Raw genomic sequence first — 144179 nt, 5'->3', positions numbered from 1 at the left:
GGGTTTAGGAATCATAGCTCTGTAATGCATAGCCTCCTCTTTTTCAAGGGACCAAAAGTAATTGGACAAGGGACTCTAAGGGCTGCAATTAACTCTGAAGGTGTCTCCCTCGTTAACCTGTAATCAATGAAGTAGTTAAAAGGTCTGGGGTTGATTACAGGTGTGTGGTTTTGCATTTGGAAGTTGTTGCTGTGACCAGACAACATGCGGTCTAAGGAACTCTCAATTGAGGTGAAGCAGAACATCCTGAGGCTGAAAAAAAGAAAAAATCCATCAGAGAGATAGCAGACATGCTTGGAGTAGCAAAATCAACAGTCCGGTACATTCTGAGAAAAAAGGAATTGACTGGTGAGCTTGGGAACTCAAAAAGGCCTGGGCGTCCAAGGATGACAACAGTGGTGGATGATCGCCGCATACTTTCTTTGGTGAAGAAGAACCCGTTCACAACATCAACTGAAGTCCAGAACACTCTCAGTGAAGTAGGTGTATCTGTCTCTAAGTCAACAGTAAAGAGAAGACTCCATGAAAGTAAATACAAAGGGTTCACATCTAGTTGCAAACCATTCATCAATTCCAAAAATAGACAGGCCAGAGTTAAATTTGCTGAAAAACACCTCATGAAGCCAGCTCTGTTCTGGAAATGTATTCTATGGACAGATGAGACAAAGATCAACCTGTACCAGAATGATGGGAAGAAAAAAGTTTGGAGAAGAAAGGGAACGGCACATGATCCAAGGCACACCACATCCTCTGTAAAACATGGTGGAGGCAACGTGATGGCATGGGCATGCATGGCTTTCAATGGCACAGGGTCACTTGTGTTTATTGATGACATAACAGCAGACAAGAGTAGCCGGATGAATTCTGAAGTGTACAGGGATATACTTTCAGCCCAGATTCAGCCAAATGCCGCAAAGTTGATCGGACGGCGCTTCATAGTACAGATGGACAATGACCCCAAGCATACAGCCAAAGCTACCCAGGAGTTCATGAGTGCAAAAAAGTGGAATATTCTGCAATGGCCAAGTCAATCACCAGATCTGAACCCAATTGAGCATGCATTTCACTTACTCAAATCCAGACTTAAGACGGAAAGACCCACAAACAAGCAAGACCTGAAGGCTGCGGCTGTAAAGGCCTGGCAAAGCATTAAGAAGGAGGAAACCCAGCGTTTGGTGATGTCCATGGGTTCCAGACTTAAGGCAGTGATTGCCTCCAAAGGATTCGCAACAAAATATTGAAAATAAAGATATTTTGTTTGGGTTTGGTTTATTTGTCCAATTACTTTTGACCTCCTAAAATGTGGAGTGTTTGTAAAGAAATTTGTACAATTCCTACAATTTCTATCAGATATTTTTGTTCAAACCTTCAAATTAAACGTTACAATCTGCACTTGAATTCTGTTGTAGAGATTTCATTTCAAATCCAATGTGGTGGCATGCAGAGCCCAACTCGCGAAAATTGTGTCACTGTCCAAATATTTCTGGACCTAACTGTATGTCTATAAGTACCTTTGCTAACTCTTCTTGGCTTACAGGTCCAGAGTTCCTGCTGAGACAGTCAGAAGAAGGTAAGAAGGCCTGCGGAGACACCATCACATGTTTCTCAACGCTGGCAGGAAACTAGCCAGGTCTTTCACCGGGAAGGAACAACCACGGGAAGGGCAGTCTCCAGTCAAGGAGACCACCTATGCCAAACATGGTATCCATCCATAGACAGCCATTTCGGGGTATTTGCCCCTCATCAGTGTGGAGTAGGAATCTGGCTAGTTGGACATTGCCTAGTAAAAGACTATGTGAGCAAGGATGGTTGACCTTAGGGAGATCAATATCCACCACTGCGGAGACACCATCACGTGTTTCTCAACGCAGTGATTCTAGAGCAATGCCCCCTGGGAAATATTCAAAGCAAGAAGGCCTGCGGAGACACCATCACATGTTTCTCAACGCTGGCAGGAAACTAATATGGATGGATACCATGTTTGGCATAGGTGGTCTCCTTGACTGGAGACTGCCCTTCCCGTGGTTGTTCCTTCCCGGTGAAAGACCTGGCTAGTTTCCTGCCAGCGTTGAGAAACATGTGATGGTGTCTCCGCAGGCCTTCTTGCTTTGAATATTTCCCAGGGGGCATTGCTCTAGAATCACTGCGTTGAGAAACACGTGATGGTGTCTCCGCAGTGGTGGATGTTGATCTCCCTAAAGTCAACCATCCTTGCTCACATAGTCTTTTACTAGGCAATGTCCCACTAGCCAGATTCCTACTCCACACTGATGAGGGGCAAATACCCTGAAACGGCTGTCTGTGGATGGATACCATGTTTGGCATAGGTGGTCTCCTTGACTGGAGACTGCCCTTCCCGTGGTTGTTCCTTCCCGGTGAAAGACCTGGCTAGTTTCCTGCCAGCGTTGAGAAACATGTGATGGTGTCTCCGCAGGCCTTCTTGCTTTGAATATTTCCCAGGGGGCATTGCTCTAGAATCACTGCGTTGAGAAACACGTGATGGTGTCTCCGCAGTGGTGGATGTTGATCTCCCTAAGGTCAACCATCCTTGCTCACATAGTCTTTTACTTGGCAATGTCCCACTAGCCAGATTCCTACTCCACACTGATGAGGGGCAAATACCCCGAAACGGCTGTCTGTGGATGGATACCATGTTTGGCATAGGTGGTCTCCTTAACTGGAGACTGCCCTTCCCGTGGTTGTTCCTTCCCGGTGAAAGACCTGGCTAGTTTCCTGCCAGCGTTGAGAAACATGTGATGGTGTCTCCGCAGGCCTTCTTGCTTTGAATATTTCCCAGGGGGCATTGCTCTAGAATCACTGCGTTGAGAAACACGTGATGGTGTCTCCGCAGTGGTGGATGTTGATCTCCCTAAGGTCAACCATCCTTGCTCACATAGTCTTTTACTAGGCAATGTCCCACTAACCAGATTCCTACTCCACACTGATGAGGGGCAAATACCCTGAAACGGCTGTCTGTGGATGGATACCATGTTTGGCATAGGTGGTCTCCTTGACTGGAGACTGCCCTTCCCGTGGTTGTTCCTTCCCGGTGAAAGACCTGGCTAGTTTCCTGCCAGCGTTGAGAAACATGTGATGGTGTCTCCGTAGGCCTTCTTGCTTTGAATATTTCCCAGGGGGCATTGCTCTAGAATCACTGCGTTGAGAAACACGTGATGGTGTCTCCGCAGTGGTGGATGTTGATCTCCCTAAGGTCAACCATCCTTGCTCACATAGTCTTTTACTAGGCAATGTCCCACTAGCCAGATTCCTACTCCACACTGATGAGGGGCAAATACCCCGAAACGGCTGTCTGTGGATGGATACCATGTTTGGCATAGGTGGTCTCCTTGACTGGAGACTGCCCTTCCCGTGGTTGTTCCTTCCCGGTGAAAGACCTGGCTAGTTTCCTGCCAGCGTTGAGAAACATGTGATGGTGTCTCCGCAGGCCTTCTTGCTTTGAATATTTCCCAGGGGGCATTGCTCTAGAATCACTGCGTTGAGAAACACGTGATGGTGTCTCCGCAGTGGTGGATGTTGATCTCCCTAAGGTCAACCATCCTTGCTCACATAGTCTTTTACTAGGCAATGTCCCACTAGCCAGATTCCTACTCCACACTGATGAGGGGCAAATACCCCGAAACGGCTGTCTGTGGATGGATACCATGTTTGGCATAGGTGGTCTCCTTGACTGGAGACTGCCCTTCCCGTGGTTGTTCCTTCCCGGTGAAAGACCTGGCTAGTTTCCTGCCAGCGTTGAGAAACATGTGATGGTGTCTCCGCAGGCCTTCTTGCTTTGAATATTTCCCAGGGGGCATTGCTCTAGAATCACTGCGTTGAGAAACACGTGATGGTGTCTCCGCAGTGGTGGATGTTGATCTCCCTAAGGTCAACCATCCTTGCTCACATAGTCTTTTACTAGGCAATGTCCCACTAGCCAGATTCCTACTCCACACTGATGAGGGGCAAATACCCCGAAACGGCTGTCTGTGGATGGATACCATGTTTGGCATAGGTGGTCTCCTTGACTGGAGACTGCCCTTCCCGTGGTTGTTCCTTCCCGGTGAAAGACCTGGCTAGTTTCCTGCCAGCGTTGAGAAACATGTGATGGTGTCTCCGCAGGCCTTCTTGCTTTGAATATTTCCCAGGGGGCATTGCTCTAGAATCACTGCGTTGAGAAACACGTGATGGTGTCTCCGCAGTGGTGGATGTTGATCTCCCTAAGGTCAACCATCCTTGCTCACATAGTCAGAAGAAGGTGTCCTGGAAGCCTTCATCATCCTAGATCCAGACAACGATTCAGATGTCCGAGCTGAAGTCAATACCCTGGCCACCAGTGCAGAAAAAACTTCCAACCTTGGTTGCCAACGTTTTGAACGTTTCTCCAGCTGGATGAGGCTCGTCAGGACTGTCGCTAGGTTAGTGCACATCGCCAGATGCTATCATACTGACCTTAAAAACAAAGACTGTCATCGCTGGCATATCTGCCACAAAGCCCTTTCTGCTGAGGACATCTCCCATAGCGAGTCCCTCATAATACGCCACCTCCAACAGAGTGAATTCGCCATAGAATGGAAGTGTTTATACAACAAACAGCAGATTCCATTAAGAAGTCCTTTCGCCAATTTAAACCCAGTCATCGACAGTTTCGGCTTAATGAGAGTTGGTGGTCGTTTAAATCAGGCTCATCTTGGAGTTGCAGAACAAAATCCTCTCATCATTCCCAACAAACACCATGTTACAGTCTTGCTGATCCAACACCACCATGAAAAGACTGAACACCAAGGCAGGCAAATTACAGAAGGTGCTTTACGGTCTTCAGGCCTCTGGATTATTGGAATGAACAGACGTGTAGCACAAATACTACACGATTGTGTGCACTGTCGTAAAGAGAGAGGAAAACAACTGTACCAGCAAATAACTGACTTGCCTACAGACAGACTTTTCACAGAGCCACCTTTCACCTACGTGGGCCTAGACGTTTTCAGACCATGGATGGTGTCCACACGCAGAACTCGCGGAGGCCAAGCAAACAGCAAGGGGTGGGCTGTGTTATTCACCTGCGTGAGTGTTCGAGCCGTTTACATTGAGGTGTTAGAGTCCATGGATACCTCCAGCCTAATCAACGCCTTGAGAAGGTTCCTTGCCATCAGAGGACCAGTGAAACAGCTGAGGTCTGACCGTGGAAGCAACTTCGTCGGTGCATGTAGAGAACTGAACATCGACACCAAGCCTATCCAAGATCAGCTGGCAGAGAAAGGTTGCACCTGGATCTTCAATCCCCCTCACAGTTCTCATATGGGAGGCTCCTGGGAGAGGATGATCGGGATTTCACGCAACATCTTGAACTCCATGCTAATGGACGTCAATTCCTCAAGACTCACACATGAGACTCTAGTCACTCTTTTAGCTGAAGTCTCAGCCATTATCAATTCAAGACCCCTTGTGCCGGTGACCATGGATCCAGAAACACCAATCATATTTACTCCTACTATTCTCATTACCCAAAAAACTGACAACGCGGTAATGCCCAGCAAAGAGTTCACCCACGCGAACTCTTATCAAAAACACTGGAAACAGGTTCAATACTTGGCTGACTACTTCTGGAACCGATGGAGGAAGGAATACCTCACCATTCTTCAAGGAAGAAAGAAGTGGCGACATCCCAAGCCGAACCTCAAGGAAGGAGACCTAGTCCTCATGAAAGATCAGACCACAGAAAGGACTGACTGGCCTATGGGACTAATTACTAGGATACTGCCTAGTCAGGACGGCAATGTTCGGAAGGTGGAGCTAAAGGTCATCAGGAAAGGTGAGATGAAGACCTTTGCAAGGCCAATCCACGAACTTGCTCTGCTTTTGCCCATAGAGAGCGTCCCTACAGGATGAACGCTACCGGACCTGAACTTTGAGCCATCCTTCTTGTTTTGGACTCAATTGAGCTTGTTTTTGCATTTAACATGCCTTTACTTTCAGGTTGTATTATGGACTCAATAGTGAAATCCCCAAAGTGAATTTCAGACGGGGAGTGTGCTGTTTCTATTTGTCTTAGTTAAAACTGTTATTTAATGTTTTTCATGCTTGTCTCTGCTGCCATCTACTGGTCAGACCTTTCGGCTCCTCTGTTTCTTTTGTCCAGCCCATGGGAGTGTTTGATGACCCTCTTGCATTACATCCTGGTATGTTCATTTCCAAACCAGAGTTTGTGAGAACAACATCCCATATTGGATTGGAGCTACTAGGAGCAAAGTCTTCTGACCACGTAGTAGCTTCAGAGGCAAGCATCACTGAGAATTACAATGCCAAGTACTTGGATTACTGCACTCTGCATGTCCTAACCTTTGGAGAAAATAAACCACCATTGTTTCATCTCAGCATGTGCATGTTTCACTCTGGAGCGCTCTGGTCCTGTCTGTCCCACCTATAGGAAAAACGAAGGTAAGATTCTCACAACCTCTCACAACTACGCACCTTCCATCGCCTTTAAGTGGGGACAGAACAGGGTGCATTGTAATCTGCTTTGGAATATGAATTCCATTATCTGAGTCTGAATCAGGGAGGGACCAGTCAAATGTTTAAGTAGGAGCAGTCCCTCCAAAACGTATGTTACAGGACCACTTGAGGCAACTCAGGTCAAAGATCAACATACCAATGGGCACGTTCTAGCTGGTCTTGTAAAGTGCCGGGGAATAACTAACTAGAAATTATGTATGACAGAAGGACCTACAAAATGTATGCAAGAGCCCTCCCAATTTTAAAACTAACAATAAAACATCCAAAACACCACTTGTGAACAAACACTAAAAGGGATTTTTTTTATTCTGTGGTTTATTTATCCTTATATACAAATGATTATGGAGGAAAAACTGTTTCCTAACCTTTTTGGCTTGTAAAATGCAATTTAGGTTAGGTTTGGTAGGTGTTGTTGTGCATTTGTAAAAGTGGTGTAATACTGTGACATCCCCATTCCCAGACACCATATGTGAGTCAGACATGCATGCAGGCATATTCTCCAGGCTCTCCCCATTCAGTTTCATCATTTACCCATCCATTTCAGCCTTTTCCTCAGGCCCCCAGACCTCGTTGTTGGGTCCAGCAGAAAATTGCTCACATTTCCCTTTGACTTGCATTGTACTCACTATTCAGAACGAATATGCGAGTGTTACAAAATACTCATTACGAGTGTAGCTATTAAAAATATTGCAGTACGTGCTCATCTTTAATAATAATGAAAATTTTGAAAATTGCAAACTTTAATATTTTTGGGCAAATTTCCAATACTTTCATAAATCAATGCATATTTTATCAACCTAAATTCATTGGTTTCATAAAGTACAATGTGTCATGAAAAAAAAACAACTCAGAATCACTGGGATATGTCAAAGTATTCATAGGTTGTTACCTTATAAAGATTTGAACAATAGGCGTTTGTCAGAAGGGTGAAAACAGGCTTAGGCCCAAATGTGTTCAAGGGGTTGTCTGGCACCTAAAATGTCCCTTCTAAATATTATTCTTTATACTCATAGTTTCATAGTTTCATAGTCTTTAAGGTTGAAGGGAGACTCTAAGGCGGGCTTTGCACGTTGCAACATCGGTAACAATGTGTTACCGATGCTGCAGCGATAGTCCCGCCCCCGTCGCACGTCCGATATATAGTGAAAGCTGCCGTAGCGATTATTATCGCTACGGCAGCTTTACACGCACATACCTGCCGTGCGACGTCCCTCTGGCCGGCGACCCGCCTCCTTCCTTAGGGGGCGGGTCGTGCGGCGTCACAGTGACGTCACACGGCAGGCGGCCAATTGAAGTGGAGGGGCGGAGATGAGCAGGATGTAAACATCCCGCCCACCTCCGTCCTTCTCATTGCAGCCGGGAGGCAGGTAAGGTGAAGTTCCTCGCTCCTGCGGCTTCACACACAGCGATGTGTGCTGCCGCAGGAGCGAGGAACTACATCGTACCTGTCGCTCCCCCGGCATTATGGAAATGTCGGAGGCTGCAGCGATGATACGATGACGACGATTTTGCGCTCGTTCATCGTATCATCTAGGATTTACACACTACGACATCGCAAGTGACGCCGGATGTGCGTCACTTTCGATTTGACCCCCCCGACATCGCACCTGCGATGTCGTAGTGTGCAAAGCCCGCCTAAGTCTATCTAGTTCAACCCGTAGCCTAACATGTTGATCCAGAGGAAGGCAAAAAAACCCCAATGTGTCAAATAAGCTCCAATGGGGAAAAAAATTCCTTCCTGACTCCACATATGGCAATCAGACTAGTTCCCTGGATCAACACCCTGTCATAAAATCTAATATACATAACTGGTAATATTATATTTTTCAAGAAATGCGTTCAGGCTCTGCTTAAATTTTACTAGTGAATCCCTCATTACAACATCATACGGCAGAGAGCTCCATAGTCTCACTGCTCGTACAGTAAAGAATCCTCATCTGTGATTATGAATAAACATTCTTTCCTCAAGACGTAGCGGATGCCCCCGTGTTCCAGTCGCAGGCCTAGGTGTAAAGAGATCTTTGGAAAGGTCTCTGTACTGTCCCCTCATATATTTATACATTGTGATTAGATCCCCCTAAGCCTTTGTTTTTCCTAACTAACTAACCCCAAGTTTAATAACCTGTCTTGGTATTGCAGCCCCCCCATTCCTCTAATAATCTAGGTCGCTCTTCTATCTACCTGTAAGATTATGCTATTTATAACCTTCTATACTTTTGCTAACAAGAAATGCATCCATTCCTCTCTTAAATTCATTCAGTGAGTTGGCCATCACCACTTCCTCAGGAAGAGAGTTCCAGAGCCTCACTGCTCTTACCGTGAAGAACCCTCTTCTATGCTGATGTAGGAATATTCTTTCCTCCAATCGAAAAGAATGCCCCCTTGTTCTTGTCATAGTCCTTGGTACAAACAGATCATGGGAGAGATCTCTATATGGCCCTCTGATATATTTGTACATATTTATTAGGTCTCCCCTAAGTCTTCTCTTTTCTAGACTAAATAGACCTAATTTTGATAACCTTTCCGTGTATTGTAATGCACCCATTCCATTTATTATTTTAGTAGCCCGCCTCTGAACCCTTTCAAGTTCAGTAATGTCTTTCTTCAGCACCGGCGCCCAAAATTGCACACAATACTCCAAGTGTGGTCTGACTAGTGATTTGTACAGAGGGAGAATGATGTTTTCATCTCGTGCCCCCAGACCTCTTCTAATGCATCCCATCACCCTATTTGCTTTGGTGGCTGCTGCCTGACACTGGGCACTCCAATTTAGATTCTTATTCACTAAGATGCCTAAGTCTTTTTCCATGTCTGATTTCCCCAGCAGTTTCCCATTTAGTAAGTAATCGTAGCATCTGTTTCTCCTTCCCATGTGCATAACCTTACACTTATCTGTGTTAAACCTCATTTGCCATTTTTCAGCCCAATTCTCCAATTTACTCAAATCCATCTGTAGTTGCAAACTGTCCTCCTTTGTGTTAACTACCTTACATAGTTTTGTATCATCTGCAAATACTGATATTTTACTCTGTAAACCATCCACCAGATCATTAATAAATATATTAAATAGTAGGGGGCCCAATACAGACCCCTGTGGCACCCCACTAGTAACCCTGGCCCAATCTGAGTATGCACCATTAATAACCACTCTTTGTTTTCTACCACTAAGCCAGCTACCTACCCATCTACACACATTTTCCCCGAGCCCAAGCTTTCTCATTTTACTTAGCAGTCTTTTATGTGGGACAGTGTCAAATGCTTTACCGAAGTCGAGATAAATGACATCCAATGATTCTCCTCGGTCCATGTGAGAGCTTACATCCTCATAGAAGCTGATCAGGTTAGTTTGACAGGAGCGATCCTTCATAAATCCATGTTGATATGGAGTTAAACAGTTATTAACATTGAGACATTCCATAATAGTATCCCTTAAAAACCCTTCAAACATTTTACCCACAACAGATGTTAAGCTTACCGGCCTATAGTTTCCAGGTTCCCTTTTGCACCCTTTTTTGAATATTGGTACCACATTTGCTAGCCGCCAATCCAGTGGAACAGACCCAGTTTCTATAGAGTCTTTAAATAAAAGGAATAGAGGCCTGTCTATCACATTACTTAACTCCCTTAATACCCGAGGGTGAATGCCATCAGGGCCTGGTGATTTGTCAATTTTAATGTTACTAAGTCGGTTCTGCACTTCTTCCTGGGTTAGGCAGGTCATACTTAATGGGGCATTTACATGATCACTCTGCATTTCCCCTGGCATATGCTTTTCCTGTGTGAACACAGTTGAGAAAAAAGTATTTAAAACATTTGCTTTTCCCACATCGCTTTCTATGATTTTACTCTAACTGTAGCACCTAGGTGGCAGGAGTTGTCATGCATGGGGTGTCTCATACCTGCGTTACTCGTCACCGGGCTAGTGTGATGATCTGGGATGCCGCGGTGGCTTGTCCGGCTTTGTGCCGCGAGGTGTACACCAATAAGGGGGGAAGATGGGGGGAATAGTAGTAGGATGAATGTCGTGACACCACCTGTGGTATGTGGTCAGGGATTTAGCCGCAGCTGCTGTCACTGTCCTCCGGGGTGGATGGTAGTAGCAGCCAAAGATGGTATCACTCCCAACAGGTGGAGCGGGCCCCGGGGGCCATGATGAGGGAAGTAGTGATGCCATTTAAGCACCGAGGCATGGGGCGGCGGTCCTGGTAATCAAGAGTCAGAGTCAATTGCTGCGGTTGTAGGTGTCTTTTCTCACTCTTTGTGCTGTGCTGCTCACCTGGATAGTACTCGTCACCAGCTGTGATGGGCTCGATCGACCCCGGATAAGTTAGGAGAAGTCACCGGTGTTTGAAAGAAGAAGAATGTTTTCAGAGTTGCCCTTCCAGCTGTGAGACACCTGGGCCGAGTGTTCCACTCTCAGCCCCAGGCCCCATGAGGAGAAGAGAAGAAAGAGGTGATGGTGTCGTGTCCCTTAACTGGTGTTCCGGGTAGACTGACTAGTGATTGTGTGAGTGGGCTCCTATTTCTACCCCAAGTGGAATCTGCCCCCCAGGTGGCTGGCTTAAGTGACCAAGGAAGTCCCATAACTCAAAGTGGCCACCCCCTTGCCTACCCTTAGCCACCCCCCTGGGAGAAGGCTCCTAAGCTTTATGGAGAGTGTGAATGTGGAACACCGGTGATTAACCCCCTCCTTACCTCGAGGCGAATACCGCAGCTTAAATGAACTGCAATACTCTGTGGCGACTGAAGCCTCAGAGGCACCACATAACCACTTGTGTATTTTGATTTATTATGCAATACACCACACTCTATATCTAGCTAATACCTAAATGTGTTTTTATTTTACTGCACTTCCCTTAATATTTTGTTTGAGAGGAGTCTTAAATGTGACATCACAGAAGGTTGTGGCTGCACTCACTCTCTACAATGACTATCACCCTTCCTAGAACGCCATCACGGGGAGAAACTGCTGTTATTTTCTTACATTGCTGCACCCTGAGAAGACATTTCAGATCCATGTTGATAGATACTGTGAGAAGGTGACTGCAACACCTGCACTCTGGTGTTATTTCTGCTGCTACCATAGCTTCAGTAAAAGAAGGTCAGGGGTGGCGCTAGAAATAGTGCGTGACACCAGCACTGCCTGATAGTTGTAGCACTGAGCTATAGCAAAATAAGAGTTTTGTTACCTGTGAAGAGCTTCTTTGGATTAGGATCTGATCTGGAGTCTGGGAAATAATTCCATTTATAGGTAGGGGCATACTTAGAAATCAATGAGCCCATATTATAACTCCTTTTGGGTCACCCCCACAAAACCATAATAATATTCTTTGGGGTCATAGAAGAGGGTATCCCACAAGTTTGCAGCCCTAACCAAATAATTTTGCTCCCATAGAAGCCACTTAAATACCACAGATTGATTAAGGCTGCAAAAATGAAAGGGTGAATCAGTCTTGGCAATGGAACCAAACTGCTGTCATCAGGAAAAGTCATCAATGCAAACTGGACTGGATGGAGAGCTAAAGAGAACATTCCAATCAGAGAAGAAGTAACCTGCATGTCACAGGATTTATAGAGGATCTGTCATCTCTCCTGTCAGGTCCCTGCAGTCAATACTTATAATCAATTGGTATTGCAATCAAAAGCCTCCATGTAGTGCTAACCTATCTGACAAGTGGGTGTTGCCATTCTCCTTGTCAATGGGATCTCTCCCTATATAGTTAATCCTTGGCGTAATGATGTGATGTGATCATACTGTGTAGGGACAAAGCTTTTTGACAAGGAAAATGGTGACAGACAATAGTCAATTTATTCTTACATTTACAGAAGGAATGTAAGTGGAACTGAACAAAACTTGTATTCAGAACTATTTTAATGAAAAATACAAAAGCAGATATATCAGGAGAGCTGGCAGATTATTTCTTTGTTATATATCCTGCCTGGGGCTCCATCTCATCAATACTGAAGTCTATTGTATAGCATGCTTTGTGATTATGCTCTGCACACTGTCTATGAAGAGCTATTTGGTTTGGTTTGGTTTGGTTTGGTTTGCATTGTGGTAGTGTACAGTACACAGGGTGGTATTCACAGCGTTTGCTGCACTAGGCACTGAGCCTTAATACACAGCCATTATATGCCCACTTAAAATTGCCATTTATCATTATTAATTATACATATCTGAGCAATGATTACACAGGTATGCAAAATTTGGGTTTCTGGAAATGTTTCAAATTCAATGAGTGATCCTCATATTTTCTTATGCTCTGATTTTTTTTAAAAAATAACCACTTCTATTTTTAACCATTAAGTATGGATTTTGCACAAAAAGCATGTGAAATTACGTGCAAACAAGATGAACAAGAAAAATCCTTATAGTAACCAAAAAATTGACACAATAGTTTATCTATAAATGTGTTAAACATTCATTCTGCAACTTTATTGGAAGTTAACTCTTGCACCTTTTCCTTTTCTCTTCAAAGCTTGTCCTGATAACTTTTCTCTTATAGAAGGTCTAAAGACCTTCTCTGTGAAGCATCCAGCAGTAGTCCCCCATCATGTTCACTTTCTATCTACTTTGGTATTGTCATTCCATCTCCTTGGTATCCTATGGATAAAATGTTTCTTCTTGTACTTCGCAAACAACACCAAGGTTTTCAGGAAAGTAGTGCAAATGAGAATGTAAAAAATGTAACTTTAAATTCATCAGAAAACCCAAGGCTTTGAAATATTTCAGCATGTTTTCCAAGATGGAGTAAATTTTGGATCAATGTTGTTGCCTAGAAATTTCTTCTTAACTTCTTTTGAAGAATATCTGGACCCACAAAACTGCATTCCTTCAGTTTTGCTTCGGACACTCTCTGAAACTTGGTTCACAGATACTTAAAAAACTCTCCTTCTTTAGAGCTTTCACAAACTGCTTCTTGAGTCCAAACTTAACATGGAATGGTGGCAGGAGAACTTTAGTGGGATCAGCTACACTTTGCACAAATATGTTTTTGAGTCCAGGTTGCAAAGATGTTCTCATTGGCCAACTTTTTTGGCTCCAGCCATGAATCCTGTCCTGCCTGTCCAATTCACACAAAAAGCTTAATTACTTTATGTATCCTCCTTGCTGCAAAGGAGCAAAGACAGAGCTTTCAGATCACCACATGTTGACCATATTGACCATCCTTGATCCTTGTCGATACATTTCTTGAGAATAAATTTTAAATTGTTATAGCTTTCCTTCAAGAGCACAGAATGCCCTACAGGCACTGAGACATTTTTACTGACATTATGCAGTAGTGCAGCATGCCAACCTTTTTTGGTTGAATAAAGAGTTTCATCTTGCTCACATTGTACTCAATGTTACATTTTTCCACCAAAGCACTTGAGAAGTCTTGAGAAAAGATTGGAAGGATTTATTTTCTCTGCTTCTGTACCATGAAAAAGAGGAACCAGGAGCTAGCAGGATCTTTTCCTTTAGTCTCTAGAACCTAAAAGTTGTGCAGAGTGATTAGGAAGGTCCAAGTCCCTGACTAAGGGGTACTTTGCACGCTGCGACATCCGATGCTGCGATGCTGAGCGCGATAGTCCCCACCCCCGTCGCAGCTGCGATATCCTTGTGATAGCTGCCGTAGCGAACATTATCGCTACGGCAGCTTCACATGGACTCGCCTGTTCTGGGATGTCGCTCTGGCCGGCAACCCGCCTCCTTATTAAGGGGGCGGGTTGTGCGGCGTCACAGCAACGTCACGCGGCAGGCGGCCAATAGGAGCGGAGGAGCGGAGATGAGCGGGAAGTAAACATCCCGCCCACCTCCTTCCTTCCGCATATCCTACGGAAGCCATGGTGACGCCGGTAGGAGATGTTCCTTGCTCCTGCGACTTCACACACAGCGATGTGTGCTGCCGCAGTAGCGAGGAACAACATCGGACCGTCGCGTCAGCGTAATTATGGATTACGCCAACGCTGCACCGATGATACGATTACGACGCTTTTGCGCTCGTTAATCGTATCATCAAACCTTTACACACTACGATGTCGCATGCAATGCCGGAAGTACGTCATTTTCAATTTGACCCCACCGACATCGCACCTGCGATGTTATAGTGTGCAAAGCCCGCCTAAATCTTTTAATTAAAGCTGTGAAAAAAGTTGTGGCTCATTGGGAATAGCATGAAAGTCTTTGTTAGATTCATGCTCTTATTGTTCTGAATCTTCTGAATGAGGTGTATCTTCAAGTTTCTCCAGAGGTGAAGGGACAGGTATTCTTGGACCATGAGGCTCAGGTTGAGTTGCTGATAGAAGGTCTTGGTATATAATTTCCATATTATTTTTAACGTTGAATCCCTCTACATTGAATGTTTAAAAGTCACAGTCAACACTATAATTTTGCGATTACCTGCAGATCATAGGTACGCCAAAATGAAAGCTCTTTTTTTCATGTTAGACCACTGTAGTAGTTCTACTACACAAAGAACACACTACACGTGGAGCCCATGACTTGTTTGGATCATCTAGCTTTATACCAAAGTATGCATTATACACTTTTCTAATGAAGTCCATAATGTTCCTTTGCTGTTTCTTCACAACAAACAACCACAAATGTAGCAAAAGTTGTCGGGTGAACTACGACACCCAATGTCCATTTCGATCATGATATTAGAATCAGAAGCTTAAACCACCACAACCACTAAATGAAAAGAATTGTGGCAAGCACACCACCCCTCTTATGAACTCTAATAGAAAAATCTGTCTTTACTGGCCATAACAGCCAATCACAGCTCAGCTTTCATTTCTTATACTGCTGATGTAAAGTGAAGGGCAAGCTATGATTGGATGCTATGCACACTCTCACACTCTTTGGAAGCAGGGTTAAGAAAATCTCTGCATACAGCAGCCAATTGCAGCATAACGTCCATCAATTTCTAACAAAGCTAATGACACCAAAATCATCCACCAAAGTCACACAAAGGTGTCAAGAAGAAGCCTATGGTATCAGTGATTGTGAAAAAACTGTACATGATGGATTTTTTAAATATTTTTTCTGAATTCAGCAATTGAAAATATAAAAATTACCTCTTACTTTTCAAAAATTATACCCTTCCAGTCCTGTGTTACTGGTCATCTTTGACAAGGGATAAGATCAACGATAAAACTATTACATTAATCTTAAAATACAATGGAGGAAAAATAATAGCATGATTGATGAATGAAAATGGCACTGACAGGGACATTTACCCATGTTGTGCATCAAACATACTGTACATGTGTCAGTGGTGTGGATTGTTTCCCCAATATTTGTGTGCTTTCTTGAGCATTACAGTGCACACTGTACTGTACTGCAATCTTAATTCTATATACATAAACTAACCCTATTCCCTAAATAATATTAAATTATGTGACTAATTAACACCACCATACAGTAGCTAGATAATACATACATCTATATGGTAACTGAATATTACCTCCATACCATGACTGACTCATTACTATCCTACTGCAATTAAATAATACACCATAGCATGACTGTATAATATCAATCACAATACTGTAGCTAAATATCATCATCATAGAAAATAATACCTCCATACCTCTAGCCACTACAGATTTGCTATACAGATGTTAAAAAAAAACTCTACAAGGTTCCTTTGTTCAAGGTGTTTGTATGCTCTGCCTTCTTGTCAGATTTTGCTGAGCATTCACCTTTGGGTTTCAACCTTTGAATTGCAATGGGTAAAATCTGTACTGAAAATCTGCCACATTTGTGCACAAAATTGATTATGCTACTGTGATGGTGGGATATTGTGGGTCATGTACCATTTTGTGTGGGTTCATGTTTTGGCATGGTTCACTGTCCATTATTTGTACTGCTTATGTGTTCATTCTATTGTCTGTAGATAATCACCCCCCCCGTAGTGCAAGGTTATAGCTTCTTGAAGCGCTTCTGTCCCTAGGTGTGGAGAAGGGAGCGTGGAATCCATCTAACCTCTTTGTTTACCTGGAGGGATGTGTCAGTTTATTTGAGAACTTTAAGGAAGAAGGATTGATCCTCTGGGAGAAGCTGGGACTTCTCAGAGAGATGGGGACATTTGGGACATTTATGCCACTACTGGACAATTTTACCCTCTGTTTTGTGGATTATGTTATGGACTGTTTTGATTTGCTTGGAATAAATGCTTATTGGATTGAACAGCCATCGCTCGCTCTGTTGATTGTGTGATATGGAAGAAGGACCCCGTGACAGCTACTGATTTAAAAATTTTAACTTTATACTTTTATCCATGCAGAATTTTCTCTCAGGAAAATTGACACTTTGTTTGATTCCAGAAAGCCATATGAAAAATCAGGTCAGAGGTGTGGTGTACATGTGCAGGACCTTCCTCCTAGTGGATATACTATTCTTGTCCATAAAGCACACAACGATGATGCATAAGCTGTGATTTCATTTTTTGTTTGAATTGTCCATTTTGGAAAAGCACCCATGGTCTCTGCACTGTGTGCACAAGTGAATATTTTGACAATATTGTAATTTTTATGCATATTTTCCAAGCTGTATTAACTTGGATGAAACATATTAGATGATGTGTACTTGTGTAATGAAGAAGAGTGTGGACTAAGGACATCACCACCCTTTATGAAGGAGTGAGAATTATTAGGCAGCTTGCTTTCCTCAGGCAACATTGGCCAAAAAAAGATTAAACTGTCTGTGAAAAGTAAAAAATTATTAAGTCTTTCAGAGGGATGTAGCACTCTTGAAATTGCCATTGACATTGAGACATGATCAGTGAACCATAAAATGTTTTGTTGCAAATAGGGTTTCAAAAAATGTGTTGAGAAAGACAAAGTGCCAACGATTTTGGAAGAATTAAGTGCGAAGCGACCAGAATGCATGATCCTCCAATGATGTCATATTTCAGAATTGTAATCTCGCTGCAGCGCCCACAAGTACAAGGTGTTCAGTGCTCTGAGACGTGACCAGCTAATGTGACCACCACTGAATAAGACACAAAAGTCAATACTGGGTGAAGAAATATCTGAAGACAGATGTTTCAAAGGTGTATGGACTGATGAGATGAGTGACTCTTGATGGTCCAGATGGATAAGCCCATGGCACAGTCCATCAATCCGACTCAGAAGCCAGCAACATGGAAGTGGGGTATTGCTATAGTATGATATAATTAAAGATGAGCTAGTTAGATTTTCGGGTTCAAGATGGACAGAAAATCAACTCCCAGACTCACTGCCAGTTTTAATAAGACACTTTTCTCAATCAGTAATGCAATTTTCAAGAAAACCATGATTTTTATGCGGGACAAAGATTTATCACGTGCAGAGCAGTTTTCCACTTCTTGGCTAGCCTGGCTTGGCTTGGCTTGGCCTTAAAGATGAATAAAAAAATCGCCCCTTCCTCCTCTGAACTAAACACTATTGAGAACTTGTGAACCCTTCCTAAATTGGAGAATTACGGTGAAAGAAAACAGTCACCTCTCTACTAAATAGTAGGGCTGTGGCTGGTAGTGCCCAAAAAGTTAATTTGTCAATAGATAAAAAAACTGACATATTCCATGGATGGAAGGCTTATGACTGCTATTTGAAAAAGGTTACTGATATTTTAAAAAATATATTTTTGGTCTATTATTCTCATTATATCAGATGAAAATAAACAATTTAGATTGAAACTTTGTGTTTCATTTAGTTGAATAATAATTATGGGATTGAGACGGCAGTCCGCCATGATTGAGATTGAGATGGAAGAGTTTCCCCACAGAGCAACAATTTTAAGAGTGCCCCTACAGAGCCTGTTTTCAGAGTTAATCCACACGACAAAAATTGGAAGAGTTCCCCTACATAGCAACAATGTTAAAAATGCCCCTAAAGCTTCAATAAGATACATTTCTCAATGTGCTTACCTCTGTATACTTGAGATATATTGTTTCTTATGTCATTCATTGTTTAAATGTTTAAAAAACTTCACAAAACAAAAAGTTGAAAAAAATCCCTAAAGAGGTTGTTTTCAGAGTTCACCCACACTGCCAAAAGTGGAAGAGTTCCCCCAGAGAGCTAAAATGTTAAAAATACTCCTAGAGACCCTGTTTTAGCGTTCATCCACACAGCCAAAATTGCAAGTATGCCACCTGTTTTCATCGATTCCTCACATAGCCAAAAATTGATCTCCAGTAGAGCACACTACAGTTGCTGCAGTTAAAATGCTCATAGTTAGATTTGGAATCATCTTGAAGTGAGGTTTGGAAGAGTTCCCCACCGAGCAACAATGTTAAAATCACAATACAGAGAATCCCTTTCAAATAACATGAAATAAAAGAAGATTTTTAAGGCAGAGGTCTAAGTGGAAGAGGACGTAGAAGTGATTGTGCAGGTAGTAGAAGCAAAGGAAGAGGTAGCCATGAGCTTGTTTTGTATTTTGTCTCTTTTTTTTTACTTATTTAGTTATTTTATTTTGGGGAGGCTACAAAATATAGGAAATGGCAAATGGAGTATAACAATGGCTGATTGTGACTGGTATAGTTCTCTAGTCAGCCAAAGATATAGAAAAATCCTGTGTGATCCATGCCTGGACAGGAAGATGCACCTGGAATGGATGGTGCTTCTGTTGGTTTGGCCGTTGTCAGTTGTCAAGTCGTTAAGAATCTTCCTGAGGATCTTTCTGGGCTCCCTCTAATGTTGGAAGTGAGTCAGGTTCTGTGCTTGTCAGTGACACAGGTATGGGCCTTGGATCTAATCCCAGTGGGCCAATTATGTCCAGCCCTTGGTGTATAAAGGAAGAGATTCTGCCTCAAGCTGACACCGGTGATATTGGTTACTTTGTCAGTTTTTCTCCAGTGAACATGTCTTGAACACCTGTTCCTCCTGGTATGTTGGCTGTGTGGCTGTGACCCACCAGACACTTCTTCAGTGTGCTCCAGTTTGCAGTTTGTCTTTTTCTCTTGGAGATCGCCAGTGTGTCTGCTACAGTTTGTCTGCTTCTGTGGATTCAAGTTTTGCCTTTTTTCCTAGTCATTCTGATCTTGCCTTTTAGAGCCTTGGCTAAGTACTTTGTTTTCTAGCCTGTGACTGAACAGTTTTCATGCATTTTTCCTCTTATGTGCAATGTTTATTTTGATTCTTTGTTAATTTGATTTGAAGTGGGATGAAGACTGTTCATTCACATTGAAAAAACACATAGTGGAGTTTTTTCTTTCTGTCTGAACATGGTCCTGCGTTTTTTGGTCATATATGCATTTGTGCTCCATTGGGTTAAGGGACCTTGCTGAGAATCCAGTGAAGACATTCCTAATAGTGATGAGCGAGTACTAAAAAGCTCGGGTGCTCGAAGCTCGGGCCGAGCCTCCCAAGATACTCGTGTACTCGGGCCGAGCAACGAGCCCAATGTTATCCTATGGGAGACCCGAGTATTTTTGTGAAATGACCCCCCGGCAGCATGGAGAAACCCTAAAAATGTCACAAAAGTCTCAGAAGAGTGCTCAAATGACATGGCAACAGCATGGGGAAGACCCCTTGAAGCATTTATCACTCAAAAGTCACAGCTGTGAACAATTTTGTCCGCGTTTCACGCCATTTTTACGGACTCACCAGAAAACCTTCCAAAATGACCCCAAAATGATTTTTCATGGCAGAAATGTTAAGGGCACATACCCAATAGTGAGATAGAGCTGGTGTATGTTACTTTTTGAGATTAATACATGAAAGATTTTGCGTGAAAACATTGTGTGGCACTCCGATGTCCCTGAGAAGAGACGTACATGAAGGCCTCTTGAGTCTAATGTGCCCATTTTGAGGAAGTGAGTCTTTGTAGTATTTTCCTTTGCCAGGGCAGTCCAAAATTGTGAGGTTCACCAATGCCCCTGCATACAGACGTGCATGATGGCCTGTAAACCTGAAGTGCCCATTGTAAGGAAGTGGGTCTATTGTAGTATAGCCCTTAGGCAGGGCAGCCAAAAATTGGGAGGCTCCACGTTGTCCCTGGATAGAGACGTGCATGATGGCCTGTAAACCTGAAGTGCCCATTGTAAGGAAGTGGGTCTATTTTAGTATAGCCCTTTGCCAGGGCAGCCAAAAATTGGGAGGCTCCACGTTGTCCCTGGATAGAGACGTGCATGATGGCCTGTAAACCTGAAGTGCCCATTGTAAGGAAGTGGGTCTATTTTAGTATAGCCCTTTGCCAGGGCAGCCAAAAATTGGGAGGCTCCACGTTGTCCCTGGATAGAGACGTGCATGATGGCCTGTAAACCTAAAGTGCCCATTGTAAGGAAGTGGGTCTATTTTAGTATAGCCCTTTGCCAGGGCAGCCAAAAATTGGGAGGCTCCACGTTGTCCCTGGATAGAGACGTGCATGATGGCCTGTAAACCTGAAGTGCCCATTGTAAGGAAGTGGGTCTATTTTAGTATAGCCCTTTGCCAGGGCAGCCAAAAATTGGGAGGCTCCACGTTGTCCCTGGATAGAGACGTGCATGATGGCCTGTAAACCTGAAGTGCCCATTGTAAGGAAGTGGGTCTATTGTAGTATAGCCCTTAGGCAGGGCAGCCAAAAATTGGGAGGCTCCACGTTGTCCCTGGATAGAGACGTGCATGATGGCCTGTAAACCTGAAGTGCCCATTGTAAGGAAGTGGGTCTATTGTAGTATAGCCCTTTGCCAGGGCAGCCAAAAATTGGGAGGCTCCACATTGTCCCTGGATAGAGACGTGCATGATGGCCTGTAAACCTGAAGTGCCCATTGTAAGGAAGTGGGTCTATTTTAGTATAGCCCTTTGCCAGGGCAGCCAAAAATTGGGAGGCTCCACGTTGTCCCTGGATAGAGACGTGCATGATGGCCTGTAAACCTGAAGTGCCCATTGTAAGGAAGTGGGTCTATTTTAGTATAGCCCTTTGCCAGGGCAGCCAAAAATTGGGAGGCTCCACGTTGTCCCTGGATAGAGACGTGCATGATGGCCTGTAAACCTGAAGTGCCCATTGTAAGGAAGTGGGTCTATTTTAGTATAGCTCTTTGCCAGGGCAGCCAAAAATTGGGAGGCTCCACGTTGTCCCTGGATAGAGACGTGCATGATGGCCTGTAAACCTGAAGTGCCCATTGTAAGGAAGTGGGTCTATTGTAGTATAGCCCTTAGGCAGGGCAGCCAAAAATTGGGAGGCTCCACGTTGTCCCTGGATAGAGACGTGCATGATGGCCTGTAAACCTGAAGTGCCCATTGTAAGGAAGTGGGTCTATTGTAGTATAGCCCTTTGCCAGGGCAGCCAAAAATTGGGAGGCTCCACATTGTCCCTGGATAGAGACGTGCATGATGGCCTGTAAACCTGAAGTGCCCATTGTAAGGAAGTGGGTCTATTTTAGTATAGCCCTTTGCCAGGGCAGCCAAAAATTGGGAGGCTCCACGTTGTCCCTGGATAGAGACGTGCATGATGGCCTGTAAACCTGAAGTGCCCATTGTAAGGAAGTGGGTCTATTTTAGTATAGCCCTTTGCCAGGGCAGCCAAAAATTGGGAGGCTCCACGTTGTCCCTGGATAGAGACGTGCATGATGGCCTGTAAACCTGAAGTGCCCATTGTAAGGAAGTGGGTCTATTGTAGTATAGCCCTTAGGCAGGGCAGCCAAAAATTTGGAGGCTCCACATTGTCCCTGGATAGAGACGTGCATGATGGCCTGTAAACCTGAAGTGCCCATTGTAAGGAAGTGGGTCTATTGTAGTATAGCCCTTAGGCAGGGCAGCCAAAAATTGGGAGGCTCCACGTTGTCCCTGGGTAGAGACGTGCATGAGGGCCTCAAAACATTAAGTGTCCATTGTCAGGAAGTGGGTGTATTATAGTATAGCCCTTAGGCAGGGCAGCCAAAAATTGGGAGGCTCCACATTGTCCCTGGGTAGAGACGTGCATGAGGGCCTCAAAACATTAAGTGTCCATTGTCAGGAAGTGGGTGTATTATAGTATAGCCCTTAGGCAGGGCAGCCAAAAATTGGGAGGCTCCACGTTGTCCCTGGGTAGAGACGTGCATGAGGGCCTCAAAACATTAAGTGTCCATTGTCAGGAAGTGGGTGTATTATAGTATAGCCCTTAGGCAGGGCAGCCAAAAATTGGGAGGCTCCACATTGTCCCTGGGTAGAGACGTGCATGAGGGCCTCAAAACATTAAGTGTCCATTGTCAGGAAGTGGGTGTATTATAGTATAGCCCTTAAGCAGGGCAGCCAAAAATTGGGAGGCTCCACGTTGTCCCTGGGTAGAGACGTGCATGAGGGCCTCAAAACATTGTTCCCATTGCAAAGGAGCGGGTCTCCTGTCGTTGTAATGTCCATTCTGCAAAGAATGGGCGAAAAAATTTACCACTGGGGGTATACCTGAAACAAAGGCCTAAGTATTGCAATTTGTAACGGTCATCATCATGGTGGCGCATGAGGAGAAGGAGGAGCAGTCCAGCGATTATCCAAAGTCCAGAAGTGTGTACCCATGGGTGAGTGGAGGTACATGGCAAACTTTAAATTCCGCTCTCATTTGCTGGTGGTGTGGTGAAGTCTGGCCCAATCCAACCCTTGTTCATCTTGATCAGAGTCAGCCTGTCAGCATTTTCAGTTGACAGGCGGGTGCGTTTATCTGTAATGATTCCACCTGCGGCACTAAAAACACGCTCTGACAAAACGCTAGCAGCAGGGCAGGCCAGGACTTCCAAGGCGTAGAGAGCCAATTCATGCCACGTGTCCAGCTTGGATACCCAATAATTGTAAGGCACAGAGGAATGTCGGAGTACAGTTGTTCGATCTGCAAGGTACTCCTTCAGCATCTGGGCAAACTTAGGATTTCTTGTGGCACTACCCCGCACCTCAGGGGCTGTGGTACGTGAGGGGCTGAGAAAACTGTCCCACATCTTAAAGACTGTTCCCCTACCTCTGGCGGATTGGACTTGTGCCTCTCTCGGCTGTATGCCTCGGTTGTCCACTGATTCCTGACCTATGCCGCTAGCGTTTTGTGAGGGGAATGCTTTGCCTACTTCCGTGACTATGGCCTTCCGGAACTGCTGCATTTTGGTTGACCTCTCCTCCACGGGAATAAGAGACAAAAAGTTCTCTTTGTAGCGTGGGTCTAACAGTGTTACCAACCAGTAATGATTGTCGGCCAAGATGTTTTAACGCGAGGGTCACGAGACAGGCAGCTTACCATAAAGTCAGCCATGTGCGCCAGACTCTTAACAGCCAGGACTTCAGTAGCCTGACCAACAAGATGACTGAACATGCTGTCCTCCTCCTCCTCCTCCTCCTCCTCATCTACCCTGTCCTCTGGCCAGCCACGCTGAACCGAGGATATGACTGGTGTGCATGTCATATCCTCAATTTGGCCGGAGAGTTGCTCCATGTCTTCATCCTCCTCCTCGTCATAGTCCTCCACTGCACGTTGTGATGAGACGAGGCTGGGCTGTGTGTTATCACCCACACCCACTACTGTTTCTTGCTGCAACTCATCGCGCTCTGCCTGCAATGCATCATGTTTGTTTTTCAGCAGAGACCGTTTTAGAAGGCAGAGTAGCGGTATGGTGACGCTAATAATGGCGTCATCACCACTCACCATCTTGGTGGAGTCCTCAAAGTTTTGGAAGATGGTACATAGGTCTGACATCCATCTCCACTCCTCAGGTGTTATGTGTGGAGTTTGACCCATTTCCCGACGGCTTAGGTGATGCAGGTACTCAACAACTGCCCTCTTCTGCTCACATATCCTGACCAACATGTCAGAGTTGAATTCCAATGCGTGGGGACATCACACACCAGTCTGTGAGCCAGAAGATGCAAACGGCGCTGAAAGCCGGCAAGGCCGGCTGAAGCAGTAGGTGACTTTCGAAAATGTGCAGACAGGCGGCGAACTTTTACCAGCAGATCAGACAGCTCTGGGTATGACTTTAGAAACCGCTGAACCACGAGGTTGAGCACATGGGCCACGCATGGAACATGTGTCAGCTGGCCTCGCCTCAAAGCCGCCACCAGGTTCCGGCCATTGTCACACACGACCTTTCCTGGCTTTAGGTTCAGAGGTGTGAGCCAGTGATCTGCCTGCTGTTTCAGAGCTGTCCACAGCTCTTCTGCATTGTGGGGTTTGTCACCTATGCAGATTAGCTTCAGCACAGCCTGTTGCCGCTTCGCCGAGGCAGTGCTGCAGTGCTTCCAGCTTGTGACTGGTGTGGAGGGTACAGTGGATGAGGATGCGCAGGAGGAGGAGGAGGCTGAAGAGCATGACATTCCGGAGCTGTAGAGTGTGGGTGAAACACTGACTGAGGTAGGGCCTGCAAACCTTGGTGTGGGAAGGACGTGTTCCGTCCCTCGCTCAGACTGGGTCCCAGCTTCCACAATATTAACCCAGTGTGCCGTCAACGAGATGTAGCGGCCTTGCCCACAAGCACTTGTCCACGTGTCTGTGGTTAGGTGGACCTTGGGTGAAACAGCGTTGTTCAGGGCACGTGTGATGTTTTGTGACACGTGGTTATGCAACGCGGGGACGGCACACCGGGAGAAATAGTGGCGGCTGGGGACCGAGTAACGTGGGACAGCTGCCGCCATCAGGTCACGGAATGCTTCTGTCTCCACCAGCCTAAAAGGCAACATTTCCAGCGCAAGCAGTCGCGAAATGTTAGCATTTAGAACTGTGGCATGTGGGGTGTTGGCAGTGTATTTGCGCCTGCGTTCAAAGGTTTGCTGAATGGATAACTGAACGCTGCGCTGGGACAAGGACGTGCTTGATGATGGTGTTCTTTCTGCGTAGGCAACTGCAGGTGCAGGAGTGGAGGAGGCTTGTTCGCAGGCAGCATGGACAGGGGATTGGCTCGCATGCACAACCAGCGAAGACGTAGCAGTGACATCAGCAAGCACTGCTCCTCGACTCTTTTGTACTTCCCACAAAGTCGGGTGCTTGGCTGACATGTGCCTGATCATGCTGGTGGTGGTCAGGCTGCTAGTTTTGGTACCCCTGCTGATGCTGGCACGGCAGGTGTTGCAAATGGCCTTTTTTGAATCATCTGGATCCAACTTAAAAAACTGCCAGACTCGGGAAGACCTAACATTTGTACAGGCACCTTGTGTCGTCGTGTTGTTCCGGGGAACGGTTGCCTGACTTCTGCCTGGGGCCACCACCCTGCTTCTTACTGCCTGTTGTGATGCTACGCCTCCCTCCCCCTGTGCACTGCTGTCCTCGCTCTGCATATCCCCCTGCCAGGTTGGGTCAGTTACTGGATCATCCACCACGTCGTCTTCCTCTTCCGCACCCTGCTCCTCCTCCTGACTTCCTGACAATTGTGTCTCATCATCGTCCACCACTTGTTGAGACACGTTGCCAACTTCGTGAGAACGTGGCTGCTCAAATATTTGGCCATCTGTACAGACGATCTCCTCATGACCCACTTCAATATGAGCTGGCGAGAGGCCAGAATGTGTGAATGGAAACGTGAACAGCTCTTCCGAGTGTCCAAGTGTGGGATCATTAATGTCCGAGGAGGACGTGTACTCAGCCTGGTGGTAGGAAGGAGGATCAGGTTCAGAAATGTGCGGTGCAGTATCACGGCTACTGACACTTGACCGTGTGGAAGACAGAGTGTTTGTGGTGGTGCCAATCTGACTGGAAGCATTATCTGCTATCCAACTAACAACCTGTTGACACTGGTCTTGGTTCAAGAGCGGTGTACTGCTGCGGTCCCCAAGAATTTGGGACAGGACGTGCGAGCGACTAGATGTGGCCCTTTGTTGTGGCGAAATTAGAGCTTGCCCACGACCTCGGCCTCTGCCTGCACCACCATCACGTCCACGTCCTTGTTCCTTGCCAATGCCCTTGCGCATTTTGCAATGCTGTGCACTGCTGACGTGTATATTCACTACTTGTGCGTTATATCAAAGTTTCTGGAAATTGCACACAAGTGCACCTGTACGCTGCCACCAACAGGCACACACGTGCGGTTTTAAAAACCAAGCACGGACGCAATAAGAACCTAACAGGTTTTTTTGGGGAGCGACAATTACAGACAAGTCAGACACTATCTGGACTGTTTTACACTGTGTACACCAGCCCCAGATATGATGAAGGCTGGTATACGGTCACCACTACCCTGCCTGCCTGCCTGCCTGTATACTGGTACAATAGTCCTGACAAGGACTCTTTTGGTCACTAGCCTGTATTCAGACCTGGCTATACCCTGCCTGTATATAGCAACAATAGTCCTGAGAAGGACTCTGCTACTGTACTCCGACCTGGCTATACCCTGCCTGCCTGTATACAACTAGAATAGTCCTGAGAAGGACTTTTGGTCACACTGTTTGCAGCCCTGCAACTGAAAAAGCTATAAAGGGCCGCAAAGCTTTCCCTGAATCAGCGACACTCTCCCTGCACTGACTGTCTGGATAGCTGTGAGCAGAGCACAGCGCGCCGGCCGATATAAAGGCTCGGTCACGCTGTGCAGGCCGGCCAATCACTGCAATTCCACAACTAACAGGGCTGTGGCATTGCAGTGGTCTGCCAGCCAATCCCTGCATGAGGGCTGGCTCTCAAAAGAGCGCCAACATGCAGAAATGAAGACCACGAGTACAGGACGAGTATCGCGAGATTACTCGGTCCCCGCCGAGCAGCCCGAGTACAGCGATACTCGTGCGAGTACCGAGTAGTTACAAGCATGCTCGCTCATCACTAATTCCTAATCATTTTTGCATATATACTTTTGTTGTACTTAGTATAGTTTATTAGACCACATCAATGGACTGCTCAGTATTAGTCCTGTTGGACATTGAATATTTTTCTGCCTATGGCAGTTGTTACTTAGCCGATTTTTGAGACAACCACTCTTGGATCCTAATCTTGTCTGGTATCTTGTACAAGAGTTCCCTGATATAGTAGGTGGAGGACCATGTGGTCTTAAGGGAATTTTGATCATCAGGCGTTGGAACCCAGTGATCTATCCTATCCTTTGGTGTCTTAGTTAGCAGGGCCTCTCTTTTCTCAAGTCTTTTCCTAACCAACTGTGTATTTTTTACTTCTTAAGTCATCGGCAATATATGTTGGGGGCTTTAACTATCCCTTTGGGGCTGCTCTGAGGTAGGTTAGGATTCCTTTCTTCATCTTTGAGGTTAGCTAGTTTCTGACGTGGTGATGCATCTAGGTAGAGTAGGCACGTTCTACCGCTATTTCTAGTTGTGTTTAAATAGTCAGGGGGTAGTGGATCTTAGTTCCTTGGTTGTCACTGTCTTTAGATAAGGGATGGTGTCTTCACTTGAATGGAATATCTATGGGAATGTCAGAGGTCTCTGGACCATAACATGAATCTCTCTGTGTTCATACTCCATACAGTATTAAACACATTCTGAGAGTACACTTGATGCAGGAAAGGCCAGCACCTTCATGGTGTAAAAGGCAAGCTGAGACCATGTGTCCAATTTGGAGACCCTGAAGTTAACCCCTTCACGACCATGGACGGATCTATCCGTCATGGAGCGTGTCCCGTTAAACCCCGCCCCCTGCCGAGGGCAGGCGGTGGCGATCGGCGCACATAACAGCTGTTTTCAACAGCTGACATGTGTGTCTGCATGTTCCGAGTGAAATCGCATTCCACCCGTAACATAACCCCTTAAATCTCGCTGCCAAAGTCTGGCAGCGAGATGTATATACGTGCGGTGAAGATTTTCACTTACCGCGGCCCCCACCGAAAGTCACGTGAGTGATCACGTGACTTTCGGGGGTTGCCATGGTAGCACAGGGTCATGTGATGACACCTGCAGCTATGACGTTTCACTTTCGTTTTCACCCGGCCCGGAGGCCACTGAAGCAGGAAGTGACTATATCTGCTGTTTACAGCTGTATAGCTGTGATCAGCAGATAGCGATCAGCGATCGGATTGATAATCGCTATAGCCCCCTAGGGGGACTAGTAAAATTAAAAAAAAAAGTAAAAAAAGTTTTAAAAAAGAAAAATGAAAAAAAAACCCTAAAAGTTCAAATCACCCCTCTTTCCCCCCATTGAAAATTAAAGGTTTAAAAAAAAAATAATATACACATATTTGGTATCGCCGCATTCAGAAATGCCCGATCTATCAAAATATAAAATCAATAAATCTGATTGGTAAACGGCGCAGTGGCAAAAAAATTCCAAACGCCAAAATTACGTTTTTTGGTCGCTGCAAGTTTTACGCAAAATTCAATAACAAGCGATCAAAATGTAGCATCTGCGCAAAAAGTGTACCATTAGAAACGTCAGCTCGAGACGCAAAAAATAAGCTGTCACTGAGCCATGAATCCCAAAAAATGAGAACTCTATGGGTTTCGGAAAATGGCGCAAAATGTATGCCACTTTTATTGGACAGGCTTGTGAATTTTTTTTAACCCCTTAGACGCAAGTAAACCTATACATGTTTGGTGTCTACAAACTCGCACCGACCTCAGGCATCATACCCATACATCAGTTTTACCATATAGTGAAAACCGTGAATAAAACATCCCAAAAACTATTGTGCCATCACACTTTTTTTGCAGTTTTTCCACACTTGGAATTTTTTTGCTGTTTTCCAGTACACCATATGGTAAAACGTATGGTTTCATTTAAAAGTACAACTTGTCCCACAAAAAACAAGTCCTTATATAGCAAGATTGACGGAAAAATAAAAAATTTACGGCTCACGGAAGAAGAAGAGCAAAAAACAAAACCGCAAAACGCAAAGTGCCCCAGGGCTGAAGGGGTTAAATTGGGTAAAACCATCACTCAGTATGTATTTACCATATCAGGTGGTGGTTCCAGATGTTTTGGCTTGCTGAAGAAGGGTTTTCACATTTCAGGCATGCTAACCTACCCTACAGAGGTGGTGCTGATGCCCCAGGTGTGTTGACCACTTCCTCCTCCTCCTCTGCCTTGTCCTTTCATTGTGAGGTGGGAACGCTGTAAGTAGTGCTTTTAACAGCATATACTTGTATTCCTGCATTTTCTGTTCCCGCTCCAGTGACAGAAGTAAGGATGGTATGTTCTCTTTGTAGCAGTGATCCAGCATAGTGATCACCCAGTAATCAACAATGGTTACAATCCAGGCAACTCGGAGGTCACTGCGTAGGCACAGCTGCATGTGTTGGCTCATGTGTGTCAGGCTGCCCAGAGGCAACAACAAGTTTAACTTAGTGGGAGATCTTTCGTTTGTGTCCTCTGTCTACCCACATCCATGGTCAGTGATGCCCCTAAACTGCTTTCAGTGCCACCCTGCTGTGAACACAGTTCCCTGCTCTTCTTCATTCTCCCAAACTGTCTCCCATATACCTGACAGTTGTTGGTACAGTAACCCACCTTCTGAGCCATGTGTGGATGAAAGTCCTAATTAGAGTTGAGCGATGTTTGAGGCTCGAGGATCGCCAATTTCCTGTTTGAGTAATTTTTGGGGGGTGTTCGAGCTCGAACTCGAGCTTTTTGCTAAAAGCTCGACAGTTCGAGTTAGGTTCAAGAACGGTTCGATCAACAAAAACGTGGCTTTTCACAATAAGCCTATCTGCATCCCCAGCATAATCCCTCTCTCATTCCTACTCACCGATCACGGGCGTCTCACTGCACGGCTGTCAGAAATCTGCGGCGTCTTTTCCTCTTTAGAAAATGGCTGCCGCTTCTATATTCAATCAGGTATTCCGTGCATTTCCCGCCCACCGGCGCCCATGATTGGTTGCAGTCAGACACGCCCCCACGATGAGTGACAGCTGTCTCACTTCAACCAATTACAGCCGCCGGTGGGCGGGTCTATATCGTGCAGTAAAATAAATAAATAAATAATAATAAAAAAAAAATGCGGTTTCCCCCCATATTTGATACCAGCCAGGATAAAGCCACACGGCTGGAGGCTGGTATTGTCAGGATGGAGAGCGCCACGGTATGGGGAGCCCTCCAGCCTAACAATATCACCCAGCAGCCGCCCGGAATTGCCGCATCCATTAGAAGCAACAGTCCCGGGACTCCACCCGACTCATCCTGAATTGCCCTGGTGCGGTGGCAATCGGGGTAATAATGAGTTTAATCATGCCAGGCGTCTCCCCGAGATTCCTTCCATGAATAAAGTGAAAGTAAATAAACACACACAGCGAAAAATCCTTTATTTAGAATAAAATAGAAAAAATCACACTCTTTTACCAGTTTATTAATCCCCAAATACACATCCAGGTCCGACGTAATCCACATTACACTGTCAGCTCTGCTACATGAAGATGCAGCAGCACCGTAGAACATGATTGCGCTGTGTCCTCTCCACATAGGAATGAAGTGAATCACGCTGTCACCAGAGGCCTCACTCTGCAATACAGACGTCAATATTACCATATCTGCCTATCTTTATCATTAGAGGCAGTAGCTCTGTGTATAGAGCGCTCGCTTAAGAAGCATAACTTTACAAGTTCTAGTCCTGGTCCCAGTAAATAATTTAATTTTTTTTTATTTAAATGATATCGTGAAATAAAATCTAATATATAAAGCTGAATGTGTGTATGTATGTGTATGTATATGTATGTATGTATGTATGTTCGGGATTGGCATCTGCACCGTCGCAGCTACAGCCAGAAAATTTTGCACACTCACACGTCTGGACCCCAAGAGCATCATAGGCTATGTTGTGAGGTGAAATTTTAACCCCGCGCTTTACAGTTATTCACCAAAAAACCTGCCTTTACTAAAGCGAATAGAGCTGGGAGCCACAGTGCAGCCAGAACTTCAGAAGAATGCGCAGCCATGCACTTAAATGGAATGTTGGCATGTCAAATGCAGCCAGGGAAAGAGACAGACACAGACAGGGAAAGAGGCAAACACAGACAGGGTAAGAAACAGACATAGACAGGGTAAGAGACAGACACAAAGAGACAGACAGAGACAAAGAGACAGACTAACAGGGAAAGAGACAGACAGGGAAAGAAAGGGAAAGAGACAGACAGGGTAAAAGACAGACAAGCTTATAAGAAGCTTATATGTGAGGTAATAAGATGGCGGTGGGGAGACGGATAGAGAGAGACAGACAGAGACAGAGAGAGACAGAAAGGGAAAGAGACAGAGAGATAGAGACAGACAGGGAAAGAGACAGACAGAGACAGACCTGGAAAGAGACAGACCTGGAAAGAGACAGATGGGGAAAGAGACAGACCTGGAAAGAGACAGATGGGGAAAGAGAAAGACAGACAGACATTCGGACAGGGACAGAGACAGGCAGACAGGGAAGGAGGAGACAGCCAGAGAGACAGACAAATATAGATGGGGAAAGACACAGATCTTGATATAGACAGACGGGGAAAGAGACAGAGAAATAGAGACAGACAAGGAAAGAGACAGACAGAGACAGGCAGACAGAGAAAGAGACAGACAGGAAAAAACACAGACAAAGAGATGGGGAGATAGACGGGATAAGAGACAGACCTGGGAAAGAGACAGACCTGGAAAGAGACAGATGGGGAAAGAAACAGAGAGATAGAGACATACATAAAAAGAGACAGACAGAGACAGGCAGATGGGGAAAGAGACAGACAGAGAAAGGGACAGACAGAGAAAGAGACAGACGGAGAAAGAGACTGACGGAAAAAGAGACAGACGGGGAAAGAGACATACCTGGAAAGAGACAGACCTGGAAAGAGACAGACCTGGAAAGAGACAGACGGAGCACATTACTTGGTCAATTTAGTTAAATCTGTGTGGAATATCTGGGGTGTTGAATATATATATATATATATATATATATATATATATATATATATATATATATATATATATACATATATATATTGTGAAATGCTTCTATTAGCTTAGTTTTTGCCTTTTAAGAATTACTTTTCTATTTGTTTTGTGTTTTTTGTGTGCAAAATACATTTTAGTTAATACATTCAATTTTGTTAACAGCAGTTATTAACACGGGCAAAGCCGGGTAGTACAGCTAGTAAATAAATAAATAATAATTAAAAAATGCGGTTCCCCTCATATTTTATACCAGCCAGGATAAAGCCACACGGCTGGAGACTGGTATTATCAGGACGGGGAGCATCAGCTGTGAGCCGCGGAATACACCTCTAAAATCGGAGCAGTTCAAGAATGAGGCTGCATTGCTCTCTCCTCTCCCTCTTCTCTCTCTTTCTCTCCCTCTGTCTGTCTCTCTCTTTCTGTCTCTCTCTCTCTTTTTCTCTCTCTCTCTGTCTTTTTCTCCCTTTCTCTCTCTCTCTCTCCCTCTCTCTCCTCTCTCTCCTATCTCTCCTCTCTCTCTCTTTTTCTCTCTCTTTCTTTCTCTCTATTCCTCCTTCTCTCTTTTTCTCTCTCTCTCTCCAGGATTACTGTGGAGGGCGGTTCTTTATTTAAAAAAAGATGGAGTCACTAATTGTGTTGTGTTTTATTTCTAATAAAAATATTTTTCTGTGTTGTGTTTTTTTTTATCTGTACTAGAAATTTATGGTGGCCATGTCTAATATTGGCGTGACACCATGAATTAAGGGCTTAAGGCCAGTTGATAATATACAGCTAGCCCTAACCCCATTATTACCCAGCGAACCACCCGTCACCAGGACAGCTGAAGAGATGGTACAGCGCCAGAAGCTGGCGCTTCTATGAAAGCGCCATTTTCTGGGGTGGCTGTGGACTGCAATTCGCAGCATGGGTGCCCAGAAATCTTGGGCACCCTGAGCTGCGGATTTCAATCCCCAGCTGCCCAGTTTCACCTGGCTAGACACAAAAATTGGGCGAAGCCCACATTATTTTTTTTTTAATTATTTCATGAAATTCATGAAATAATTAAAAAAGAAAAAGGGCTTCCCTATATTTTTGGTTCCCAGACCGGTACAAATAGGCAGCTGGGGGTTGGGGGCAGCTCGTACCTGCCTGCTGTACCAGGCTGGCATACAAAAACATGGCGAAGCCCATATCATTTTTTTGGGGGGGGCAAAAAACTGCTGCATACAGTCCTGGATGGAGTATGCTAAGCCTTGTAGTTCTGCAGCTGCAGTCGGTCTGTATGGAGGAGAGCAGACAGCAGCTGCAAAACAACAAGGCTCAGCATGCTCCAATTCACTAGCATATGCAGGAGAGCAAACAGCAGCTGCAGAACTACAAAGCTCAGCATTCTCCATCCAGGACTGTATCCAGGAGTGTTTTGCTCACCAAAAAAATTATGTTGGCTTCACCATATTTTTGTATGCTAGCCAGGTACAGCAAGCAAGTTCGGCTGCCCCCAAGCCCCAGCTGCCTATTTGTACCCGTCTGGGAACAAAAAAAATAGGGAAGCCCTTTTTTTGTTATTATTTCATGAATTTCATTAAATAATTAAAAAAAAATCGACATGAGCTTCGCCCCATTTTTTTATCCAGCCAGGTACAACTAGGCAGCTGGGGATTGGAATCCGCAGCACAGGTTAGCCCGAGGTTGCTGGGCCCCTCTGCTGTGAATTGTAGTCCGCAGCTGCCCCAGAAAATGGCGCTTTCATAGAAGCGCCATCATCTGGCGCTGGATCCAACTCTTTCAGCAGCCCTGAAGCCGAGTGGCTTGCTGGGTAATAATGAGTTAATACTAGCTTTGTTTTACTAGCTAGTATTAAGCCAGAGATTCTTAATGTCAGGCAAGTTTGACCCAGCCATGAATAATTTCCAATGAAGGGTTAAAAAAAAGATACCACACAGAGAAAAAAAACTTTTATATAAATAAATACACAGACACACTTAGAGACTCCATGTTTAATACACCTTCTCATCCTTCCACGATCATAGTCTTCTGTCTTCTTTCTTCTTCAACCCATGCAGCTCTGCTACATCAGACAGCACAACATGAGAGGAAGAACGCTGCTGCTCCCATGCAGTCTATTTACTCAGTGAGTGAGCAGAAGCTGCGTGCTGTAAGCAGTGACGACACTGCTGACAGACGAGTTGCTGTAGCAACGGTGATCTCCATTATTCACCGGCTGTGGCATCCAGTCCTTGCATGTGGGCTGACTCTGTAAAGAGCGCTGACATGCATGGACGGGAAAGCCGACCATGTGCCAGAGCATTTCGCCAGTACACGAAGATGCTGGAACGATTACCGCGTACTGGAGAGATGCACTGACAGGACCTAGCATGACATCTAGCCATGTGACCAGTCTGTAGCCAATGAGATAATAGACACGTGACTGGTCACATGCTATTTTGACATCACGATAGGTCCTATCATCAGTGCTGGTTTCTGACTGAGAGGACACAGCGATTATTAGAAGGAAAAGCGGCGTGAGACAGAGTGCAGTACGCGTCGCGAGGACCTGTAAGTGTCATGGCAATGTTTATTAACTGTATGTGTACATGTATAATGTGTTTTTATGTGTTTGTGTTAGCCTCCTATTGTTTTCAATGGGGTTCGAGTGGTTCGTCGAACGGTGCGTCGAACGGAGCCGACGACCCGAACCGAACTCGAACGCTAGGGGGGTGGCTCATCTCTACTCATCATCCTTGCTTACATGCAGGCACTACAACCCCCATCATCACCAGGCACGCAGGCACTACAACCACCATCATCACTGGACACACAGGCACTACGGTACTCATCTTCGCACACACACAGGCACTACAACCTGCGTCATCACTGCACATGCAGGCACTACGGCACTCATAATCCTTGCACACACGCAAGCACTACAACCCCCATCATCACCGCACACGCAGGCACTAGCTGGGTAAAGTCTCCGCTGACAGCGTGGCTCACTTCATTGCTCCGTGGATCTGACACAGAGCGCTCGTGTTCTACTGCCGCTCTTGTCAGCTTCATGTAGCAGAGCTGGATGCATCACGGGATCTCGTCGGACCTGGAGGGGTATTTGGGGATTTTAATAAAATGGTGAAAGAGGGTGTTTTTTTGTCTTTTATTCCAAATAAAGGATTTTTTGTTGTGTGTGTTTATTTACTTTCACTTACACGTTAATCATGGAAGTAAAGGTAAAAAAGTTTTTTTCAGCTCACCCGGTAATCAGTAGAACTGGTTTCTCTGTCCAGGTTGGTGCAAGGAGGTGGGCTCCGTGTTCAGGAGTGGAATGGCAATAGGTTTTGGAAAGGAGTTTCCTGTCCAGCAACACGTCCAGAGATGGTTTGATTAAAATTTAATTTTTTTTTAGAAAAAACATAAAACTAACATGACGTTAGAAGGACATCCAGAGCAGATAAAAAATGTCTTACACGTTTCAAGCCAGCGCGGCTCTTAATCTTAGATATATGCTATTTGAATAAGACACAATTGTGCACAATTGTGCATGGAAGGTATCTCGGGGAGACGCCTGCCATGATTAACTCCTTATTACCTCGATTGCCACTGCACCAGGACAATTCAGGATGAGCTAGGTAGAGTCCCGGGACTGTCGCATCTAATGGATGCGGCAATTCCGGGCGGCTGCTGGGTGATATTGTTATGGTGGTGGGCTCTCCATAACGTGGCGCTCCCCATCCTGACAATACCAGCCTCCAGCCGTGTGGCTTTATCCTGGCTGGTATCAAATATGGAGGGAACCGCATTTTTTTTTATTATTATTTATTTATTTATTTTACTGCACGATATAGACCCGCCCGCCGGCGGCTGTGATTGGTTGCAGTGAGACAGCTGTCACTCATCATGGGGGCATGTCTGACTGCAACCAATCTTGGCCGCCGGTGGGCGGGGAAAGCACGGAATACCTGATTGAATAATGAAGCGGCAGCCATTTTCAAAAGAGGAAAAGCCGCCGAAGCTTTGTGATAGCCGTGCAGCCTCGCGCCCGTGATCGGTGAGTAGGAAAGAGAGAGGGATTGTGCTGGGGACGCAGGACGCATGCAGATACGCAATGTGCACACATACTTACTGTGAAAAGCCACGCTTTTGGTGATTGAACCGTTCTCGAACGGTAACTCGATCTGCCGAGCTTTAAGCAAATCGTTCGAGTTCGTCGAACGACTCGAACGCCGCCCAAAATCACTCGAATTTGAAATTGGCTAACCGTTCAACTCGAGCATCGCTCAACTCTACAGTGCACATCTGATTTGGTTCGTAATGTGTGTGCAGAGCACGGATGGCCCATCAGGGGAAGTAGTAGTGGCTTGGAACAATGTACTGCTGAAATGCCACTGCATCAGTTTTTTAAAACTGTCCATCTTTACTCTCCAAAATGGCAACATATCAAAGGTTAGCAATTTTGAAATACAGTGGAACCTTGGTTAACGAGAACAATCCTTTCTTGTTAACCAAGTTACTCGTTCAGCAAAGAAAGATTTCCCATAGGAAATCATTGCAATGAAGACAATTCATTCCACAACCTGTTAAATTTCCCATTCCACACACGTACAAACACACACAAACACACACAAACACGCACAAACACACATATTATGCTCATCTTACCTTCCGTTCCCTCGCCGGCCTCATGGGACTTGGTAGTTCGTCTGATCACGCTGTGTACCGGGTAACCATGCGACCGATGTCGGAGCTTCCGCTCCCAGCGAGCTGACGTCAAAGGCAGTAGCCTCTTGCTTCTGATTGGTCAGCGGGCTGCCTTTGAGTAGCGGCTGACAGGGGAAGTTCCTCCCTCATCGCTACAGGCTGTGTATCGGCAAGCCTGGCGACGAGGGTGGACCTTCCCCTGTCAGCCGCTACTCAAAGGCAGCGCGCTGGCCAATCAGAGGCAAGCGGCTCCTGCATCGGTCGCATGGTTACCCGATACACAGCGTGTACGGGCGAACTACAAGTTCCATGAGGCCGGCAAGGGAACGTAAGGTAAGGTGAGCATAATATGTGTGTGTGCGTGCATGCGTGTTTGTCTGTGTGTGTGTTTGTGCGTGCTTGTGTGTCTTTGTGTGGACTGCAAGAGCGGGTTAGAGCGCCGTGGATGTATGGAACCAGAAGTGTGTGCGGTGAGTATTTTGCTCGTACAGCAAAGCTTTCTCGTAAACCGAGTTACAAATTTACAGCAAACTTTGCTCATTCAGCAAAATACTCGCTAACTGGGTTACTCGTTATGCAAGGTTCCACTGTACTGTCATTCAGGACCATGGCTCAATATGGCAGTATGCATCTGTGTCGCCCAGGGAATGGGGTACTCGGTCCCGGGCAGTATATACAATTGGGAATGTCACTGTCGTGGCCGTTTCCCGGTCCTGTGCTATGGGTGCTTTAGTAGTAGTATTTTCATGGGCGATAAGAGTTAATGTTCATGTGACGTCACCTGCGAGCAATAGGATGGAATCGCCGCTGCTTAGTGGAATTATCCCTGGGTTGATGGGGATGGCAGCTGTGATGGTAGGCCCTCCGCAGGCAGGGCAGAGCCAGAGGATTTGCAAGATGGGGCTTTGCACTTTTTAATGAAAGAGACCACACCGGGGTTGTAATGGATAGCCTCTACTCACTTTAACCTGTGGATGGCTGGTTCAGGTCCCTGTATTTCCAGTGTCAGTTTAATGACTCGGCTGCTCTGTCCACAGCACTCTCAGTGTAGTTTAGACCCCAAAGCTTGAAACTTTAGGGGTCCCCCAGCTGTGATACAGCGGTCTGTCCGTTCGGCTGGCAGTGTGGACCCTGTGGGGAGGTATGTGTCTGAACCCTGATCCTCGATTTACTGCTGATGCCCCCAGATCTGTCCGTCAGTGAGTCCCGTGGATAACCCTCACAGTGCAGGATTTGCCAGGTCGTGTGAAACTGTCACCTGACCTAGGACCATGTGCCCGTGCGTGCCTAGGTTCCAATGGTGCTCCCTCAAAACATCCCTGGGGTCTTGACTCCGGCCCAGAGGTCCTTAGGTGCCCTGATGCTGGCAACCTGATTCCTGTGCTCCCAGGTCACCATTACACATTCCCAGCTAGAGGCACGTCTGCTCTCATCACTACATTCTCACAGACTGCTCCCAATCCACACTCACCAGGCTGTCTAGTTCCCTGGTCAGGCTCTGCCCACTGATTGGCCCTCCCCTTATTTGACTAGCAGTGCCCCCTAGTGTGGTGTGGGAACTAGGATTTTTGGTGTGTGTAGGTGTTACTGGCAATGGTGTTCCAGGTCCCAGAGGGTAGGCCCTGCATCCTTGTGGGGATGCCATACCTAGTAGTGCCCTGAGTGGCTCAGGGGCACTACACATCAACCTGTATTAGGGTAGTCTGCAGCAAGGTTAGTCTTCACCAGGCTGTATTAGGAGATTCTGCATTGGACTGTGTGAGGGCAATCTGTACCAGGCTGCTTTAAGGCAGTATGCACAATGCTGTATTAGGGAAGTCTCCACCAAGCTGTATTAATGCAGTATGCACCAAGTTATATTAGGGCAGTATGCACCAGGCTGAATTAAGGCAGTTTAAACCAGGCTATATTAGGGCAGTCTGCACCAGGCTGTATAAGGGCGTTCTGCACCAGGCTGTATTACGGCAGTATGCACCAGACTGTGTTAGGGTAGCATGCACCAAGCTGTGTTTGGGCAGTATGCACCAAGCTGTGTTTGGGCAATCTGCACCAGGCTGTTGTAGGGCAGTCTACACTAGGTTGTATTAGGGCAGTCGGCACCAGTATGTATTATGGCAGTTTACCCAAGGCTGTATTAGGGCAGTATGCACCAGGCTGTACAAGGGCATTCTGCACCAGGCTGTGTTAGGGCAGTATGGACCAGGCTGTATATCTGCAGAGTACAACAGGCTGTATTAGGGAATTCTGCACCAGGCTGTATTAGGGCAGTATGCACAAGGCTATATTAGGGCATTCTGCACTATGCTGTATTAGAGCAGTATGCACCAGTCTGTATTAGGGCAGTATGCACCATGCTGTATTAGGGCTGTATGCACCAGGCTGTATTAGGGCAGTGTGCACCAGGCTGTATTTAGGACCCGCAAAACACATCCGTGTAATTTGTACGTGTGCGGTACGTATTTGCACGTACCGGAGACACGTACACACGGAGACCCATGTTATTCAATGGAAGATGGCACACGTACGTAAAATCACACGGAACATGGGTCCGTGTCGTAAGTACGTGTGTGCGCTTTTCAACACGGTCGACATGTCCGTTTTTGGCCGGCAACACGCAGGCACGGACCCGCTTTAGTCTATAAGTCCGTGCCTGCACGGACCACACACGGAGTATGCCCGTATTCAGCACATATCGTCCGTGTCTGTATTTCATCACAAAATCTGAAACACTTGTTACCAATCTATCAGGTCAATTGTAGGCCATTAATTCTGGCGCCAAAAAGACATTTCCTGTCTCATTTGCACGCCAGACAGCAGCTGGGCACCTGTCCTCTCACTGCAGGGGAACTTTGAGCACAGAGAACACCACAGGTACTGAGCATGGTGCCCAGAATCGATACAGAGAGGCTGATTGGAGAAGTAGAGAGGCATCCAGAGCTGTGGGACACATGTGTTGATGGCTATCATGACAGGCTAATGGTGGAACGACCATGGATGGCTGTGGCAGAGATAGTCTACCCTAGGAATGGATGGTCTCAATGTACCCCTGGAAAGAAAAATAAATATGGTGAGTAGTGATGAGCGAGTATGCTTCTTACTACTCGGTACTCGCACGAGTATCACTGTACTCGGGCTACTCGGCGGGGACCGAGTAATCTCGCGATACTCGTGCTGTACTCGTGGTCTTTATCCCTGCATGTTGGTGCTCTTTTGAGAGCCAGCCCTCATGCAGGGATTGGCTGGCAGACCACTGCAATGCCACAGCCCTGTTAGTTGTGGAATTGCAGTGATTGGCCGGCCTGCACAGCGTGACCGAGCCTTTATACCGGCGGGCGCGCTGTGCTCTGCACACAGCCATCCAGACAGTCAGTGCAGGGAGAGTGTTGCTGCTTCAGGGAAAGGTTTGCGGCCCTTTATAGTTATTTCCGGAGCAGGGCTGCAAACAGTGAGACCAGAAGTCCTTCTCAGGACTATTATAGTTGTATACAGGCAGGCAGGGTATAGCCAGGTCGGAGTACAGTAGCAGAGTTCTTCTCAGGACTATTGTTGCTGTATACAGGCAGGGTATAGCCAGGTCAGAATACAGGATAGTGACCAGAAGATTCCTTCTCAGGACTATTGTAGCAGTATACAGGCAGGCAGGCAGGCAGGCAGGGTATATAGCCATTCCTAGTGGTGACCGTATACCAGCCGTCATCATATCTGGGGCTGGTGTACACAGTCTAAAACAGTCCTGATAGTGTCAGACTTCTCAGCAATTGTCGCTGCTAAAAACCTGTTAGGTTTTTAGTGCGTCCGTGCTTGCAATTAAAAACCGCACGTGTGTGCCTGACGGTGGCAGCGTACAGGTGCACTTGTGTGCGTTTTTCACAAACTATTATATAACGCACAAGTTTAGTGTATAATACACATCAGTCAGCAGTGTCTGATAGTGTCAGACTTCTCAGTAATTGTCGCTCCTAAAAACCTGTTAGGTTCTTAGTGCGTCCGTGCTTGCATTTAAAAACCGCACGTGTGTGCCTGTCGGTGGCAGCGTACAGGTGCACGTTTTGCACAAACTATTACAGTTAGGTCCAGAAATATTTGGACAGTGGCACAATTTTCGCGAGTTGGGCTCTGCATGCCACCACATTGGATTTGAAATGAAATCTCTACAACAGAATTCAAGTGCAGATTGTAACGTTTAATTTGAAGGTTTGAACAAAAATATCTGATAGAAATTGAAGGAATTGTGCACATTTCTTTACAAACACTCCACATTTTAGGAGGTCAAAAGTAATTGGACAAATAAACCAAACCCAAACAAAATATTTTTATTTTCAATATTTTGTTGCAAATCCTTTGGAGGCAATCGCTGCCTTAAGTCTGGAACCCATGGACATCACCAAACGCTGGGTTTCCTCCTTCTTAATGCTTTGCCAGGCCTTTACAGCCGCAGCCTTCAGGTCTTGCTTGTTTGTGGGTCTTTCCGTCTTACGTCTGGATTTGAGCAAGTGAAATGCATGCTCAATTGGGTTAAGATCTGGTCATTGACTTGGCCATTGCAGAATGTTCCACTTTTTTGCACTCATGAACTCCTGGGTAGCTTTGGCTGTATGCTTGGGGTCATTGTCCATCTGTACTATGAAGCGCCGTCCGATCAACTTTGCGGCATTTGGCTGAATCTGGGCTGAAAGTATATCCCGGTACACTTCAGAATTCATCCGGCTACTCTTGTCTGCTGTTATGTCATCAATAAACACAAGTGACCCAGTGCCATTGAAAGCCATGCATGCCCATGCCATCACGTTGCCTCCACCATGTTTTACAGAGGATGTGGTGTGCCGTTCCCTTTCTCCAAACTTTTTTCTTCCCATCATTCTGGTACAGGTTGATCTTTGTCTCATCTGTCCATAGAATACTTTTCCAGAACTGGCTTCATGAGGTGTTTTTCAGCAAATTTAACTCTGGCCTGTCTATTTTTGGAATTGATGAATGGTTTGCATCTAGATGTGAACCCTTTGTATTTACTTTCATGGAGTCTTCTCTTTACTGTTGACTTAGAGACAGATACACCTACTTCACTGAGAGTGTTCTGGACTTCAGTTTATGTTGTGAACGGGTTCTTCTTCACCAAAGAAAGTATGCGGCGATCATCCACCACTGTTGGTCATCCGTGGACGCCCAGGCCTTTTTGAGTTCCCAAGCTCACCAGTCAATTCCTTTTTTCTCAGAATGTACCCGACTGTTGATTTTGCTACTCCAAGCATGTCTGCTATCTCTCTGATGGATTTTTTTCTTTTTTTTTCAGCCTCAGGATGTTCTGCTTCACCTCAATTGAGAGTTCCTTAGACCGCATGTTGTCTGGTCACAGCAACAGCTTCCAAATGCAAAACCACACACCTGTAATCAACCCCAGACCTTTTAACTACTTCATTGATTACAGATTAACGAGGGAGATGCCTTCAGAGTTAATTGCAGCCCTTAGAGTCCCTTGTCCAATTACTTTTGGTCCCTTGAAAAAGAGGAGGCTATGCATTACAGAGCTATGATTCCTAAACCCTTTCTCCAATTTGGATGTGAAAACTCTCATATTGCAGCTGGGAGTGTGCACTTTCAGCCCATATTATATGTATATAATTGTATTTCTGAACATGTTTTTGTAAACAGCTAAAATAACAAAACTTGTATCACTGTCCAAATATTTCTGAACCTAACTGTATATAACGCACAAGTCTAGTGAATAATACACGTCAGTCAGCAGTGTCTGATAGTGTCAGACTTCTCAGTAATTGTCGCTCCTAATATCCTGTTAGGTCCTTAGTGCGTCCGTGCTTGCATTTAAAAACCGCACGTGTGTGCCTGTCGGTGGCAGCGTACAGGTGCACGTTTTGCACAAACTATTATATAACGCACAAGTCTAGTGAATAATACACGTCAGTCAGCAGTGTCTGATAGTGTCAGACTTCTCAGTAATTGTCGCTCCTAAAAACCTGTTAGGTTCTTAGTGCGTCGGTGCTTGCATTTAAAAACCGCACGTGTGTGCCTGTCGGTGGCAGCGTACAGGTGCACTTGTGTGCGTTTTGCACAAACTTGGATATAACGCACAAGTCTAGTGAATACACGTCAGCACAGCATTGCAAAATGCGCAAGGGCGTTGGCAACGAACAAGGAAGTGGACGTGATGGTGGTGCAGGCAGAGGCCGAGGTCGTGGGAAAGCTCTAATTTCGACACAACAAAGGGCCACATCTAGTCGCTCGCACGTCCTGTCCCAAATTCTTGGGGACCGCAGCAGTACACCGCTCTTGAACCAAGACCAGTGTCTACAGGTTGTTAGTTGGATAGCGGATAATGCTTCCAGTCAGATTGGCACCACCACAAACACTCTGTCTTCCACACAGTCAAGTGTCAGTAGCCGTGATACTGCACCGCACATTTCAGAACCTGATCCTCCTTCCTACCACAAGGCTGAGTACACGTCCTCGGACATTACTGATCCCACACTTGGACACTCGGAAGAGCTGTTCACGTTTCCATTCGCACATTCTGGCCTCTCGCCAGCTCATGTTGAAGTGGGTCATGAGGAGATCGTATGTACAGATGCCCAAATATTTGAGCAGCCACGTTCTCACGAAGTTGGCAACATGTCTCAACAAGGGGTGGACGATGATGAGACACAATTGTCAGGAAGTCAGGAGGAGGAGCAGGGTGCGGAAGAGGAAGACGACGTGGTGGATGATCCAGTAACTGACCCAACCTGGCAGGAGGATATGCAGAGCGAGGACAGCAGTGCACAGGGGGAGGGAGGCGTAGCATCCCAACAGGCAGTAAGAAGCAGGGTGGTGGCTCCAGGCAGAAGTCAGGCAACCGTTCCCCGGAACAACAACATGACACAAGGTGCCTGTACATGTTAGGTCTTCCCGAGTCTGGCAGTTTTTTAAGTTGGCTCCAGATGATTCTAAAAAGGCCATTTGCAACACCTGCCGTGCCAGCATCAGCAGGGGTACCAAAACTAGCAGCCTGACCACCACCAGCATGATCAGGCACATGTCAGCCAAGCACCCGACTTTGTGGGAAGTACAACAGAGTCGAGGAGCAGTGCTTGCTGATGTCACTGCTACGTCTTCGCTGGTTGTGCATGCGAGCCAATCCCCTGTCCATGCTGCCTGCGAACAAGCCTCCTCCGGTCCTGCACCTGCAGTTGCCTACGCAGAAATAACACCATCATCAAGCACGTCCTTGTCCCAGCGCAGCGTTCAGTTATCCATTCAGCAAACCTTGGAACGCAAGTGCAAATACACTGCCAACGCCCCACATGCCACACTTCTAAATGCTAACATTTTGCGACTGCTTGCACTGGAAATGTTGCCTTTTAGGCTGGTGGAGACAGAAGCATTCCGCGACCTGATGGCGGCAGCTGTCCCACATAACTCGGTCCCCAGCCGCCACTATTTCTCCCGGTGTGCTGTCCCCGCATTGCATAACCACGTGTCACAAAACATCACACGTGCCCTGAACAACGCTGTTTCACCCACAAAGTCCACCTAACCACAGACACGTGGACAAGTGCTTGTGGGCAAGGCCGCTACATCTCGTTGACGGCACACTGGGTTAATATTGTGGAAGCTGGGACCCAGTCTGAGCGAGGGACGGAACACGTCCTTCCCACACCAAGGTTTGCAGGCCCTACCTCAGTCAGGGTTTCACCCACACTCTACAGCTCCGGAATGTCATGCTCTTCAGCCTCCTCCTCCTCCTGCGCATCCTCATCCACTTTACCCTCCACACCAGTCCCAAGCTGGAAGCACTGCAGCACTGCCTCAGCGAAGCGGCAACAGGCTGTGCTGAAGCTAATCTGCATAGGTGACAAACCCCACAATGCAGAAGAGGTGTGGACAGCTCTGAAATAGCAGGCAGATCACTGGCTTACACCTCTGAACCTAAAGCCAGGAAAGGTCGTGTGTGACAATGGACGGAACCTGGTGGCGGCTTTGAGGCGAGGCCAGCTGACACATGTTCCATGCGTGGCCCATGTGCTCAACCTCATGGTTCAGCGGTTTCTAAAGTCATACCCAGAGCTGTCTGATCTGCTGGTAAAAGTTCGCCGCCTGTCTGCACATTTTCGAAAGTCACCTACTGCTTCAGCTGGCCTTGCCAGCTTTCAGCACCGTTTGCATCTTCCGGCTCACAGACTGGTGTGTGATGTCCCCATACGTTGGAATTCAACTCTGCACATGTTGGTCAGGATATGTGAGCAGAAGAGGGCAGTTGTTGAGTTCCTGCATCACCTAAGCCGTCGGGAAATGGGTCAAACTCCACACAAAACACCTGAGGAGTGGAGATGGATGTCCGACCTATGTACCATCCTCCAAAACTTTGAGGACTCCACCAAGATGGTGAGTGGTGATGATGCCATTGTTAGCGTCACCATACCGCTTCTCTGCCTTCTAAAATGGTCTCTGCTCAAAAACAAACATGGTGCATTGCAGGCGGAGCGCGATGAGTTGGAGCAAGAAACAGTAGTGGGTGTGGGTGATAACACACAGCCCAGCCTCGTCTCATCACAACGTGCAGTGGAGGACTATGACGAGGAGGCGGATGAAGACATGGAGCAACTCTCCGGCCAAATTGAGGATATGACATGCACACCAGTCATATCCTCGGTTCAGCGTGGCTGGCCAGAGGACAGGGTAGATGAGGAGGAGGAGGAGGAGGAGGAGGAGGACAGCATGTTCAGTCATTGTGTTGTTCAGGATACTGAAGTACTGGCTGTTAAGAGTCTGGCGCCCATGGCTGACTTTATGGTAAGCTGCCTGTCTCGTGACCCTCGCGTTAAGAACATGTTGGCCGACAATCATTACTGGTTGGTAACACTGTTAGTCCCACGCTACAAGGAGAACTTTATGTCTCTTATTCCCGAGGCGGAGAGGTCAGCCAAAATGCAGCAGTTCCGGAAGGAGTAGGGGAACAGTCTTTAAGATGTGGGACAGTTTTCTCAGCCCCTCATGTACCACAGCCCCTGAGGTGCGGGGTAGTGCCACAAGAAATCCTAAGTTTGCCCAGATGCTCAAGGAGTACCTTGCAGATCGAACAACTGTACTCCGACATTCCTCTGTGCCTTACAATTATTGGGTATCCAAGGTGGACACGTGGCATGAATTGGCTCTCTACGCCTTGGAAGTCCTGGCCTGCCCTGCCGCTAGCGTTTTGTCAGAGCATGTTTTTAGTGCCGCAGGTGGAATCATTACAGATAAATGCACCCGCCTGTCAACTGAAAATGCTGACAGGCTGACTCTGATCAAGATGAACAAGGGTTGGATTGGGCCAAACTTCACCACACCACCAGCAAATGAGAGCGGAATTTAAAGTTTGTAACGGGAATTTGCCATGTACCTCCACTCACCCATGGGTACACACTTCTGGACTTTGGATAATCGCTGGACTGCTCCTCCTTCTCCTCATGCGCCACCATGATGACCGTTACAATAGTTAGGCCTTTGTTTCAGGTATACCCCCAGTGGTAAATTTTTTCGCCCATTCTTTCAGAATGGACATTACAACGACGGGAGATCCGCTCCTTTGCAATAGGAACAATGTTTTGAGGCCCTCATGCACGTTTCTATCCAGGGACAATGTGGAGCCTCCCAATTTTTGGCTGCCCTGCCTAAGGGCTATACTACAATAGACCCACTTCCTGACAATGGACACTTCAGGTTTACAGGCCCTCATGCACGTCTCTATCCAGGGACAACGTGGAGCCTCCCAATTTTTGGCTGCCCTGCCTAAGGGCTATACTACAATAGACCCACTTCCTGACAATGGACACTTCAGGTTTACAGGCCCTCATGCACGTCTCTATCCAGGGACAATGTGGAGCCTCCCAATTTTTGGCTGCCCTGCCTAAGGGCTATACTACAATAGACCCACTTCCTGACAATGGACACTTCAGGTTTACAGGCCCTCATGCACGTCTCTATCCAGGGACAACGTGGAGCCTCCCAATTTTTGGCTGCCCTGCCAAAGGGCTATACTACAATAGACCCACTTCCTTACAATGGGCACTTCAGGGTTACAGGCCTTCATGCACGTCTCTATCCAGGGACAATGTGGAGCCTCCCAATTTTTGGCTGCCCTACCAAAGGGCTATACTACAATAGACCCACGTCCTCAAAATGTGCACATTAGACTCAAGAGGCCTTCATGTACGTCTCTTCTCAGTGTATCAAAGTGCCACACAATGTTTTCACGTAAAATCTTTCATGTAATCTCCAAAAGTAACATACATCAGCTCTATCTCACTATTGGGTATGTGCCCTTAACATTTCCGCCATGAAAATTCATTTTGGTGTCATTTTGGAAGGTTTTCTGGTGAGTCCGTAAAAATGGCGTAAAACGCGGACAAAATTGTTCACAGCTGTGACTTTTGAGTGATAAATGCTTCAAGGGGTCTTCCCCATGCTGTTGCCATGTCATTCGAGCACTCTTCTGAGACTTTTGTGACATTTTTAGGGTTTCTACATGCTGCCGGGGGTCATTTCATAAAAATACTCGGGTCTCCCATAGGATAACATTGGGCTCGGTGCTCGGGCCGAGTACACGAGTATCTTGGGATGCTCGGCCCGAGCCTTGAGCACCTGAGCTTTTTAGTACTCGCTCATCACTAATGGTGAGTACAGATATTTGCATTGCTTCTGTCTTTACCTACATGTGCACAGTCTGTAGGCAGAGTATAATCATATTTGTATTGTTTGTTGGGCCTGTATTAATGGGCCTGACTCATTTTGAGATACACTGGAGACTCACAAACAGGAGAGTGTAGTTTTCTGCACTTTTGAAGTATTCATTGCAATTTACTAGTAATGTCAGCATGTTATATATGGGCTTTAAAGTATTTTATGCATGTACAAATGGCATTTCATAGTGGGGAAGCCACTATTAAACATGTTTGGGGGTTTGTTTGGTTACCATTTCTGTGCATTTTCAATTGCAAATGTGCTGTGATTTGTCTATATTTATGGATTTGTATTGCTATGTTTGGGTTATTATGCATGTTCCTTGGTGTCACCATGTCTGGAATGGTAACAGTAATGTGTAGTGTGTAATGGAAAATATATATGGAACATATGGCCCTTCATTTTATTTCATGGCTTTCTGTAGGTTTTTTATTTTTGGAACAATTATAAGGAGATGAATTATGAATAAGTGGTTGCAGATGTTTACTGCTGAACTTGTTTTTTTCTCCCATGCTTATTGTGTTATTATGTCACTAGATGAGTGTTATGGGTTGTTGTTTTCATACACATGGATGTGTTTTCCTATTTCATACAATTGATGCAATCCAAGACTAATGTCTAATTTTTTAACATCTACAATTGTTTGAATTAGTGACCTGAATTTACTTTTTTTTATAATTTTTAACAGTGGATCTTGTCAAACGGCGATGGCGCTCAGCCCCTGACCAGTTCCGCAGAGAGTATAACCCTGTGGCCACCACAGCTGCTGCTGCAAAGAAAAAAAATGTGTCCATTATGAAAAACTGAGCTTCCTTATGCCCATTATGGAAGTACCAAAGTAAGTTTCAACCATTACATCACATGGTGGTTTTATTTAAAAGGCACACAGTAATGTTTTTTTTTTTCTTCATCAAAGTACAGAGGATAACCTGGAAGATAGTGAGGAAGCCCAGTCAGCAGTATTAACAGCGACCTCTGCTTCTGAGATGAAGCCAACCTCATATCAACCTCCACCAATCCCCAACACCAGCCAGCCAGACGCAGAAGAAATGTCATCTGATTTGGGTTTGGGCACAAGTCAATCCACTAATGTAATTGCAGGCCAGTCTACAGGGCAACAAAGTGGCCCTTCACCAGTTATTGCAGACAGTAGTCCACAGCAACATGCAGGCACACAGCCAAGAATATCAACTAATACCATGCGCACAGTAGCACAATCTATCCGTGGTCGCAGACATAGGCGTTATGAAGATTTACGTTCCCTGCCAGATATCATTGATACCAGAATTATACACATGATGAATTCACTGATACCAGAGAGTGATGGAGAGAGATTTTGCCGCTCCCTTTCTCCTTCCCTTGCATTGGTTGCACCTGATAGGCAGGACAGATTGAGGGCGTCCTTAATAACACTAATATCTGCTACCCAACGTGAGCCAGAACCCATATATTGTTTTGAAGTGATAGAGCAATGGAGAGCCAATCCACGTGGTCCACACATAAACACAACCCAACAAACTGTGGAAACCCGAACAGAAGAACATTTCTCTAATTTTCAACTTAATCCTGTAGTGCAACAAACACATATAGTGTCCATCTTCTTCTATGGTAACCGATGTACAAATTAGGCCAACAATTGTCCCACACCAAACAAGTACATTAATGACACAAAGGCCATCTCAACAGCCAACATTTGTCCCACAAGTAGCTCAACAAACACCAATGCAAACCTCTTTTAACTATCCTAGTATTGTTAGTAATGTTCATAGAGTACCTCAAATGTTTCAACAACCAACAGCCTACCATGTTCCTAATAATCCACATTAACAGTACTTTCAACAACAGACTTACCCAACTAACTTCACATACACACATACTCAGCTTCTTTCAACACATCAATATGTACCACCTACACTTGGTCTCCCATCTGTTCAAACAACTGCGTCATTATTGGTTCCTAGTGCAACAACTGTTACTAGTGAAAACACTGATCAGACACTCACTACAACATCTACTGTTATGCAGCAAACATATTCTGTAGATGTCAATGCAATGGAGCCTACACAGGAAAACATCAGTAGCCTAGAGGATTTAGTTGAATCATAATGTGATATTGTATATATTATTTTACATTTTGGTATGTTTTCTAGGGTATAGCTGGTCGGAAAACATTTCAAAATGTAACACATTACTTACTCTATGTACATGGGGTCACATTTTTGTTTTCATTTACCAAAAAAAAATAGCAATTACTCTATCACTTCAAAAACAATACCTGCCTGTTAGAATGATGCCTTGCTCTGGACATGTTGTTTGGACCATCCATTAGAATTTACTGGGTTTAGGGATAAGATGCACGCACATAAACTACTACACTAACATTCAGACACCTTTATTATTCAAAATCCAGACACTATGCAGTATCTGCATATTGTCTGGTCCCATACTTGTATTCCAATAGTGTCCAACATATTATGTTTGCGTGACATTATTGCATAATAAAGTATGGTGTTTTGTATGGGCTAAAGTCCCTGACAAAATTGTATATAAAGAAAAATACAGGGTGTTTTGCAAAAGAGAACATACATACATACATAGGTAAAATAATAATTCGGGACTAAGTTTTTCATAACAAATTTGCCATAATTTTATTAGTCATGTACATTCAGTATTATTTCTTTAAGAATAACAAAAAATCCTGATGTCATAACAATATAGTTATATCACAAAAGCTTATAGGGACCAGAAACACAACCAACCAACCAAAAAACCACAAATGATACCTATGTATGGTCATTTTCTCTTTTGTATTACATATGTGTTTGTGCTTATGTAACCAAGTGTTGACAAGCTTTCTTCATTCTTCAAAATTATACATGACTATGGCTATTTAAACCAAAAAAATCTTTAAACTGATTCCTCACTTGTAGACCAGAAGTGGACACAGTGGTTCTGACACTACGATTGTCTACAAATGGTGCATTTAAAGCAGGCAACTCCTCAATATCTTCGTTATTGCTTTCATGTAATCTACAGTAATTATGTAACACTACTGTCGATTTAATGACAGCCTTGATGGTGGTTGGTTTGAGTTGTATGGTGGTTTGATAAATGCGCCATCTTGAGGCCAAAATGCCAAAGTAACGTTCTACATAGCAACGTGCTGTAGCCAATTTGCTATTAAATAGGGCTTTTGATCTGTCCAGGCCCCTTCTGCGATATGGACGCATCAAATGTCTTGACAATGCAAACCCCTGATCTGCAACCATTACAAAAGGAACAATAGGGCCATTATTACCAGGCAATGGACTTGGTGCAGGCAAACTTAAACTATCAGACATTAATCGTCTTGCTAAACGTGAGCTTCTGAAAATGTGTGCATCTGATGCACTGCCATAGGCACCAATATCCGCAAATAAAAAGCAATAGTTTGTATCTACCATGGCCAAAATAACTACAGAAAAAAACTTATGATAATTAAAATATCTTGATGCAGAGTTTGGTGGTTTCTTCACTCTAATGTGTTTTCCGTCAATGGCACCAATACAATTAGGAAAAGCTGTTTTCTCCAAAAATTCATCTGCAATGTGCATCCATCCCTGTGTTGAAGGTAGCTGCATGACATGATGCCTAAGGGTCTCCCAAAGCACAGTACAGGTATGCAGGATAATCTTGCCAATTGTAGACCTTCCCAATAAGAATTCGAAGTGCAGACTGCTGATGGATTGGCCAGTTGCTAGGTAGCTGAAATAGAATAAAAAAATGACATTACTTTGACTATTCACGTAATTTATATTTCACAACACATATTTGTAACATTCAATGACTGGCGAGATACTGTGTATGTTTTGTTATAATTTCTTTGGTTGGGAAAAGCATATGTGATCTTTACTTTCCATATTGGAAAATTATCTAATTTTGTGTTTAATAAACAATTTTGTTTGAGTTAAGTCTCTTGATTCTTTAATCTTGGTAAATATAGAATGGAAGAAGTGACTTCTCAGTTTTTAATTTGATTTTGCAATGTGGTTAAGTGATCAATATAAGGTTACCACAAATTCGATATTTTTAAATTTAAATATATCTACAAAATAATGCGTAAGCAACTTAACATGTATTTCAATATGACACATAAAGCATGAGTATACATGTCAACACCTACCGTAAAGTCACCAACAGTCGTTCCTCAGGGAGATGCTGAGGCGAATAGAGGTGTCCTGATGCTTCAAACGTTGGTACACAAGGCCAAGGATGTTGTCAAATGAATTAATGGTGAGATGGTAGTAGGCTTGGAATTTAGGTGGAAATTTCCGCATTTCCCCATATAAAATATTAAAATGCCCATGTGTTTTCCTGAGCTTCACAAGGGGGTGAATCCACATCCTTTTCTCCAGTGGTGGCTCTTCTTCAATCATATGTCGCCTAACCCCAAATCTCCTAGATATCAACCAGAGCAAATACATGGTTGCTTCATTGGAGAGAGACATTTTGGAGTGTGTCTCATGTGAGAAAGAGCTTTGAAGCCATGTTTTTGAAGGTTTTTTAAGCAAACTAACCAAATTGGGTAGTTAATTGACCAATTTAGCAAACCAGGAGCACATTATGAGGGCTAACAAGGTTATTTGTGTGAAAATACATATCTAAAAAAACGGACTGCACACGGACTGCACACGTACGTATTTCATGACAATACGGACATTCCACACGTACACACGGCTCGCATATGCCATTACACGGATGCCATACGTACCAGAGAAACGCCCCAAAAATACGGAACACGGACTCGAAAAATGGACCGTGTCATACGGACGTTTTTTTTTGCGGAAGTGTGTTTTAGGCCTAGGGCAGTGTGCACCAGGCTGTATTTGGGCGGTGTGCACCAGGCTGTATTAGGGCATTCTGCTCCAGGCTGTATTAGGGCAGTATGCACAATGCTGTATTAGGGTAATCTGCACCAGGCTGTATTAGGGCAGTATGCCCCTTGCTCTGTAAGGGAATTCTGCAACATGCTGTATTAGGGCTGTATGCACCATGCTGTATTAGGGCAGTCTGCACTAGGCTGTATTAGGGCAGTATGCACCATGCTGTGTTAGGGTATTCTGCTCCAGGCTGTATTAGGGCAGTATGCACCATGCTTTATTAGGGCATTCTGCACCAGGCTGTATTAGGGCAGTATGCACCAGGCTGTAATAGTGCCTTCTGCACCAGGCTGTATTAAGGCAGTTTGAAATAGGCTGTATTAGGGCAGTATACCTTATGTTGTATTAGGGTAGTCTTCACCAGGCTTTATTATGGCAGTCACAGCAGTGTTAATTAACTAGTGATAACAGCTTCAATTTAAGCAAACAAAAGCACACAGCCTGATAAGTGACACATCACTACATTTTGTGTTTTAACCCCTAAAGCATGCTATCTTCAGATTACATAGCAAAATCCTGCTGACAGATTCCTTTTAATGGTAACTACATTACTGATAAGTTATAAGATATAAAGGAGTGTTTTTTGGAGAGGGTCCAGGTTCTGTTACTTGAACCCATCACACAAATTAAGGAGTAAATGCACTAAGCTTATCGAGCATGAGCAAAGTGCTATCTAGGCCCAGTGTAAAGAAAGTTTATTGGTTCATACACCACTTAAGAGCAAACAAGTGCTTGGTTTCAGATATTAGGACATAGACAATAGTGACCCAGAGCCTTAAAAATATTAAAACAATTTAGTTGTATTTTAAATTACTTTTTTTAAACTTTATTGTTAGATCCCATAGGGCCACCTGCTGGAGATGGTCTCTTTTCCACCAGTAGTCAGTTCTAGAGGCATAATAATCTAGCATTTGACTATTGTTGCCCAAATTAAACCAGATAACTGGTAGTGTGGCGCCCCTGAGGCTCCAGTTGCCACAGAGTATTGCACCTTATTTAAGGTGCGATATTCACCTCGGGTAAGGAGGGGTTAATCACCAGTGTTCCACATTCACACCTTACATAAAGCTTAGGACCCTTCCCACAGGGGGGATGGCTCAGGGTAGTCAGGGGGGTGGCCATCACGAGACATAGGACTTCCCTGGTCACTGAAGCCAGCCACCAGAGGGGCGGGTTCCACTTGGGGTAGAAGTAGGAGCAAACTCACACAATCTTCATTCAGTCTACCTGGGACATCAGTTCTGAGACACGACACCCTCACCACTTTCTTCTCTTCTCTTCACGGGGCCTGGGGCTTGGAGCGGAGCGCTCAGTACAGGTTCCTTACGGCTGGAAGGGCAACTCTGACAAAGGACTTTCTTCTTTCAAACACCGGTGACTGCTTCTAACTTATCCAAGGTCGATGGCGCACATCACAGCAAGTGACCAGTACTACCTGAGTGAGCGGCACAAAAAGTGAGTAAAGACACTTGGAACCGTAGAATCTGACTCGGACTCTTATTACCGATGCCGCCGCCCTGCACCTCGGTGTCAAAGGCCTTTGCCATCACTATTCACGTCTTTGTTCTTCCTGGGGCCCGCTTCTTTGGGGGGGATTGATACCATGCTCGGCTGCTATTACTATCCGCCTGGAGGACAGCGACAGCATCGGCGGCTATCCTCCAGCCGCGTACCACAGGTAGCGTCACGACAATTTTCCTACTACAATCCCCATCATCCTCCCTCCTTATTGGTGTACACCTCGGGGCATGAAGCCGGGCAGGCCACCGCGACATCCCAGACCACCACACTGGCCCGATGATGAGTAACTAAGGTACGAGGCCCCGTGTCTCATTCCCCCTGCCCCCTGGGTGCTACTGTAGGAAACCTTTTGCATTTACCTATATTTCTTTGCACTGATTGGCACGCGTCACTTTTTTCTATGCGTAATGCAAACACCTGGAATGTGATGTTTCCCAGGTTTACTAAAAATGTATCTGACTACTATTTTCTGATCACTTTATCACTTGCAGCAAAATTGGCAAGGTTTTCCAGGAGGGAACACACTGACATTCTGTTACTAAATACAGACGTATCAAAATAATTCTTTGAGCGTTTTTTGTTGTGTCAGCATCCATCTTGTTTTGTAATTCACCTTGGAATATTCAGATATGCCTCCAATACTTGTACTTTGTCTAGGCTTCAAATGATTGACTGTGACATGCAAACCTGATTAAATGCATTAACCTCTGTTTCCTCTGTTCAGTTCTTATCATCCAAAAACAAAAGAGACATTTATGGACATATAACATAATTAAGTTGAAAGACATCTAGAGTATATATTTAGGATTCAAAATGTAAAGGTTTATCGTGGCTTAAAGACAATGTATGATTCCCTCAAATCCGTGTGAAAATTCAATACATTTGTAATCATTTTAACTTTACTATAAGGAAGACATTATGCGCAGACAGACAATGTTTTCTTTAACAATAACATATATGCAAAATTAAATGCTATGTACTTAGGTAGACTTCAGTTCTTATAATAGGTATGTCAATCACATTATCCCCAGAGCCGAATCATGAAAACAGGCTCCTTTTTAATGTACTGTAATTGCTATAATTATTTCTCACTATAAACATATTTCACTTTATCAAAATACACAATCATTATTCATTATATTCGTTTCATTTACTTCCTAGGACATTTCTAATAAAGCAAATTAATCTGTTCCCTGGCTTATTAATTGAAATATATCATAAACATTCATGACTGATGTCTCTTGTAAGGATATAGTTATGCCCAGTTCTTCGGGAATATGATATTAATATTTTATTAATGTGGAGCAAACATTACTGTAATTGCACTGTAGGCAGTCCTTATGAGCAATCCAATTGTGTAGATGGAACAGCACCAGTCTGAATTCAGATTTGCTGCTAGCCATTTGTTTCTGGACATCCATTTATCTAGAATGCATGAAGTCTCAATTTCAAAGATGATGGTTACCCCTAAACATTGAAATTGCAACTTAAAAAAGTAAAGTTGTGGATTTATGAAAATTACATGATCGATAGATTTATTTAGAATTAAATATAAACACTGCATGCACGAATACACAAATATCTGCTGCTAGCTGCTTCTTTTCCAATTGACAACCAATGATATCCTAGACGGGCTTGATGGAAGACAAGTCTGGAGATGCTGCAGGCCATGAAAACACCTCTAGGCTAGGGAGCCTGTTCACAGGCAGCATGCAGCCAAGTGGTCAAAAATAACCACTGAGACACTTTCATGTTCCCTCTTAAAGACCTCTTTAAGGTATTGCTCACATGGTTTCTAGACCTTTTTCTTACTATGAATGCATCCAAGAGAAGACAAAGAATCATAACTGGAGAGAATGGGCTTCTCTTCCAACTTCCATTGTTGTATTCCTTTGCACCATGATAGCTGTTGAGTGTGATGATGTGAGGTCAAAGAAACACATGTAGCTGGATGTCTGGCTCAAAACACCATGTCTTGTCTTCTTTGTATGTGACATATAATGTCATTTAAAGTACAGAATGGATCACTCCACACCATTCTTTGAACCTGACATGACCACATGGGCAATTCATGACGAACGTTTACACCGGTCCTACTCCCAATATTATGCTGTAGGGTACCATAATGTATAATAGCCAGATCCCTCGAGTTTTCATTCTAGGTACACTGACAGCTTAGAATTTCATTGATTTAATCATGCAACCAGTAGTGACCCAAAGGATCACTACTTATGCTGCTGCGTGCTGTCTACATGGCTTAAATGTGTTACCATGAGTCACTGGACTTGACTCCCATCAAATACATCTGGAAGGTCATTGGATAGCAATTGCAAAGGGAGCTGTTAGCACCAGATTTTGATTACTAGCATAATCAAGTGCGTTAATCATGGCAGAATCATCCTCAGGCAACCATTAACCTCAACGATAGCATGCTAAGGGGTGTGTGTGTATGTGTGTGTGTGTGTGGGTGTGTGGGTGTGTGTGTGTGTGTGTGTATTTCTGCACAAAGTACTTATATTTTTAAATGAATAAATTAAGATGTTTTGAAATGTTTGCTTCTATTTTTTCATTATTTAGATATTAATAAAATATCCATTGATCCTGTAATTTTTATAATTTCATGACTTTTCCTTCTTAATATTCCAATTTCTATGTTGAGGACTGTAGATACTGAAAACAGCCGGGGTGGCAGAATGATCATGGTCGAGTCCCTGCACTGTGATACACGCTGCTGGTCAAACAGAAACCGGCAGCTTTTATCAGCATCCCATTGAATGAGGGTGGTGCATGACAATGACATCATGCGTTGGCACAATACAGATGTTGATGAAAGCTGCCAGCCACTGCATGCTAGCTACACAGAAAGATGCCACGAAAAGTGGGAGCTCGGGGACGTGAGTACAATATATACCAGGAGAAAGACACTATGTACTTTACCAATAAGGGGACACTATATAGCAGGAGGGCCTCAGGAGGGGGACCATACTATATATACCAGGAAAGGGACATATATACCAGGAGAGGCCCAAGATGGGGACATATATACCAGGAGGGTGATATATATACCAGGAAGGGTACATATATACCAAGAAGGGTATATATACTAAGAAGGGAAATTTATACCAGTAGGGAAACATATATTCTAGAAAGAGGATATATATTTCTGGAAGGGGACTTGCATACCAGGATAGGGAAATACATACCAGCATGGGCCCACGATGGGGACATACACCAAGAGGGTCCCAGGATGTGGACATATATACCAGGAGGGGCCAAGATGGGACACATATATCAGAATGGGGACATATATACCAGGATGGGAACATATATACCAGGAGGTGGGACATTTTTACCAGGATGGAGTTATATATTTCAGAACATGGCTAGGATGGGTATATATATATATATATATATATATATATATATATATATATATATATATATATACTAGGATGGATGAGGAACATATATACCAGGATGGGGGACATGTATCAGGATGGGGACCTATATACCAGGATGTGGCCTAGGATGGGGACATATATACCAGGATGGGAACATATATAAAATAGTGGGGTACATAAGGTATCTACTAGAATAAGGGCTTATATACCAGGATGGGTGACATATATAGCATGATGGGGACATATATAGTATACTAGGGTGGACAATATATATACAATGGTGGAGGATATATATACCAGGATGGGGAAATATATACCAGAATGGGAGATAAACTTACCAGAGGGGCATATATATCAAGATGGCAACATATATATCAGTATAGGGGACATATATACCAAGTTGGGGCCATATATACCAGGATGAGGGACATACATAACAGTATAGGGGCATATATACCAGGATGGGGGCCATATGTAAGACAATGGGGGGCATATATACCAGGGTGAGGGATATATTTACCAGCAAATAACCCAGGATTAGGGACATTTACCAGGATGTGGAGCATATATATCAGGATGGGGAACATATATACCAGATTGGGGGACATATTTATTAGGAATTAGCCCAGAATGGGGAACATTTACCAGGATGTGGAACATATTTATCAGGAAGGAGCCCAGGATTGGGTACATTAGAATAGAATGAGGGACATTGCTACATACTAGCTGGGAGGACAAATCATATGTCTTTATAGGATTAAGACCGCTAAATGTATACATACATATACATATATCTTATCAACATGTAGATATGGCATCGGGCCCAGGTCCAAATTTTGCATCGGGGTCCTTTGAACTTTAGTTACGCAACTGGGCAACAAACAGTGTAGCATAAAAGAAGAAAACCCATGCAACAGTTAAGAATGTGGGATAAGCTTCTACATTATTACCTGTGTTATGTTTTTTATTTTTCTTCCACACTACCCTATCCATTGTCAGTGACACTTTAAGAACAGGGTATTGATATATTGTTGTTACTACACAGCAAGTATCCATTGCACTGTTACAAGTCATTATGAGCCACTGACAATGCACTTGTGCATTTGGAACGACCTAGACTGTATTGAGTTTTGCTGCTAACCATTTATTTATGTTCATGTATTTATATAGACTGCTAAAATAAATGTAAAAAACAGTGCACATGCAAAAACTTTCAACGATGACTACCATCCCATCAACTGTTTCAGAGAACTACAGCATGCTAATCAGACAGATTTCAATACATTTTTGCAGTTCAGAATTGACTTAAAGATCCATCAACAAGCACATTAGCGCACATTACTGTAACACATTTTCCAATTAAATGATCAAAGTGAACTGAAAGGAAAATGTCGCTGTGAATGACACGTACAAGTTGTGTTCATCATTCTTCTCCACTATTATTGAAGAACTAATAACCCATAAATAAACAGAAAATGATCAAGTATATTAGCAGAGAAAAGGTTTCTGTGGAAAACCAGCAGGAGCTAGAATCCATTCCATCTCTGTATCTGCCTCTGACCTTTGCTCTCATGACTAACATTACCAGCCTTGTATTTTGTGCTATATTGGTGCTCTCATTAGGATAAAGCTGGGCAGTGGTTTTTTCCTAACATAAAACCTATTACGCCCATCTAAATGCAACCTTGGTTTGAGCTTTTTAGGGATTGACTTTCTACAGATATTTTTTATCTTTCTCATCTTTTTTTTTCAAAACCATTGTCCTTTATTTGATTATATATACAGAATTCCATAATGTTTTTAGATGCGTCCCCTTTTTTACTTTCTCAAGTGTCCAAAATGTAGGACATGAAAAGCCACTAATTTGAAAATGTTGGCAGGGTCAAATGAAATATTGTTCTTTTAGGCAAATTATTAAAAAATAATTGATAAAGTATTCCTGAGGCCTTACTACAGACCTCTATGAGAAAGTAACCAATACTATGACTTTCTAATTGTTGACATAAACACAACCTCATGTTAAGTTCGTCTAGTGTGTGGGGGGTGGGCTCCCATCTACATCTAATCATACTGTAAAATGTAGGCACCTACTCAGTAATCAGTCAAGTGTTTACTCTGTAACTGTCTTACTATATTACTATCTGTCACGATTTCTCTGTGCAGAGCATCTTTCCTTTGGAGATGTTATGCTGCACTTTTCTGTGTTACTGAGCTAGCAGGGTGTTTAATAGCACAGAATTCCATGTTGGTGATGATTACTCTGTTCCACCTGTCACTATTCATACTCTGTGCAGAGCATCTTGCCTTTGGAGATGCTCTGCTGCACTTTCCTGTGTGGCTGAGCAGGATTCCCTGTTGGTGCTTTCCTGGTAATTGCTCAGGTTTCCTTACTGAGCATGCTCGCCCAGGACATCGCCAGTTGTATTTTCCGGTTCTTCAGTCGTGCTGTTGGTGTGTGTCTCTGTTCTGATCTTTGTTTCCTGACCCCGGACCATTATTTAACTCCTCTCTGCCTTATCCCTGTTCCTGTCATGACCTCTTGCCTCTTTGACCTGAGACTATGATCTGACTATATCTCTGCTTTCCCCATGAACTTATGACAAGCTCTCCTGAACTTCTGACCTTTGGATATGCCCTGATTGCGCCTCTGTTTTCATAGAATATTAGAGTTGGAATGGACCTCTTGGGTCATCTAGTCCAACCTCCTGCTCAATGCAGGATTCACTAAATCATCCCAGACAGATGTCTGTCCAACCTCTTTTTAAAGACTTCCATTGAAGGAGAACTCACAACCTCTCGTGGCAGCCTGTTCCACTCATTAATCACTCTCACTGTCAAAAAGTTTTTTCTAATATCTAATCTGTGTCTCCTTCCCATCAGTTTCATCCCATAGCTTCTGGTCTTTCCTTGTGAAAATGAGAATAAAACTGATCCCTCTACATTGTCACAGCCTTTAAGATATTTGTAGACAGCTATTAAGTCTCCCCTCAGTCTTCTCTTTTGAAAGCTAAACAATCCTAAATCCTGTAACCGTTCCTCATAGAACATGGTTTGTAGACCAGTCACCATTCTGGTCACTCTGCTCTGAACTTGCTCCAGTTTGTTGATGTCTTTTTTAAAATGTGGTGCCCAGAACTGGACACAATATTCCAGATGAGGTCTGACCAAAGAGGAGTAAAGGGGGATAATGACTTCACGTGATCTAGACTGTATGCTTCTGTTAATACATCCTAGAATGGTGCTTGCCTTTTTTGCTGCTGCATCACACTGTTGACTCATGTCCAGTCTGTGATCTATTAGTATACCTAAGTCTTTTTCACACATGCTTTTGGATAGCTCTATTCCTCCCATGCTGTATATGCTCTTTTCATTATTCTTGCCAAGATGTATGACTTTGCATTTCTCCCTGTTAAAAATCATTCTATTAGTTGCTGCCCATTGTTCCAGCTTGTTTAGATCTTGTTGAATCCTCTCTGTCTCTTCTCTAGTATTAGCTATTCCTCCTAGCTATTCCACGAGTTTTCTCCTCGTGCTTATACCTGTCCTCTTGTAAACCAGCACACCACTTTCCTGACCACACTACCTCAAGGCTAACTTACATGTCAGGCCCTGACTCCTTGGCATCCAAGCCCAGGAGCAGAATTAGTTATTTTTTCAGAAAAATATGTAGACTAGAGATGAACAGATCTTATGAAATTCATATTCACAAACTTTTACCAAAGTTTTTACTCACAGTGAATAAACTAATGCGGATTTCAATACTAGAAAGCTTGTAATTGCTTGTAAACTACAAATGGGTGAAAGGAAAAAAAGAGACTCACTGACCAACAGAGCTTACACTCTGCGGAATTGAGAAAGAGAGATATAGGGAACTCCACTGGTCATAAGAGCTCATACTTTAAAGGAGAGATAGAGAGGACATTGCTAACCTTAAGAGTTTACACTCTGCAAGAGAGAGAAACTTACCCAATGACTCTATAGATGGCAAACGGTTTTGCCATACATACTTTGCACCACTGGGAACCGCTGACCTATGATGCCCCAGGTACTGACCACCACTGAAAAAGGTATGATAATCTGTAAGATGTCCTAGATAGATGTCATTATGGGAAGGCCTGCACAGCAATGCAAAATGTAGTTTGCTTCATCTCTCTGATGCTTCAATAGTGTGGGAAATGGAGCTGGGAAAGTTGTTTTTTTGCAAAACACACAGAGAATCTTAAAATGTTTTAATTCTTGTGAGGCCGCAAATTTCGGGAAATTCAGTCCTCCTTGAATTAATCCACTCATCTTTAATGCTTACTTTCCCAAGCTCCATTATGAACTAAAAACACTGAATATAAGAAAGAATATATTAAAATGAGCCTACGGTTTCAATGTACTAATACAGTTAGGTCCAGAAATATTTGGACAGTGACACAATTTTCGCGAGTTGGGCTCTGCATGCCACCACATTGGATTTGAAATGAAACCTCTACAACAGAATTCAAGTGCAGATTGTAACATTTAATTTGAAGGTTTGAACAAAAATATTTGATAGAAATTGTAGGAATTGTACACATTTCTTTACAAACACTCCACATTTTAGGAGGTCAAAAGTAATTGGACAAATAAACCAAACCCAAACAAAATATTTTTATTTTCAATATTTTGTTGCGAATCCTTTGGAGGCAATCACTGCCTTAAGTCTGGAACCCATGGACATCACCAAACGCTGGGTTTCCTCCTTCTTAATGCTTTGCCAGGCCTTTACAGCCGCAGCCTTCAGGTCTTGCTTGTTTGTGGGTCTTTCCGTCTTAAGTCTGGATTTGAGCAAGTGAAATGCATGCTCAATTGGGTTAAGATCTGGTGATTGACTTGGCCATTGCAGAATGTTCCACTTTTTTGCACTCATGAACTCCTGGGTAGCTTTGGCTGTATGCTTGGGGTCATTGTCCATCTGTACTATGAAGCGCCGTCCGATCAACTTTGCGGCATTTGGCTGAATCTGGGCTGAAAGTATATCCCGGTACACTTCAGAATTCATCCGGCTACTCTTGTCTGCTGTTATGTCATCAATAAACACAAGTGACCCAGTGCCATTGAAAGCCATGCATGCGCATGCCATCACGTTGCCTCCACCATGTTTTACAGAGGATGTGGTGTGCCTTGGATCATGTGCCGTTCCCTTTCTTCTCCAAACTTTTTTCTTCCCATCATTCTGGTACAGGTTGATCTTTGTCTCATCTGTCCATAGAATACTTTTCCAGAACTGAGCTGGCTTCATGAGGTGTTTTTCAGCAAATTTAACTCTGGCCTGTCTATTTTTGGAATTGATGAATGGTTTGCATCTAGATGTGAACCCTTTGTATTTACTTTCATGGAGTCTTCTCTTTACTGTTGACTTAGAGACAGATACACCTACTTCACTGAGAGTGTTCTGGACTTCAGTTGATGTTGTGAACGGGTTCTTCTTCACCAAAGAAAGTATGTGGCGATCATCCACCACTGTTGTCATCCGTGGACGCCCAGGCCTTTTTGAGTTCCCAAGCTCACCAGTCAATTCCTTTTTTTCTCAGAATGTACCCGACTGTTGATTTTGCTACTCCAAGCATGTCTGCTATCTCTCTGATGGATTTTTTCTTTTTTTTCAGCCTCAGGATGTTCTGCTTCACCTCAATTGAGAGTTCCTTAGACCGCATGTTGTCTGGTCACAGCAACAGCTTCCAAATGCAAAACCACACACCTGTAATCAACCTCAGACCTTTTAACTACTTCATTGATTACAGGTTAACGATGGAGACGCCTTCAGAGTTAATTGCAGCCCTTAGAGTCCCTTGTCCAATTACTTTTGGTCCCTTGAAAAAGAGGAGGCTATGCATTACAGAGCTATGATTCCTAAACCCTTTCTCCGATTTGGATGTGAAAACTCTCATATTGCAGCTGGGAGTGTGCACTTTCAGCCCATATTATATATATAATTGTATTTCTGAACATGTTTTTGTAAACAGCTAAAATAACAAAACTTGTGTCACTGTCCAAATATTTCTGGCCCTGACTGTATGTATGTTCATTAAAACTGTATGTAGGGAGAATAAGTGCTGTTGTGTATGGAATTTTTATGACTTACAGATACTTTTTTCATTATTAATCACACATTTCTGTTATTATGGTATCATTATTTGGCCTATGAAAGTTGCACAGTCGTGATCTGCCTCTAAGGCCCCTATTGTGTTGTCAGTCCTTTGTTTAACTTGGAATCCAGTTCTTTTCACCCAGCTGGATGCTGTTCGCTCATCTTGTACTTGACACATTTAACGTTATCTTTATTGATTGGTTTTGCTGTCCCAGTTGTATGACTATAATGAATTCCATTATATCTGACCTTTCACTTAGCCCGAACCATTTCCCAGCCTGCCATATTGTGAATATTTGGACCCTTGTTTGTGTGTCTGATCTATTCACCAATAAGCCAATACTTAAATGTTTCCTTTCCTGTAGCTGTAAGTTAGCTATTTCTAAATGGAAGAAATACACTAAGTGGAGATCATATACACTGTGGCTATTACTTCTTAACAACCAGTAATCATGTCCGACATAATGGACTCTATTCATAGATCTCATCCTAATTTTCATCAGATGGGTTTGCTATTATATATTCTTGACTGAAGTCTTTTCTTCTTTTAAAATGTAGGACATTGGCCATTCAGAAATGTGTCAGATAAATCCTAGAGTTAAGAATAATGTGAGAGCTGATATTAGATACAATTTTTTAGTTTGTGTTTTCTTTTTTTCTTATTAAATATCCTAAACTTTTTATCATTATAGTTTAGTTATACAAGGAAAAAAAAAGTCACTTCACTTTCTAATAGAAACTTTACTTTCAGTGTGCATTGTTTTCCATTAACTAACCAGCAATCCAGATATTTTTGTCCAGGTTGCCATGGGTATATCTTGAGAAATGCGCATATCTTTTATCTAATTGTGTTTCTTTTGCTACATTTTATAAAAAAAAACACTTTTACTTGCATTCAGAGACAAATGTATTACAATATATTGGTATATGATATAAAATACTTACATTAAAGGAATTACTATACACTTGTCTGAATGTATAAATACTTTACATGTCCCTGAATTTAGTTAAAGAAGACAGAATTAAAACATAAAGTATATTGGTTATATTGTTAGACACAAAACACAAAACTCATCTGTCATAGACACGATTGTAAATTATATTTTTGAACATTTGATGTAGGACTGCGTAACCAGAAAATGAGCTAAAGTTTAAATCAGGCTTTCATATTAAAAAAAGTAGACACCTTACAATTTTCACACTGTAAATTGGGGATATTCTAAACTTAGAGAGCAAGGAGATGCCTGGTGTGCGATGCTGAAGGAAAGGGGACAGACCTGAGGCAAGTTAGAGGGGGACTCAAGCAATAGTGAGATGGGAAAGGAGTGACCCCTGACACCTGTATCTAAACCCTGCTCACCTTAAAGTCCCTAAAACGGTCCTTCCTCCCTTGCGTGATCATGTTCCTAAGCTCTGGCTGAGCCTAGGCTAGTCCTGGCTGGTGCGTTGGGCAGAAAGACAATAGTCTTACTACTACAAAAAAGCAACACAGGGAAAGAAACTAACAAGAGTGTATAAACCATCAAAAGTAATTCACGACTGTGACAGGAGCAACTTTTCCTGGGGGTCTGCATGGAAAAACTATAACTGGCACATGAGAGAGCCAGGAGTGAGTTCAAATAAAAGAAAGGAGTGGTAGTAAGGAGCAGCAGTTGAAATTAGCACAAAAGGACTCTCAGCAGGGTCACAAAACTCAACTCCTACAGCACAAAAAAAAATCCGTGTTCTCATGTTCATCGCTGAGCAGGCTCCAATGTGTCCAGGCGATCAGCTAATTGTTTGCACCTTCTGATCCCAGATAGCACAAATGTCCTAACTGGATGTGACACACATGAAGTATATTGATTGCAAAAGGCTGATTCAAATTCTATATTTTGCATTAAAGTATCTTTTGACCCTGTGCAAAGGTCCTTGTGAAGGAAAGATGAGAAAGTTGAGTTGTCATACTTAGTCATTGTTTTCTTTTCAGCTTCACTTGTACTAAATTACCTGGGTTGATAAAAGAAATGTTTCCTTTGTTTTTGATAGAAAATAGTCCTTTAAAACTGAATTATTTATTAACTACAGTAGATATCATGATAAATAAAGTTCCTTTTTGAAATTTGTAAGTTGAATTGTGTAGGCTGCACAACATGTAAGGTACCCTGTCTCGGAATTTACTGGCATTACAAACATCGAAGTATGGTAAATGCTTCTAGAATAACTGTGCGAATTTTCTTTTCAGAGTGGAAGAAGATGTGAACTTTAGTGCTACCTACTGTAAGTAACAATTCTAAAAGTCAATATTAACCATTTACCATGCATTGCCCCATGCATGCATGTCATATTGTTAATACATGTGTATTAACAATAGCCAAGCATTTTGTTAATTCATATGGATGTAATTTGGCAGGCTTCTCTTTTTAAGCATTAAAAACAGTATTAAAATCTCCAAATTGGATGTGATTGAAAATAAAATTTCTGTAATATTTTTAGATGGTTATAATAGTGTTTAAAAAACATTGTACACATTTTTCAAACCTACTTTACTATTCCAAATTGGCAAACAAGCGCCTAACAATTATATTGTGGATTATTTCAGCATTTTTATGTTGTGTGCCAAATTTGTAGTTGCCAAACATGTATAGTTTTTTTTTATTTAAGTGGTGAAACAAAATCCAGAAATTCATAAAAAAAAAAATGTTCCTGCATCAAAAGGAGAAACACATACCAGCACGTCATAGGTCATGAAAGGGTTAACCAAAAATCTTAAAATTCTTAAAGTAATTTAACACACTTAACTGTACACTTCTGTTTTTGCACACCAGGATAATGAATTAAATTGAAGACACAAACACAAGACACAAACATTTTGGGGTGATGCATTAGCATTTTTGTCCATAGGGTGAACCTTGAAATAACAGTTTTGGCAGATACAATTTTTTTACAGTGTTAGTTAAGTGTAGTATAATTTTGGGGAAAACAACATAAATGTTACACTTGCATGTAAAAAGCATGTTAAATGAAAACATTTCACTGGGAATGGACCTAGCATCATGAGTAAAATAATAACCCTTCTTGAAGCAAAGAGTAACATCACCATCCCATCAGCAATAGTACCAAATGCAGGACACACTTAGCCTCCTTTATTTCTGGCAAGTGAACTGGTAACGAGGAAGCAGACGACATATTTTTATGTTACATCACTCATCTCAGACAAAGCAGGATGATGTAGCCTCTGACAGTTACACTATCGCTGTCAGTGCTTTGCTCAATTGCCATAAAGACCTTTTAGTGCATGTAGTAGAATTACTGTAGCATCAATGCCATCTATTTCTGTTCTGCCCTGCAGTCCCAACAACAAGGGTCTCAGGAACATACTACACCAGAATAACTTCTTCCATTTGATTTATTGGAAGAGATGAACAGTCTTTGTACTGTAATAACTTGGGGATGTGCGACATGAGAAATACAACAACGAACAGTGTTGCTCACTTTGTGAGCTGTGGAGGTATTGGTATTGGCAGTGTTAGTAGCATGGGTAAGCAAGGGCAAAACTTGACGTGGGAAACAATTGGGGGGCAAGGCCTTTAGCCAATTATGCACACAGAAATTGTATTCAGCAGAAATAGGAAATCAGGGCTAATGATGATTCGGTGGTGGTTAACTGATTGAAGATGCAAATTGTCTACTGAGATCAAGAAAGAAACTTCAAAATTTGTAAGCAGAGGCAACTTTGAAATCTCCATTGTCAATCCTCAAATATTTATCTTAATGCTGAACACAACAACCAACCAACACTGCGAGATAATGAAATGAACCAATGGGACATTCATGCTTGTTCACATGGTATGCTATATGCTGTGATGCTTGTGGAATGGCAGGCATATAATGATCATCAAGTAAAGTAATAACTATCATTTTTTAGACCCTCAATATAAAAGTGAAAAAGGGGAATTTTTTTCTGGCTTCCAAATATTTATCACAGGAGATGTCCTATCTGGTCTGTGAAGCTTTTGCTCTTTTGCCAAGTGGACCCCTGTTGACTGCACAACTGATCAGCAGATGCCTTCCAATCTCTCACATACACAATGTTCCCCTGCCTTTTCTTGGCATTAGGACTATGACAAGTAGCAATATCAACAGGTACAATAAATTTGACATGAAAAAGCAATAGAACAAGAGTATAATGTGCAAAAATAACAAGATTTATATAATACATATAATCACATTTATTACATACAATCATACACAGATACTAAGGAAGATCCTAGGGATCTTCCTCCTTGATGAAGCAACAACACTATAGCGAAATGCAAGTTGGGGTCCTTAGGTCCTTTTTCAGGGGTATGTGATGATGCAAGTCTAGTCCGGAATACAACCTTTGCACTTAGTACTTTAGGTAAAGTTTATCCTGCTTGTTTATTTGTGTATTAACCTTGCACTTGGATGTACTGTACTTTCTATAGATGTTACAGTATACGGTATACGGTTACCTCTACTTAATATACTTTGCTTTTTCTCCTCTATTTGAGGAGCATCAGTAATCTTTGTGGAAATTATTTACTATACTGGGGATGCTATCCTATTACATGTACACCATCCCTTCGCTTCCTCATGCTGTTTTTAAAACACCATGATTTTATATGTAGTCTATGTGTGATTATATGTAATAAATATATCATGTTATTTTTGTACATTATACTCTTGTTCTCCTGTGTTTTTCATGTATAATTGAGTAGTGCAGACACTGGTTGAGCCTTATGCGGGTGTCACACGGTACGATCTATCATGCGATCGCATGAGCTATCGTACCCACCCCCGTTGTTTGTGCATCACGGGCAAATCGCTGCCCGTGTCGCACAAAGTTGTTAAACCGCCGTCACACGTACTTACCTGCTGAGTGACCTCGCTGTGGGTGGCGAACATCCTCTTCCTGAAGGGGGAGGGACGTTTGGCATCACAGCGACGTCACACAGTCGCCGGCCAATAGAAGCAAAGGGGCGGAGATGAGCGGGACGTAAAAATCCCGCCCACCTCTTTCCTTCCGCTTAGCTGGCGGGTGCCGCTGGACGCAGGTAAGCTGTGTTCATTGTTCCCGGGGTGTCACACGGAGCGATGTGTGCTGCACCGGGTAAGATGAACAACCGGCGCCATGAAAAATAAATGTTTTTTTAAAAATAAGCGACGTGTACACGATTCACGATTTGTGACCGATTCAGCATCGCTCGGAGGTGTCACAAGAAACGACGTCGCAAACGATGCCGGATGTGCGTTATGAAAACCGTGACCCCGACGATGCATCGCACGATAGCTCGTCTCGTGTGAGGCCCGCATTACTCTTGCTAACCAATCATTATGTATGGTTCTTCTTTGAGATGTGTTCTCATAATAAATTTGACATGATGGACCAGATGTTTTTTCTGCCATTGCGTCATCCTGGTGTACTTAAGATACAGATACCCCAGCTGAAGAGCCAGTCATACATAGTCTTTGTCCTTTCCCAAGCAGACACCCTAAGGCCCAATACAATGGACAGCTTGGCCAGAAAATTGGACCAGTGGTAAGAAAGAAATTTCCTTAAACTCCTCTCCTGGCTCTAAACCAGAATCCATAAATTGAACATCCAGTGTCCCTTTTAGTTCCACGTTCGGCAATCACCAGCTGTACCTTTGTGTTTTATCATCAACCAGACTAATCTGTTACATAAGTTATAACTTTCTTCCATAAACTATGCTATATTACAGTTTGATGTCTACTGCAAAAAAACATAAATATAATTTTAAGCCCAAAATGCTGTATATGTATAAGTAAATTGAATAACAGTGGAACATCACTTGTATCTGGACACCTTTTGGGGGATACATCTCTAAAGCCTGGTTTACACGCTTCAATAGATCTTTCAATCCGTCGTCGGGGTCAAGTTGTAAGTGACGCACATCCGGCATCGTTCGTGACGTATTTGCGTGTGAAACCTACGTGCAATCAAGATTGAACGAAAATACGGTGATCGCATACACGTCGTTTATTCCTCATACATTGGACGTTTTGTTGTATGAACCTAGTCAATTGTAACGTGTGACATCCCTCATACGATTTTGATATCTGATGCTATGTGCGCAGGTGTGCGCTCTGCACCGCAGCTTAAAAAAGGTCTGCTTCAGAGCGCAGCTGAAAAGCTGCGTTCTGAAGCGCCTCACAATGTCTGTCATGCACTAATCTCTGTCAGTCCGTCACTATCTCTGTCCCTCACTCTCTGTCCATGTCAGTCTATCCCCCTCTCTCATATACTCACCGTTCCCCGATCCCCGGCGCTGCACGGCATTCACACTGGTCCGGCGGCTTTTACTGTTTTGAAAAAGCAGGCCGCCCATTAAACAATCTCGTATTCCCTGCTTTCCCCGCCCACCGGCGCCTATGATTGGTTACAGTGAGACACGCCCCCACGCTGAGTGACAGGTGTCACACTGCACCCAATCACAGCAGCCGGTGGGCGTGTCTATACTGTGTAGTGAAATAAATAATTAAATAATTAAAAAAAACGGCGTGCGGTCCCCCCCAATTTTAATACCAGCCAGATAAAGCCATACGGCTGAAGGCTGGTATTCTCAGGATGGGGAGCTCCACGTTATGGGGAGCCCCCCAGCCTAACAATATCAGCCAACAGCCGCCCAGAATTGCCGCATACATTAGATGCGACAGTTCTGGGACTGTACCCGGCTCTTCCCGATTTGCCCTGGTGCGTTGGCAAATCGGGGTAATAAGGAGTTATTGGCAGCCCAAAGCTGCCAATAAATCCTAGATTAATCATGTCAGGCGTCTATGAGACACCCTCCATGTTTAATCTGTAAGTTACAGTAAATAAACACACACACCCGAAAAATCATTTATTAGAAATAAAAAACACAAACACATTCCCTGGTTCACCACTTTAATTAGCCCCAAAAAGCCCTCCATGTCCGGCGTACTCCAGGATAGTCCAGCGTCGCATCCAGCGCTGCTGCATGGAGGTGACAGGAGCTGCAGCAGACACAGCCGCTCCGGTCACCTCCACGCAGCTAATGAAGACAGCCGCGCGATCAGCTGAACTGTCACTGAGGTTACCCGCTGTCACTGTATCCAGCGGTGGATGCAGCAGTGGCCGCGGGTAACCACAGTGACAGCTCAGCTGATCGCGCTACTCACCTCAGTTGCTGCGTGGAGGTGAGAGGAGCGGCGGTGAGTAGCGCGATCAGCTGAGCTGTCACTGAGGTTACCCGCGGCCACCGCTGCATCCACCGCTGGATCCAGTGACAGCGGGTAACCTCAGTGACAGCTCAGCTGATCGCACGGCTGTCTTCATTAGCTGCGTGGAGGTGACCGGAGCGGCTGTGTATTCTGCAGCTCCTGTCACCTCCATGCAGCAGCGCTGGATGCGACGCTGGACCATCCTGGAGTACGCCGGACATGGAGGGCTTTTTGGGGCTGATTAAAGTGGTGAACCAGGGAATGTGTTTGTGTTTTTTTTTTCTAATAAATGATTTTTCGGGTGTGTGTGTTTATTTACTGTAACTTACAGATTAATCATGGAGGGTGTCTCATAGACGCCTGACATGATTAATCTAGGACTTATTGGCAGCTATGGGCTGCCAATAACTCCTTATTACCCCGATTTGCCAACGCACCAGGGCAAATCGGGAAGAGCCGGGTACAGTCCCAGAACTGTCGAATCTAATGTATGCGGCAATTCTGGGCGGCTGTTGGCTGATATTGTTAGGCTGGGGGCTCCCCATAACGTGGAGCACCCCATCCTGAGAATACCAGCCTTCAGCCGTATGGCTTTATCTGGCTTGTTTTAAAATTGGGGGGGACCGCACGCCGTTTTTTTAATTATTTAATTATTTATTTCACTACACAGTATAGACACGCCCACCGGCTGCTGTGATTGGGTGCAGTGTGACACCTGTCACTCAGCGTGGGGGCGTGTCTCACTGTAACCAATCATAGGCGCCGGTGGGCGGGGAAAGCAGGGAATATGAGATTGTTTAATGAGCGGCCGGCTTTTTCAAAATAGTAAAAGCCGCCGGAGCAGTGTGAATGCCGTGCAGCGCCGGGGATCGGGGATCGGTGAGTATATGAGAGAGGGCTGCTCAATTCAGTTATTCAGGAGATTAGCGGTCACCGGTGAGTCCTTCACAGGTGACCGCTAATCAGGGCGCGACACAGACAGAGCCGCAGCATGACAATGAAGTCGGGTGAGGTTCACCCGAGTTCATTCTGACAGTGCGGCTCTGTCTGTGTCTGCTGTCAACTACCATTCACCGCTGCTACATGGCTGTCTGTGTCTGCTGTCAGCGGCCATGTAGCAGAGCTGAATGGCAGATGACATAGTAAAAACGCATCTCTACATTACACACGCTTGGCAAGTCAGTAAATAAAAAAAAAAAAAGGTGCCCAATGCATACGTCACAGAACACATGATCTAAAGGATCGCACACAAAATTGATCAATTTAACATAGACTACTAACGCTCGTGTGACAGCAAATGAACGACCTACGTGAAATCTCATAAGATCGCATATGCGACCTGGGCGTGTCACATCGCATACGAGATCGCATACCTAATTGTAAGGTGTAAAGCTGGCTTTAGTGCAACAAAATAATATTTTTATGGCGAAAGTTAATGCAGAACAGCATTTCTGACTTACAGAAATGTAAATATGTCCTCCTACTTTGTTTCTTGAATACAGCTCTATTTTAAAAATTATTATTGCTGTGCAAATATTTTTCTTTTTTACTTAAATGGTCACTCTCATTTGCATTAATCAAAAGTATATAAGAAACCTTGTAATATAACTTATTTCCTATCCCCCTGCCTCCTGAACTCGGCATTCACTTAAAGAAACAACTAAAATCTAATTGCAGCTCACTGAGGGATTAGAAAAAGCTGCCTATTCAATTCTATAGGGAGGGGAGGGAGAGGAAGGGAAAAAAGCAAAGTGAGAGATGGAAGCAAAGATGCTTTCAAGATAAAAGGTTTATCTCATTTCACAGCTGGAGTAACAGCTACACTGCTTAGTACAGCTGCATAATGTCCTACATAATGCTAAATATGTGTATGTGCTAAAGAGAGAGCAGGAATATTTTATGTTTCTGTGTTCTATGTATAGGAAACCTCATATCAGCATCTTTAACCATGATCTCAGAAACAATTACAACACTTAATATAGCCCTCCAAGCTTTATTTCTTCTGTAAAGGCCCCCTTTACATGCTGCAACATTGCTAGCGATATCGCTGTAACGTCACCGGTGTTGTGACTTAATAGTGACCTCCCCAGCGACATTGCAGTGTGTTACACGCATCAGCGACCTGGCCCCCGCTGTGAGGTCGCTGATCGCTACAAGTCGTTAAGGACCATTCTTTGGTCCTTTGTTTCCTGCTGCACAGCATGTATCGGTGTGTTTGACACCGTTACAACGACATTGTTAGCGACCCAGTCCATAGGCGTGCTAGCATTCCCTTTCCAGCGAGGTCGTTCTGCAAGTCCGTATCGCTGCTGCTTCATTGGCCAGATCTGCCTGTTTGACAGTTCACCAGCGACTGTTAGAGACTTTCCAGCGATCCCGGTCAGGTCGAGATCGCTGGTGGGATCACTAGAAAGTCTCAGTGTGTAAAGGTGCCTTAACTGTCTCACATCTCAGTATCTATCACAAACTGCCTTCTCTTATCTACAGTTTAAATAGCATTTAAATACTGTTAGCTGGCTTGATGGAGCAGGAGCTAGAAGTAGAAAAGGAAGATTTCTTCTCTTTGCAGCTGCACAATCTCTGGCCTCCAACACACATCCGTTAAAAACACGCATGTGCCGCGAGACACGTATTTTCTCTGTCCCTGTGTGTTGCGTGTGGTAAGTACGTGTCTCGGGTACGTGCGGTCCACGTGTGTTCTCCGTGTGCTATCCGCGATTTACTGTGAGCAGTGTAATCACTTGGATTGTCAACCAAGGCTTGGAAAACACAGCAGAGCAGGCTGTCAATCAAAATACCCAGCAGAGTTTATAGTTGTATTCATCACTGTATGGCAGTGAGCAGTGAGTATATCCACTCTCTGTATTGCACAAAGGTCTGGAAACAAGCAGCTGAAGAGAGACTAAAACTGCTCTAATAAACATTTAAATGCTATTTACTTCAAGGCTACCTGCATGTACAGTGTGTTGACCACAATCCTGCTCATCGTTATTGGCACCCATGAGGTTGAAGTACATAATGTGGAATATCTCCTAAAAAAAGAAGAATCAAGTGAAACAGCTTTTTTTGTATAGAGCACTCATGTTAAATACAAAACAGCGAATAATAAACAACAATTTAAAACAAAAAATTTTGGGGGGGAAAAGTAGAAAAACCTAAAGCTTGATGTTACACTGGTATTGGCACATTTTACATCAGTACATTTTGACTCACCTCTGGTAAATCACTAATGAGAATCAATTGTGAGAAATTGTTGGTGCCCATGTGACATGAATTAGTCAATGAACAATGAATGATAACTTCAGTGTTTTAAAAAGCCACATGTTAGGCTTTGTTTCTTTGTTACAATGGTGAAGACAAAGGAGCTGTCTAAGTACATCAAACCTTCCTATATTAGCAAACCTAAGCTTTCTAAAGGGTATCAGGTCATCTTCAAAGACCTTGCTACCCCAGTTTCAACAGTGTGCAACGTGATTAAGGGGTACTTTACACGCTGCAACATCGCATTCCAGGCAAGGTGAGCACTACTCATAAATGCAGCTAAGAGGCCCATGGTCACTCAGGAGAAGCTTCAGAGATCCACAGCTCAGATGGGGTAATCTGTCAACAAGATAACTGTTAAGCCTGCTTTACGCGTTGCAATTTTGCATACGATATCGTATGCGATTTGCAACGCCCCCATCATATGTGTGGCACGTTCAATTTGTTGAACGTGCCGCACAAACGATTAACACCCGTCACACGTATTTACCTTCCATACAACTTCGATGTGGGCGGCGAACGTCCACTGCCTGGAGTGGGAGGGACGTTCGGCATCACATCGACGACACGCGGCAGGCAGCTAATAGAAACAGAGGGGCGGAGCTGAGCTGGACATAAACATCCCGCCCACCTCCTTCCTTCCGCATTGTGGGCCGGGAGCCGCAGGATGTAGGTAAGATGTGTTCATCGTTCCCGGGGTGTCACACACTGCAATGTGTGCTACCCCGGGTATTAATTGGCCTATGGTTAAGTACCTTCGTTTTATTAGTATATTTTATACAGCAGTAACACAATCCAAATTTCATATGTACATTCAATGTGAGCATAAATCTTAAGGGTGGTTTACATGCTGCAACATCGCTACTGATATATCGTCGGGGTCACATCGTTAGTGACGCACATCCAGCGCCGGTAGCGACATCGCCGCGTGTAATACTAATGAGCGACGATCAACGATCGCAAAATCATTCCAAAACGGTGATCAATGACACATCGTTAATTTCCTTAATATCACTGCAGCCACCGGTACGATGTTGTTCGTCGTTCCTGCGGCAGCACACATCGCTGTGTGTGACACCGCAGGAGCGACGAACATCTCCTTACCTGCGTCCATCGGCAATGCGGAAGGAAGCAGGTGGGCGGGATGTTACGTCCCACTCAACTCTGCCCCTCTGCTTCTATTGGCCGGCCGCTTAGTGACGCCGCAGTGACATCGCTATGACGCCGAACGCACCTCCCCCTTGAGGGAGGGATTGTTCGGTGGTCAGAGCGACGTCGCTGACCAGGTTTGTGCATGTGACGCTGCCGTAGTGATAATGTTTGCTACGGCAGTGATCACCAAATGTTGCACAAGTGACGTGGGCAGGTGCTATCGCACATGACATCACTAGCAATCGCTAGCGATGTCGCAGCGTGAAAAGTACCCCTAAGATGTTTGCCAAGCATGGAACTGTGAAGAACCTCCCTAGATGTAGGAGAAAGAGGAAAATTGACAAGATGTCTTCAAAGGTTGGTGTGACAGGTGGAAAAAACACCATGTCAAATATCCAAAGACCTAGAGGCCAGTCTGGAACAGTCTGAGGTCATGGTTTCAACAAGAACCAAATACTGCACACTAAACCTAGCAGAGCTTTATAGGTAAAGGCCAAGAAATAAACCATTGCTGAAAAAAATCACATAAAAAGGAATGACTTATCTTGGGAAAAAAAATCCTGCAAATATTCAAGAGCTTGAACAAACTGCAAAGGATGAGTGTGAGAAAATACCAGCAGAGAAGTGCAAGAAGCTTATTGATAGCTACAAGAAATGTTTGGAGGATGTAATCAATGCCAAAGGATGTGCAACCAATTATTAATTTGGGGTGCCTTTATTGCTGTACATGCTGTTTATTCTGTTTCTTCTTTGAAATTGCAACATGTAAGTTCACAAACAATGTTATATTATTTTGGACCACCAATTAAAAAATCCTGAGGATATAACTTTGGTATATTTTCCTTTTATTTCTGAAGATACTGTACAGTCTATGAAAAAAAATAAGTTGTGCCAATAATGGTGAGCAGCACTGTAAGTATTCATATGCTGTCGAATTTTCCACATATAGTTAAGTTACACCACAAACATAAACATATTTTATTAGAATTTTATGTGATATGCTAACACAAAGTAGCAAGTGTTTGTAAAATCTAAACAAAATGATGCATAGTTATCTAAATATTTTAAAAATATAAATCTGAAAAATGTGATGAGTATTTAGATTAAGCCCCTGTACTCTGATACACCCAAATAAAATCCTGAGTGACCAATTGCCTCCAGAAGTCACCTCATTAGTAAATGATGTGCATCTGTGTGTAATTTTTTCCTCAGGAAAACTACAGCTGTTTTCTAAAGTCATCAAGGTTTGTTTGAGAACACTAGGCATCAAAGAGCATTATGAACACCAAAGAACACACTAGACAGGTCAGCGATAAGTTGTGGAAGTGTAAAGCAGAGTTAGGTTATAAAAAATAGCCCAGGCACCAAACATCTAACAGATTACTGTTCAATCCATCATTCAAAAATGGTAGGAGAATGGCACATCTGCAACCTACAAAGACACAGCTGTCCACCTAAACTAGCATTCCAGGCAAGGTCAGCACTACTCATAAATGCAGCTAAGAGGCCCATGGTCACTCAGGAGAAGCTTCAGAGATCCACAGCTCAGATGGGGTAATCTGTCAACAAGATAACTGTTAAGCCTGCTTTACACGTTGCAATTTCGCATACGATATCGTATGCGATTTGCAACTCCCCCATCATATGTGTGGCACGTTCAATTTGTTGAATGTGCCGCACAAACGATTAACACCCATCACACGTATTTACCTTCCATACAACCAAGATGTGGGCGGCGAACGTCCACTGCCTGGAGTGGGAGGGACGTTCGGCATCACATCGACGACACGCGGCAGGCAGCCAATAGAAGCAAAGGGGCGGAGCTGAGCGGGATGTAAACATCCCGCCCATCTCCTTCCTTCCGCATTGTGGGCCGGGAGCCGCAGGATGTAGGTAAGATGTGTTCATCGTTCCCGGGGTGTCACACACTGCAATGTGTGCTACCCCGGGTATTAATTAGCCTATGGTTAAGTACCTTCGTTTTATTAGTATATTTTATACAGCAGTAACACAATCCAAATTTCATATGTACATTCAATGTGAGCATAAATCTTAAGGGTGGTTTACATGCTGTGACATCGCTAACGAAATATCATCGGGGTCACATCGTTAATGACGCACATCCGGCGCCGTTAGTGACATCGCAGCGTGTGACACCAAGGAGCAACGATCAAGGATCGCAAAAACGTCAAAAATCGTTGATCGTTGATACATCGCTCCTTTTCATAATATCGTTGGTGGTGCATGCCGCCGGTTGTTCATCGTTTCTGCGGCGTCACACATCGCTATGTGTGATGCTACCTGCATCCACCGGCAATGAGGAAGGAAGGAGGTGGTCGGCATGTTCCGGCCACTCACCTCCGCCCCTCCTCTGCTATTGGGCAGCCGCTTAGTGACGCTGCAATGATGTCGCTATGACGCCGAACGCACCTCCCCCTTGAAGGAGGGATTGGTCGGCAGTCACAGCGACGTCCCTGAAAAGGTATGTGCGTGTGACGCTGCCGTAGCAATAATGTTCGCTACGGCAGCGATCACCAAATGTCGCAAGAACGACGGGGTGGGTGCTATCGCGCACAACATCCCTATCTACCGCTAGCTATGTCACAACGTGTAAAGCACCCTTTAGTGCCTTAAGTGTGCTGTTGTATTATTTTGTTAATTTTGTATAACATGCAGTTATAGCAGCTTGTACCTGTTCTCACTTACTTTATTCTGTTAGGGTGCTGTTAAGTTTTTAGGGGGTTTTTGCAGCATACTATTGGAGATGGTGACTGCCGCCATATTGACTGTGCACTTCTCCCATCAGTCTAAGGCCCCCTTCACATGTCCGTGAAAAACACGTGTGTGTCTTACGTGCCGTTTTTTGGATCCGTGTTCCATTTTTTTGTCCGTTTTTCTGGTACTTGTTACATCCGTGTGATTGTGTATGTTAGTCATGTGTGCGTGTGGAATGTCCGTGTGTGCGTGAGATACGTAAGTGTAATGTCCGTATGTTGTCTGTGTGAAATGTTCCGTGTGTGATTCACAATGACGTTGCTACATGCCGGCTGACAGCAGACAGACAGCGTCGCGTGATGAGAATGAACTCGGGTGAACTTCACCCGACTTCATTGTCATCCCGTGGCTCTTTCTATGTCACGTACTGATTAGCGGTCACCTGTGAAGGACTCACCGGTGACCGCTAATCCCCTGAGTGACTGAAGTGAGCAGCGTGATTAGCGCTGCTGTCACTCAGGTTACCCGCGGCTAGCTGGATCCTCCACCCGAGACCGCAACACACCTGTGACTTCATCGATGTCACTCGGGCGACTTGCTCTCACAGTTGGAGGATTCAGCAGTGGCCGCAAGTGACCTGAGTGACATCGCTGATTGCGCTACTCACTTCAGTTGCTGCGTGGAGCTGACAGGAGCGGCGGTGTTCTACTGCAGCTCCTGTCACCTTCATGTAGCAGAGCTGACAGCGTCGCGGGACCTCCGTGGATAACGACGGAGCTGGAGGGGTTTTCGAGGCTTAATAAAGTGGTGAATGAGGGTGTTTTTTTTGTTTATTATTTCAAATAAAGGATTTTTCATTGTGTGTGCTTATTTTCTTTAACTTACAGGTTAATCATGGAAGGTATCTCGGGGAGACATCTATCATGCTTAATCTTGGACTTAGTGGCAGCTATGGGCTGCTGCCATTAACTCCTTATTACCCCGATTGCCAACGCACAAGGGCAAATCGGGATGAGCCGGGTACAGTCCCGGGACTGTCGCATCTAATGGATGCGGCAATTCTGGGAGGCTGCTGGCTGATATTGTTAGGCTGGGGGGCTCCCCACAACGTGGAGCTCCCCATCCTGAGAATACCAGCCTTCAGCCGTTTGGCTTTACTCTGGCTCATATCAAAATTGGAGGGAACCGCACGTCGTTTTTTTTTAATTATTTAGTTTTTTTTTTTACTGCTCGATATTGACACGCCCACCGGCGGCTGTGATTGGTTGCCGTGAGAAAGCTGTCACTCAGCGTGGCGGCGTGTCTCACTGCAACCAATCATAGGTGCCAGTGGGTGGGGAAAGCAGGGAATACGAGATTGAAAAATGAGCGGACGGCTTTTTCAAAATAGTAAAAGCCGCCGGAGTTTTTTTAACAGCTGTGCAGCGTTAAGCCGGTGATCGAGGAACGGTGAGTATGAGAGATGGGGAGAGACTGACCGACAGACTGAGAGAGGGACAGACAAGAGAGAGAGACCGACCGACGGACTTAGGGAGATTGACTGACATACAAAGGAAAAAAAAATTGACCGACATCGCTTCAAAAAAGAACAAAACGTACACGTACCACACGGAGATGCATCCGTTTCACGTACGTGTGCTTACGGGCCCATAGACTTTCATTGGGTGCGTTTGTGCGTGTTTTGTGCAGAAAACGGACATGCATCCGTGTTTTACGGACAAACAAACGTATCATGCACACGGACACACGCACCTTATGGAAAAATGCATGTGTAACTCCATACATTAAATAACATTGGAGTACGTGTGTCCGTGTCTCCTGTACATACGGAAACGGACTTAACACGTACCGGAGACACGGACGTGTGAAGGGGGCTTAAAGCTGCTTTCTATTATGCTAGAAATTAGCGTCTTTACAGTGAAAAAGACAGCTGACACATGCTGTTCATCCACGAGCATCATGTATTAGGCACTGGGTGTATGGTGTCAGCCAGTTATCCTTGACTCTGAAATTCAGCAGTGTTTCAGAGTTAAACAAATCTGGCTGACATCATACACCTAGTGCCTAAAAACACACTTTAAAAGCTAGCAAAGACTGAGCTGCACTGGAGACTGTCGGACAGGGGGGTCTCTGGTGGCCTCTCCCCTCCTGCTGACCTGGAGTGATAGGGAGAGACCTCTGAATCTAGGACAGTGGGCGGATTGAAGCCATTTGGTACCTTTGCTTGTCTGACTACTCTATTATGTGGCCCTGTCCTTAGCAGCTTTTAAAGGTTTCAAATGTAACTTACAGAGAATATACAGCCAGGATCTAATACATGTTGCCCACGGTTCTGCAATATCTGTGCAGGGTTCTGCATTAGATGCTAGGTCAAGCCGTGCCTTATGTTTGACACCATAAATTCTATTTTCCTTCCTGGGACTTGGGGTTCTGGTCAGTCCATAAGATATGGAGTTAATCCTGTTGGTTTGGGTTACTTCCTTCTGTCGACACTGTATGGGGCTTTTCACTATATAAACCCCTAAAAGCAAGCTACCAATGCAAGTCAATGTTTGTACTACCTGGTTTTACCTGTGTTTGTGCATTTATTGTTTCATCCTGATTTACCCTGTTCCCTTCCCTTGCAAGTTTATTAATATGTCTCCTGCCTGATGATTTTACCCCTGACGTTACTTCCTGGATCTGACCCAACTACCTGACTATCCTTTTTGCCAGCTTTTACCCCCGAACAGCCACTAACTCCATGGCCCATCCCAGTGATCCCTTTGTAACTCTAGATCACTGCACATGAGTTAAAAGGTGAAGGTCAGGGCAGCTCTTGAGTTCTGGAAAATGGGATAGCTATCACAAATTCTGTTTATGGTAGCCCTTTTGGAGCTGACAGGTGACCACAAAAAGTGTCTACGTGACAGTTTTGGGCAGCATGTATCAGCAATGAGATTAACTTTAAATTTGAAGTCTTTACCCTGGGAGAGGCATATTTGATAAATATGAGATTTAGGGTCCCATGAAATAATGGTATAACTTGTCATGGCTGACAGACAGTGATTTCCTTTTTTTTTTTTAAACCAAATTTTTATTTATTTTCTTGTAATGGTAAAAAAGGGTACAGAATGAAGAAAATAAGGGTCAACAAATCAAAATATCAAATAACATAGTCTCTACAATTTATCGATCAAATATTTGTCACGGTCATCAAATTTGCTCCTTCCCCTTCTTCGTCAATGTATATTTCCATTATTCAGTCTCCGCTACCCCCCTTCAGCATTCCTTGATAACTTGTTACAAACATTACTTATAAACACTATCCCTCCAACCCCCCCCTCCCCTCTCCATGAGACACAACCCAGAATTTGGCCAACTATACTTTCAGCTCGCACAGGGACCCTGACAGGTCTTCCTTCATGTACCATTCCGTAGAAACAAATGTGGACATTATTTGTATTGTTTCTTCTCTAGAACATATAACGCTTATGAACTTTCTCCATTTACTGAAAAATGTTGCTGTCATCCTTTCTTTACACCTCTCCACCATCACCTTCTCCAACATGAGCGTTTTTTTGAATTGATTAACAAGTTCTTCTTTTGTTGCTATTTCCTTCACCAGCCACTTCTGAAGAATAGCCCTTTTACTTATCATTGCTATATCATGGAAAAGATTCGGTAACTTGCCTCCCCCTTTCTCTCCCTCCTCCCGATGCTGATAGTGAAATAACCAGACCATTGGATCTAACTCTACATTTCTATTCCAGATTTTCCTCACTACCCCTTGGACTTGTTTCCAAAATCTTTCAATCCTTCCGCACTGCCATATCCCATGATATAGATCTGTTTTTTCCGTATTACAATTTGGACAACTCATCATCTTATCTGGATGTCTTGCATTCAGTATATTAAATCCATAGATAGCTCTATGTATGATCCTGAATTGGGTATCTCTTAAGTTCTCATTCACAATCTTCTTTCTCATCACCATCCAACCATTCAAAATCCTCTCCTCCACTTCTTGATCTCCCAACTGCTTTGCCCACCCTTCCAACATTCTTCCTGATATGTTAGGGACTAACACTTCTCTCATATTTCCATAAAGACTTGATATATTTGTGGCATGGATGTCCCTTAATATGATCGCATCCATCTGATTTGCCTCATATTTGTTATTTATGTTGTACAGTTTCTTCATTATCCCTTGTTTCACCTGTTCAAACTGGAGAGTCTGCAATGGGCGCAAGTCATACTTTGCTCTCAACTCCTCACACGTCATCCATCTCCGTTCTGTATCATGCATCAGGTTTTTTAGAGTTCCAATCCCTTTTTCCCTCCATTATTTAAAGAGATAATTTTCCCTTCCCTGTGGAAAGTCAGGACAAGCCCATATATTAAGGAATTTGGAGATGTTCCAGGCTAACCTGAACTTTTTCCTAACCGCCTTCCAAGTCATCCCTGTGTCTCTACAAATCAGTGAGTGTTTAATGTTGGGCAAATTTGGAATGGAGGTATGTAGGATTGAACTCAGGTCCCAAGGTTTACAAAATTCTGCCTCTATATCCCAGTCAGAATACCTACTTGTTCGTCTAATCCAATCGACTACATGTCTTAAGATACAGGCCAAATTGTACCCCCTGATGTTAGGTAGTCTGATCCCTCCATTTTCTGTTGATAACATTAGCTTTTTGGCACTAATCCTCGGCCTATATCCCTTCCACAAAAAACTTGAGAACGCTTTTGTCAATCTGTTCACATCCTAGTGTTTAAGAAGCAATGGGATTGTCTGCATTGGATAGAGAAGCTTGGAAAAGCTCATCATTTTTATTAGATGATTTCTTCCCAGAAGAGTCAACGGCAAATTTGCCCAATATTGCAGTTCACGTTCAATTTTCTCGATCAAAGGGAAATAATTTAATGAATATATGGTTTTTGCATCCCTCCCAACCTTTACTCCCAAGTATTTAATTGTATTTCTAGCTATTGGAATGTCACATAATGCACCCCTCTCCCCCTCCGCTCTCTTTCCGTCCAAGAAGAGAATTTCACATTTGTTTTTGTTAAGTCTAAACCCTGCTAACCTCCCAAACTCCTCAATTTGTTCTATGACTCTACTCAATTGTGTTTTAGGTTTGCTCATGAACAGGATTATATCATCAGCAAATAAGGCTGAGTGCAATGACCTCCTCCCTACCTTGATCCCTTCAAACCACCCCCCCTCATTCAAACGTCTAGCCAGTGGTTCAATAGCCAAGTTAAACAATAGTGGTGACATCGGGCATCCTTGCCTGGTTCCCTTCATCAAAGGAAATGCTTTTGACAGAAATCCCGGGGTACTCACTCTTGCCTGAGGATTTGCATAAAGGACCCTCACAAAATTCCTAGAAGCTCCGTGTAAGCCCAGGTGATCTAACACCTGTTCCAGCCATGACCACCTCACATTGTCAAAGGCTTTCTCCGCGTCCAAGGTGATCAAGGCTGGATTCCCCTCCCCCCTTCTCTCGTCTGCTTTACTACATCAATTGCTAGCATTACTTTCCTAATGTTTGTCACCACTGAACATCCTTTAACAAAGCCAGCCTGGGGGAGATCTATAATCTCTGGCAATACTGCCACTAACCTATTTACCATCAACTTCGCTAAAATTTGTAGGTCTTGATTAATCAGCGAGATGGGCCTATAACTAGATGGGTCTTCTAAATTCTTTCCTCCTTTAGGAATGAGCTTTATATAGGCTGTATTAAGTGTACCCGATATTCTTTCCCCATCCATTATCTTATTGAATAACTCTGTCAGTATAGGTGAGATTTGATCCTTCATAATTTTGAAAAAACTGCCGCTAAAGCCATCTGGTCCCGGGGCCTTTGTCGTTTTTAACTCTCCTATAACCTGTAGCACCTCCTCCTCTGTCACCTCTTTATTCAGAGCCTGTAAATTTTCCTCCGTGAGCATAGGCATTTTTGTTCCTTTTAACCACTCATTTCCTTCTCTCCTATCATCTAACCCCTCTTCTTTATATAAACCTGCATAGAAGTCTCCAAGAATGTAGTTTATCTCTTTGGGATCTGTCGTTTTACTCCCCACAGCGTTTCTCAGTGTCATAATATGTGTCATCGGTCGTCGTCCCCTTGCCAGATTTGCCAGTAACTTCCCTGCCTTGTTCCCGAAACGATTCAACTCTGCCTCTTGTTGTGTCCTGTACATACCTTCTTTCCTTTCTACCCAGTTCTCAAAATTGCCCTTCGCCTCCACCCACTTTGCTTTTGTCACCCTTGATGTTTTTTTTAAGAAGTCAGTATATGCTTCCCTGACTGCCCGGCTAGCCTCCTGAAACTTTACTTGTGCCTGTCGTTTCACCTTTGTCGTATATCCTATCACTTTTCCTCTCAAAACTGCCTTAGCCGTCTCCCAATACAATAGTGTTTCCCCACTGTGCTCCTGATTCGTCAATGTATAATCCACCCACCATTCTCTCAGTATTCTATGGAAGTTCTCGTCCAAAGTCAAGAATGAGGGGAAGCGCCATATATAATCCTGTCCTCTCTGGACTTTGTCAGCTATACTGACTACCACTGGGCTATGATCCGATATTACCATAGTCTCTATAACTATCTCTTCTACCCTCTGCAATAAATTCTCACTTGTCAGCCAAAGGTCAATCCTTGACCAAGAGTCGTGTGGGTGGGAATAGTGTGTAAATTCTCTCTCTTGCGGGTGATATAATCTCCAGCAATCCTGTGGTGTAGTTGTATTTAACAATGCTCTCAGCGACCCCTCCGTGTTCCTCCCCTGCTTCCCCTGACTCCTCCTGTCTTCTTCCTGAGAAACCACTGTATTGAAGTCTCCCCCCACCAATTTACATATATCCCCATCCAGCAAAATCTTACTAGCTATATTTTAAAAAAAACCCTTTGTTCCGTATTGGGTGCATATATATTATGGATACTAAAAGTGCCTTGAGTACCTGAAATCTTTATATGTATGTATCTTCCTTCTTCATCTGAATCTTGTGTTTCCACATCGTGTGCAAAGTTTTTATTGATCAAAATAAGAATCCCTGCTTTCCTACCATTTGAGGCCGACCCATATACCCTTCCCACCCACATCTTATTCATACGGAAAAACTCATCCTTTTGCAAGTGCGTCTCCTGTAATAAAGCAATATCAACCTTAAGCTTCTTGAGATGACGTAGTATCATATTTCGTTTGTGCGGCGATCTGAGTCCCTTAACATTCCACGTAATGAGCTTAACCATTATCCCCGAAATCAACAGTTCCTTTTTCAGGCCGTGTCGCATGGATTCCCCAACTCTCTTACCCTCCCCTCCCCCAACTGTATATAACCCCTCCCATCCCCAACTTTACAAATACAATTAGCGTCTTCCATTTTTTCTGAGATGATTGAGACTCCTTTCAAACCCCTGCTTCAAGTCAAGCTCTCCATGAAGCCACCCCCCTAAGTCACCTCTCCCCCCTCTATTGGCTATTAACTCCTTGCCCCTAAACAGCCTTTATAAATTTATCAAGCTCCTAAAACCATCATTAAGAGAAGAAAAAGAGAGAGAGAAGAAGGAAAAAAAAAAAAAGCATTAGTAAATGATAAAAGGGAAAAAGTGATAAGCATGAAAAAGAGAGAGAGAAAAAGGGAGCGAAAGAAAAAGAGATAGAGAAGAAAGAGAGAAGGAGGTAGGCGAGACTTTAGAGAGTTAAGGCACATTTGTCACCATACGGCTCCATTCAGCAGTCTCAAATTAAGTCCTTGTCTTGCCTGCTTGTTCATGAGCTGCTGCCTCTTCCTCCTCTTTTCCCAGCTGAAGTCGCCATCTGTCGCTTTTCCTTCGGACTGGCTGGTCTGGATCTCGATTGACTCCACTCTGGCTCGTTGTCGGGTCTAACTGCAGATGTTATGTTTGCAGGATCTGCATGTTTCGGATCAATGAAAGTCCCTTCTTTTCCATTCCTCTCCTGTCGCTGTGTTCTCCCGTCCTGTAGTATCTCTCGCTCCGCCTCTGAAGGATCCCGAAAAGTCTTTGTGACCCCATCTGCTCCTCTTACTCTTAGTATTGCTGGGTATAAAAGCTAAAATGTAATGTTTTTGTGATAGAGGGCAGTGCAGATCTGGCTAAATGCTTTTCTTTTTCGTGTGACTTCTGCCGAATAGTCGCCAAATAATAGAATCTTGTGTCCCTGAATGCATAGTGCCTGTTTCCTATTCCTGAAGGCCCGTAGAATTTCTTCTTTATCTTTGTATTCCAGGTATTTTATAATAACCTGTCTTGCTCTGGACATTTCACCTTGCTTGGAGGTATTATCATTGTTACTGTGACCATCTCTTTGCTCCCTTATGGGTCCCACTCTGTGCGCTCTTTCTACACGGCAGCTATGTGGTAAGCCTAAAGCCTGGGGTAATTCCTTTTCACAGATTGAGTCCAAATATTTTGTTGTCACTGTCTCAGGCAGACCCACCAGCCTTAAATTACTCCTCCTAGATCTGTTTTCGAGATCTTCTATTTTATCCTTCATAAGCTGAGCATTAGTGTTTAGCTCCTTAAATCTGCCCTCCAATCTTGTCAGATTCTCTTCAGCATCAGAAACTCTTTGCTCTACCTCTGTCAGTCTCATATCATGGTGCTCCACATCCTCCTGCAGCGCAGCCAATGCCTCCTTCACTGAGGTTGCTATTGCCTCTCTGATTTCTGCTGTCAGATGATCTGCCACTTCTTTTGCCAGCCTTTTGTAATCCATCTCATATCTTTCCCCTAAGCCCAATGTCTCTGTACCACTCTGCATACTCTGAATTCTTCTGTTATCTTGGCCCCCTGCACATTGCTGCAGCAGCCCTTGTGGTTCCTCTCCCTCCTCCCCCTCCTTCCTCCTCACTGTGGGTGCCATGTTATCTGCACTCACCCCCTCCTCCCTCTGCTCTCCTCTGGGCTTGAATGGTGTTCCTCCACTTCTGAGGAGATAACGATCCATGCACTGACAACTGGTAATTCAGTGCAGCCTTTATATGTTGGTCTAGGGTGCTATTTGTTTCTGTAGGTCGCTGTATATTGCAGGGGCTGTATGGAGCTGCTTCTTCTCCCTCCTCACATCTCAGCGCAGGAACAGGAAGTCGTGATTTCCTTTTATAAGTATGGCTTCATTATTTAAGTATAACAGTAGTGCAGTCTAAATTTCATATTTTCAATATTTACATGTATCTTGGTGTATATTGTTTGTAGAGAGATAGAGGGATAACTAGATAGATATTATATGGAAATAAAAAATGTAATATGATGTTCACCTTTAATTACTTGCGTCCTTATGTCAGGACAGTAGTCATCCAGAGGACATGAAGATTGAAGATGTAAAATTGAAGCCACACATTAAATGCCAGATAATTACCTTTTCCTTTTCAAGTGCTGCAAGAGAATGATAGACAGTACTTGGGGGACATCATTTATACAACTTGGATGTGCGTTGGCTGGCTAAAAATACAATGGGAGAAGAATAAAAATAAAGCATGCATATGCTAGCGCTAGATCATCAGTAATGATTTCTCGGTGTAGAAGACATAAATCAAGGTATTCTAAATCTTAATTGTTTTGAAGTATGTCACAGAGCCTTAACATTTTTATTAAACCTAATAGCTATTATCCCATACATTGAAAAGACCTTCAAGCAAAAGATATATCACAAAATACATTTTTTACCCTGACAGGTAAGAAATTAAGGTAAGATATTTTACAGATAACATATAAAATTATTGTATAGTTACTGAGCTTTGGAGATGTAAAATATAAAATAGTGAAATAATAAAACAATCTTGATATACTTTACATGCATATATTAGTTCGTTCCGTAGAAGTTTTTTCCGGCTAAGGTAGGATTAATATTTTATTGTGTTTTTAAAATCTCTCCTAAATTTAACTGAGTCTACCCTTTCTAGTCACATTTAAAAAAAATAAATAAATAAACCGTGTAAAACAGACATATGGAAAAATCAAAATGAAATTCCCTTCATATATATATATATATATATATATATATATTTCTTACATAGCCCCAGAGGTAAGGGAGTTATCCACTTTCAGTAAAATGGACCCCAAGCCCTTAGATAACATAAGGGTAAGCCCTTAGATATTCCGGTAAAATAATAAAATCAGATTATTTATGAGGAGTTGGGTAAACTTATTCTAGTGGACTTGAATTCTACTCAAGCTTTACAAAAATCCATATTTTCCTGTATTTTTCTAAACCACAAAAAGCAGGCAAAAGGTTAAACAAACAATACTCCTCTTACCCTTCAACTCTTTGGCCACCTCCATTGCTTGTCCCCGCTCATATGATCCTCAGAGCTTCATCTTACTACTTCCACATGCTGAAACCTCTGGCAACCTCATGCTCCTGGATATAAGTTGTAGACTCCTCAAGTCCAGGACATCCTTGAGCATGCACAGGGACAATCCAGGCCTAGTCACAGCTTGAAGTCCTGGCCTAGAGTGTACATCACAAATATACATCTAGATCCAAAAGTGTGCGACTAGGCTACGGAATTGTCTGTGCACATGTATTGTAAGACCGGAGTAAAGTTGTGATGTCAGAACAAGCGTCACAAATTACGATGCACACATTAAGCGGGAACTTCCGGCCATGACAAGGGACAACTAGGCATGGACAACCCAGCTTAGTCATGGCCAGAAGTTCCAATCTAGTATGAAAATGCCCTCGGTTTAACACCACAGCAGAAATAAAGAGAGGTATCAAGAACTGTTTGAGAGACCGTGGCAAGTAGGGGTGAGCATTGAGATGAGTATTCTTTTTTTCTATATTTTATGTTCTTTATTTTTTGGGGTCTCTGAAGACCCTAGATAATAACATAAGATATTCAATGTGCCTAGAATGAAATCACTGCAAATAAAATTTCCCCATAAAATCTGTACCATTTGGTACATTTAAATCCCATCAAATCTGCTCATCTTTAGTACTCACTCTTACAGCTGGACACAGACAGAAGAAGTTCCGTGTCCAAGAACTATATATAGGCCCTTTGAAGCCCAATAATTCGTCACAAGGCACTAAACCTCTGATTTATAGGTAGAAATTGCCCCCCATCTCTTGGGCTCCTATGCGGGTGCACAGGTTGCTGCAATGATATATCCACCCATGCTCACCCTTACTCTTGCAGCACTGGCTCTCTGTTGCTGCTCCTACAGAACCAATGAGCTCAATGATTAGCTGCAGCATTGATGCATGCTGTACATGTGATGTCAACACTGCACCAAAGAAACTTGAGCAATACTGGAGCTTGGGATGCTGAGCTCCAAGTGGTCTTATTTTCCATTACAGAAATATTTGGGGTACCCTTTGCTAAAAGTATAAAACCCTTTAAATGACAAAAGTCTTCCTGCCTCCATTTACTTGTAGGGGGAGCTTAGATGGTGTATTCAGATTTATTATGAAGCTTAACAAATTATGTACAATATCATTTCACATGAAATAGGCTTGCTCTAGTAGACAATGAAGCAACCATATCTTTATCAATTAACTCATCATTATTTCAGAGGATTGGTATAAAAAATTAGTTTCATCCTTTATAAAGATTTGGAACACTCTAAAATCAAAATAGGCATCATTTTCATAAAATATCTCATTTTAGGCTATTGTTATGACTCAGTGACTGAGGAGGATAAGAAAAAGTAGAAAAATGCACATACCCAAAAAGGACCCAGAGTGGCTGGAACCTTAACGGACTGCAGACCTAATACTGACACACAACTAGAAGTAGCCGTGGGGCGTGCCTATGATGACCTAGTCGCCACGACACAGCCGGTGAACTAAATATTCTTACAGAGAGAAATATAAGAAAAGCTAATCTGCCTCGGAGCAATCCCCAAAAATATATAGATAGTCCCCCACATGTAAAGACTAGGGTTATATAGGAAAACACAATACATTGCTAGAAAATAGATTCAGCAAAGATGAGGCCCAAACTATCTGTATAGGAAAGGATAAGAAAGAGCACTTTCTGCAGCCGTAAAAACCCTAATAAATCTCAGCACGCCTGATATGGAAAAGCCCTAATCCCACACAGGCTCTCCCCCACTAAATCAGTACTCTGGTGTTACAGGGATCCAAAAACACTAATATAGATGAGGGGCTGAATTTAATACCAAGCATGACAAAACATAATACATAGCAGAACATGGAGCTAAGTATACAGACACTCCCAGCAGGGAATGATCCAACTCCACCAAGAACTCCACACAGGCAAAATCAGGAATCAAGCATTAGTATAAAAACAGAAAAAAACTACAAGAAAGTGGAAACAATAAGCAGAGGTACAAAGACCAACTTATATGAGAGGAGTTCTGGTAGAGAGAAGGGCTGGTTTCAGAATGTCATTAGCACACAGGAGATACATTGAACACCAGCAAGGAACAGGAGAAACTACTCAGCTATATAGGCCCAATCTGAATGACCTGATTCCTCCACAGGTGTCTGGCTTCCATTCGACAGGTCAACTGCATCACCAGCACTGACCACAAGAGGGAGCCCCAAACTGGAAAATGTATTCACAGCAGGCTATGTTCACACAGGGCATCTTTTACTGTATTTTTGGTGTGTTTTTGAGATCACAAAGATGCACCTAAATGCATCCATTTCCTTCCCCCAGTAAAGTCTATGAGATTTCTATTTTGCTGTCCACACTGCATCTTTTTTGTCTGCATCTTGGTGCATTTTTGAAGATGCAGCATGTCAATTCTTTTTGCGTTTTTCCAGCATTTTTGAGCCCTTCCAGTCAATAGGTTTAGCTTAAAAAAACGCAATGGTAAAAACATAGTAAAAACACATCAAAAACACATGCCTTTTTTGATGCGTTTTTGCCGCGGGTGTTTTTAATGTGCATTATTTGTAGCCAAAAATGGTGCATCTTAAGATGCACTGTGTGAACATAGCCTTACAGATACAATTTACATAAATTATACTAGTGCAACGTTTTCAAGGTATTATGAGCTAATAAACCTTGTTTATACACATTTTTGGATTGCTTTCTCGAGCTGCTGTTTTTGTCTGTATGGTCTCATTTTTGCGTTATAGGCTTGCACCTGAATAGATCTGGTGCTGCTCCTGTTTCTCTATTTTAATTATCTATATTTATACCTTTCTCAATAATGGACAAATACATTTGAAAAGTAAATACATTTATATAGAAGGGCAAACAATACTTTTTACAATTAACTAGTGGCATGTATAGGAGACCATGAAGATTAGGTTCTCTAATGCTCATTACACGGTATTCACTGTTTATAAAAGACTAGTATATGGGGTATTATTCCTAATGGTTATAATACCTCTGCTATGAAGTCTTAATATAGATCAGACTGTTAAGTAAGATAAATAGATTGCTTGAGCAAAAGCCAAAATATTCTATCTCAAGTATGAGCAAATAAAAATATACTGGTGGATGTGACACAATCTAGCAATCACTATAGTGATTATGTATTAGCTGGTATGCAACATGAAATAATTGGTGAAAAAATTGGGTGTAATACTATTAATGGTGATACTACAAATAGATAGTCTGAACCATATCCAGAACATACTACTTCAGCTACGGGAGATATTGCAACAAAAAAATACTGGGGGATGCTAGGATAATACTAAGGACTAGGAGGCACTCACAGTGAGTGGAAGAAAGGTGATTCCTGTAGCTAAATAGGAAAGGGTTCTTTACAGTTAGAGTAGTCAGACAGTAGAATACCCTACCGCAAGAGGTAGTAATGGCAGATACTATAACAGCTTTTAAAAAAGGGCTGGATGATTTCCTCAGTACACACAACATAGTCGGTTATAAATGATTTAGTGACCAAATGTATAATTGGTGGAGGAAGGTTGAACTAGATGAATCTAGGTATTTTTTCAACCTATGTAACTAAATATATTACCCTACCAAGCACATTTATGACTGTATATTAGCTGATATGCAACCTGAAATTACTGGTTTAATATTGAGGTGTAATACTGGTAGTGGTTCTACTAATCTAATAACCACAATGTTGGCAGGGAACATAATAGTGGGTTCAACATAGAGCTGGATTAGGATACAATTCACACAATAGATGATACCCACTAATATGCTAAAGTATCCACAATTAGCCCAGAATGTCAATTTTTATGTTTGTGGTATTGAATGGACATTAATCTATTTACAACAGAAATACTTTATGAAGCTGAATATAACCTTAAAGAGGTGGTTCATTCCTTTTCATTACTGGCCCCATTGATATTATGCTAAGAAACGAGGTTTCTCTCAAATACCTTGTGTGGCCAATAGTGCCTATGAGCAGCACTATTGTGGTCCGCTCATCCTCTCCGCGTGACCCCCGGGCTCTATTACCTCTTATCTCCACCTCACATCATCGTGGCCGGCCCCAATGTTCATGAGCCACTGGGCTGTGGGCAGTGTTTCCCCACACATCACAACCCTGCATCGCTCCTGCTCTCTGAAGTTTACTTTTTTGCCCTTGAGAAAGTCACCAAGTGTGACGACACGCGTCAGGTGTGTAAGGTGATTCCCTGGACCTTCAAACAGCTTTGTGCTTTACATTATCCTGCTTTAACCCTTTGGACTTTGGTGCATAGACACACGAGTCAAGTCAAAGATTTGTCTTCTTGACGAGGGCTATTTTTTGCACTCATTTTCTCAGCCCAGGGCTGGGGATTATCAGGCTGCAGCTCTGGGAATTGGGGTGCTCAGGTTCAACCTGGGGTTATGCTAGTTGAGATATTGGGGTTTTTATATTTTCTCTGCACAAGGCTGCTTTGTCTAAGTATCAGGGTATATTATGACTGCATTATAAGCTGTTGCTGGGTTGAATATGTATTATAATTATTTGTGAAGCGCTACAGCACATTTTTTGCTATGTTGCAATATCATGTGCTTTGAAAATTTAAATAACTTCTGATCTGTTTATTATACCAGCTAGCTTGGTTAGAATCTTGGTCCACTTTATATAGGGAATCACATGGTCTCCTTTTTATATGTTTTTTAAAATGTTTTTAAAATTTGTCTATGGTTGTTGTGATACCATTTGGTGTTGTGTGACACAAATGTGCTTTTTATGTTCTTTGATATACAATAAAACATTTTTGATTAATTATGTATATGGTGATCCCTCAGTTTTTTGGCACTTCTTTTCTCTCTATTAATTCTGAAGTGAAGGAGAGCACAAGCGAGATGCTGCCCTGTGATGCTGGGCTGTGACGAGCGGTGAAATGCCCCAGTAGCTCAGGAAGGCTGCAGCCTGCCTCAGTTGACGTGACATCACTGGATATCAGAAGTCAGAAACACTTGGGGTCACGCGAAGGGGGTGAGTTGACAGCAATAGCGCCACTCACAGGCACTATTGGCAACACAAGGCATTTGAGAGAAACCTTGTTTTTCAACATAATATCGATGTGGCCAGTAATGAAAAGGGGGTGAACCACCCTTTAAAGTTACAGATGGATATCTCTTTTTTGTTTCCGCAACCTCATACCAACTAGGATTGGGGGAATAGAGGATAGACTTCTACAAAACATGTTAGATTGGTTATTAATATTTTAATAACAACTAATGATGAGCGAGCATTCTCTGAACAGCTCAATACTTGATTGAGCATCAGAGTGCTCAAGACCCTCAGTAGTCAATCAAATATTTTGCGAGTGCTTGACATGCTCTACTCCCCACCTGGACAGAGAGAGATATTTCATCCCTCTTCTTAGAGGCTTTAGGAAAATTGCTTGAGTTTGATGATTGATTTCCATAATGCTCTTTACTTGAGTCAAGCACCTAAGCATTAGAAATTGTTCGACTAGAGTAAGGAGCTCCTGAGCATTGTAGTGCTTGCTCATCATTAATAATAACCACGAAAAATTATATTTTATCAGTTTTAGTCTACTTAAGTTGGTAAATTATGAGACAATTTCTCAATGACTGAGCCATAAGGTAAATACTCCGCCAGTACACTTGCGCTGGCGGGGTATATGCACCACTCGTAGTAGCATACAAGAAGGAGAACAGTCGAGTGTATATGCAAATAGAAATGTCTTTATTATCAAAAGAGACAAACGCAAGACAGCAATAATTTAATATATTGCTGTCTTGCGTTTGTCTCTTTTGATAATAAAGAAATTTCTATTTGCATATACACTCGACTGTTCTCCTTCTCTTAAGTTGGTAAATGTGTTTTTAGAATTAGTGGTCTCCCGGAGTTACATAGATCCTCGCTCAGTGTTTGGAAATAGTAAAGAACAGAGAGAGAATTGTATTTTTCTTTTATAGAGGAGAAATGTACAGTACTTACTTAGCTCACAAGCTTGGAGAATATTGATAGCAAAACTATTACAGAAAGTGAGCGCTAATATTATGTTGTACAAAATAAAATCAATGTCATTCTTCACACTTTGGAACTAAAACAAAAATGTAATACATAGCACGAGCTACAGCTCAGCTTATCAAGCTCAGTATGTTTGTCTTTGCAGTGGACCCCCATAGCTATGGAAATATATTTTAACAGATGTTAAAATATGAAAGTTTAGAAAGACAAGTTAGTCAGTGCTGAAAGTGATATTGTTATGTATTCGGCATAATAAATTGCTCTCATATAAGCTAATGGGCAGCACAACATAAAAACTGGTCAATAATTTGAATTCCGAGAGAGAGCAATCTCTATTGTTTCTGCCCGACAGCATCGCACATCAATTTCTTTCTTCTTGTTATTGAATATTGATGGGAGACTTTCCTTCTGACAGGCAACAAAAATTAAGTCAGCACTTAGCCAGTCAAATCTGTTGAATACATAAGAAGGTTAATGCCTGAAACTAAGTTTAAATTACTTCACTTTCCCATAGTAATTACATTTTTGCATTACATTTTGTTTTAAAATGAACATGTTTGATTTCAGCTCCTGAAGGCCAATGGATATGAGATGGAATTCTACCTTACTTCTAACTCCACAAAATTCAGATCAAATCAACTGTAAGTTAGGAAAGGTTAAAAAGACCTAAAAGTTAAATGTCGAAAAACCATGGCTAGAGGCAGCATGGAAACAATTAATAAGGTAATCAATAATGCTTTTGTAGTGGATTTAGCTGCTATAGGGTCAAAATAAGAAAATTAGATAGTCTTATTTAAATGGAAAAGTACAGAACTCCCTCGATAACACTAACAACATAGAAAAGACAAACATTTTAATATGCAAAACAATATTCTAGTTTTATATAATTAAATTATATATATTAAAAATAGACAAATTGGAGAAAATAAAACTAAAGTCATTTTGGTTTTCAATAGATTGACTACTCTAATAACTCTTAATGTTTAGCTTCTTATCTTTGTGATGGTCTGTGTACAGGAGCTATGTAATAATAATACGATGTTTGCTGTCCTGAGATAAGGACGCAGTTTATGTAAGGGCAGGATGTACTATGTAATACACAGATAATACTAGCACTATGCAATACACAGATAACCCTAGTCCTTCCTAGTCCAGTGGTTAGAACTGCATCCTTGCCTTTCTGGGATCCTGGGTTCAATTCCTACCAAGGACAAGTTCTGCAAGGAATTTGTATGTTCTCCACATGTTTGCGTGGGTTTCCTCTGGATTCTCCGGTTTCCTCAAACACTCCAAAAAGATATACCAATAGGGAATTTAGATTGTGAGCCCCAATTGGACAATGTTGCTGAATATATGTGAGTCGCTCCGAGTCTCAGGAGAAGGGCGGCATACAAAATCTGATAAATAAACACAAGCCAACCAATTAAATCACTGGGTAAAAAAGTCTACTGCAATGTGAAGATTATAATCTAGGGAACCATTTTAAAAATAATTTTTTGTTGAGTTTAATTTTTCTGATGATTTAGAATAAAATAAGCATGCTTGCTGATATTTATATATGATATAAATATGATATAAAAAAAATGCAGTTAATTTTCTTCTATCACAACAGGTTTTTTTTCTCTGCGGCTTATCTTGATGCTATTAGTCTAGGAAGGATCAAGGGTAGCCCTAGTGCTTTCCTATTGGCCGAGAGGGAACTCTCCTGGAGTGGGGAGGGGTGACCTTGGCGATTAGTTGTTATCTGTCTAAGTGTAATGATGGTGTCTCTGCTCTGCTCCACTTCCTCCTCCCAGTTGAGACACCAAGGTACTCACTGCTGTGGCCGCACACATATCACTTCTCTTCCCATTCACCACCACAACCTCCCTGCTGCTCCTGTTCCACTCTCTACTTTATGGGCATACCAGGGCCTGCACAGGCTGCTTGAATCTGGTATGGCACTTGCACATTTGCACCCTTCTTCTTAAAGGGACAGCACACAGACTTCAATAATCGTCCCCAGTCTATTGCTGGGAGTCTCAGTGAAATTAAGACACCCTTCACTTCTGGGAGGTGACTGTTCAATGTTAATTGCCAGTCTATTCCGTGCACACTAGTTATATCGTCAGGTCCCTATGTCTGTATAAATGTCACCATGCCAGTACCTTAACCTGTACCCAGGCCTGTGTTCCAGTTACCATCCAGCCTGTGTTCCAGTACCTGGCCAGTCTGTGTACCTGTACAAGTCTGGTCCGAGGTCCTGCCTGTACTATTCATCCTGTTTGTACCAGAACCTGATCGGATCTGGCCTGTGTTCACCTAAACCCATGGTCCTGTCTATACTCAAGTACGTTTCTGTTCTGCCTGATTGGGTAAACCTTCTTTCACTCATCTGCTGATAATCCAGACTTTTCACGTGGTTCCGACTTAGTCTCATCTGCTACAGTTTGGGTCAGCAACTGCGGACCCAGAAACTGCCTTGGAGTGGTACCTGGTGTCAACCGGCAGCCAAGTCCAACCTCACTATGTGAGCCTTTGGTGAATTCTAAGTAGGCACTTAGTCAAGCTTCTGCAAGGTAGACCTAGGCTCTGTGGTCCAGGGGTCCACATTCTAGTCTCAGCCATAACGCTCTCTGCTGATCCGGGCGTAATACTAGGCTATAAAGTTACATGTGAAACAGTGTGACGAGAAGTTGTGTGTGGCTCTTTATTGTGAAACGTATTCAAAAGTCTGTATTCAAGAGGGTAGCAAAACTTTTTTTTATGTACACATTTATTTCTTTTCCTTCTTACCATGTCTATCTCTACGATTTATCAATGTAAGTGCCTAAACAGCCCTGTATTTTTTTATTATATCTGTGGCAGGTTCACCATTCCCAATCAAAGGACGAACATCAGCACATTTGTCAAACAAGCCTATTTTGCATATTTCAAAGTAATTCTTGGTGATCAAGTCAAGTTTTAGGCCTCTCACAACACAAGGTGTGCAAGGATTGTGTCGAGGGTGGAAAGGAGCGGTGGTGTCTTCTGCAGCTCCGGTCACCTCCATGCAGCTGAGCTGGAAGCGATGCTGGACCATCCTGGATTACGCCGGACATGGAGGGCTTTTTAGGGCTTATTAAAGGGGTGAACGAGGGTATATGTTTGTGTTTTTTATTTCTAATAAAGGATTTTTTCGGGTGTGTGTTTTTATTTACTGTCACTTACAGATTAATCATGGAAGGTATCTCGGGGAGACGCCTGACATGAATAATCTAGGAGTTATTGGCCGCTATGGGCTGCCATTAACTCCTTATTACCCCGATTTGCCAAAGCACCAGGGCAAATCGGGAAGAGCCAGGTACAGTCCCAGAACTGTCACATCTAATGTATGCGGCAATTCTGGGCGGCTGCTGACTGATATTGTTAGGCTGGGGGGCTCCCCATAACGTGGAGCTCCCCATCCTGAGAATACCAGCCTTCAGCCATGTGGCTTTATCTGGCTGGTTTTAAAATTGGGGGGGACCGCACGCCATTTTTTTAATTATTTAATTATTTATTTCACTGCACAGTATAGACACGCCCACCAGCTGCTGTGATTGGGTGCAGTGAGACACCTGTCACTCAGCGTGGGGGCGTGTCTCACTGCAACCAATCATAGGCGCCGGTGGGCGGGGAAAGCAGGGAACACGAGATTGTTTAATGAGCGGCCGGCTTTTTCAAAATAGTAAAAGCCGCCGGAGGAGTGTGAATGTCGTGCAGCGCCGCGCCGGTGATCGGGGATCGGTGAGTATATGAGAGAGGGCTGCTCAATTCAGTTACTCAGGAGTTTAGCGGTCACTGGTGAGTCCTTCACTGGTGACCGCTAATCAGGACGCGACACAGACAGAGCCGCAGCATGACAATGAAGTCGGGTGAAGTTAACCCGAGTTCATTCTGATCGTGTGGCTCTTTCTGTGTCTGCTGTCATCTGCCATTCAGCTCTGCTACATGGCTGTCTGTGTCTGCTGTTAGCGGCCATGTAGCAGAGCTGAATGGCAGATGACATAGTAAAAACGCCTCCCTACACATTACACACGCTTGGCAAGTCAATAAATAAAAAAAAAAAAGGGTGCCCAATGCATACGTCACAGAACACATGATCTAAAGGATCGCACACAAAATTGATCAATTTAACATAGACTACTAACGCACGTGTGACAGCAAATGAACGACCTACGTGCGATCTCATTAGATCACATATGCGACCTGGGCGTGTCACATCGCAAACGTGATTGCACAACAAATTGCAACGTGTAAAGCAGGCTTAAACAATTGAAAATTTTGATCCCAGTGTTATAGCTTAAGTCCCACATACATAGTAGATAGCTGCAGTTCAGACTGTAAGCATTTTACCCTGACTTTGTCATACACAGGAGAACATGCTCTGTTGCATGCTGCTGTGTTCTATGTGACAGAATCTCTAAGAGGTATATCTGCTGGCATTTTATCTCTTAATCCTTGATCCTTATCCCCCTTACATCATTTGTCAAGGATGAGACTGATGATCAAACTTAAAATACCGTCACACTAAGCAACATTGCTAGCAACATCACTAGCAACATTGCTGCTGAGGCACAACTTGCTAGCGATGTTGCTGTGTGTGACATCCAGCAACAATCTGGCCCCTGCTGTGAGGTCGTTGGTTGTTGCTGAATGTCCTGGACCATTTTTTAGTTGTTGCTCTCCCGCTGTGAAGCACACATCGCTGTGTGTGACAGCGACAGAGCAACAACTAAATGTGCAGTGATCAGGGAGCCGGCTTCTGCGGAAGCTGGTAACCACGGTAAACATCGGGTAACCAAGAAGCCCTTTCCTTGGTTACCCGATATTTACCTTTGTTACCAGCGTCCGCCGCTCTCAGCTGTCAGTGCTGGCTCCCTGCTCTCTGCACACGTAGCCGGAGTACACATCGGGTAATTAACCCGATGTGTACTGTGGCTAGGAGTGCAGGGAGCAGGCAGCCGGCACTGGCAGTGTGAGAGCAGCGGACGCTAGTAACGAAGGTAAATATCGGGTAACCAAGGGAAGGGCTTCTTGGTTACCCGATGTGTACCGTGGTTACCAGAGTCCGCAGAAGCCGGCTCCCTGCTGCCTACACATGTAGCAGAGTACACATCGGGTAATTAACCCGATGTGTACTGTGGCTAGGTGTGCAGGGAGCCAGCACTAAGCGGTGTGCGCTGGTAACCAAGGTAAATATCGGGTTGGTTACCCGATATTTACCTTAGTTACCAAGCGCAGCATGTTTCCAAGTGTACCGGCGCTCCAGCGATCCCTGCCATGTCAGGTTGCTGGTGGGATCGCTGGAGCGCCACTTAGTGTGACATCTCACCAGCGACCTCCTAGCAACTTACCAGCAATCCCTATCAGGTTGTATCGTTGTTGGGATCGCTGGTAAGTTGTTTAGTGTGACTGGGCCTTTACTGATATGAACAAGTATCTCCAAGGTTATTCTAATTTGTATGGGGGCCTTTAAGGAAACCCACCAGGTCTGATAATGCTATAAACCTGTAGATATAAGGTTAACCTGTAAGTTGATAGGCTGCTATAAAGTGCGGCACCAGGGAGAAAATTAACTTTATTCTTCCCAGGAGTCGCTGGCTTCAGTCATAGAATTGTGCCCGGAGCAATCAGTCATTGCTCACAGAATTGAAAGCTGCTATAAGTACACCCCGACACTGAAACAGCTGAACAGTACAGAAGTGTAGAGCGAGCTGTCAATCAGTGCCATGATGCACCTATTCACTTGCTTATCTCTATACACAATCATATAATACTATATTATTTGATTGGATTTTTGTTTATTGCGTGAGCTTTGTTTTTTTGTTACCCACAGCTATAACATATACTCAATATATATTTACATTTTATTCCCGCTATATATTTTAAAGCTTTCAAATTAAAGTATCTATAAATCCTCTGTGGGTTTTTTAGCAAATATATTGTGTCTGTCAGCAATATAATTGTTCCCCATTAGCTAGTTCAGCATGGTGACAATCAAAGGCAATGTAATAAGTTCAATAAGTAAAATTAATTAGATTTACATTTACCAGAGAAGAAAAGTTTTCCACTCTAATAGAGCACATCCTTAAGTCACGCAATGAGAGTTCTTCAAAGAGAAAGAGTGGAAGGGTAGTGCAGTGAAGGGGCTTTATATATCTTTCACATTCACTGATGATTATGTTTCATATTTGCTTCATCTGACACTTCCTTATGCGCTATTTCCAGCGTTCATTATTTTCCATTTGCTACAATGGCACTTTTTTTACAGATTCACTTCCTTTGCATTTCATTATGGCCACTTTCATCACTTACAATTACCTCCACTGGTTTGTCATTTCAGCACTTTTCAGATTTGGCTTTTCTATTCAACAGTGTAATGATCAAATCTGGTCAATTTATCAACCTGTCTATCTACTGAATCTATCCATGCTTTGTAAATCATACATATTCTTTCATCGTTATCATTTTTCTTATTAGATAACTTGAAATAGCTGTGTATTACGCAACGTCAATACTGCACACTAAAACAAGTATTTGCCCCCTACTTTCCAGATTTCTCTACTTATTATGTGTTTTCATCATTGTTTTTGGAATGTTAATGAAAATCTTCCTTGAAATGGGCCACCTTGGAAAACCTGTCCACCACTATTGAGATGACAGTACAACCAGAGGACCTTGGCAGGTCGGTGATGAAGTCCATTGATGTGTCCTGATAAGTAGCTGATGGCTCTGGTAGTGGAAGTAGTTGCCCAGCAGGAATCTTGTTTTGAGTCTTGTTGGAGGCACATGAGGGACAGGCTAAAACAAATTCCACAACGTTTTGACAGCTTTCACGGGTGTGTCACGTGTGACAGACAGTCATGTGGTTTCTGCCAGTAGAAAGTCACAGCGTTTGGCTGCACAAAATGCTCCCTGACTTTCTGTTCTTCCTGCTGTTTGAATTCATTGTACTAGGTAGCATTCCTGCTGGATTTTCATCTATTCCCTTTTAGGACTCAGGGGAGCTAAACCTCTGTCCAGCTGCTGATTATCAGTATTCCCCTTGTGCTTAAATACTCCCATCTTCCTTGCACTTGGGCTGGTGATGTTATTCAGTTCCTTCAAACTCTGGTTGCAAGCAGGTGGCTTGTACTCATCTGTGGAATTGTTGATGAAACTTTGCTGAACTTCTGCCTGAGTCATCTGTTGATAAGTAGTTCATGCACTTTTCCCCCATGTGCCCTCCTTATGTCTTCCTTTAACATTTAGTGACATTGACGAAGATCTTATCCCACCCTTTCCCTATTTAAAGTCCAGCACTAGGATTCCTAGAGTCAGGTATCCGGCAGTGCATAGGTGTGAAACCTATCTAGGGTGGTTAGACACAAAAAGGGACTAGCAGTAGGTTTGGTCAGAGGTCACCATCTTCTCAATCCCTAGAGGCAGGGGTCCACTTCCCTTACCTTTAGCTGCTGGCTTGGTACTTTCCCATACCTAGCGTGACAGCAGCGTTGGCCACCAGTAATGGTGAGAGATCAGTTAATGGACTTCTTCTGTCTGACATGACCAGCCAACTTGGAAGAATGACCCCACCAAAGAACATGCTTCCTCTCTTCTACTATCTTGAATGTCTTCCCCAGAGGAAATCAAGATAAGTCTACTGGAGCCATCATGTTTATCTTGGAAGGCTCAATAATTTATTGAGGCTCCTCAAGAGCTAGAGAGGTTCCATACATTGCTAGCTCTCAGGTCTCTTGGTGCTGCTGCTGTTACTGTGCTGTGTGCTATATATGTGGCACCCCTGGGGCTTCAGTCGTCACAGTGCATTACATCTGACTTAAGGTACAATGCTCATCCGGGTAAGATGAGGTTAATCACTAGTGTTTTTCACTTTTACAACATCAAGCCAGTGAGTCAGACAGTTACACCACTCAGGAAGCCAGCCAGCTTGGGAAATTCCCGGTTACCAGGGCAACAGCCACTATGAGTCATCAAGAAAGTGGGGGCTGACTGAGGGAGTAGGTACACACAAACAGTTTTAGTTTAGAATAGTCTGAGACATTGAACAACACAGTACCTGGAATGAGTGCTTCAGAGCTCTTCTAGGTGGAACTTGCCAGACTGGAAGAGGGCAAGAGGCAACTGGTGAAGATGATGAGACAGAGGAGAACATGGTAGCTGGAGGTCGAGCCTAACCGTTCCCACAGTGCCAGCACTTACAGGGTGCAGAAGCCCTAGGTCAGATCATACTTTATGTTGTATGCAAGAATCTGCAGGGGATGGGGATTTCAAGTCCCATTGTCTACCGCCCATTTTCCCAGAGAACAGTGACACATAGGATCCGGAGTCGGGATTGCAGCCAGGCCCCACGGCGATGATCCACGCCACCTGCATATGGGACGGGACACTTAACAGAGACACTGGGATCCCCAAGCTGCTTCAAGCCACAGGGATCCACAACCAAGCGCAAGGAAGGGAGGTCTCACACTCCACAGACACCTGTGATTGCCTCTGATTTACCCAGGACCGGCAGAGGCCCATTGCAGCGGAGAGTGGCACCTCCAGGGCATCTTACAAACTGTGAGTAAAGAGAACTTTGAACTACAGCCCCCTGTGTTATCCATGTCCATGCCGTTGCCGTCGCCACGCGCGTCGACGCTCCCGTTGACTACTGCCCTCATCATTCACCTGGGGCCTGCTCCGCCTGTGGGGAGCGACACCATCTCGGCTGCCATAACACCTGCCCCAGTAAGGAATTCTGCAGCGGCGGCTACTCCCTGGCCGCATACCACAGGTGGCGTCACGACAAACTCTTCCCATCACCCCACTTTCCCTTCCTTTTACTGCACGCCTTGGGGCAACGGAACTAGGCAAGGCTACCCGTGACAATGCCTGACCCAATCTGCAATGGCCCAGCAATGAGTAGGTTAACCACCTGCCTTGCGAGGTGCTGCATATATCTGATTTGTATATTTGTTCCAATGCATGTCAAGTCCACTGCTGCTATTATCCATATGGACTACTGCTGCCACAAACCATCCAGACCAGCTGCTGCTGCAATTATCCACACTGGCCAAACCTACAATTTCGGCTATGGCTGATGCAATTTCCCACGCCAGCTGATCTTACTATACTGCACGCTGCTGTAACTATCCAGTCACTCCATTGCTGCTATGTCCATCCATCTCAGCTGAATTTATGATACTGGCTGCTACTGCTGCTTTTATTATCAGAGACTGTTGTTTCCATACCTGTGGTGCCAGCTGCCATTGTACTATGATTCCCTGAGGCTTCCTTTGTCGGCTACCTACCAGCGTGTTAGCCTATCTCCACCACCTGTAGCTTTAGCAAACACTCTGTAGCCAATCAGGTATGCTCTACCAGGTCAGTGATAGGTGCCTTGGACCAGTGGATGCACTAACCCATTGCTTATCCCACGATAATTACACTTTGTCCAGGCCACATACACCACTGGTTCCAATGCTGTAAAATTCAAAAGCCTGCAGCAAGAGGTAGTCCAGTAGTGAGAGCAACAGGACCAAATGCTGAATCAACTTTGGTCACTGGATACCCACTTTCAAGCCATGTCACTGTTGAACTCAGTATCGGTCCTACTCTGCCAGCAAATTCAGTTCCAAGGCTCAATCCTCATTTGTCATCTCCTCCACTATTTGATGGTGATCTCCAACTATGCAGGGGTTTCATAAACCAGTGCTCCCTGTTAGAGTTGAGCGATGTTCGAGTCGAACGGTTCGCCAATTTCATGTTTGAGTGATTTTGGGGGTGTTCGAGTCGTTTGACGAAATCGAACGATTTGCTTAAAGTTCGGCAGTTCGAGTTAATTTCGAGAACGGTTCGATTACCAAAAAGCGTAGCTAGTTACTAGCTGGCTTTTCACTGTAATAGCGTGAGTCACTGTGAATCCTGATATTATAAAAATTCAGCGTATAGTGTGCGGAGGGCACGGGGTTTAGATCAGTGCTGCTGCTGAGCGCTGAAAGAAAGGCGATTGCCATTTTTTTTTTCCTAACCGCACGTACAGTGGGGTGGGCCAGGCTGTCAGCAAATCACAGACACACACACATCAAAGTGGATTTTTGCCAGACAAGTAAGGGCATGTGTCATAGGCTGTGCATGTCACATGTCCTTGCCTTATAAGACACAGCCATTTTCCCCATTGCCACCATTATCTGTCTGTGCGGGTGGGTGACAGTCACCGCTCCCGCTCCCGCTGCTGCTACTGTGTGCGCTGTAGAAGTACAGTGCAATCTACACAGCACTTTAGGGATTAGGGATTTCTTGTAATTTCAGCCCTTTTCAGGGCTGCATTACAGCCGTTCATAGCCATTGTTGCTAGGCAGGTCTGTGCCAACGCTGTGCAGGGGTTTATATCACAGCGTCTGGCTACATCAGCTCAGGCAATTCCTTGGGGCATTGTTTCTTTGGCAGGGATATAAAGTGAGGCTTCCTTTGCTGACCAGCTAGCTACAGCACTTGTGCATTCTCCACACCTGACAATTTTTGATACGCAATTTTAATTGCAAACAGTGCTGACACTTTTAGTGGCATACTAAAATTGTCTGGGATACTAACTTAGTGTTCCTTTGCTGACCAGCTAGCTACAGCACCTGTGCATTCTACACACCTGTCCATTTTCGCTACGCAATTTTAATTGCAAACAGTGCTGACACTTAGGGGTACTTTGCACGCTGTGACATCGCCAGCCGATGCTAGCGATGCCGAGCGAGATAGTACCCGCCCCTGTCGCACATGCGATATCTTGTGATAGCTGCCGTAGCGAACATTATCGCCATGGCAGCTTCACGCGCACTTACCTGGTCGTCGTCGTCGCTGTGACTGGCAAAGAATCCCTCCTTCAAGGAGTCACAGCGACGTCACCGCGACGTCACTAACTGGTCGGCCAAATGAAGTGGAGGGGCGCTGATGAGCGGGATGTAAACATCCCGCCAACCTTCTCCCTTCCACATTGCCGGTGGACGGCGGGCGCAGGTAAGGAGATGTTTGTCACTCCTGCGGCTTCACACACAGTGATGTGTGGAGCTGCAGGAACGACAAAAAACATCGTACCTGCGGATGCACCTGACTCGCCCTCCCCAGAGCTTTGGGACACCCGGTGTCCGGCCGGACTAGTCCGGGCGTAGTCAGTGGTGGCGGGGCCCGACTCCGTGACCCTGGCGGGGTCAACTAATATGGCAGTTATGGGGGTGGTAACTTTAATTAAAGTTTGTGGAAATATTCGTGACGCCACCTGTGAATTGCGGCTATAGAGCCGCCGCTGCTGGATGAGACCTCCGGGACTGATGGATTAGCAGCTGGGATGGTTCTGCTCCCCACAGGTGGAGCGGTACCCCGGGGCAGCCGTTGGTGCTTATTAAAGTCTATGGTGCTTTTCTGGATGGTGCAGTGCAGGGCGAAATAAAGGAGGCAACACCAGGGGGTGCAGTTTCAAGGTTTTTACTCACTGTTCCAGGGCTGCAGCAAACTGGTTGCCTTTGGATTGCTGAAATTCAGTGTCAGGGACCTCCGCCGATCCCGGGTAGTTCTTAAGGTAAATGCCAGTGCACCCTTGGTTGTGTCTCCTTCCTAGACTGACTTCAAAGCCTTGACCTTTATAGATAAACTCGTCTCGGCCTCCACCATAGAGTCTGGCCAAGAAGGCTTGCCTGGATGGAATCTTGCCCTCTTCCCAGGGGATCTACGAAGGGTTGTGGCCTTGGGCGCTTGCAACAACCCTGGGCCTTCGGTGTTTACTTTTGGAAATGTCTTTGTTCCCTTAGTTTCTAGGGACCGTCCCTGGATGCAGCCTGATCCCTCCACCCGATGTTCTAGTGGAACAGGCCATGAGCTTAAAAGCCTTGCGTGGCCCTGGAATCCTTTCCTCTCAGTCTGTGGTGTCACCTGGGCCTAGCTGGGCCCCAGGGTCTTCACCAGGAAGCTTCACTCTCAGTCACTTTTCTGAGGTATCGACATCTCTCTCCGTCTCCAACTCCTCACTCTCCAACTCTCCACTTCTAACTAACTCGACCTTCCTGTATCTGCTCTCACTTTCTGTTGGCTCCTCCTACTTTCAGTTGTTAGGCCCCACCCTATGGGGGAAGAGATGGGTCTTACGGCCCCCCAGCATGCAGCATGGGGGTAACTGCCGCTATCTCTGGTCCAAAATATGCCTAACAATAGGTGTAGTGTGAATTTGCCTGTTAACCGGCCTTTATCCTTGTCCTTACCCAGGATGGGACATCACACCTCTGGCTGGAGTGCAATGTCTCTGTGGTGACGGAAGCCTCAGAGGCGCCACACACCGACATTATGAAAATGAACGACGTGACACAGATCACCGATTTTTGACTGTTTTACGCTCGTTCATCTACTCTCCTAGGCTTTACACGTTGCGCCGTCGTTACTGGCGCCGGATGTACGTCACTTTCGATTTGATCTCGACGATATCGCAGTAGCGAAGTCACAACATGCAAAGTACCCCTTATAGTGGCATACTAAAATTCTCTGGGATACTAACTTAGTGTTCCTTTGCTGACCAGCTAGCTACAGCACCTGTGCATTCTACACACCTGTCCATTTCTGCTACGAAAATTTAATTTCAAACAGTGCTGACACTTTCAGGGGCATAGTAAAATTGTAATGGGATACTACCTTAGGGTTCCTCTCCTGTCAAGCAAGGTACACCACATGTGCATTCTACACTACTTTCTATTTCTGCTACGCAATTTTAATTTCCAAAAGTGCTGACACTTTTAGGGGCATAGTAAAATTGTCTGGGATACTACCTTAGGGTTCCTCTCCTGTCAAGCAAGGTTCACCACATATACATTCTACACTCCTCTCTATTTCTGCTACGCAATTTTAATTTCCAAAAGTGCTGACACTTTTAGGGGCATAGTAAAATTGTCAGGGATACAACCTTAGTGTTTCTTTGCTGTCAAGCATGGTACACCACATGTGCATTCTACACTCCTCTCCATTTCTGCTATGCAATTTTAATTTCCAAAAGTGCTGACACTTTTAGGGGCATAGTAGAATTGTCTGGGATACTACCTTAGTGTTTCTTTGCTGACCAGCTAGCTATTGCACCTGTGCATTCTACACACCTGTCCATTTTTGCTATGCAATTTTAATTGCAAACAGTGCTGACACTTTTAGTGGCATACTAAAATTGTCTGGGCTACTAACTTAGTGTTCCTTTGCTGACCAGCAAGCTACAGCACCTGTGCATTCTACACACCTGACCATTTTTGCAAACAGTGCTGACACTTTGAGGGCCATAGTTTCATTGTCTGGGATACTACGTTATGATTCCTCTGCTGACAATTTAGCAATACCACCTCTGCATTGTACAGCACCTGTCTATTTGTGCTACGCAATTTTAATTGCCAAAAGTGCTGCCATTTTTAGGGGCATACTTTCATTGTCTGTGATACTACATTAGGGTTCCTCTGCTGACAATTTAGCTATACCACCTCTGCATTGTACAGCACCTGTCCATTTGTGCTACGCAATTTTAATTGCTAAAAGTGCTGCCATTTTTAGGGGCATACTTTCATTGTCTGTGATACTACATTAGGGTTCCTCTGCTGACAATTTAGCTATACCACCTCTGCATTGTGCAGCACCTGTCCATTTGCGCTACGCAATTTTAATTGCCAAAAGTGCTGCCATTTTTAGGGGCATACTTTCATTGTCTGGCATAGTCAGTGTTGGTTCTTCAGCTGTCAATAAAGCTAGACCACCTCTGCATTGTACACCACATCTCCATTTTGGTTATCACATTTTAAGTGTCCAATCTGGTCACAAACAAAATGAGGGGCAAAAGCACAGATGCTGGTGGAAAGGGGAACAGGCGTGTTGGAAAGGGAAAAAAAGTTTGTGTCCGTGGGATAGGTGGTAAAGCTACAGTAACATCTGCTGAAGAAAAGCCATCTTCCAGTAAAAGTAAGATGTCTACTAATTTCCATGGGCAATCTGATGTGATCCCTTTTTTACGGAACCGAACAACTCTAACAAAGGTAGATGATGCACAAAAAAAGGACATGCTTGAATGGATCTCAAGTGCTCCAACAAGTTGCCTCTCCTCCACCTCAATTTCAACATCCAAAAAACAACAGTCCTCTGAGTTGTCACCCCAATCGCAATTGCTTTCTACCAGCTCTCAAGTCCCCACCCGCCCTGCAGAGTAGGGTGTAACAGAGATGGGTGAGTCTTCAGAGCTGTTCAGTCACACTATAGGCTGGGAATCGGAGGTCTGCTCCCAAGCTACAGTGAGTACAGACCAGGAAATGATCTGCAGTGATGCCCAGAAGCTTTGTGAGTCAGATTCAGGCCCTGATGAACAAGTTTCTTAGCATAATGTAGACCCTCATTCCCAAACTGTAACACCTCTTGGTGGAGACAATGAGGAGCATACTGATGATGATGAGACTCAGATACCTGATTGGAATCACAACTTAACTATTCAGTCAGGGCAGGAAGAGGTTAGGTCTGAGGGTGAGGGGAGTGCAAACACACAGGTGGATGATGAGATTGTAGATCCCACTTACTGTCAACCCACAGTCAGGTACTCGAGGAGGTCAGCAGAGGTGGTGGAGGAGGATAAGACTGACGACGAGGTTAGCTTGCGCCTTCCTGGACAAAGACAGAGTACTGGAAGCACATCAACAACTGCATCCTCAGCCACAACTCTGCCTCTGAGCACAAGTCGGGGTGGCTCTGCAGGTAACATGGGCTCTAATAAATGCCCAGCCTGGTCCTTTTTTGACATTGCAAAGGATCACCCAATTCATGTGATCTGTAAGATTTGTCGCCAATCTGTAAGTAGAGTCCAAAAACTCACTAGTTTGACTACTTCGTCCATGAACCTTCACATGAATAACAAGCATAAGTCTTAGTGGGAAGCTCACTGTGCTACAATGCGGCCTAGTGGAGCTGGCCAACCACCGTCTGCCCCTTCAAGTGCATCCACGCGCTCTTCATCCTTTATGACTGTGGGGACAGCTGTCACAGATGCTTTTCAACGCAAATCTTTCAACTCTTTAACCGCAACAGGCAGTTTGATTGGCAGGTCATCATAAGTTGTTTTGGGAGGGTAAACAGGTGCTGTTGTAGAGCTCTCTCAGACATCGAGAGCACCAGCTTTGGATGAAGGCAATATCATATCTCCGCCTGCAATTTCCTCACAGAACAGCAGTTTTACTGGGACACTTTACTCCACACTGTCTCCGCACAGCAGGCAGATCTCGGTCCCTCAGATGTGGACAATTAAAAGGCCATTTCCTCCGAGCCATGACAAAGCTAGGAGGTTGACTTTCACCCTCTGCAAACTGTTGGCTACAGAAATGCTGCCTTTCCGCCTGGTGGAAACAGAGGATTTTCGAGACCTTATGTCCGTCGCAGTGCCCCAGTATCAGATGCCCAGTCGCCACTACGTTTCCAAGAAAGGTGTGCCTGCGCTACCCCACCATGCCGCATACAACATCTCACCGCTTCCGTGAGAAACTCTGTGTGTGACAAGGTGCATTTCACCACCAATACTTGGACCAGTAAGCATGCACAGGGGTGTTACATGTCGCTGACTGGGCACTGGGTAACTATAGTGCGAGATGGAGAAGGGTCTGCAGCACAAGTCTTGCCGTCCCCACGACTTGTGCGTCAATCCTCTGTATGTGGAAGTTCCTCCACTGCTTCTGCCTCCTCAACCTCGTCTGGGTCCTGCATCTCCGCCCCAAGGTTGCCTGGTCAGGCCACCCACGTTTTAACTGCGCACAAGAAATCCCGCACACCTCCTTACTAGCGAGTTTACGAGCGAGTTTAGTAAATGGTTGTCTCCACTCAACCTGCAGCCAGGGAAGGCCGTGTGTGACAATGCTGCAAACCTGGGTGCGGCCCTTCGCCGGGGCAATGTGACACACGTGCCTTGTATGGCTCACGTGTTGAACCTTGTTGTCTAGCAAAATTTAACCCACTATCTCGGCCTAGATGGGCTTCTGCACTGGGCATGGTCACTCTCTGCTCACTTCCGCCGGCACAGCTGACTGACTTGCATGGCTCCAGAAGTCTTTCGGCCTGCTGGTTCACCGCCTGAAATGCGATGTGGCGACACACTGGAATTCGACTCTCCAAATGTTGCAGCGACTGTGGCAGCACCGCCGGGCCCTGGTGCAATTAGTTATGACGTATAGTTTTGGCCAACGAGATGCAGAGGTGGGGCAGATCATGCTGCTGGAGTGGTCTCAGATCAAGGACCTATGCACCCTTCTGCACAGTTTTGACGTGGCGACGAATATGTTTAGCGCTGACAATACCATTATCAGCATGACAATTCCAGTCATTTACATGCTGGAACACACTCTAAACACTATTCTGAGTCAGGGGGTGGGACAAGAGGAAGGGGAGGAAGTACAGGAGGATTCATATGCGGAAGGGATACCAAGATCTACAAGGTCCAGACGTTCAGCATCACCAAGGCGGCAGGCATGGGATGGTGGGGTAGAGGGATTAACAAGGGCGCATGGTAGCAGCCAAAATGATGAGGAAGGTGCAAGAGACCAGGAAGAAATGGAGGACGAACTGTCGATGGTCATGGAAGACTCAGCAGATGAGGGAGACCTTGGTCAAATTTTGGTTGTTCTAGGTTGGGGGGAGATCTCAGTGTAAGAAAGCATGGTTATCACCTCGCCACCACAAACACAGCAAGGACTTGGTCCACGTGGATGTGCAAGACACATGAGCGCTTTCTTGCTGCACTACCTACACATGACCCTTGGACTATTCGAATTAGAAGTAATGATGACTACTGGGTTGCCACACTCTTAGATCCCGAGTACAAGTATACATTTTGTGAAATAATTCCAGCCATAGAAAGGGACGTACGTATGCAGGAGTATCAGCAAAAGCTGTTACTCGATCTTAGCTCGGCTTTTCCACCAAACACCAGTGGTGCACAGTGTGAATCTCCCAGTTGTAACTTGCCAAGCATGGGACTGTCTCGTCATCATCAGTCAAACCGTACCAGCAACACCGTATCTGGTGGTAACAGCAATTTTATGGAATCGTTTCATAATTTTTTTAGTCCATCCTTTGCAAGGCCACAAGAGACAAGAAGACTGACACATAGTCAACGGCTGGATAGGATGATACAAGAGTATCTCCAAATGAACATCAGTGCTATGACTGTGTAACTGGAGCCTTGCTCATTTTGGGCTTCCAATAGTGAAAAATAGCCTGAGCTTGCCACTTACGCCTTGGAAATCTTGTCGTGTACCGCAGCCAGCGTTGTCTCGGAACATGTCTTCAGTGCTGCTGGGTGTGTGCTGACAGATAAGCGCACGCGTCTGTCCAGTGACAATGAGGACAGACTAACGTTCATCAAGATGAACAAGTCATAGATCTGCTAGGACGTTATTACCCCGGTGTCATCCTGGGGACAGTTAGGCTTACATATTTTTGAATGTGCTTGATGCAAATCAACATGTCAAGTTTGCAACTGGGGCCAATGAAGTAGTGTGTGTGTGGCCCAATTTTTGGAAAAAAGGGAGACTCTGCTTGGAGTCCCCTTGCTGTGTTTTTAGAAATGATCCAAGATGAACAAGTCATGGTTCAGCAAGCACTTTGCTACCCCGGTGTAATCCTGGTTACAATTAAGGCTGGTGTATTTTTGAATGTGCTTGATGCAAATAAACATGTCAAGTTTGCAACTGGGGCACAAGTGATGCCACTGAAGTGGTGTGTGGCCCAATTTTTGGAAAAAAGGGAGACTTTGCTTGGAGTCCCCTTGCTGTGTTTTCAAAAATGATCCAAGATGAACAAATCATGGTTCAGCAAGGACTTTGCTACCCCAGTTTCATCCTGCGGTCAGTTAAGGCTGGCGTATTTTTGACTGTGATTGATGCAAATCAACATATCAAGTTTGCAACTGGGGCACAAGTGATGCCACTGAAGTGGTGTGTGTGGCCCAATTTTTGGAAAAAAAGGGAGACTCTGTTTGGAGTCCCCTTGCTGTGTTTTTAAAAATGATCCAAGATGAACAAGTCATGGTTTAGCAAGGACGTTTCTACCCCGGTGTCATCCTGGTTACAGTTAAAGCTGGCGTATTTTTGAATGTGCTTGATGCAAATCAACATGTCAAGTTTGCAACTGGGGCACAAGTGATGCCACTGAAGGGGTATCTGTGTGGCCCAATTTTTGGAAAAAAGGGAGATTCTGCTTGGAGTCTCTTTGCTGTGTTTTTAAAAATGATCCAAGATGAACAAGTCATGGTTCAGCAAGGACTTTGCTACCTTAGTGTTATCCTGGGGACAGTTAAGGCTGGCGTATTTTTGAATGTGCTTGATGCAAATCAACATTTCAAGTTTGCAACTAGGGCACAAGTGATGCCACTGAAGTGGTGTGTGTGGCCAAATTTTTGGAAAAAAGGGAGACTCTGCTTGGAGTCCCCTTGCTGTGTTTTACATGATTTTAGAAGGGCATGACATGCCTATATCTGTGTCTCCTCCTCTTTTTACTCGTCCAGCTCTTTTGTTTTTGCATCAGTATATGTCCTTGTCACTTTTCCATGTGTTTGTGATGTGTTTTGAGTTTTTTGTCCCCTTTTGGACATCTTAGAAGGTGTTTTTCATGTGTTTGTATGTGTTTGTGTTTGCCTGCCATTGTTTTCAATGGGGTTCGAATTGGTTCGTCGAACGTTCGTCAAACGTTCGACGAACTTGTCCTCCGTTCGACGAACCGAACCGAACTCGAACTATAGGGGGTGGCTCATCTCTACTCCCTGTACTTTGAACTTTTGCCACACCTGTTCATCTTGGACAAGGCCAAAGAAGACTTTATGATGTCGCACCTCAGTGGTGAAGCCCCCAATGAGAGAAGAATGGTTTAGTCATCCAGAAACTGTTGGTCGTTTTGAAGATACTTCACAAGGTTTACAATGAGTTGGGTCAAGTTTCTTCGGCCGCATCCCTGCTGCTGAGACTCCGTCAAGGGAGTGTAACTGTAGGCCAATATGCGCACCCTGTCCTGTTAATTGGGCTGGAATATCAAAGTACAGGTGGCTTTATTATGGAACGGACTATCTGGAATCATAAAGGAAAAACTGGTTGGTCGAGATGTGCCATCTACACTTCATAATCTTGGTTTGCTGGCTATCCGCATTGACCTACGATTCCAATGGGAATGTTATACAGCAGGTAAGAGTGGATTGGTATCTGATTCCTGTTCATCAGCTTGAAGCTCCCATTACTGTGCTATCTGTGGATAGAAAGCCCCTGTCTGAGGCAATTTAGCTCATCACCAAGCAAGTTGACGTTTGTGTGGGAATGCTGCATATGGAATAAATTGCCTTCCACGTATTACTAGGAATGACGAATCCAGTTTTACTGAGCAAGTGCAACTGGTTCCACCCTATCTCTAATCACAACCATAAACTTTTTTTTCTCTTTCTCTCTCCTTTTTTTTTTTTTCTCTTTTTTTCTTTTTCCATTTCCTCTCTAAGAGCTCCACGAGGCAATGAGTCACTGGCTCTCTGACATCATTCCTGATGACGTGGTTACTCATTTTTTTCAATGCTTTATATCTCACGCCATGCAGCAGCACATGTCATGCTGTTCTTTTCTTGTACTGTTTTGTCCTGATGAAGAAGGCGGTATGCCTTCGAAACGCGTAGACTTGTGCCAATAAAGGAAAGGATTTCACTTTATCCATCGGAATTGTGGTTTTCTAGCGCAGCATTTAACCCGGTTCTCTCTCAGCCATCCTGTTATACTCAAGAACATGGCCAAGGTAAGGAAGGCTGAAAAACGACCACCTTTGAACAAGAAACATAAGATAAAATGTCAAGATTGGGCCAAGAAATATCTTAAGACTGATTTTTCAAAGGTTTTATGGACTGATGAAATGAGAATGACTCTTGATGGGCCAGATGGATGAGCCAGAGGCTGGATCAGTAAGGGACAGAGAGCTCCCTTCCGACTCAGGCGCCAGCAAGGTGGAGGTGGGGTACAGATATGGGCTGGTATCATCAAAGATGAACTTGTGGGACCTTTTTGGGTTGAGGATGGAGTGAAGCTCAACTCCCAGACCTACTGCCAGTTTTTGGAATACAACTTCTTCAAGCAGTGGTACAGGAAGAAGTCGGTATCGTTCAAGAAAAACATGATTTTCTTGAAGGCCAATTCTCCATCACATGCACCCAACTAATCCACAGCGTGGCTGGCCAGTAAAGTTCTAAAAGATGATAAAATAATGACATGGCCCCCTTGTTCACCTGATCCCTATAGAGAACCTGTGGTCCCTCATAAAATGTACGATCTACAGGGAGGGAAAACAGTACACCTCTCGGAACAGTGTCTGGGAGGCTGTGGTGGCTGCTGCACGCAATGTTGATCGTAAACAGATCAAGCAACTGACAATCTATGGATGGCAGGCTGTCATTATAAAGAAAGGTGGCTATATTGGTCACAAATTTTTTGGAATTTTGTTTTTTCATGTCAGAAATGTTTTTTTCTAAATTTTCTGCAGTTATATTGGTTTACATGGTAAAAATAAACAAGTGATATGGGAATATATTTGTTTTTTATTAAGTTCCCTAATAATTCTGCACAGTAATAGTTACCTGCACAAACAGATATCCTGCTAAGATAGCCAAATCTAAAAAAAAACCTACTCCAACTTTCAAAAATATTAAGTCTGATATTTATGAGTCTTTTGGGTTGATTGAGAACATACCTGTTGATCAATAATAAAAAAATCCTCTAAAATACAACTTGCCCAATAAATCTGCACACAGTGTAGTTAGATGTAGCATAGCATACACAGATGTAGTGTCTCTGACCGTCTCAGCTCTGCCACATCTTAGTGAAACAGTCAGATGTTGCAGAGAAAAGACTGGTGAAGCATGTCTTAGCATCTCTGCTATTCTACATCTTACCTTCTCAGTTAGATGTAGTAGATCAGAGACAGATGTACCATTTCTGATGGTCTCTGCTTTTCTATATCTGATTATCGCTGCTTTCCTACATCTGAGCATCTCAGCTCTACTACATCTGAGTGAGACAGTCAAATGGCCAGATGTAGCAAAGCAGAGACAGCTGTAGCAACTCTGAACACCTCTGCTCTTCTACATCTGACTGTCCCAGCTCTACTAAATTTAAGTAAGACAGTCAGAGTTTGCAAAGTAAAGACTAATGGAGTGTGTCTGAGAATTTGTGCTCTTCAACATCTTACCATCTCACTCAGATGTAGCAGAGCTGAGACATATGTAGTATCTCTTGCCATCTTTTCTATATCTGACTGTCCCTGCTTTCCTACATCTGAGCATCTCAGCTCTACTACATCTGAGTGTAACAGTCAGATGTTCAGATGTAGCAGAGCAAAGACAATTGTAGCATCTCTAAAGCCTACTTTACACGCTACAATTAATCATGCGATCTCATTTGCGATCGCACCCGCCCCCATCATTTGTGAGGCACGGGCAATTTGTTGCCCGTGTCGCACAATTTTGCAACCCCCCGTCACACGTACTTACCTTCCAAACGACGTCGCTGTGGGCGGCGAACATCCACTTCCTGAAGGGGGAGGGACGTTCGGCGTCACAGCGATGTCACACAGCGGCCGGCCAATAGAAGCGGAGGGGCGGAGATAAGTGGGACATAAACATCCCGCCCACCTCCTTCCTTCCGCATTACAGGCGAGATGCAGGTAAACTGTGTTTGTCGTTCCCGGGGTGTCACATGAAGCGATGTGTGCTGCCACGGGAACGATGAACAACCAGACATTTGATTTTATGAAAATGAGCGACGTGTCAACGATGAACGAGAAGGTGAGTATTTTTGCTCGTTCACACTCGCTCATAGCTGTCACACGTTACGATATCAGAGAACAATAGAGAAGGGGTTTATGCCGCGCTATTCATCAGGATGGAGAACATAGAGATGATCAATGTTCCTTTATTGTAGCTTGTGTCTACGCGTTTCAGGAGCTCTGCTCCCTTCATCAGGACATACAGCACAATTGTGCTGTATGTCCTGATGAAGGGAGCAGAGCTCCTGAAACGCGTAGACACAAGCTACAATAAAGGAACATTGATTATCTCTCTGTTCTCCATCCTGATGAATAGCGCGGCATAAACCCCTTCTCTATTGTTCTCTGTTATCAACCACGGGGGCTGCAGCAGACTTCATCCCAACAACATAAGCTTTCATAGGAGTTGTGACTGTCACAACTTCTTGAGGTGAGTGCATTCCTTTTTATTTTTCCCCGGATATATACCGGGTAAGACCCTATTGCGCTTTTTCTCTCCACAGTTTACTTCGTTTTACACGTTACGATATGTCATACGATGCTGGTTGTGCGTCACTTACGACGTGACCCCGACGACACATCGTATGATATATCGTAGCGTGTAAAGCACGCTTTAGTATCTTTTCTCTTTTACATCTGACCATCTTTACTTTACTACATCTGATGTTCTCAGCTCTGCTACATCTAAAGGGTACTTTACACGCTGCGATATCGGTACCGATATCGCTAGCGAGCGTACCCGCCCCCATCGGTTGTGCATCACGGGTAAATTGCTGCCCAAGGCACACAACATCGCTTACACCCATCACACGGACTTACCTTCCCTGCGACGTTGCTGTAGCCGGAGAACCGCCTCCTTTCTAAGGGGACGGTACGTGCGGCGTCACAGCAACGTCACACAGCAGCCGTCTAATAGAAGCAGAGGGGCGGAGAAGAGAGGGACGAACATCCCGCCCACCTCCTTCCCTCCTCATTGCGGGCGGCCGCAGGTACGAGGTTGTTGCTCGTTCCTGCGAATTCACACATCGCGATGTGTGCTGCCGCAGGAACGACAAACAACCTTGCTACTGAATAGGCAATGATTTTTGGTAAGTGAACGACGTCTCAAAGACCAACGATTTTTGCCTCTTTTGCGATCGTTTAAGGTCGTTCATACATGGTACACGCTGCATCATCGCTAACAACTCCGGATGTGCGCCACCATCACCGTTACCCCGACGATATATCGTTAGCGATGTCGCAGCATGTAAATGGCCCTTTAGTCTAATGTTCAGATATAACAGAGTAGAGAGATGTAGCATCTCAGACCATCTCTTTTCTCCGATTTCTAACTTTCTCAGCTCTGCTACATGAGAGAAAGACAGTCAGATGTAGCAGAGCAAAGACAGATGTGCGGTCTCTGACTGTCTCTGCTCTGCTACATCTGACCATCTCTGCTATCCTGCATCTGGCCATTTCAGCTTTGCTTTACCTGAAGAGATTGGTCAGATATAGCAGAGCAGAGAAAGATGTAGGTAATGGTAATGATACTGTTATGTTGGGTCTATACAATGTAATGTGTTTACTATATGGTGGTATTTTTCTGTGTCTACATAATGCAATGTGTTTACTATATGGCAGTATTATACTGGGTCTATGCAATGCAATGTAATGTGGTTACTATATGGTGGTATGCTGGGTCTATATAATGAAAAGTGATGTGGTTACGATATGGCAATATTATGTTTGCTCTATACAATGCAATCTCGTCTACTGTATGGCAGTATTATGCTGGGTCTATACAATGCAATCTTGTTACTTCATGGAGGTGTGCTGAGAATACAAAATGCAATCTCATTAATATTATGTTGAGTCCATACAATGCTGTATAACATGGTTATTATATGGCGGAATTATTTTGGGATCCATAAAATGTCATTTAATGTGGTTGCTATATGGTGGTGTTTTGTTAGGTCTATACAATGCAATTTAATGTGGTTAAGTTATGGTGGTATTATGCTGGGTCTATACAATGCAATCTCGTTACTATATGACAGCATTATGCTAGGTCTATACAATGCAATCTCGTTACTATATGGTGGTATTATGCTGGGTCTATACAATGGAGAGAGTAAAGTGGAGACTCTCAGCAGCTCCGAGGATTTCAAGATAGGAGTGTACTAACATTAGGGTAGGTCACAGACTGAGACTTACTGAGAGTTAAGTGGAAAAATTAGTGTATCCGAGCAGCACAGAGTAATTTAGCAGAGGAACATCACAGTTTTAGGCCCCCGTCACACGTCCATGAAAATCACACACGTTTTTAGGTCTTAAGGTAGCCTCCAAACATGGGGGGGGTCACCACCCACTAGTGACAGGGACCCGGGAAGGAGCAGCCACCAGGGAGTGTTAGGAGCCAACACAACAGTTTTAGAGGAGTTCTCCAGCAGGAGAGGAAAGGAGCAGGCGTGTCTTACCGGTGCTCCGGTGGGACAGAGGAGTTGTTCTTGCGGTTGCTGAGTTGCAAGCTTAAATACCCCTTCAGAACCGGTGCCACTCCCAGGGTGGAGGACCCTAGGGAAGATCATTTTACAAGTTGGTTTTCCAAAATCTGCCGGGACAGGGAGGTTTCAAGCTTCCCTGGCCACAAAAAGCCCGAAAGCACAGTACCAGATAGGATCCAGGGCCTTGTACTGAACCAGGTCCCACAGCGGAGCCATGGTACCTGCAACTAGGGACAAGAGTTCTACTTGTGATGAACTAGGGTCCCCAAGTAGCTTTAAACCACAGGGATCCAACACACACAATGCTAAGAGGAAGGGACTCCCCGAGCACCACACCGGACTGACCTCTGAAAGGATTCGGGTTCAACGAAGCCCATCAAAGCAGGTGACCAGTACAATCCGGGCGAGCGGCACAGCACATAGAGTAAGTAAAGTCACCTGGAACTGCACTCACTGACTCTGACTCTTGATTACCGGCACTGCCGCCCCGCACCTTGGTGCTCCATCACTACTCCCTTCATCATCCTCCCCAGGGCCCGCTCCACCTGTGGGGAGCGATATCATCTTTGGCTGCTACTACCATCCACCCCGGAGAACAGCGACAGCAGCGGCGGCTAGATTTCTGGCCGCATACCACAGGTGGCATCACGACATTCATCCTACTACTACCCCCATCATCTTCCCTCCTTATTGGTGTACACCTTGGTGCATGAAGCCAGGCAGGCCACCGCGACATCCCAGATCATCACTCCGGCCCAGTGACGAGTAATGCAGGTAAGAGACACCCCTTGCCTGACAACCCATTCCCCCTGGGTGCTACACATATTGTATGTATTTATGTTTGTATACTAGCCACAATCGGGTACTTGGTCATATTAATTTAATACCTAAGGTGTGTAGACTTTTTTATTTTTTACTTATTGAAAACCATTGATATTTTGTGTTTCAACACATTTGTATTTTACATCACTGCTAAAAATACTAGAATTTATCAAAGCACAAACTTGTTTGCATTTTCAAAAATACATTTTTACTATCTTTTTAAAACTATACATTTTTGCTGTCATATTATAGCGCTCTAATTGATAACTGAAAAGCAAATACCGTAACAGACTCTCAATTGAATAAATAGAAGCCCCTGCAAGTCTTACTGCCTTCTATAAAGGAGTAGTGATTTAACAAAATGCATTAACCAATGATTAAAGCAGATGTCAATTATTTTCTCAGTATTCTGCATCCACATATCTGATCAATACATAAGTAGCATCCTATGCATTTTTACATGTATTAAATGCTCTCATAATGCAGTTCTAAACAAAATGGCTATTTATGTTAATGGTTGTAATGGTGACCTGCTCTATATTTCTTTATGGTTGTAAAATGAAGCATCTGTTAATCATTGATTATTTTGTACTTACCATGCAAGACTAGCGTCTCATAGTTCTTTGCTTATATAACTAGATTTTAATGCTAATTAAATTTAATAGAATACATTCATTAGGCAAATCTTTTCTATAAATTATAAAGAAAATTGAAGGACTTAAATAGAAAAGTAAAATGTGTACTAGTTGTGTTTAATGAGTATTTATGATCAGCCAGACTTTATAAAAAAAACTGTACTTAATCTCAAAAGACTTAAGTTTTTAAAAGAGAAAGCGATCTGCCTTTAACACACATAATTTTATATATTTATTATAAAGAAAACACTCCAAAGCCCTTCTACTACTACCAAAGTTGCCCATACATCCTAGAAAGCTGTCTGATAAGCTTTTGCAAGATTGACCTCTAGCTGTTCTCATGTCATCATACACATTAGGCAGTCTGAATTCAAGCTTTTGGGAGAAAGTCAAATTGCTCCCAAACACATTAAATGGTTTTCCAATCCTACCTAATGTTGTGGGCCAAAAGGCCACGTCTCACTAAGCGTCATCGCTAGCAACATCGCTGTTGAGTCACGTTTTTTGTGATGCAACAGTGATCTTGCTAGTGATGTCGCTGTGTGTGACATCCAGCAATGACCTGGCCCCTGCTGTGAGGTTGCCAGTCGTTGCTGAATGTCCTGTACCATTTTTTGGTCGTTGCTGTCCGGCTGTAAAGCACACATCGCTGTGTTTGACAGCGAGAGAGCAATGATTTGAATGTGCAGGGAACAGGCAGCCGGCTTCTGCGGACGTTGGTATCCAAGGTACACATTGGCTAACCAAGCAAAGGCTTTGCTTGGTTACCCGATATTTACCTTGGTTATCAGCGTCTGCTGCTTCTAGAAGCCGGCTCCCTGCTCCCTGTATACGTAGCCAAGGTACACATCAGGTAACTATAAGCACAGCACTTTGCTTAGTAACACGATGTGTACTATGGTTACCAAGCACAGCGTCATTACACGGGTCGCTGGTGGCTGGTGGCTGATCTCTGATTGCTGTGGAGATCTGTCTGTTTGACAGCTCACCATAGACCATGTAGCGATGCTCCAGTGATCCCTGCCAGGTCAGATCGCTGATGGGATCGCTTGAGCGTTGCTAAGTGTGACGGTACCGTTACAGGGAATCTGTCATTAGTAGTGACGAGTGAGTGTGCTCGCCACTGCTCAATACTCAATTAAGCATCGGGGTACTCAGGTATGCTCGTTAGTCAGCTGAGCATCCATGTTTGACTCCATGCCCCGAATGTTTTGCAGCTGTTTAACAGCCAATCAACATGCGGGATTGCCTAGCTTACATAGTAATATCCGAGCCATGTTGACTGCTGGCAATACTGTGATTGGAGGGTTGCATCTTGTCATCTGGTCTTATGTGAGATCTGCGGGTGGGATGCACAGAACACATTTTTCTGGAAGCAGTTCAGGAAGAGTTGTTCTAGGAGGGAGAGCTTAGGTTTGAGCAGGCATATAGTCAGTGTTTAATTTCTATACCAGTATATTTTATATTGTACACTTGCACCCTTTAGTGCCTTTCATGGGGCACTAATGTGTGTTTTTGCCTTGCTTAACCTAATAAAGAATAAATAATAAAAAAAAAATGGCTTGGGGTCCACCTATATTTGATAGACAGCCAAGATAAAAAGACAGCTGTGGGCAGGAATTATGAGGCTGGGAAGGTCCATGGTTATTTGGGCCTTTCCATTCCAAAAACATCAGCCCACAGCCACCCCAGAATTGGTGCATCACATTAGATGCACCAGTTCTAGTGATTAGCCTCCTTTTTCTGATTGTCCTGTTGTGGTAGCAATTGAGTTAAAACTTTTTGGGGTTGATGTCAGCTGGCATCAAGCCTTGGAGTTAGTAGTAGAGAGACATCTATCAGACACTCCCATTACTAATCCAGTAATCCAAAAAACATAGAGGAAAAAATTGTTGATTTGGATAAAAACTCCCCCCATGCTATCCCTTGTTCACTAATTTATTATAAAAAATGTTCATATGAAGTTCCGTCATTGAAAACTCTCCATGAATGTGTAGCGCCCCACTGGGCAGGTAGATTAACCTACTCGTGGCCGGGCAGTCAAATGTCGTTGTCATGGGTAGCCTAGCCTGGCTCCTTTGCCCAGAGGCATACAGAAGATGGCTGGGGGTGAATTATGGGGGTAGTAGTGAGGTGTTTGTTGTGACACCACCTGTGGTAGGCGGTCAGAGAATGGGCAGCCACTGCTGTCGCTGTCCTCCGGGGTAGATGGTAGTAGCAGCTATGGATGGTATCACTCCCCACAGGTGGAGTGGGCCCCGGGTAGGATGATGAAGGGAGTAGTAATGGCAGCTCGGAGCGGCAGTACCGGTAACAAAGAGTCAGAGTCTATGGCTGCGGTTCCAGGTTGTTTACTCACTTTTGTACGGTGCCGCTCACCCAGGTAATACCAGTCACTTGCTATGATAGGCTACGTCGAACCTGAATCCCTTTAGAGATCAGTCTGGTCTGGTGTTCAGTGGGTTTCTCCTTATAACGCCTGTCTGTGGATCCCATGGCTTGAAGCTACGAGGGGACCCTAGATTTCACAAGATGTTCTCTGTTGTGAATGTTAGTTATGTTTTGGCTGCTGGGAGGCTCCCTCTGGTGGCCAGGAATGGTTTGGACTTGGACCAGGTGTGTTGTGCAGTGGGTGTTTCCTTTGCTAACTCTTTGCTTATTTATATCCTGGTGATTGCAGGCTGTTGCCGGATGTCAGTTGTTCTTTGTATCTCCAGCCTACTTAATCCTGCTCTACACCACATTTTCCCCAGATAAGTGCTTGCTCTTTATTTATTGTCTGGTTCTTTTGTTTATCTGAGTTTGTCATTTGCTGTGGTTGGTTTCAGTTTTTTTGCTTGCAGGGATTTTCCCCCCTTAGTGGATTGTTGAGGAACTGCCTGCAGTTCAGTGTGGAGTATAGCTCCTTTGGGTCCATGTGTTTGTGGCTTGTTGACTTTGTTATGATTCTTGTTTTCTGTTCATTGGTATGACAAAGGCACCTGGTATAGGACGGAGTTCAGATCGTGCGATCTGAGGGCCTTTTTGTACTATCAGGAAGTTGGTATTTTGCAGGGTTTTTCTCTGGCCACCATCAGTCCCTTTCCTGTCCTTTCCTATTTTAGTCAGCGGGGGCCTCACCTTTTGCTAATCCTGTCATCTACCTGTGTATTGTGTTTTTCCTATATCACCGCAGTCTTTGAATGTGGGGGGCTAGCTATTCTTGTCTATTTTCTGAGGCAGAGAGTTATTCATCTTTCCTACCTTTAGGATAGTTAGTTCTCCGGCTGGGTTCGCGGTGCACAGGATGTTAGTTTAGCCCTCGGCTACTTCTAGTTGTGATGGTTAGTAAGGGGATGGCGGCCAGATTAGTTGCCAATGCTCTTGTCACCTTTGGACAATGATTTGTGGTGGTCTTCCATGGTTCCGGATCATAACAGTACATCCGGCCCATCCTGGCATTTTTGGTACTCGAGATCTTGTGAGACGCTCTTTTTGGTGGCCTTCCCTGTCCCGAGATGTCCGTCATTTTGTGCAGTCGTGTGGAGTTTGTTCTAGGTCCAAGCCCTGTTGTTCACGTTCTAGTAGGCTATTATTGCCTTTGCCTGTACCTAAGAAACCTTGGACGCACATCTCTATGGATTTTATTTCAAAGCTTCCCGTCTCTCAGAAAATGACTGTGATTTGCTTGATCTGTGACAGATTCTCCAAGATGGTCCACTTGGTTCCCCTATCTAAGTTGCAGTCTTCATCAGAGTTGGAGCTCTTGTCACCTTTTGCTAATGATTTGTGGTGGTCTTCCATGGTTCCGGATCATAACAATTCTCTTGTCCCTATCTGCAGGTGCTGTGGTTCCGATATGGGGTCCGGCTTGATGCGAGACCCCGGATCCTATATCGCACTGTGCTGTCGGGTGCTGTGTGATCAGGGAAGCTTGAAACTTTCACCGTTCTGGCAGATTCTGGAAAACCAACATAAAGCATGATTTCCCCTAGGGTCTTGCCACCCTGTGTGGCGTCGATTTCGAGGGGAGCAGATTCACCCCCCCCCATGGCAACCATGGGAACTTTCTCCTCCTTCCCACCGTAGCACCCCTGAGATGTGACATCTCTCTTCCTCTCATGCTGGAAAACTCTCTAACTCTTGTGTTGGCTCCTGACTTCCCTTGCTGGCTGCACCTCACCCCTCCCAGGTCCTGTTGAGGGCATCATGTAAATGCCACTCTGTCGGCGACCTTTTTATTACCTAACCCTAGCCCAGTCCACACTGGGAACACTGCAACCTGGTGTGTATTTGAGTGTGTAATGTGGTGAAACCAGGACTGACCTGGAACCGGGTTTAGCATTACACCCAATATTAGGTGAAATACTCTGTAATGACTGAAGCCTTAAACAAATAACATTATTCACTTTATAGGAGGCACCATCAATGAACGTTACAAACATGTCAACTCTACACCTATAGCATTATCAAAAGCAGTATCAAAACATTTGCAAGGTAAAAGCATTTTCAAAAACATTTTAATTAGCAAAAATATCAAAAATAGTATCGAACATTTTTAAGTACTGGTTATAGCAGCATGCATTGTCATAAACAATCGTCATTTTAAAACTAGTGCAAACCTCAGGCATTTAAAACATTCCTGTCAGCATATAAAACATTTTCATGTAAACACAATAAAGACTGGCGACCGCTGGAGTCCTTTTGTGCCACTAGTCAGTGCACCGCTCCCAGTCAGCAAAATTTTCTTGTTAAGTGCAAAACGTTGAAGTATAAATATGCAAGTGCAAATATTCAAAGGCAAAACATTCATGTCACCCTAATTCTGGTAGGGTGCACAATGGGTGCAACTATTTACAATAGGTTCTGACTAGAGTTGAGCGCGGTTCGTGGTTCGTGGTTCTCCAGTTCGCGGTTCGAGTGATTTTGGGGGCTGTTTTAGATCGAACTAGAACTCGAGCTTTTTGCTAAAGCGCGATAGTTCTAGTTACGTTTGAGAACGGTTCTAGCAGCAAAAATCCAAGCTAATTACTAGCTGGCTTTCCGCTGTAATAGTATAAGTCACTCTGTGACTCACACTAATATGAAGTTTCAGCGTATAGTGTGTGGGAACAGCGCATTCAGATCACTGCTGCTGGGATAATGGCGATCACCATTTTTTTTTCCTTGTCTTCCTTCCCTAAGCGCGCGTGTAGTGGGGCTGGCCAGCATGTCAGCCAATCCCAGACACACACACAGCTAAGTGGACTTTTAGCCAGAGAAGCAATGGCATGTGTGATAGAATGTCCATGTCACATGTCCCTGCATTATAAAAACGGGTATCTGCCCATCCGGACGCCATTAATTGCCTTCTGCGTCTGGGTGTCAGTCACCGCTGGCGTAGCTCCTGTCTCCGATACTGCTGTGTATGCTCTACACACAGCGCTATACAGAATAGGGATATAAGTTTCTATTAGCCCTTGTAAGGGCTAATAACAGCAGGCTCAGAGCCATAGGTGACAGTCAGGTCCGTGGAAACAGATTTTAACAGCTACAGAAGATAACAGCATCTGTGTAGCTAAGCTCAGGGAATTCCTTGCTGCATTTCCCCATTAGGAGGGATAGAAAGTGAGGCTTCCTTTCCTGTACACTGACCCACAACCCTGCCACTGTACCTTCCTGCCCTTTGCACACTCAAGCTCATTGTTACTAAGCCATTATACTAGCAAACACTGAGGAAACTTAGTGGCATCCTAAAAGTGGCTGTTGGACTTCCATTAGTGTCCCACTAGTGCAAATCTATTTGCAGCACCTCTGCATTGCACACTCCAACTCATTGTTGCTAAGCCATTATACTAGCAAACAATGAGTAAACTTAGTGGCATCCTAAAAGTGGCTGTTGGACTTCCATTAGAGTCCCACTGGTGCAAATCTATTTGCAGCACCTCTCCATTGCACAGTCAAACTCATTGTTACTAAGCCATTATACTAGCAAACACTGAGTAAACTTAGTGGCATCCTAAAAGTAGCTGTTGGACTTCCATTAGTGTCCCACTAGTGCAAATCTATTTGCAGCACCTCTGCATTGCACACTCAAGCTCATTGTTACTAAGCCATTATACTAGGAAACACTGAGTAAACTTAGTGGCATCCTAAAAGTGGCTGTTGGACTTCCATTAGTGTCCCACTAGTGTAAATCTATTTGCAGCACCTTTGCATTGCACACTCAAACTCATTGTTACTAAGCCATTCTAATAGCAAACTATGCTGCCAGTTTAAGGGCCGTAGTTGCATTGTCAGGGATAGTTATTGTTGTTTATTCTGCTGTTAATAAAGATAGACCACAGCTGCAATCTACACCACCTCTCAATTTTTACTACCACATTTTAAGTGCAAAATCTTGTCGCAATCAAAATGAGTGGCAAAATGACAGATGCTTGTGGAAAGGGGAAGAGGCGTGTTGGAAAAGGAAAAAAAGGGTTTGTCCGTGGGGAAGGTGGCAAAGCTCCATTAACATCTGCTGAAGATAGAACATCTTCCAGCAAAAGTTAGATGTCTACTACTTACCGTGGACAATCCGATGTGCTCCCTTTTTTACGGACACAAACAACTGGAACAAAGGTAGATGATGGCCAAAAAAAGAAAATGCTTGAATGGATCTCAAGTTGTCCAACAAGTGCCCTCTCCGCCACCTCAACTACCGCATCTAAAAAACACCAGTCCTCTGAGTTGTCATCCCAATCACACTTGCTTTCTCCCAGCTCTGAAGTCTCCATCCGCCCTGCACAGTATGGTGGAACTGAGATGGCTGAGTCTGCAGAGCTGTTCAGTCACACTATAGCCTGGGAATCAGAGGTGTGCTCCCAAGCTACAGTGAGTACAGACCAGGAAATGGTCTGCAGTGATGCCCAGAACCTTTGTGACTCTGATTCAGGCCGTGAGGACCAAGTTTCTGAGCATAATGTTGACCCTTATTCACAAACTGTAACACCTGTTGTTATAGACAATGAGGAACATACTGATGACGAGGAGACGCAGATACCAGATTGGGATGACAACTTAAATATTCGGTCAGGGCAAGAAGAGGCTCGGTCTGAGGGTGAGGGGAGTGCAAACACAACAATTGATGAGGAAGTTCTAGATCCTACCTACTGTCAACCCACAGTCAGGCACTCGAGGAGGTCAACAGAGGCGGTGGAGGAGGATGCAACTGACGACGAAGTTACCTTGCGCCTTCCTGGACAGAGGAGGAGTACTGGTAGCACGTCTACAACTGCATCCTCAGCCACCACTGTGCCTCTTAGCACTAGTCGGGGTGGATCAGCAGGTTGCATGTCCTCTAAGCCTTGCCTAGCCTGGTCCTTTTTTGACATAGCAAAAGATCACCCAAATTATGTGATCTGTAAAATTTGTCGTGATTCTGTTAGTAGAGGGCAAAACCTCAGCAGTTTGACAACTTCTTCCATGAATCGTCACATGAATAAATATCATATGTCCCAGTGGAAAGCTCACCAAGCTGCAATGCGGCCTAGCGGAGCGAACCATCCACCGCATGCCCCTTCCAGTGCATCCGCACGCTCTTCATCTTCTAGGACTGTGGGGACAGCTGTCACACTTGGTTTTCCACGCACAACTTCCACCACTGTAACCGCAACAGGCAGTTTGCTTGGTAGGTCGTCAGTTGGTTTGTATGGGGAAACAAGTGCGTGTGTACAGCTCTCTCAGATATCGATAGCACCAACATTGGATGAAGGCAACATCATGTCTACGCCTGCACTTTCCTCACAAACCTGCATTTTTCCAGGGACACCCTACTCAACACCGTCTACACACAGCAGCCAGATCTCTGTCCCTCAGATGTGGACATATAAAACGCCATTTCCTGCGACCCATTACAAAGCTAAGAGGTTGACTTTATCCCTCTGTAAGCTCTTGGCTACCGAAATGCTGCCTTTCCACCTGGTGGACACACAGGATTTTAAAGACCTTATGTCTGTCGCTGTGCCCCAGTACCAGATGCCCAGTCGCCGCTACTTCTCTAAGAAAGGTGTGCCTGCTAGTGATGAACGAGTATGATTGTTACTACTCGGTACTCGCACGAGTATCACTGTACTCGGGCTACTCGGCGGGTACCGAGTAATTTCGCGATACTTGTGCTGTACTCTTGGTCTTCATCCCTGCATGTTGGCGCTCTTTTGAGACCCAGCCCTCATGCAGGGATTGGATGGCAGACCACTGCAATGCCACAGCCCTGTTAGTTGTGGAATTGCAGTGATTGGCCGGCCCGCACAGCGTGACCGAGCCTTTATACCGGCGGGCGCCCTGTGCTCTGCACACAGCCATCTCATATTCCCTGCTTTCCCCGCCCACAGACGCCTATGATTGGTTGCAGTGAGACACGCCCCCACGCTGAGTGACAGGTGTCTCACTGCACCCAATCACAGCAGCCGGTGGGTGTGTGTATACTGTGCAGTGAAATAAATAATTAAGTAATTAAAAAAAACGGCGTACGGTCCCCCCAATTTTAATACCAGCCAGATAAAGCCATACAGCTGAAGGCTGGTATTCTCAGGATGGGGAGCCCCACGTTACGAGGAGCCCCCCCAGCCTAACAATATCAGTCAGCAGCCGCCCAGAATTGCCGCATACATTAGATGCGACAGTTCTGGGACTGTACCCGGCTCTTCCCGATTTACCCTAGTGCGTTGGCAAATCGGGGTAATAAGGAGTTAATGGCAGCCCATAGCTGCCACTAAATCCTAGATTAATCATGTCAGGCGTCTCCCCAAGATTCCTTCCATGATTAATCTGTAAATTACAGTTAAAAAACACACACACCCGAAAAATCCTTTATTAGAAATAAAAAACAATAACAAAGTCCTTCATCACCAATTTATTAACCCCGACAAAGCCTCCATGTCCGGCGTACTCCACAGTCCTCCAGCGTCGCGTCCAGCTCTGCTGCATGCAGGTGACAGGAGCTGCAGAATACACCGCAGCTCCTGTCAGCTTCACACAGCAACTGAAGACAGCCGCGGACAGACTGTGAGAGGGGGACAGACAAGACAGAGAGAGACAGACAGAGCGAGACCGACCGATGGGAGATAGAATGAAAAAAAAATGACCGACATCGCTGGTAAAAAGCACAAAACGTGCATTTTGGACATCGGAGTGCCACACAATGTTTTATGTAAAATCTTTCATGTATTAATCTCAAAAAGTAACATACACCAGCTCTATCTCACTATTGGGTATGTTCCCTTAACATTTCCGCCATGGAAATTCATTTTGGTGTCATTTTGGAAGGTTTTCTGGTGAGTCCGTAAAAAAGGCCTAAAACTCGGACAAAATTGTTCACAGCTGTGACTTTTGAGTGATAAATGCTTCAAGGGGTCTTCCCCATGCTGTTGCCATGTCATTTGAGCACTCTTCTGAGACTTTTGTGATATTTTTAGGGTTTCTACATGCTGCCGGGAGTCATTTCAGAAAAATACTCGGGTCTCCCATAGGATAACATTGGGCTCGGTGCTCGGGCCAAGTACACGAGTATCTTGGGATGCTCGGCCCGAGCCTCGAGCACCCGAGCTTTTTGGTACTCGCTCATCACTAGTGCCTGCGCTACATCAGCATGTCGCACACAACATCACCGCTTCCTTGTGAAACTCTGTGTGTGAACGGGTGCATTTCACCACCGATACTTGGACTAGTAAGCATGGACAGGGACGTTACATGTCGCTGACTGGGCACTGGGTAACTATGGTGATAGATGGTGAAGGGTCTGCTGCACAATTCTTGCCGTCCCCACGACTTGTGTGTCAATCATCTGTCTGTCCAAGTTCCGCCACTGCTACTGCTTCCTCCACCTCATCTGGGTCCTCTACCTCTGCCCCAAGCCTGCCTGGTCAGGCCACCAGTGTTCTAACTGTGCAGAAGGAATCACGCACCCCTCATTACTATGCTGGCTGCAGAGGGCAACGGCATCAGGCGGTCTTTAGCTTGAAATGTCTTGGAAATAAGAGTCACACAGCGGCTAAGATGTGGGCAGCTCTGGAGACTGAGTTTGGTAAATGGTTGTCTCCACTCAACCTGCAGCCTGGTAAGGCCGTGTGCGACAACGCTGCAAACCTGGGTGCGGCCCTTCGCCTGGGCAAGGTGACACACGTGCCTTCTATGGCTCACGTGTTGAACCTTGTTGTCCAGCAATTTTTAACACACTATCCCGGCCTAGATGGCCTTCTCAACAGGGCACGAAAACTGTCTGCTCACTTCCGCCGTTCAACCACTGCTGCTGAGCGACTTGCATCACTCCAGAAGTCTTTTGGCCTGCCGGTTCATCGCCTGAAATGCGATGTGCCGACACGCTGGAATTCGACTCTCCACATGTTCCAGCGACTGTGGCAGCACCGTCGAGCCCTGGTACAATACGTCATGACGTATAGCCTGGGCCAACAAGATGCAGAGGTGGGGCAGATCACCCTGATGGATAGTCTCAGATCAAGGACCTCTGCATCCTTCTGCACAGTTTCGACATGGCGACGAATATGTTTAGCGCTGACAATGCCATTATCAGCATGACAATTCCAGTCATTTACAGTACATGCTGGAGCACACGCTAAACACTATTCGGTGTCAGGGGGTGGGACAACAGGAAAGGGAGGAACTACAGGAGGATTCATATGCGCAAGAGACAACAACATCACCAAGGTCCAGACGTTCATCATCACCAACGCGGCAGGCATGGGATCATGGGGGACAGGAATCAACAAGGGCGCATAGTAGCAGGCGAAATGTTGAGGAAGGTGCAGGAGAACATGAAGAAATGGAGGACGAACTGTTCATGGACATGGAAGACTCAGCGGATGAGGGAGACCTTGGTCAAATTTCTGTTGAAAGAGGTTGGGGGGAGATGTCAGAGGAAGAAAGAATGGTTAGCACCTCTATGCCACAAACACAGCGTGGACTTGGTCCACATGGCTGCGCAAGACACATGAGTGCCTTCTTGCTGCACTACCTCCAACATGACCCTCGTATTGTCAAAATTAGAAGTGATGATGACTACTGGATTACCACACTATTAGATCCCTGGTACAAGTCCAAATTTTGTGACATAATTCCAGCCATAAAAAGGGACGCACGTATGCAGGAGTATCAGCAGAGGCTGTTACTCGATCTTAGCTCGGCTTTTCCCCCAAACAACCCTGGTGCAGGGAGTGAATCTCCCAGTTGTAACTTGACAAACATGGGACGGTCTCGTCATCTTCAACAGTCTACCCGTACCAGCAGCATCGTATCTGGTGCTGGTAACAGCAATTTTATTGAATCTTTTCATAAATTTTTTAGACCATCCTTTGCAAGGCCACCAGACACAACAAGTCTGACACATAGTCAGCGTCTGGAGAGGATGATACAGGAGTATCTCCAAATGAACATCGATGCCATGACTTTGCAAATGGAGCCTTGCTGATTTTGGGCTTCAAATCTTGAAAAATGGCCAGAGCTCACCACTTACGCCTTGGAGATCTTGTCATGTCCAGCTGCCAGCGTTGTCTCTGAACGTGTCTTCAGTGCTGCTGGGTGTGTGCTGACAGATAAGCGCACGCATCTGTTCAGTGACAATGTGGACAGACTAACGTTCATCAAAATGAACAAGTCATGGATCCACAAGGAATTTACTACCCCTGAGTCATCCTGGGGAGAGTAAATGCTTGTGGATTTTTAATGTTTTTGATGCAAATCTAGCTGTGAAGTGTACAACTGGGGCACAAGTGCTGCCACTGAAGGGGTGAGTGTCTGTGTGGCCCATTTTTTGGAGAAAAGGGAGACTCCGCTTGGAGTAACCCTTGCTTACATTGTTTTTAAAAATGATCCAAGATGAACAGAGCTGGGATCAGGAAAGACTTAGCTACCTACCCCGGTGTCATCCTGGGAACGGTTAAGTATGGCGTATTTTTGAATGTGCTTGATGCAAATCTAGCTGTGAAGTGTACAACTGGGGCACAAGTGCTGCCACTGAAGGGGTGGGTGTTTGTGTGGCCCAATTTTTGGAAAAAAGGGAGACTCCGCTTGGAGTAACCCTTGCTTGCTGTGTTTTTAAAAGGAGCCAAGATGAACAAGTCATGGTTCAGCAAAGACTTTGCTACCTACCCCGGTGTCATCCTGGGGACAGTTAAGTATGTCATATTTTTGAATGTGCTTGATGCAAATCTACCTGTGAAGTGTACAACTGGGGCACAAGTGCTGCCACTGAAGGGGTGGGTGTGTGTGTGACCCAATTTTTGGAAAAAAGGGAAACTCCGCTTGGAGTAACCTTGTGGTGTTTTTCATGATTTTAGAAGGGCATGCCATGCCTATATCTGTGTCTCATCCTCTTTTCCTTGTAACGCTGTTTTGCTTTCACATGAGAATTTGTTCTTGTCACTTTCCCATGTGTTTGTGTTGTGTTGTGAGTTGTTTGTCACCTTTTGGACACCTTTGAGGGTGTTTTCTAGGTGTTTTTATGTGTTTGTGATTGCCTCCCATTGTTTCGTATGCGGTTCGAGCAGTTCGCCGAACCAGTTCACAGAACTCGAACGAGACCTCCGTTCGGCGAACCAAACTCGAGCCAAACCACGGCCGGTTCGCTCATCTCTAGTTCTGACCATTGTTAGTCCTGTGGCCCGGTTGTCCATAAACGCAAAAATCAACCGCAGAATAATACCAGACCAGACCAATAATACCATATAGAAAAATCAACCATTAGTCAGCATATACAGTTACTTGCCAGCATTGCCGGGTGACTCCTGGTTAGCCAGATGTAGGAAATCCACCTTTAGAGTCTAGGTGTACATTTTCCTGGTCCTTGGTGCTGGGTGGGAAGTGGGGACTGGCACTGGACGCTCTGCTGGCTGGAAAGTCGGCTCTGCAGCTGCCTTCTCCCCTGTCTACAGTTCCACATCCAGGGCGTACCAGCCCCGTTAACCTCGGTGCTGGGTGTATGTCACTTGGTCACCGACATATAGATCACGCCCAGGGTGACCCTTGCGGAGGAGAGAGGCCACATCCCGGTGGGACATAAAGACCTCCTTGGAAAGTCCTGGCTCCGAGATGAAGCCTACCCCCACTTCAAGTCAAAACGAGTTACTGTACCGGTCTGCAGCGGGCCTCGATCTACCGGGTGAGCCTTTCTCAGCTATTGTTTAGCAGCCAGGTTGCGGGTCTCAGTTGCCGCCAACCAGTACTGGCGCTCCCACTCCTCCTCCGCCAGTTTGGAAATAGTGGCTTGGCAAATGGCCCACTCCCTGTCCATCTTGTTAACAGACTTTGGGGTCAGAGTCTGCGGTTCAGCACCGTCCTCTCCCAACTCCAGACTCATGAACATGCTGTCCAGATCCTCCTCCTCCAGCTCGCAGTCAAAGGCCATCAGGTCTCCTCCAGTCCAGGTTGCAGTAGCCAGGTCCTCAGCTACTGGCAGTGTGATACATGTAATGATGACTTCACTTTGCTATCTTAATCACATACAGCTCTGCAGTGAGATCAGAGCTAACAAAGTGCAGCAGAAGTGAACTTTGTCTCATTACATATATTTGCAGTTGTAGTTTTCCTCTCATGGTGCTGGCATCTCTGCTGCAAACAGGTGCCTATAACTAACACAGTACAGAGAAGTTGAACCTTATCTTTTAAAAAAAAAAACACATTTGCAAAGATAGCAACTCTGCTGTACTGCCATTCCTCCACCTTCTCGCTCTCTGACATACACATACACATACACTCACACACACACCACACACACACACACACAGACACACACACACTTATACATACACACAGACGAATACAGTTCAACGTACAACGTACAATTCAGACGAATACTGAAGTGGAAATGTATTAGTACTACAGAAGTGTTAGCTCTGCTGTACCACGAAAGTTCTTATCTCACAGAAAACTGTGTGATTATGAGAACAAAGTGTCATTCATTACATGTCCCACATGGGTAACTGTACTTTTAATTTAAAATAAGCCCTAGAAGCAGATTCTCAGGGAGTGCTCTGTCCGGCTCATAGATCTTAACAGATTATTTACATATTATGAAAAATTTTATTTTCTTTAAAAAAAGGCATCATATCAAAGATATCAAGGTATTCTATTATTCAACTTTCTATTGCCTTCATGCCACTACAGACAACTAGAGTTGAGCGCGGTTCGCGGTTCGAGGTTCTCCAGTTCGCGGCTCGAGTGATTTTGGGGGCTGTTCTAGATCGAACTAGAACTTGAGCTTTTTGCTAAAGCTCGATAGTTCTAGATATGTTCGAGAACGGTTCTAGCAGCAAAAAGACCAGCTAATTACTAGCTGGCTTTCCGCTGTAATAGTGTAAGTCACTCTGTGACTCACACTATTATGAAATTTCAGTGTATAGTGTGCGGGAACAGCGCATTCAGATCACTGCTGTATGGATAATGGCGATCGCCATTTTTATTTTTTCCTTGTCTTCCTTCCCTAAGCACGCGCGTGTAGTGGGGCGGGCCAGCATGTCAGCCAATCCCAGACACACACACAGCTAAGTGGACTTTTAGCCAGAGAAGCAACGGCATGTGTGATAGGATGTCCATGTCACATGTCCCTGCATTATAAAAACGGACATTTTCCTCCAGCACGCCATTATCTGCCTTCTGCGTCTGGGTGTCAGTCACCTCTCACGCAGCTCCTGTCTCCGATACTGCTGTGTACGCTCTATACACAGTGCTGTACAGAATAGGGATAGAAGTTTCTATCAGTCCTTTTAAGGGCTAATACCGGCAGGGTCAGAGCCATAGGTGACAGTCAGGGCCGTGAAAACAGAGTTTAACAGCTACACAAGATGACAGCGTCTGTGTAGCTAAGGTCAGGGATTTCCTCGCTGCATTTCCCCATTAGGAGGGATAGAAAGGCAGGCTTCCTTTCCTCTACCCAGATCCACAACCCTGCCACTGTACCCTCCTGCCCTTTGCTAGTATAATGGCTTAGTAACAATGAGCTTGAGTGTGCAAACACTGAGTGAACTTAGTGGCATCCTAAAAGTGGCTGTTGGACTTCTGTATTGTCCCACTAGTGCAAAGATATTTGCAGCACGTCTGCCTGCATTGCACACTCAAACTCATTGTTACTAAGCCATTATACTAGCAAACACTGAGTGAACTTAGTGGCATCCTAAACGTGATGTTGGACTTCTGTATTGTCCCACTAGTGCAAAGATATTTGCAGCACGTCTGCCTGCATTGCACACTCAAACTCATTGTTACTAAGCCATTATACTAGCAAACACTGAGTGAACTTAGTGGCATCCTAAACGTGGCTGTTGGACTTCTGTATTGTCCCACTAGAGCAAAGATATTTGCAGCACGTCTGCCTGTATTGCACACTCAAACTCATTGTTACTAAGCCATTATACTAGCAAACACTGAGTGAACTTAGTGGCATCCTAAACGTGGCTGTTGGACTTCTGTATTGTCCCACTAGTGCAAAGATATTTGCAGCACGTCTGCCTGCATTGCACACTCAAACTCATTGTTACTAAGCCATTATACTAGCAAACACTGAGTGAACTTAGTGGCATCCTAAAAGTGGCTGTTGGACTTCTGTATTGTCCCACTAGTGCAAAGATATTTGCAGCACGTCTGCCTGCATTGCACACTCAAACTCACTGTTACTAAGCCATTATACTAGCAAACACTGAGTGAACTTAGTGGCATCCTAAAAGTGGCTGTTGGACTTCCATTAGTGCCCCACTAGTGCCAAGCTATTTCTAGCACGTCTGCATGACACCCTCCTGCTCTGTTTTTAATAAGCTATAATAATAGCAAAAAATGCTGCCATTTAGTGGCATACAAGAACTGGCTGTTGTATTTCATTATTGTCCCACTGGTGCCAAGCTATTTCTAGCACCTCTGCATGACACCCTCGTGCTCTGTTTTTAATAAGCTATAATGATAGCAAAAAAAGCTGCCATTTAGTGGCATACAAGAACTGGCTGTTGTATTTCATTAGTGTCCCACTGGTGCCAAGCTATTTCTAGCACCTCTGCATGACACCCTCCTGCTTTGTTTTTAATAAGCTATAATGATAGCAAAAAAAGCTGCCATTTAGTGGCATGCAAGAACTGGCTGTTGTATTTCATTATTGTCCCACTGGTGCCAAGCTATTTCTAGCACCTCTGCATGACACCCTCGTGCTCTGTTTTTAATAAGCTATAATGATAGCAAAAAAAGCTGCCATTTAGTGGCATACAAGAACTGGCTGTTGTATTTCATTAGTGTCCCACTGGTGCCAAGCTATTTCTAGCACCTCTGCATGACACCCTCCTGCTTTGTTTTTAATAAGCTATAATGATAGCAAAAAAAGCTGCCATTTAGTGGCATGCAAGAACTGGCTGTTGTATTTCATTAGTGCCCCACTGGTGCCAAGCTATTTCTAACACCTCTGCATGACACCCTCCTGCTCTGTTTTTAATAAGCTATAATAATAGCAAAAAAAGCTGCCATTTAGTGGCATACAAGAACTGGCTGTTGTATTTCATTAGTGTCCCACTGGTGCCAAGCTATTTCTAGCACCTCTGCATGACACCCTCCTGCTTTGTTTTTAATAAGCTATAATGATAGCAAAAAAAGCTGCCATTTAGTGTCATACAAGAACTGGCTGTTGTATTTCATTATTGTCCCACTGGTGCCAAGCTATTTCTAGCACCTCTGCATGACATCCTCCTGCTCTGTTTTTAATAAGCTATAATGATAGCAAGAAAAGCTGCCATTTAGTGGCATACAAGAACTGGCTGTTGTATTTCATTATTGTCCCACTGGTGCCAAGCTATTTCTAGCACCGCTGCATGACACCATCCTGCACTGTTTTTAACAAGCTATAATGATAGCAAAAAATGCTGTCATTTAGTGGCATACAAGAACTGGCTGTTGTATTTCATTAGTGTCCCACTGGTGCCAAGCTATTTCTAGCACCTCTGCATGACACCCTCCTGCTCTGTTTTTAATAAGCTATAATAATAGCAAAAAAAGCTGCCATTTAGTGGCATACAAGAACTGGCTGTTGTATTTCATTAGTGTCCCACTGGTGAAAATCTATTTGCAGCACCTCTGCATGACACCCTCATGCACATTTTGCTACGCTAATTTTATAGCAAACTCAGGGAATTCCTTGCTGCATTTGATCATTCGGAGGGATAGAAAGTGAGGCTTCCTTTACTGTCCTGGTACCCACAGAACACAGCCACTGTACCTAACTGTCCACTTTTGCCACGCTATTTAATTTGCCCAAAGAGCTGACTCTTTTTCTGCCTTCCTAAAATTGTCTGTAATACTAAGTTAGTGTTCCTTTGCTGCCAAGCAAGGTGCAACACATGTGCATTCTACACTCATTTCTATTTTTGGAATGCAATTATTAAATGCAGGTAGTCCAGCCAATCTGTGACGAAGGTGCAGGTGTGGATATAATGTAGCCTGCATCCAATGTTGGTTTTCTCGATGTCTGACAGCTCAACAATACCATCTGTTTCCACTTCCAAAACAAGTGATGACCTGCCAATCACACTCCCTGTTGCGTGTAAAGGGGTGGAAGTTCAGTGTGAAAAACCATGTGAGACTGCTGTCCCCAGTCACCGAGGATGAAGAGCACGCAGATACCCTTGATGGGGCAGGCGGTGGTTGCACAGGCACGCTAGGCCGCATTGTAGCACAGTGAAATTCACATTGTGACTTATGCTTCATGTTAAGTCGTGTACAGGGTGGGCTCCCCAGTATGCAGCAAAACCAGGCAACAGGAAAAGGACTCTAGGCAGTTGGGTTGATAAATGATTGTTTAACTTTACCAAAACAAACAATAAGAACCATGCATACAATTTAAATAATTGAACAATCTATTCTGTTGCCTACTACCTGCTAATCCCTCTGCGTAGCAGTAATTGTGTGTTTGTGCGCGTGTGTGTGTGTGTGTGCGAACACGACTTACCAGTGGCGCATCACAAGAGCTTCCCAGTTATCTACGTAAACATAGACAAAACACATTACCCCCCCTGAATAACCTTGTTAGCTAAAGCCTCACAGATAAGGCAGATGATAACAGTGTGAATGCAAACCACACAGCTCTGCAACACAGTCATGGAAATCTTGAAAATCAACAGTCAATGCAAACATGTGTCGCTGTCCCTCTATGATTTAAAGTGTACGGGACAATTTGACAGTGCAGAGGCAGCAAGTCTTATTGTCTATAAATAGTCGGCCTACCCAGAACAGATATGTGTTTTGCTAATAAAACAAAGTGTTGCGTGCCCGCATTATTGTCTGGGCACAGCCTACCGTACCCGGGTACTGTGATGTCCAGTTGCCAGAAATACAGACTTTACGCTCCTCTCACGGTAAGCAGTATAGATAGCACCGTAAGAATGTTGGTCTGTGGCACAGGATGCTGCTCACTGGCATTTTGGTACTCCTCACCAAACTCCAAAATGACTCCCCTCACAATTGAACGAAGTGTTTCCGCGGTGGCTCCTTGCTGTAACACACACCTTTAGCTTTTCCTTCTGTTCATAGACAGCATCTCCAAGTCCACACGCGAAGAGCAATTTATCCTCCACGTCTAAGTGTGGAGAGGCAGCTAGTGCGCATGCGTGTGCCAATTTACCCCAGCCGCAGCCTAACTACAGTGTTTCGCCTAGTGAGTATGCTCAGCCTGACTGTGCCATTCCTGAGGCTAAGTCTTCATTTCGGGATACAGCGCATGCTCCCACACTTAGTGCGAAAAGCCTCTTTGCACAGGTACTTGCACTCCGTGCCGGGTCTAAGTCCTGTTTTGTGCCTAGACACCATGCTAAAGCTGATAGTCTTTTTTCAGAGACTGTATTTCATGCTACTGAGCATGCTCAGACACTTACTGCATCAGAGACTAGATCCGGTAATGAACTCTTTGGCCCTGCCCCTGATGTGGGGGGCCCATATACACCATAGGGCATCAGGTGTCCTGACGATGTGGCCAGGCCACTCCCAAATGGCTTGCAGAGGCCCGCCCCTATGACTTGTCACCTCATTATTGATGGTCAGTCGATGACTGGTGAGGTGTTTGTGTCGTGGCAGCCATGAGGTCATTATTGAAGTTGCGGTTCCAAATAGGACGCTAGTTATGCCACTCATGACGTGTCACTCTGCTTTTGTCTCCAGGAGGTGCATTGTGGTCCACCCTGGTTTGGGGCGGACCCAGGTTATAAAATGGGCTGGAGCCAACAAGGAGGTGCGCAGTCTTATATTATGCTTCGAAAGAGCACACCTCCATGTGTTAAACCCATTGCGGCTTTAGGCCAGAGGTAGGCAGGGATAGGGCGTCGATGCAGGCCGCCACCACAGTTGGTAACGCAGAATGGTTAAGACCAGCTCCTGTCCTACCAGTCCTGCTTGTGCAGCCCAGTGGCATTAACAGGCCTGCTGCTGCTGCTGATGCGCTTGCTGTCCACAGGTGTGGCTCCAATGCACACGGTCAGCGTACTCAATGGCCCCTGTGATGTTAACAGGGAGTTCCTGGGCTGGGTGGGCGTGTTGACCCTGTGACGCTAACAGGGCTCCCAGTCTCCAGATCCGAGTGGCGTCTAACTCGGTTCAGGCTACTATTAGTTTCATAGCCACACAGCTCTGTATCCTCCACCTAACCTTCCAGTTGTCAACCTCTCCTTTTCCATCTGGGAGCACGGTGGACACCGACTGCTGATGGGGATATATACCTTTCTCTTTCTTTTCTTATTAATTTTCGTTATATAGCGGTAACATAGTATATACCACCTTATCCAAATCTGTCAGTCCCACCGTAACAGATGCTGTTTCTTCAGCAAATGTTACTTTTGCTTAACCACCAAACCCACGGACAAAAACTTTTTTCCCCTTTCCAATACACCTGTTCCCCTTTCCACCAGCATCTGTCCTTTTTCAACTCATTTTGTATATGACCAAAAGTGCAACTCTGCAGGGACACCGTACTCAATGCCATCTCAGCACAGCAGACAGCCCTCGGTCCCTCTGATGTGGACAAGTAAAAGACCATTTCCTCCTATCCATGACAAAGCATTGAGATTCACTCTGTGCAGCACTGGTGTTTAGTGGAAAAGCAGATCTAAGATTGCGTACCACCTTCTGCAGATACTCCTGTATACGTGCGTCCCTTTCTATGGCAGGAATTATTTCGCCAAATTTTGTCTTGTACCGGGGATCTAACAGTGTGACAACCCAGTAGTTAGCATTACTTCGAATTCGTACAATCCGAGGGTCATGTTGTAGGTAGTGCAGCAAGAAGGCGCTCAAGTGTCTTGTGCATCCAGGAGGACTAAGTCCTTGGAGTGTTGGTGGCAGAGAGGTGAGAATCGTGCCTCCTTCCTCTGCCCTCTCCCCCCAACCTCGCACAACCGAAATGTGAGCAAGCTCTCACTCATCTGCTGAGTCTTCCATGCCCATCGCAAGTTCGTCCTCCATTTCTTCATGGGCTCCTGCACCTTCCTCAACAATTTTTGCTGATACTATGCGCCCTTGTTAATCCCTCTCCCCCAGCGTCCCTTGACGTCCGCCTAGGTGCCGCTCACCGTCTGGACCTTGTAGATCTTATTATCCCTTTTGCATATGACTCCTCCTGTACTTCCTCCCTTTCCTCTTGGACCAACACCTGACTGCGAATAATGCTTACAGTGTGCTCCATCTTGTAGATGACCAGAATTGTCATGCTGAGAATGGCATCGCCAGTGTTAAACATCTTCGTCGACATTTGTAAACTGTGTAGAAGGGTGCATAGGTCCTTGATCTGACACCACTCCAGCAGCGTGATCTGCACCACCTCTGGATCAAGTTAGCCAAGGGTATACGTCATACCGTATTTCAGCAGGGCTCTGCGGTGCTGCCACAGACGCAGCAACATGTGCAGATTCCAATTGCTGCATGTCGGAACATCGCATTTCAGGCGTTTAACCGCCAGACCCTAAGACTTCCGGAGCGATGAAAGTTGTTGAGCTGCTGGGTGCAAAGGATGAAAGTGAGCACATAGCAGCGTGCCCGCTGCACAAGGCCATGTAGGCTGGGATGGTATTTTAAAAATTGCTGGAGAATCAGATTCAACACGTGAGCCATACAAGGCACGTGTGTCACATTGCCCTGACGAAGGGCCGCAGACAGGTTTGCATCATTGTCGCACACGGCTGTTAATTCACCAACATAGTCCACTCAATCAATTTGTACTCCGGTCGCCAGGTGACAACGTGTTCCTTTCGTGCATAATGCTGATGATGGGAAAGGAGTTGATGCCAGCGTAGCAGGTGGATGCAGGTTATGCTCACCCACTGGGCTGCGTTACCTTGACAGATGCAGAACCACAGGCTGAATGTAGGTGGTGGGTATCTCACAGATGAAGTACCATTATTCAGCTACAACCAATGGGAATACACCACACCTTTTTTTAGGCCCCTCCTGTCTGCAGACCACTGCCAGACAAAGCTATGAACCTCTTGTTACTGTTACCCCCAGTTCAGTTTTATGATTTTGTGTACTTGTTACCTGACTACTTTTCCTGCTTGCTGTTTATGTACCTCGTTGGCCGATCCGCATTTCACCTCTGCTTGTTTTCTGATTAAGTCCTGGCCATCCCATTCTATTCCTCTTCCTCAATTAATGTTTTGACCCTGCATGACTACTATTCTCTGGAACTGCAGCCTTCCACAGGTATTGATCAACTTGGGCCCTGTGTAATTCCAAATCACTGTATAGGGGTTAAAGGGTTTCAGGGTTCTAGGGGTCCAGCTTGGTGAGGGGCTTCCCTCTAGCCTATCCTTTACAGCCCATCTGAGTGTGCCGATCCAGGCAGGCGTTACACCCTGCCCTCTGCAGAAGGCCATGTAGGCCGGGATAGTGTTTTAAAAATTTCTGGACAACCAGGTTCAACACGTGAGCCATACAAGGCACGTGTGTCACATTGCCCTGAAGAAGGGTCGCAGACTGGTTTGCATCATTGTCTCACCCGGCCTTCCCTGGCTCCTGGTTGAGTGGAGACAACCATTGATGAAACTCGGTCTCACTCTCCAGAGCTTACCGTCCACAACTCATCAGCGGTGTGACTCACATTTCCCAGACATTTCTAAGTAAAGAGTCGACCGCATCATGCTGTTGAGCTCTGCTGCCAGCACAGTAAGGAGGTGTGTGGGATTCCTTGGGCGCAGTTACAAGGAAGGGTGGCCTGACCACACAGGGTTTGGGCCGAGGTGGAGGACCCACACGGGGTTGAGGAGGCAGAAGCAGTGGAGGAACTTGTAGATACAGAGGAAGGATTGACACACAACTCGTGGGGACAGCAACACTTGTACAGCAAACCCTTCTCCATCTCTCACCATAGTTACCCTGTTCCCAGTCAGCAACATGTAACTCCCCTGTCCATGTTTACTGGTCCAAGCATCTGTGGTGAAATGCACCCTGTCACACACAGAGTTTCTCAAGAAATCGGTGATGTTGTGTGCGACCTGCTGTGGTAGCGTGGGCACGCCTTTCTTGGAGAAGGAGTGGCGACTGGCCATCAGCTCTTGGGGCACTGCAATGGACATAAGGTCTCGAAAATACTCGGTCTCAAAAGGGTGTAAAGGCTGCCTTTCTGTAGCCAACAAGTCGCAGATGCTGAAACTCAACCTCTTAGGCATGTCATGCCCTTCGAAAATCATGTAAAACACAGCGAGGGGAATCCAACCACAGTCTCACCTCATTTCCACTAATTGGGCCACACACACCCCACTTGACTGGCATCAGTTGACCCCCTTTTCAAAATGAAAAGATGCTTTGCATGAAGCACTCCCAAAAATACGCATGCCTTTCACCTCCCCTTGATGACCCAGGGGAAGAAAAGTCCTCTGAGAGCCATGACTTGTTCATCTTGGTTCTTTTAGAAACACAGCGAGGGGACTCCAACCACAGTCTCCCTCATTGCCACTAATTGGGCCACACACACCCCACTTGACTGGCATCAGTTGACCCCCCTTTTCAAAATGAAAAAGATGCTTTGCATGAAGCACTCTCAAAAATACGCATGCCTTTCACCTCCCCTGGATGACCCAGGGGAAGAAAAGTCCTCTGAGAGCCATGACTTGTTCATCTTGGTTCTTTTTTCAAAAGCGAGGGGACTCCAACCACAGTCTCCCTCGTTTCCACTAATTGGGCCACACACACCCCACTTGACTGGCATCAGTTGACCCCCATTTTCAAAATGAAAAAGATGCTTTGCATGAAGCACTCTCAAAAAATACGCATGCCTTTCACCTCCCCTGGATGACCCAGGGGAAGAAAAGTCCTCTGAGAGCCATGACTTGTTCATCTTGGTTCTTTTAGAAACACAGCGAGGGGACTCCAACCACAGTCTCCCTCATTGCCACTAATTGGGCAACACACACCCCACTTGACTGGCATCAGTTGATCCCCCTTTTCAAAATGAAACAGATGCTTTGCATGAAGCACTCTCAAAAATACGCATGCCTTTCACCTCCCCTGGATGACCCAGGGGAAGAAAAGTCCTCTGAGAGCCATGACTTGTTCATCTTGGTTCTTTTTTCAAAAGCAAGGGGACTCCAACCACAGTCTCCATCGTTTCCACTAATTGGGCCACACACACCCCACTTGACTGGCATCAGTTGACCCCCCTTTTCAAAATGAAAAAAATGCTTTGCATGAAGCACTCTCAAAAATACGCATGCCTTTCACCTCCCCTGGATGACCCAGGGGAAGAAAAGTCCTCTGAGAGCCATGACTTGTTCATCTTGGTTCTTTTAGAAACACAGCGAGGGGACTCCAACCACAGTCTTCCTTGTTGCCACTAATTGGGCCACACACACCCCACTTGACTGGCATCAGTTGACCCCCCTTTTCAAAATGAAAAAGATGCTTTGCATGAAGCACTCTCAAAAATACGTGTGCCTTTCACGTCCCCTGGCTGACCCAGGGGAAGAAAAGTCCTCTGAGAGCCATGTCCACATTGTCAGTGGACAGACGCGTGTGCTTATCTGCCAGCAGACCCCAGCAGCACTGAAGAAAGGTTCCGAGAGAACACTGGCTGCAGGACACGACAAGATCCCCAAGGCGTACGTGGCAAGCTCAGGCAATTTATCCAGATTGGAAGCCTAAAATGAGCAGGGCTCAAGTTGCACAGTAATGGCATCGATGTTTCCTTGCATATACTCATATATCTGTGTCTCCTCCTCTTTTTCCTTGTCCAGCTCTTTGTTTTCGCATGAGTATATGTCCTT

The sequence above is a fragment of the Anomaloglossus baeobatrachus genome, chromosome 6 (genome assembly GCF_048569485.1).
Source record: "Anomaloglossus baeobatrachus isolate aAnoBae1 chromosome 6, aAnoBae1.hap1, whole genome shotgun sequence".
Lineage (NCBI taxonomy): Eukaryota > Metazoa > Chordata > Amphibia > Anura > Aromobatidae > Anomaloglossus > Anomaloglossus baeobatrachus.
The sequence above is the reverse complement of the archived record's forward strand: the minus strand, read 5'-3'. Positions refer to the sequence as shown.